General features: G+C 35.8%; 3 protein-coding genes across 3 annotated transcripts; all 3 read right to left on the bottom strand.

Annotated features, from left to right (window-relative positions):
* Positions 1–11,405: 11,405 nt before the first annotated feature.
* LOC100889038 (plexin-B1) lies at positions 11,406–52,979 on the bottom strand. The gene is made up of 35 exons (XM_030972626.1): positions 51,960–52,979; positions 43,777–44,001; positions 42,909–43,046; positions 41,458–41,573; positions 40,303–40,432; positions 38,472–38,625; positions 37,821–37,920; positions 37,511–37,625; positions 36,510–36,647; positions 34,825–34,926; positions 33,914–34,007; positions 32,580–32,770; positions 31,931–32,085; positions 29,041–29,155; positions 28,382–28,515; positions 27,881–28,057; positions 26,910–27,009; positions 25,870–26,106; positions 24,780–24,968; positions 23,816–24,044; positions 22,509–22,648; positions 22,061–22,182; positions 21,592–21,657; positions 20,557–20,634; positions 19,786–19,852; positions 18,793–18,939; positions 18,079–18,232; positions 16,266–16,357; positions 15,660–15,756; positions 15,298–15,380; positions 14,589–14,696; positions 14,033–14,184; positions 13,417–13,555; positions 12,814–12,951; positions 11,406–12,415 (listed from the first exon to the last, which is right to left on the bottom strand). The coding sequence occupies exons 1-35, from the start codon at positions 52,977–52,979 to the stop codon at positions 12,329–12,331; spliced, it is 5,529 nt and encodes a 1,842-aa protein (XP_030828486.1). The 3' UTR covers positions 11,406–12,328.
* A 7,145-nt stretch (positions 52,980–60,124) lies between these two features.
* Positions 60,125–91,127, bottom strand: LOC105441804 (plexin-B1). Its single transcript, XM_031000552.1, has 31 exons — positions 90,988–91,127; positions 90,336–90,435; positions 90,025–90,139; positions 89,124–89,260; positions 87,101–87,202; positions 86,197–86,290; positions 85,300–85,490; positions 81,846–82,000; positions 80,990–81,104; positions 80,361–80,494; positions 79,860–80,036; positions 78,391–78,490; positions 77,446–77,682; positions 76,371–76,559; positions 75,515–75,743; positions 74,869–75,011; positions 74,143–74,264; positions 73,465–73,530; positions 72,110–72,187; positions 71,612–71,678; positions 70,966–71,112; positions 70,178–70,331; positions 69,446–69,555; positions 68,737–68,842; positions 65,969–66,054; positions 65,442–65,531; positions 64,472–64,635; positions 62,746–62,893; positions 62,082–62,222; positions 60,800–60,877; positions 60,125–60,440 (listed from the first exon to the last, which is right to left on the bottom strand). Exons 6-31 carry the CDS (start codon positions 86,285–86,287, stop codon positions 60,414–60,416), a joined length of 3,345 nt encoding a protein of 1,114 aa, XP_030856412.1. The 5' UTR covers positions 86,288–86,290; positions 87,101–87,202; positions 89,124–89,260; positions 90,025–90,139; positions 90,336–90,435; positions 90,988–91,127; the 3' UTR covers positions 60,125–60,413.
* Positions 91,128–91,430: 303 nt separating this feature from the next.
* Positions 91,431–109,134, bottom strand: LOC105437931 (plexin-A4-like). Its single transcript, XM_030972621.1, has 6 exons — positions 109,016–109,134; positions 102,068–103,133; positions 100,233–100,457; positions 95,940–96,077; positions 92,781–92,790; positions 91,431–91,564 (listed from the first exon to the last, which is right to left on the bottom strand). Exons 1-6 carry the CDS (start codon positions 109,075–109,077, stop codon positions 91,431–91,433), a joined length of 1,635 nt encoding a protein of 544 aa, XP_030828481.1. The 5' UTR covers positions 109,078–109,134.
* Between the last annotated feature and the right edge of the window lie 2,608 nt (positions 109,135–111,742).

The following is a 111,742-nucleotide window of genomic DNA, read 5'->3' as shown; positions in this document are numbered from 1 at the left end:
GAACAAGATTTCTATAGGATATAGATGTACAATGGGGTATTGAAAATTCCCTTGAGTTGATTTTTCAAAAGAAATCGCTTTTGTGTGTGTACTGTTATTCTTCCAAAATATTCTCAATAAACCCTACCAATTATAACTTTAATCTACAATAAAACATCAAATCAAGAATAGATAAATGAATAAAACCCCATAAACATGTTCCTTACCTAATAAGTCTCCGATGCCGTCTGTTGTGAATGTAATATACTCTATAGTGTATAGGATTATATCGAACAAGGAAGTAATGTGTCCAAACAATTTTTGTCGGAAATTATTGCAATAGAATTGCAAGCTTCGTTGCACCCTTAGTAAACACAATGGAAAAGTTCAAAGGTTCGATTTTTAAATAGATATTGAGGTGGGTTCAAACTTGAACAACTCGAGCAGTAATAAGGTTCGGTTTTTAAATAGATATTGAGGTGGGTTCAAACTTAAACAACTCGAGCAGTAATAACGAATTTACAAAGGGAGAATACATCTTGTAATTACTCACGTTATCACGTTCACGTTTTGAGTACTTTACCTCTTCATTGCCGTTTGTGGTGAATGTAATGTACTTTATGAACTTTCTTTGTAATGTAATGCTAATATAATTTTTTTAAATAATTTCACAGTTCATGATTGCACTATGTGAATGACTTTTGATAGTTTTTATCTCGATTTTCTGCATTTCTGAATGTTTCTTGTCATCTCCCCTCAACTGTATAATAATAAGGACCCCCTTTGTCTGTCTCTTTCCCCCTTCATCTCACTCTGTCTCTCCCTTCTTATTTCTTTTTCTTTCTTTCTCATCACTCTAACTCTCCCTCTCTACACCTCTCCCTTTCTCTTTCTTTTTTTCAACAAAAAATTGAATTTGATCAATGAATTTTTATGAAATGTTTTATGTTTGATTATTGATTTATGACATATTTTGTGTGATTTGAATTCCAATTGTATTATATCTTTGTGAAATGGATCGCAATTTAGCCTTTTGCTGCGATGATCTTTTTTTAATAAACCATTTCTATCCATCCAGTGTACAGAAATATATCGATGGAAGTAGGAAGTATTTTTTTTGTAATTGTCAGAAAACTTCCCGTTAGCATTATTGTTGCGAGTACTTTACCCTTTCGATGCCATTTGTTGTGAATGTAATGTACTATATAGAAATGTATCGAACGAGGAAGTATTAAAAAACATATTTGGTCAGAAAACTTTCCTTATTATCATTGCTATAGAATTGCAAGCTTCATTGCATCCTTTAGTAAACACCATGGCACAGGTCAAAGGTTTGATAATTCAATGAATGTTGAGGTGGGATCAAACTTGAACATCTTGAGCAGTGATAGAAAAAAGGGGGGGGGGGGAGAGGAAAATACGGCTTGTTATGATTACTCACGTAATCACGTTATCAGGTTCTTATCTACGAAGTATTGTTATTATTATTATTTTATTTGGCAAATCAAGTCACATACATACAACAATATAACAAACATGAATTGAGATAAAATCAATAGAAAGTATATATAAATATTGCAACAGCAGGTGCATCCGGTCGAGCTGCCCGGGTATGGAAAAAGTTAACCAAATAACTATGATCCGCAGACCTTCCTCCCCACACCCGACCAGATGCACCTGATATTGATTGAAATAAAGCTATAGGGTTGACATTTAGTTTTTTTTATAAAGGCTGATGAGTATGAGTATTCACGCTTTGACGAGTACGCTACGTGACTCTTTTCGTACATAACCCTACATTTTACCACTTGCAAACATTATACAAGAGCTTGTTATTGAGACTAGTTATTACATATACTTTATATATATTTATTCCTTTTTTTTTTTTTTTTTACATGTAGTTTACATGTACTCTTGTTTATCGTGAGTTCATTTGTTGGGTGGGGGAGAAACTGTAGTCAGACCCTAACTCCCAAAAGGCTATCTAGTTTACACAAAAAAGGAGGATTCCGGCCTCTAACTTTCTGTTTAGGTTGACCAATAGGAAGGAGCCCGTAATCAAGGCCGGAGCTGGAGAATAGCCCAGTGGTAGTTGTTCTGATAAAGCAAATCTTAAATGGTTTACCGTCTCTTCCACCCTCCCGACCCCGCAGCTTCAACCCACAGCCCAGGGCTGCTCAACGCGCACTTGCTATTTTCAGGGGATATAACCATTGAATGTTTTTTGTGTGGTGTCTTCTTCTTCACCATTTCCAGGCAATATACATGTTTCTTTCTCCTTCTTCTTCAAGATAATCTGCCTCCTTCAATACTGAAGATTCCTGCAGATGCCGTATACTCGACCTGATTGGGCCTTTGGGGTGTGCAGGTTGACCATTACATCTTAAATGAACCTCTACTTATGCATCTCCTATATACGTATTTTTTAAACTCTTTTTAGCAACCTTGCTAAACTCGTTAGGAACATTTATTCCATGCCATTGAATAAAGAAATAGGGATGAGTGTTTCCTTTAACCTAGTGAACTAGTTCAAGGACCTATGCTTGAGAGCTAATCATAACATGGTGACACGAACATTTACCAACTATCACTTTCGTTTTTATTCGTAGTTAACTACTTCCTGTGAAAGGCTTTGGTATTTCCGACAGAAATCGGAATCAGTCGACTGAATAGCGGTGTTTGCTATAAACCCATGTATCATTCAGAAAGCAATGAAAACATCGTGTAATAGTACTGACAATTCTTTTTTGAAAACTAAGGTTTTTGTCTTGGAAATATCACCCGACCTACGCTTCGCTCTTTTTAAAAGTTACACTTCTGAAAAATGCAAGAATCACTTTTCAAATACGATTGCAGACCAATTAAAGTACAAAACATGCCCTTGCTGTCCTCAACATCGACAATTATCTTCACTATCTAGTTTTCTGGTGGTGTAACTCTTATTTATTTATTCATTTCTGATATTTAGACAGGGTGACTCATTATCACCAATAATGTTGGTCTTCCATGAAGCTTTGTTAAATATAATGAGGAACAATAGTTTAATCAAAATCATGAACATAAATTCATAACAGCATTAACCCTAATAAGGCCGGGCTATTTGAGGTCTTAGTATAGGGCCCATATGGAAACGTTTGCTTGTATTTGTCTCATAAAAGAATATGAGCACGAACTGACTCCCACACAGTGTTGAGTGCTCAGGGGTCACAGGCCAATGGCTTCATCGGGCAGGTAGTTCCATTATGTGAATGGGTAAATTAACTATTACAAAATGAGGGGACACATTACATTGTACAATAGGGACACACATTGTTTTTATTGTGCAGAACATACTCTTTTATTGACTTACTTGTTGCATGAAACTATATAACCAAAATGCATTTTGTATTCTAACAATTGGAGTACAAAGAATAATAACAGGTGAATGAAATGCATAAACACCACAAACACCTGGGGAGGAAGCATTCATAAATTTGAATACATATATATGATAAACGACTCCGATGAAACTATAAAACCAAAATGAAATTTGCGTTCTGGCAATTGGAGTACAAAGAATTATAGCAGGTGAATGAAATGCTTCAACAGCAACACAAACACCTGGGAAGCTAGGAAGCATCCATAAATTTGAATAATTTAGATGATAAACAACTCCGCATGTGGACGTTTGTTGGAGCAGAAAGCAGTGTATTCTTAACAACACAAACCCACTTAACATAATGTCGGAACGTAAATTAAATTTGGCGCGGTTGGAAAATGCATCTTTCTACCCTGCAACTTTAATGGTACGATCCAGTAAATTAAAACAATAAAATGGCTCTTATTTTAAAATTACTCATTAAATGAAACCCAAAACTTCAGTGATAACAGAAAAAATATGTTATATCTTACTAATAATTAAAAAAAGATGTATAAACATTGTGAAAGTGTCGCATTTTACGATAAAAGACACCGATTTAGCAAAGATCACGTCATTAGTGCGCTTGCATCAGGGAATTCAAGGTCAAAAGGTCACTTCAGACGCTGATGAGTTGTTGGTCGAGCATTTTTGTTTCCTTTATTCCGACAAAATTATACAATCAATCAAAATAAGTTTGATACCAGAAGAAAGCTAAAGATTAGTATTTTCATTAACCGCTTGCCCCAAAGTCTCTTGACCACAGTGAAACGAGTGAGAGCTTGCGAGAGCGGCCAAAGTGTGATTGAAACTCGCTATTTGCTCTTCTCCAACGCAAAAAGAGACGACATTGTGCTGGATAAATGTATTTTTTCCGACAAAAGTACAGAAAATGTGCATATAGTCTTTTTATATTATACTTTATGAAATGTTACCCGAGTGACTTCCGGGCGCCCCAATGCTGGAAAGAAACGCACATTTCAGAAAACTTCACTTTTTCATGGAAAAATGCTTATTTGTTCTATGCACGCAAGTCAGATTGAGCGGATGATACAACGTTTCCATATGGGGGGGCCATTATGGGCCCCCTTAAGATTTCGGCCGCAAAGCGGCCGATCGCCGCGAAAATTTGCACGCATGTCAAGTGAAGTGTATAGAATAATATGATAATTTCAATTTTTTGAAAATTTTACTCATTTGCATATTTATGGTAATTTATGCAAATAAAGTCATAAAAATCACATTTTTACCCATAAATCATATTCTATTCATATTTAAGCATTCTTTTTCACTACATGTATTCATTAGACCATTCTGAATAATAATACAACAAAAAAATTTGAAAGAGCCAGGTTATTCCTTATGTTATCCCTTGTTTTGATAATTTCTTATGTATTTTATTGTTTTTTTAACTTACGTATTTCATTGTTTTTTGTTTTTTTTTCATTTCTTACTACAATTCAACTATTTTGACTCCCAAAACAACCACCTAAACTTTAAACGAGACCCAATAACCCGTGTTTGATCTGTTTTTAGGAAAAATGACTTTTACACAAATCACAAAAATGAGCGATTTTCGGGCTGACATGCAAAGACAAAGGGTCACGTGACCTTGTCATCGTAGGTCCGATTTTCAAAAAAAATTCTTTTAAAAGTTGCGCAAGAATCGAAAGAAAAAAGTCAGCGAGCGGCGGGGCGCCACCCATATGCGTTCCCGAGCAATCGGAAAAATCGTGGAGGGGGGGGGGGGGGCATAATGGCCCCCCGGCCTTATTAGGTTTAAAGAATAAGTAAGAACATGTATAAACACATATACAAAGTATTTGGTATCCTCGTAATGAATAAATGGTTCATTTTTGTTTGTTTTGCTTTGCTTTCTATTTCAAGAAAACGTTGTTGCATATTTATAATATCTTAATGCAACATTTTAGTACAGACGGTAATTTGTTTTTAAATCCCATAAAAAGTAACTTTTAGCATATTTCGGTATGTATTAAACTTCGAAAAATGCAACATATACTTTGAGAGTTCATAACCAAAGTAGAGAAACTACTTAGACATTAGGGATACCATAATGGTTATGTACATATTTACAACCAAAACACATAATTATTACAGGATAGTAAACTACTGGATAATATGCAAAATTAATGCATAGTATCTAGTATCTCAATTGAATGTACACTCTTAAATAACATTAAAAATTCAAATATATATATATAACTGATAAAAAGTTATATGAAATCACTCTTTTTAGTTTAAATAGCAATATGTCGTTCTACATTAGTCTCGTTCAGACCGTGGAGGCAAGTTACCCTAGGGTAAAGGTCGTGTTGAGAGCTAGTTAGGGTAAATATGGCGAGATAGGTGTAAGGGTAGGTACGTGTAGCAGGGGCGGATCTAGCTTTTTGCTAAGGGGGGGGTTGACCAATAATGACGATGCGGAGCATCGTCCACGAGCCGCGAAGCGGCGAGCCAATTTTTTTTGGGGTGTTTATTTGAACCCCGTAAGTGATGTTTTCCTGGCATCTATTAACACAATGGAGACCATAAAAAGCAGTGCATGAACACGTCCGTATTGCACCCCCATGTAGGGTAATTTACCCTGTATGCCAACTTTTTTGCATGATTCAAACATACCTTCCAGTAAAAAAAGATGCGAGACTGGATTGCCGCAACTTCTTTGCCCTGTTTGCTTCCATATTGCTTGTCACTACACTCAGACCAGACTGATAAAAAAGTGAGCAACTTGAACAAGTAATCCAGGAAATGAGCAGCCCAGCTCAGCGTGCGTTGCCAGGTTAAATCTTCACAAAATCCCCACCCAAACGACACTTAAAATATCCCCAAAGTTGCCAAATTTTGACAGAAAATCCCCAAATTCGTTTTTCATAAAACTCAATATTATTTTCATTCCCAAATATTTATTTTTCATCCCCAAAGACTTCAACAATCCCCCAATTTTTTTTTTTTTTTTAATGTGGGGATTTTGGGGATGAGAATCACTTCGGCGGTGGCCCGTGTCCTCAAAAAAGCTGATGGGGGGGGGGGGGGGCAAGGGACTCTGTGACATTTGTTCGCCCAACCCCCCCCCCCCCCTCCCCCAAAAAGAAATAATAATAATAATAATAATAATAATAATAATAATAATAATAATAATAATAATAATAATAATAATAATAATAATAATAATAATAATAATAAATGAAATAAATACATAGAAATAGAATAAAATAAAATTACAAGTTTAAAAAAAAGATAAAAAAGATAAAAAATGGTCCCCGGATTTATTTTTTTTTGGGGGGGGTTGCAACCCCCAACCCCCCCTCTAGATCCGCTTCTGGTGTAGTGACCGTCTGAACGATGATCGTGATAGCTACACCTGAGTGTAGCTATCTCTACCCCGACCTATTACTCCTAGCAAAAGCCAGAAGCAACTCGCTAACACGACTAGAGGGTAGCGTAAGTTGACCGTGTGGATGCTCTCTCAACTTACACCCGGGAGTAACTGTGACCTTCCACGAGCCATCTATACACAGAGTTTGGCCAACGGCCAACTTAGTTTCACTGGGTCACAACTAGGCGTACATTTTTTTGTTTTGTGCTTGCTCAACAAAGCAGCTTGACAAACTCTGTGTATAGATGGCTCTGCTCCATCGAAATCCAAGTAAGGTTTGAGTTCGTTGCTCTGCTCTCACTTACACCCGGGAGTATCTGTCTCTGCGTAAGTAGGGACTTTTAGATTCTGCACGACGAGAACGTGGACTGCCCTTTTAAGGTAATGTGACGTCCTTTTAAGGCACTGGCAGTGACGTCACATTGCCTTAAAAGGGCAGTCCGCGTTCTCGTCGTGCAGAATATAAAAGTCCCAACTAAGAGCGTGTGGACAAGTATTGGTGTTAGTGAAATATACATGAGGTATTTACTGCTGCCGGGATTAACTTACACCGACTAGCAAAACCCCGTCTGAACAAGACTATTCAGGGATAAGAAACAGACAATCAAACTTTTTTTTTCAAGCAGGAAAATTACAAAATCCTTGACAAAGTCAAAAAATAAAAAGCATCAAGTGAAATTTTCCTAGCAATGAAGATGTATATGAATGTCACATTTTATCACGTTGTACTGCAAACGCATAATTAACCAATCGTTTGATTTTTACAAGAGAAATGTGCTGGAAAGCTTAAAGGGATTAAATTGAAACTTTAGTTAAGACACTTAACTGTGACCCCATGAAAGAACAGGACCATTTTGAAAATGGTTCTGAAATGGGCTATCCAACCGTTTGTCTATACTTTACACATTTACTTACTTTCTTATCGTTTGAAATGAGTTTTATAAGTATTTTTTTTTTAAAACTTGTATGTATATATGGATTTCGGAAATAAAAACAAACAAACAAACAAACAAGAGAATTCCTTGTTATTTTGTATTATTGGGAATCAATTTTGCAAGATTGTTTTAACATGTACTTAAAAGTGTTCACAGAGCTTGCCATTCTCAATGATCTGTCCAACTGATTCCATGCCATAATTGAAGATACGATGGGGCTATGTTTAAAGCATTCTGTTTTATACTTTTGCCCTCATTATCAAAAGAAGCACATGAAAACGAAACGCTCTTCATTTAGCCTTGGTGGGTAACGTCTCTGTGATGTAGTGACGTCAACTTTCCCATTTGTTCCGACACCCAATATTATTCAAATTTGAATTTGTTAAAAATGTGTGATTCAGAAGGCTATTATCTCTTTAGAGGACTTATAATGATATGATATCCGTAATATATTTTGGGTAGTGCCCAAAGAGTGAAGGCGCTTAGGAGGAAAAAAGATACACGACCGACAGGAGAGTTATCCGCGACCAGGTCGCAATCCACTGCTACTTGCAATTCGCAGAGACTTTGTAATCTCACATTTCATACATTTATGACTTTGTTACTATCAGTCCGAGTCATTTTAAACTTGTGCAATTCCGTTCATCTTATTATTCTGCTTTCATGAACATGAACATATTATAAGGTTTGAATTGGCCTTCATAGTAAATCATGTATCACAAATTAATGGGATGCAATAAAATGGGTATCCTGAAAAACACTTTCCTTGCTTAACGAAATTCACACGTTTGAATTAATTACAAGTCTACAATAATCAAAACCTATTTTAAAAAAGAAAGGCAGATGGAAATCAACGTGTAGATCTATCCATATTTTTCAATAAAAGAGCTAAGGCGATAATAGCGACGTGTTGAAATTAGCTTCTGTTTCTAAGGTATGAAGGCAATGATTTAGATTCCAAACTTGCACTTTGCAATGTCACGTTCCTTTAGGTTTTATATAACCAAACACAGCAAATTTATTTCAGCACCAAGCGGTACATTGGAGTAAATTATACAATCATTATGTTGTAAAAAAGAAATACCACATTTATATACCAATGAACACAATACACTAAATGTACTTTAAAGATTACCAATCGTCTGAAGAAAACAATCTTTGTGTAGTAAAATGTATAAATCATACTCAAAAATCTTTAAGTGGCATTCTATATGTACATTTCTACAGTTTAGGAGTATGAAGAAAAAGGAAGGATAACAAAAACCCTACACAAAGGGCGTACACAGATCCTCAGTCAGACTTTGGTTTCGTGTGCGCCCTCTTCTTTCTGAGTGTGTACGCGTGCGAAGTAGATGGAAGGAAGAAGGGGGAAATAAAGAAGGAAAGGGGAACAGAAGCTAAGGGAAGGGAGGACTGACAAGGGGGAAATTGAGAACATTACAAGATAAAACAGACATTACCACAAGAACGGGAATCCACGGATCCACGTCGCGGCACAGAATACAGACTGATATATATACATATATATATATATATATATGTATATGTACCATTTCATAATTATGAGTGTATACATGCAAGATATCACAAGAGTATCAAAAGCTGCATTATATAACAGATAATAGTTTGTATACAGTATATGTTACCCCTTACACCAACAACAAAACAAGTTTCGGTCACTGACACACTTAAAATACTGAAAAAAAATAATTAGTAGGTTTATTTAGAAAATTCAGGTTGATGAAAATCCGACCTCATATAAACCGGAAATATCACAAAAGATATGAATATTATTATCTTGGACAAGCAAAAAAGGGCTTAATTTATCATTTTCTCTCTGTCCACAAAAGACAGATATACTAACATATTCAAATATTATGTATACCCATATAAAATTTGTTCTTGAAACCCCCCCCCCCCCAAAAAAAAGCAACAAAATATAAGTGGCGTGGTCAAGTGGATACGTCACCGGACTGTGAATCACGAGGTCCGCGGTTCGAGCCTCGCCGCGGCACTAACGTCTTTTGACAAGACATTAATCGACATTTGCCACACTCAAAACAGGTGAGTTAAAGGGATACATGGTAGGATTATTCCTTGAAATGCACTGTGCGCTGACAACGGCTATCAAAGCTAAAGCTAGCTGGGTAATAATTTCCAAAGCTCTTTGGAAATGCATAAAGATGCTAATTCATAACGTATTATGCACTATACAAGAACTGAATATTATGCATACTGGATTTCAAGTATTGTAGTTCATTCATTAATAACAGGTTGATGGAATAACTCGTTACTAGGTCCCCAGGAAAGAAACATCCATACTTTTGAATATGTTAGTACACCGGTATATTCGCTGGTAGCTGCCCCAAAACCCCTACTGCATCATCGTTTACAACGCTCAATTCACCCCCTGCAGCACCCGAATATATTCTGACAAGTAAGCATATCAACAAACAATAGCAAACATACTAAAGTTACATAATCAATATAATAGTTTACCCACCATACCAATATATCTTATTTACTTCACGGCTACTTAAAAGTTCTTGTTTTGGAATCAATTTCATCGTTGCAGGCATACATTTCATTTCACCAATTGTCGAATAAAAACAAATTATCACATGTACATTTTACAAATAGTAAGGATCAATCGAGATACAAGCTTTTATAATCCCCATTATTATAAGGAAAATAAATATCATATTTCTTTAAAGGAAAATTTAACCCTAAAACATTAGCTGATAATCTTATTCAAAATTGTCAGCCAGCTTTAAACAAATCTTGACATTAATCTTTATATCTGGGAAGGAAAACTTACAGAATATCTCAAAAGTTGCAGATTTATTGCTAGTCATTTTGATTAAAATAGTGATATGAGAGTAATACGTCTAACTAAACGAGGTACCCACTGGCCTGTATTTTACCTTCAATATCGGACACACACTTGTTAAATGCAGCCATAACAATGGTTTCCTAAAAATAGACCATTGAATTTTTTCATAATTGTGACAAGATATTTGGTTCAGCCATTTGAGCAGTTTCTTTTGTTAAGCAACGTTTGGCATGCATTATTTGTTTTATTCAAAAGACGAACATAAAACTGCTCACAGAAATCACCTGTTTGAGAAGCTGGAGTAACAAGAAGGTTGTTCTTTGCATCAATGGCTTTGGTTGCACAATAGCCAGTTAAAATACAACAAATTTTCTATTGTATGCAGGTCCATGAAAATGTACTACTCTGACATCACTATTCAAAGGGATAGGGTATCTTTGCCTCAAAATCTAAACACTGAAATCCTGGATTTAGCTCATGCTGCAATTATAATTATAAACCTTTAGGTCAGTCAGGAATCCCATGACTTTCACAAGCCGATCGCCTGTCTGATCATCAAGATATTTATGATTGGAAATCGAAATTTAATTTTTCGTTTTCCTAACGGTTTTTATAACACGACATTCTAATGGCGAAAATGAGTATGGTAAAACCGGTCACTCAAAGATTTTTACTTTTTTAAGGCACTTCATGATCATTTTGAAGCGCAATTTTGTAGGGCTTCAATACTACACCATATCACAGTCACTGATAACACGTAGGGCCATGCATCTCAGATTTAACATTGTTAATCGATGCCTTTAAAGCAAGATGGCACCCCCCCCCCCCCCCCATGGGAATATTGTTATAAAGAAAACTGTTAACTTAGGCGTGCAACTGGTTGCCGGCTTCTGACAACCAACATTTGGGACTTTTATATTTGCACGACGAGAAGTCAATGTGACGTCCTTCTAAGGCATTGCCTTAAAAGGACGTCACATTGCTTTAAAAGGATGTCACATGTAGCAGTCCACGTTCTCGTCGTGCAAATCTAAAAGCCCCTATTAGCTTCGTCCATGGACAACCAATTTGCAGGAATGTCTAGTTGGCGATCAGTTGCATACGAATTGTGTGATCGTCGAAGATTTTTGTTTTTAATTTTCCTTTCATTGAATCAAGTATGTAATTATCAAGCATATCTACCTCTAGTATATATATTTCTTAACAGTAAAGCATCATATTGAACCTTTCGTACCTCCTGTCAACATTTATCCAGGGCGATTGGCCATATTGCTCGTCGCAATTTTTTTTCGACCCAAGTGTACATAAAGGTAATAATTGTCCGTTCTGAAAAAGATCTTGGTTTAAAACAAGATCAGAAATCCAGTTTTAAAAATCAACATTTACATAAATCACTACATCAAAAATATCATAACGATTTATTTTAAGCTAATGATCATAATTATTAAAATCATTAAAAAGCAAAGCTTCTGCGAATCTACCAAGATCCTCTTATTTTGTCTTTCATCAACTTTTCTTTATCCGGCATTTATCTGAACCCACAAATAAAACAAAGTGCATGTATATATATTGCATGTCTATATTGGCTATAAGTCCAGCTTCGGTTTACTGCTTAATTTTTTAGAAACTGACAGTCCATGAAGCCAACGGCCCATGCGACCGAACTATCGGCTGCCTGGGCCTTCTGTCCACTTCTCCGAGGGTTCACTAGACTGGCGGTCTCATAGGCTGTCGGTCTACTGGGCTGGCGGTCTCATAGGCTGTCGGTCTACTGGGATTTCCTGGATCTACTTGAAAAGGTTTTCCACATCGGTCTTGGTAAGGTTGTAAAGGTGCATCATGTTCGAAAGATGACTGAACTGGCCCTTAAATTCCTGTACATTAACGAGAGCAGACAAAATTGAAATGAACAATCAATTCAGAATTCCATACATTCAATTCTTAAAGTTCCATTTGTGTCTAGTGTAATGGGAATCCCTTTAAGTTCAAAACATTGAGTTCAGGAAAAAAGGATCAAACTGATTGTCCATTTTCATATTCAGAACGAACTACGTTAATTGTATTATCATGCAGATTATGATGGGCCATTCAGGCATGGTAGACTACATGACATTTATCAATTTATTTTATCCACAAATTAAAATCTCTTGACATTACTACATAGTCAAATCAAGATATTTTTAATTTGTGGATGAAATTATTGAGAAAATGAACATATGTCATACATGACACATTTCACGGGTTCGCCTTGATATACAATTGTTTTACATACCTTTGAGATGTTTGAGCAGGCTCTATTCAGTTTTATTGGACGAAGCTTTGGCTGATTTGCTATCTCATTACAGTAATCCGACACCATTTTTCTTTGCAAGGGATGTTCGTTGTAGTAAGGTAGATGATCTGACTCGCCCTGTATTGAGCAAAAAAGACGGAGTTTATAATATGTGTACAATATTCATCTTGTATTGTTATCGTCATCTAAAATCTCCTAACATCGAAAGTAATAATCGAATTAGTGGCCATATGATTGATCCAACAATTGTACACATATTTAGACTTTTTAAAACAACTGAAATATTAATTGTAATCGTTTTTAGTAAATCGATACATGTGTGTATGATTTTTTCGCTTTTGTTTTAAATAAGTACTTTAACTTAAAAACTGTCCCCTCTACTCTTCAATTCAATTACTAAATTGTGTGACGTAATCGGTATTAAAGATCACGACATAGGCTTTTACTTTTCCTGTCTCATTTGACTTTCTTAATTCCTTTGTTGAAATCAAAAGGTGACCTTGGAACGAAAAAGAAGAAACTACTGGGGATGAATCTTGTTGTTACACTATATTGTGATATAGTTAATGAAAACATTGTCACCTGTCTCAGGGAAATGGTCCTGGTCGCATGCTTGAGAGCATCAGCAAGAATGTCTACACAACTATCAGCTGTTTCGGATCTCGGCATCTCAAACAACGATGGCAGGTTGGTGAGCACTGAACGCCAGAAATTTGACAAGCTACGAAAGGAAGAATTTACATAGGATACGTGTAGTTTTAAAAAAGAGCTTAAAGGTGCAGATATGCTTCTCTTTCAGGTTTTCTTTTCACATTCAACACCCTCGAAGAGCACATTTGCCCCTCTCAAGGTTCAATGTTTCGCCTATCTCATTCAGGGTGCAATTGTGCACCTTTTGAGGCTCAGAAAATTGCTATGCATCCTTTCGTTGGCTTGCTGGAAACGTATGTTTGGTGTTTTGTTCTAAACCTTTATCTCTTAGAAATGACACAAAGGCAATACACAGAGGAACTGTCATTATAACACGATTGATATATTAGACACAATCAGTGGGTATAATAAGTACAAAATCACGAGCTTTAATAGTATTTTAGTTGTCATGCTATAGTGAATATCATAAAGTAGATTTTGTTAAACAACGAAATTGAGCGACACATATGTCAAACTTATACCTTAAAATTACATTAACCCTACTCACCAATTTTTCTTCCAATCTTTCGCGTAGGCTTCTCCATACTTCACAGCAAGTCCGTCAAACGTATCAAAGAGAAGTTTGATTGGTAGAGGTACCTTTGCTGGCATCTTGAACATTACTTCGAAGATACCATCCACATACGGGCTGATCGACGCCTTAATCGTGAAAGAGATAGAGCTTAATCAGCGTATATTAAACCATGTGGATAAAATAAATTCTATCTGAAACTGGCGATCAAGTGCATTGGTTAATACAATTCTTAAACTCGGATGAGATCTGCAAGCCGGTTAAAGTAAAACAAGGAAAGAGGAACTTTTGTTTCTTGTTAGTCTGTGCATTGAACACAAAAAATCAAACGAAAAGTTAACATTCGAACAAATTACCAAAGTGTGAAAATACAAAAGGCTTTCCAAAGTTATAAAGATGGTTAAGACGATCAACTGCATTGTCTTCGCTAGTGGTTAGTTCATTATTTCCCTTATTATACTTATGAGTTAGAATGTAATACTGTAATTAGGTATAATGTCGACGATATTTCTTTATTGACATCACGACTCACTTTCATTGTCAGCATGTGAGGAAATGCTAGATTACGATCAAGGTCTGCTCTCTTCTGTTGGATGTGGTCGGGCATAGTACTTTCCTTCATCTTAGATTGTTCAAGGTCCTGCAAAAAAATAAGCGTTTATGTATTTTGTATAAACCTTCTCGTTCTCAATATTCTTTATAGACCTACCTACCAGAAGACCTATCAATACAATCACTCGATCGCAAAGACTTTCAATAAATCAAACTGAGGCAATTTCTAAAGCCTTGTGAATCAACTGCAAACATTAAAATGGGACTTTTCGTAATCCGTAGATAGCCCATATGGGATTTACAAATAGGACAGTGATAATGTCCTTGAAATTATTTTCAAAAGTTGTTGTTCTTGTTTATTTATATTTCAAAATTATTTATTAAAATCGAGTTGCAGAATATCAGACAATCTTACATGTAAGGATGATGCCACTACCATTACCAAATTTCAAAGTCTTTTCACTCCATATTATGAGTATATGTCAATCCTGTTTAACGTCTGTTTTTTAAATTTCAAGACATATAGTAAAATAATGACAATTACCTTTCACGGATATGTAAAAATATTAAGCAATTCCTGTTCATTAATCAGAGTAGAGATTGATCTTAATACAAGAACAAATCCAGCATAAATCCTTATCAAGGGTTGTATTAACATGGTATTCATCGATGAACTGAAAGTATCATACCTTCAGATGAATGATCTTTGAACCTTGTTGGGGTAGGTGCGAATCGAGAACATCTTCAACAGTCACGTACATTAAGGATACATCTAAAATATGGATGAAAACATAATAAATATTACTCTACTTTCTTTCTCTTTCCATATATTCATGTATTAGCCGGCTAAATCCATTTATTTCTGTTTCATCTTAATAATCATCAAAACTAAATAAGATGAATTAAAAAGGAATTGAAGATAGTCAAATGTTAAAGAAAAAGAAATGGATTATTTGGGGTCACAACTATTTTAATTTTGAACTTGATTTTTTAAATTAGATTACAAATATTTGAGATAATGCATCTTTCAAATAAACCAACGATTTCTTACACTTGTCTGAAGCAACTTCCTTCAGATCTAGAGCTTGATACCCATCACCTTCTCCATGCTGCTTCGGTATTAGTGCCACACGATATTCATCTTGAATCTTAAAGCATGAAAGTCACAAAACGCAATAATAGAATAGATTGTGCTTTAACTGCATTTCAAGAATTATGTACGGTATATGCATCCATGTGCACGTGTTCTGGTATATCAGGTACCAGAATAATTGCTTACGTCTAACATAGAAACGATTTCTTTGAATAGATGTCTGAGCATGTTGCGCGCCGTGGTACTCTTTCTTTTTATGTTTACACCTCCACGTGTTTCCTATATCGTCAGAACGCAAAAATTCGAGTATCTAGGTATTCTAGATATATCTGAATTTGTACCCAAAGACACAATGTTAATAAACATTAATGATAATACAAAATAATAAAAACGTTACTTATAAAGCGTTTAACACCGAAGACGCTAAGCGCTTTAACAAACAAAATAGACTGATAAACAATTATATATTAAACAAAACAAAAAAGTGCAAATAAACCCTACAAATGATATGGAATACACGTCAAAGTGAACAGAGTTTAATCTTCGAAAGCAATTTTGACTTACCCCGTAGCTATTCATTGTATTGGCAATTGTTTTTCCCTGAGCCTCAGACGTCTCCCGAAGCAGAATGGACTGTTTATGAGTTTGAACCAACACTGTGAATTGATGGGAAGATTCAAGAAAAAGTCAGAATATATATATATAAATATAAATATAACTCAATATATAATCATTGATATATATGTATATTCGTATACAGTTCATGAAGGTAATATGTTGGTAATTATAATTCAATGGAAGTATATACCATTCAATGGAATATATATTATTCATGCTTTCATAAGGATTTTATTTACCCAATTGTAGTATATGATTTTACAACCGTGATTGAATATTATACAAATAATGAAAGGTTATGAGTTCAATAGTTCGAATATTTTCATGAGTTGAAAGATTAACATTCTATTCAACGAGGCGTCAGCCGAGTTGAATAGAATTAACGTTAATCTTTCAACTCATGAAAATATTCGCTCTATTGAATGAATGAAAAGCATTAATTATTTGTTTTATATAACATCGAAAAAGATCGAATAGAACGTTAATCAACAAATTATGCTTTACTCCTTATATAAAAGATGATTTAAAGTTGGAGTCAAGCCTTCTCGATTACATTCAGATTGCCTTCGCGTCAGATACAAGCAGGGATACGAGCACGGCAGAGAGGTACGCAGTCTGCATATAACCAAAAATGCACGGCGAATATAACCAAAAATGCACGCCCGTGCAATAGAACAACTATTGAATATCATGTGACCAACAATCCTCCAATCAAATGACAAGGATCCACGTAGGTGTTGTATAAACTGTGTTATACCCCCTTCACATACACGGATTTTCCTTACGAGTCCTTACGGATCGCCAACTCGTAGTCATTCGCAAGCATCCGTAAATAACTCGCTGGTATCCGTAAATAGCTCGTCACAACTCGCAACAACTCGAAGACACTCGTAAGGATCCGTGAAAGGAGAGGCAATTTTTTTGACATGTCAAAAATCTTCTTACGATTGTCCACGGATTTATTTTTCCGTAAATAACTCGTAGATAGGTCGTAGCAATCCGTAATCATCGTTAACAGCTCACAACATCACGTAACCATCCGTAAACTGCTCGCAAGAATCCGTAAATGACTCGTAACAGTTTTTTAAACGATATTTTACGGTTAGTTTAAGATTTGTTTACGGATTGTTTACGGATTATTACGAAAGCTTACGTGTTGTTTACGATATCATTCAGGGTCTTGTTACGATGGCTTTACGGATTGTTCCCCGATATTACGAGCATTTAACGTGTAGTTACGAGTGTGTTACGAATAGATACGTACACTTTACGTATTCTTACGTATTGTTTACGATTTGGGGAAAAGTATAAAAGCTGCAAAATCCGAAGGACTCGTAAATACTCGTAACTAACTCGTAACTATTGGTCAAAACACGTAAACAGGTAGTTATATGCCCGTAAGATGATCGTAATTATCCGTGACAACTCGTAATAACTCGTGGAATTTTGCCGTAAATACATCGTAATAACTCGTAATAATCCGTAATAAATCGTAAGTAGCTCGTAATAACTCGTAATAACTCGTAACAACTCTTAAATAGGTCGTAAAAGTGGCCAAATCGTAAGGATCCGTGAAAGATCCGTGAATTTACGCGATCCGTAAGGACTCGTAAGGAAAATCCGTGTATGTGAAGGGGGTATTAGTATTAACTCATATGAGGAGAACATCATGCGTTTGAAGGTAACACAAATCACTTATATGTGGCCCTCTTTCTTTCCATCTGATGTAAGCTTGATATAATATCCATTATATTCTCACCAAGGTCTACTGCATCCACATCTCTGGGTAGCAAACAGTAGCCCCTTCTCCACGCACAATCTAGAACTTTCTTTTTGACCTGTTTGACGCTGTCAACATTCAGGACATTCACATGAAGATAAACCTGACCGTCTTCATCTACAACATCTAGACCCTTTATTAAACAAAATGTTTATTCAATGGATGAGAGAAGTGATACAAAGAATAAAATTGCAAGTACTGCCGAAAACTCAACCTAAGGCAATTTTAATATCCATGCCCACCCCTATTGAAATATGCGAACTTTACAATGATATATTACGTAATCCAAACATTGTTTCAATGTGCTACACAGAAACACATCGAAATTGACCTTGAGTTGGTTTCTCGAAGGTCTTAGAGATTGTGTTAAAGATATGTTAAGTGTACGGAAAAAATATTATTTATTTAGCCTCATCCTAACAATTAACTTTTTACATAAAGAATACATACATGTACCTGTATGTTAAATTGTATTCTTTTATTTACACGCAAGAGGTTTACGTTGAGGAAAGTTTTCAAATGTGAACACAATTATAAAAAGACACTGAAATAGAAATCACACACAATTAAGTTTGCTTTGCCTAAACCGTTCAGCACAGTGGTAATACGATGTGACCTAATCATAGCTTTTTTTTTGTTATTGGAATGCAAATATAACATTTCAAGGCAAAGCCAGACATTACATCTACTTACGAGAGAATGAAATTCGACCGTCTGGTCAAATAGTTTGTTGTACTCAAGCGTATAGTATGCTTCTCCTGACCCTTCGTCTATAGGACCCTTCTCGGCCTGGGTCTTTATTGCTTGATACAACATGTACAGTGGGTAGAAGGCGTACACCTGTAGTGTAACAAACAAATTATATATTGAGACTGCGAATGATGCGCAATTCAGCCTCTGACTGCAATGCATCGCCAAAATAAAATCATCAAAGAATTGAACTGAAATTGAATGCGTGTATATTACGTAATTAAAAAATGATTTATATGGGATACACACAAAAAAAAAGATCGAAATTGTCAATGGGTTGATTTCTTGAAAGTTTTCGCGATGGTGTTAAAGATATTTACTTCTTACTTTTTACCCATGTCACAATAATTGACTCTTTACAGAGAGAGGGGGGAGGGGGGCTGAGAATACCATTTTCCCTCTTCCAAACGAACTTGGCTGCTTCCATTTAGAAATTTTTCTTTAAGTTGGGGCACAATAGTTTGGATAAAAAAATAACTGCTAGAAATGGTAGGGATTAGATTATTTCCATAGTTATCTCTTGTTCCAGGCATTCAATGTTCTTCCTATTGTACACTTAATTTATATCCAATTCCTGGCACAATGTGCTAAATACATGATGTAGATTTACCTTACAGTTAGGTGTACAACAGGTTGAATATTCAACATTCTAACAATGTCATATTTGTAATTTCAGAAAAAGAAACCTTTTAATTTTGCTTAGAAAATATGAATATATTATGAAGAACCTAGAACTTTGTTCAGTTAATGGGATTAAGATAGTGAAGTCGTACGGAGAAGGTATTAAAGCATACGTGTACAAGATTAGGATGGAGCTAGAGTAAAAATGAATTTACAACACAAATAAAAATACCCCCCCCCCCCTATATTATAAAACAAAACAATCCGAACAATCGTAGTAAGATCTTCATCTCATGTAAAGATTATGAACATTACCTTCAAGTAAGAGAACATGAACAAGGTAAACCAGCTGCTGACCAGTTTCTCTGCGATTGTTTCCGTGCTGAACACATGAAATAATATTATAAGAATATCATATACAAGTTTATCAAAGATGTACTTTCTTGGAAATTACATATGTGTAATATGAGTTTCAGTGGCAACGTTACTGACAGATATGAACCATTACAATATATCATTACATATATTTGATTAGCGTACTATATGCAGTAACAATTGTTAACAAAGCTCTTGAGCCACGATAACCCCACATTCTTAATTCAGTCGAAAAATGTTGGCCTATTATTCGTGTTTAATTTATAAAGAACCTGCGATTTGGCTTCCTGCCCTCATAACAAGCCTAGTACGCTAATATACTTTTCAACATTGTGAGAAGCCCGGCCCCCCCCCCCCACTCCGAAAACGGACGGACCCCATGCGTGTTGCCAAAATGTCCTTTTCGTAACAAAAGAAAAAGGTCGACCCGTATTGACTTTACACACCGGACTTTTTCTGAAAGGGGGGGGGGTGCTGAAAAAGGCTCGTATACAAAAGAAAAAGGTCGAGCCGTATTGACTTTACACACCGGACTTTTGCTGAAAAGGGGGGGGGGGTCGGTTGGAACACACATATGCGTACTCTAAATAATACTGAGTGGGGGGGGGCGGGTTGAGAAGTCAGGAATGTACTTTATAAGACGCATTAAGAACCACAAAGAACAAGTGCTAACTCTAAAAAGGGATAATAGAGATGAATTTAAAACGTTACTTGGTGAATAGTGTGTCCATCTCTCTACTAGATTCGGATGCCATTCTGACTTCATCTTCAACAAGTGACATTACGACGCTGAAAAGGAAATAAAATGAAAGAAGTGCCAAAAGGTCATACTTTAATCTCCAATAAGAATTCCGGTGTGTAAAAAAAAGAATAGAATGATGTATACAACTTGAATGATCAGTAATAATAATTTCCGTACGAAAAGTTCCTTGGGATGATCTGATTCTCCCAAGAGTAAATATAGTGTTTTGGGTATCACTCTAATCATTTCGTCATCTTCACAATATTTATCTTTTACAGGGAGTATCGGTGTATCCTGCAGAATTCTACTGCACATTGATCTATTCTGTCGATTCATGGAAAGAAATTACCGCCTCTGGTCGAATGTTCTACATCATCATTATTAATTACTTTATTAGGCATTCCAACATAAAAAATAAATTTCAACAATAAAGTACACCATAAAGAAAAGGAATAAGGGATGTTGACCGTACATGCCCAGGTTGCCTGGGAAATGAAGAAAAAAAAGTAAATCTAATTACATCGACTGGTCACCTTTGTCCTATGTCAGGTCCCTGTTACGCTCTGCCCCACGACACTTTCCCCTCCCTGCCCTACCGCTAATCTGTCCTACCGCCAATCTGTCCTACCGCCAATCTGTCCTACCGCCGATCTGCCCTACCGCCAATCTGTTCCAAGAACCCACATGTCTTTCGTACCCGTTAGTCCTATATCCGACAGTCTAATGTCCTACCGGTCCTTCGTCCCTTAAGTTATGCTACTTCTTCATAATCATATAGGTTTGCATTATACAATTTTTGATGTTTGTAAAGCATTAAAATGTTCGGTAAACCATGGATGAAATTATTGGGTTTATCGGCACTGAAATTATGATGAAATGAAATCGCACTTAATTCGTTTGTACAGGCAATATGTGATCAGTAAAAAGAATTATGGCACTTCATCTTTGAGCTGCAGTGAAAAAAGTGAATATATGTACTTTGGCATATATAACTAATGACTTACTCTGTGAAGTGGATTGATTTTCCCTCGCTGACAAATGTTATTGCCAAAAGAGAGGCGATGATTTCCCTAAGAGGTGGAAAATGAAAGCCATATTAAATTTGCCTCGCGGCATGAAAGTAATACAGATGCTCTACATCACAAGATTTTGCAGCAAGATGCGAGTACGAAACTGCATAACCATATATAAGTGAATTTATAATCAGTTAATAATAGTCCTTTGGCAAGTAACAAAACTACATTTGCCTTACTGGCAGCAATGAATGCCTTGATTGCTATGAATGAGCACCGAAAACGGTGGCCACAAGGTCTGGGTAATATGAGAGCGCCTTGAGAACATTGCGTGGTGAATATGTATGAATAGTAGTATCATTATCATGAATCGTACTTATTTCTGTTTAAGATTTTGACCACGAAATATCGATTCAAATAATGGTGTTTTTAAAAAAATGGTTAAGGTCCTTTAAACTACCTTTCACGACCACGTCCTTCCTTCTTCCTCTCTAGTTGTCTGATGAAGTCTATCAAAACTTCCTTCTTCTTTAGCATACGGTAGAAGGATATCACCGAGTGTTCCATAAAGTCTTCCATGTACTGGAAGTAAATATTTTAGGACAGGCATAAGATCTTTATGGTGCACAAGTTAAAATCAAGAATGATCTTTTTTTATAAATACAAGTCAGTTATATGCTTTGCATTTGGCAACGTCTCAAATGTCCCCCTCCCCCTAAAAAAACACACTAATCGCAATGTAATTAGTCGTGAAGAACAAAACACATTTGTTTCCAACTAGTGCAGTTTTACTATCAAATCATGTATATACTCTATTGATAAATTCGTAGTTTAATGGGACTTATTCGGAATAATTACTCCATTATCTGACATGTTTGAATACCATATCCTGACTTAATCTTTATTACCTCAGGGTCCGTTGTTTCTGGGTGCACACCAAGCCCATTAAACAACATCATTGTCAAATAGTGGACGTGTCCTCTAAATGGTATCCCTTGCTTCTGTGTTCTGTCGTCAGCTTCGGATACATCTAAGCTCGTGTTACCAACTATCAGCAAACAGGTAAGATAATTTATTGTAATTAATGAGCATTCCATATACTATATATTAAGTCAAGATAAATCACAGTGTTAACCATGAAAACAAATTTTGAGTAAATTCTAAAGAATAATAAATGATTAAATAAACACCTCTAATTTGTTTTATAGAGAGAGAAAAAAAAGCTGAAAGAGGCGCTTCTACACGCTACTAAACTCTTTCTTCGACAATGTTTCCTTATATTACTATCATTTTAAAATCTGAAAATCTGAAGGGGAATCCTATCACATACACTGCTGAAGGTGTTTGATTATCTATAATGACTACTTTCTTCCAGCTTGATTGACATTATTGCTCCTGGTAATACAGCATTTTTATCATTGTCTGTATTAAGGACTTTTCTTCATGACCCGCTTTCTACTGCGCACATTGGCGTATCGATTTTGTATGTTTTGGTGTTCAAATACCCCCCCCCTGGCAAATTAGGGGTGTTTTAGGTGTGTTCAAACACCCACACATACCCCCCCCCTCCCCCTTGGCAAAAGGGGGGTGTTTTAGAATTTTAAAGACAGTTTTTTTATCTTTTTCTCAAGGGGGGGGGGGGTAGAAGGGTGGATGTTGAGGGGGAAAGGAGTACTTCCCCCCCCCCCCCGCTCATTCACCGGCTGGCTGATTCGTCGCTAAATATTTCTCACGAATTTGCCCCCAAAACACCTCCCCTTAAAAAATCCTGAATTATGTGATTGTAACAAGTGTGGTATCACTTCAAACGGATGTAACCAGGCTTATGCATAATTATGAATGTAATTGCAATTAATGTCCTTCCTATTATATCTTAAAACACACAGATACAAACAAGCGAGTATATGTAGGAACATTGGTGCACGCAGCTTTATCTTTTTATCGATTATTCATTAGTACTTACAACAACAAAAAACGCCGCCATTTACCGCGACATAATTATGTGAACGAGCCCGAACAAAATCACGTGTAAAATGTCCCAGGTACATTAACAAATAAAGCCAATGCAGAGCAAAATGTATTCACACACACGCCCGAAACCCACATGCTCGCACACCCCACGCGCACACATACACACTTACATGCATTACATCTACAAAACATAGTTTTACTTTTTGTTAGACCAAAGTGCTGGTATCTCTTTGGTTAGACATACCTTCTCGTATTCTATTCATCATGTTGCTACGGACCATTTCTACTTCTTCCCTAGCTCGTTGTAAGTGACGCTGTTCCTTCCTTGACCACCAAACCAGAATGATTATCAGAGTAATGATCACAATGAGTCCCATCATCATACTAAATATTATGATGGGTAATATTGCACTGTCACTTGTAGCCGAATATGAAACAAAGCCTGGGTAAAATCGTAAGTTCCCATGCAAAACCTAAAAAGACAACAGAGTCATTTTAATATCATGTTATTGTGTTGGTTAGGGTGTGGGTTAACAATGACATGCACAATTATTCTTCTCCATACCCTCTCCAATTACACAAACGCCAGATAAACGCACTTTAAAACTAAAACAGGTGATTTACCGGTTTTTACAGCACCGTTATTTGTTAATTAATACTAAATGAGCCTTTTCAGCAATATGTTGTCCAAGGGTCGCGTAATGCTCATTTCCGAGTGAGATGGAAATTAAAATAATATATCTGTACACGTCAACTGTGCTTTCCTTACTGTAGCAGCATTTATAATCTCCAATAAATTCAGAAATGGTTAACAGCCAATAACTGAATTATTCATACTCCGAAAAGTGGACTGGTTGAATTAGGGCCATGGTTAATTACTTTTAGATGTAAACTCTAATTTGTCACATTCTCACTATCTCAGGATACATAAATCGGAACAAATGTATATTTCGCATATTCATTTTAAAAATACAAAACTTTGAAAGAGTCTGAATAATTTAGTTATTAAATTTATATCAAAGAAAGCTACAATAGGGATTACATGTATGTTTAAGGTAATCGTTATAGGTGTATGACTCTGTAATAAAGAAGCGCCATGCAAAACAGGTCTTAACAACCAATACGAAATCAATACGAAATAATTGTTGAGTTTTAAAGTATACGATGATGATAAATACTTTATTTTATATTCATGTATATATACTTACGGTCACAGCTGGAAGATTTTTTGCATCTCCCTGACCTAGTGTTCCATTTAAGTATCCTGCTTGAGGCTGGTCATCCGGTAGCTGACAACGCAGGACATTAATTTCAAGATCATCAACAGTGCATTCTCCATCAGGCCCTAACAAAACTAGTACATCGTCTTCTGTGCTTGCCAAGGTTAAATCCATGCCCTAGAAAAACATAAAAGCAAAATTTACAATTTTAGCTTCAACCACTTTAGTCATAGCATGTGTAGTCAAGCCTGTGAATACTAAACAAGATACAATAAAACAAGAAAAAACAAATCAAAGTCCTTTAATATTCCATTGAACCGAATAATGTTCAGTGTAAATTAATTTACCTATTTGAGATAACCAATAACAAAAACTATACAAATAATAATAATAATTATAATAAGTTACTCAAAATATTTAAATACACTTTGCATTAGACACAATAATAATGATACATAATTATGAAATACATTTGACAAATATCCACATTACATTAATTTCACAGCTATTAAACATTACTTTACAAATAGTATTGTATTACATTACATTAAAATTATATATAAGATGTAGTCTTATATAAGGGCAGACATCATGACGTAATACAGAGAATATGGAAATTAATATAGCAGTCCACAACTATAACATGACATCTTATTTTCCAAGTGTCTATTAAGCCAGCATTTACATTTAATGATAAAGCATATGACTATTTCTTCACTATGTAAAAAGGTAAAGTAATTGAGTATGCTTTCATTTTTAGAAGGCAAATTTCTCCTGTGAATTTACAAAGAATCATGACAGTCATTAATTCAGTATCAAGAATAGTCTACAGGCAATATTTCTATTACATGGCAGAATATAACAGTCTATAACAACGTCTACTACAGTAATTCAAATTTCAATTAAAAAAAAAAAAAAATACAAAATTGATCATGTACGCGAACCAAAACGTATCTGCAAATACACAGTAATGTTGACAACATTTTTCGAAATGATTGATCAATACAAGCTAAATTACTTATGTCATAAACAGAAATTTGGTGTTGCAGGTGTGTATGAAGAAAACTCCTAAACTTACTGTAATCTCGAGTCGTTTATTAGCACTCTTATAAATTCTGGTGTTCCCACTGAAGTTTTCATACACAGGGTCTGGGAAATATTCAATAGTGCCGCCATCAATCACATATCCATCAAAGTCAAAGAATAAATTCGCGATCATTGCATCGTCTGTTGATCGTCTTCTTCTAGCAGGGATAGCATCATTAGGAAAATTTGGCGTTGGACATGTGAGAATGGTTTCTGTTCCATTGCAGAGCTTTAGGACATTAATGTCAAAGCATTGATAAAGGATAAAGAACAAATGATATAAAAAGTATTAAAATTCCATTTCCATTTCATGTAACTGCACTATGATCACATGTTTGAATGCGCCAATCTATAAGATCCAATCATTTATGAACACAACCAAATGTGATTTCAAAGAGAAAATTTGGGAATAAACCTGTAGATTAACAATTACATGTGCAAATGAAGATTCTTTTTGCATGGCAGAACAACTCATTTATTTGTATATACAACTGACAAGCAAATACAAAGTATGCTAAGCAGTACTGTGTCAAATAAATTGATCTAAAGGTTACTAAATACAATGTAAAAGTGTATGCATGAGAAAGAGCATACAGGTAGTTATCCAATCTTTTACAGTCAATAGACATATCTATGGTTATTAATCTCCTAAACATATATGGGTTTAATTAAAATGTATAATATCAACAACAACAAAAAATGCTTAACCCAGCATTCTACAGGCTATTAAACAATTAAGGAGTATGAAAGAAATAAAGGATAACATAATACCCTACACAATGACTAGTATGCCTTCTACAATGCACATGTACTATTAGAGCATGTACAGGAAAATCAAATAATCTTCTCATAAGTTGCATCTATGTTTAATGGGTGTACTTAAAATTGCCACATTTCTTTGTAGAAGTAATAAATGAAGCTCGTATTTTTAAATTACTATAACCTTACATACAAAGCAAAATATTTTTTGATAATCCGATACCTTTTACTGGTAATGGGACTTGAATGAAATATAGAGAATGGATATCATACCTCAGAATTGCTAGCATCAGTTGTGAGAGATGTAACTACAATCCTGGGTTCTTGGATCAGATCAAATCTTACGCCAGTTAGTGTGATATCGGGACCTCCTCTGTTGAAATAAAAAATTAATTCAAGGTAAGCTTCAAATAACACCTATATATAAGAAAACAGTCGTATGTGAAAATTACAGACAGGGAATACTTTATAATATTAGACAGCTTAGAGATGTGATTGGTTCAGAGCTCGCCACGTGATATCGATTGCGAGGATCGTAATTGTTACGTAATAAATATCTGGATAACATTTGGTCAATTGTAAAAAGAAGAAAAAATTAACAAATCGTCGAGCTATATATTCTTATGGTATGTAGTATCTATGAAAAATATTGATACCTTTATAATTTACATGTTAAGATGTTTGTTTGGGCCAAAGCATACACAATTAAAGAAACAGTTCAATAAAAGCTTCAGAGAAATAGAACAAAGAAAAAGAGGGTTAGATTTTTTTTTTCACTGTTGAACTCACTCATATGAAAAATCTTGTAATAGTGAAGCAATAATGATGTATTCTGTCATACCATGGATAACTCATCCAGTTGTTTTATACAAAGTGCAACGTAGTGAATATAATCCCTCTTCTTGAATCAAAAAATATATTCTATTGATAAAATGAACAGGGATAGTTTTAATGATTTCTGAACAAAGGTACAGTTCTCTATGTATAACATTACATATTACTACTTTGCCAATTGTTAATTTTCAATACCACTTGTTATCTCTACTTTCAAAAATACCAGAACTTCCAATTTTTTCAGAAACTTACAAGAATCTGTTTCTATCTGAGTCATAATTCTATGATAAAGTAATTCCCCCAAATGCTTATCATGACTGCGTAAACCATGGTGATTCTTTATAAACAAGTAAATGAATGACAATTAAGGATGAAAACAGAAATACAAATTTATATTCCAAGTTACTTACGACATGATAGATGTTGTTCTATCAATATTTTCAATCCTTGGATTCGGCATGTAGGTAAAGTCGTAACCGCTGAATTGTCTTTCTTCTCCATCAAATGTCATGGCCAGGGTTACGGAAACCTCTTCATTCTCCGGTATGCTGCTTGTGATGCAGGTTGCGATTTCGTCTTGAACAAAACTTCAAAATAGCAAATAATTCCCACTTTATATTATATGTAATTCTATTATAATATTTTCCTTATATTTGTTTGAATTTATGAAGCCTTTCATGAATGGATATGATGGAGTTAACATATTTAATTACAAACTATTCGAAAATGGCATCAATGAAGAAATGTGTACACTGAAATATTTCTCAAGGCCCATTAGCTATACAAATTCTTCTCAAAATTCAATTGCGCTTCATTACTTTTAATAACAATTAAAGTTTAAACAATAAAGACTTATAGTGGACTTTACAAAATTATTACATCAAGCATTAAATGCAAAACATATTACTTACATCTCTATGCAGTCTGCATCTCTGAATCTTGCAGTAATGTCCCTTCCAGTGTCCAAGTACATGCCACTGATAGTGATTTCTGTACCCCCTGCCACGGGTCCTTCTCTAGGATTAAACCCTGTGATCACAGGATCCTATCAGAGACCACAACATGTTATCATATTGTATATACTTGTATTTCAAGGATGTGAAATAAAATGTATGGTCAAACAAATCAATACATCTATCCGTTACATCTTGACAATGAATTTAGGATCAAATTGACTTCCCTTCCATGAAAGAATTAAACATGTTTTTTTTATAATATACATGAACGTGTACTAAGAGCTTTAACCGGTGCAATAATAGGAAATATTGCTGAAAAATCAGACTATGTAAACATGTCTATCGTTCGTATGCTATATTTCCATAATTTGTTTCACTCAATAATCATATTCCGATACCTCGGCTACATGTATGATAATCAATATTAAAGTCTACATGCAGACTTTTATAACATCATTAATGCATTTCAGCTGTTTTCGTTTTGTTTTTGTTTGTCATGTAAACCATTCGATTCAATGAAATTAAATTCAAACATACACCACATTAAAAAAGAAAATAATGCATCTAGCAAGTGTCGTAGAGATAACAACAAGACTGGTTTTCATCTTACTTACCCTATACTGAAATTCTTTAGTGCTCTGTCCTGTCTTATATCGTCCCCCTGACGCCACCGTGATTTCAATGCCTCCCGATATTACTTCAGTAGATATCGCTGTCATACAACTTACACTGCAAAACAAAAACGAACGAGACAAATGCGACTGCGTATCCTATATGCCCCCGCCTTTAATTCAGTACAAAAAATATAGAATTATTTGTGACATATCATAATGAAAACAAAAAGTCAATCTCTTATATCTCTTTATATATCGCAATAGCAAGGTTAAAACCTGTTATATGATAAATTGACCTCTGTGACCTTTGACATTCGAACCCAGAATCTAATCAGATCATCTGCCCATGTTGATACATAATATCTCCGAGTTTGAGCCTCATATCTCAGTGGTTCTTGAGATATCGCGACTACGAGGCGAATACCTGGAATTTGATAAACTGACCCCTGTGACCTTTGACTCCAAAATATAATCAGACCATCTTCCATGTTAATATATATTATCCCCAAGTTTGAGCCTCATTGCTCTATTGGTTCTTGAGATATGGTGATAACGAAGAGAATACCTAGAACTTCATAAGTTGAACTCTGTAACCTTCGACTTAGTTACCCCATAATGTAATCAGAATTCCTTCTTATAGTGATACATGCTTTCATCAAGTTGAAGTTCATATCTCAAGTAGTTCTTGACACATCTCGTTAAAAGGAAAGTTAGAGATAAAGACCAATTATGGTCATGCGATTGCATTGTGAAAGAAACGTTGTGGAATCGATCAGAAAAGGTTGATCATCTAGCATATAAGTATTGGTGTGTACTGCAAGGTTCTGGATTCATCAAAATGATAAGAAATTTGGCCCAGTCTTCGTAAAGTTACAAGCACTGTACATAGAAAGATGTATATGGGACTACGCACACGTGCGCGACACGTGCGTTTATCTCTCACAGACCAATAGATAAACTAATTAACCAAATATATCAATTAGTAGGCGGTTTCCCGGCAACATTTTTATCATCATGTATTAGTCAAAACATACTCTTTCACATGATTGGTAATAAGAGCTTCCATTTCATTTTTTGAAATTGGGGTGTTTCCAATACTGGTCTTTACCTTTAAGTTCTGTTTTCAGACCGCGAATGCCTTCAAAGTGCATGATTGCTCTTATATATTGCATTTCTAGTGCCCTTTGAGAACCTTAAATTGCTATAAAGGTAGTTTTAGACCCCAAAATGTATGAAATTTAGCAAATACGATCATACCAATTCAGCTCCACTTTAAAAAAAATACGGTGACCGTTAATTAATTATTTAATTAAAAATAACAATACATGGGCCAGTTGGTTGTGCGTAATATAACCAACACGAGAATGCCAACAAAAAAGTCAACATCGGCATTGGCTGAAATATGACTTAAAAGGCGCTATTTCGTTTTTTTTTCAACGGCTTTTTCAAATTATCTAATATTTGTGGTGGTACACAAGTATTAGAAATTATTATATTTATGGATATTTCAGCCGTCTCTGAACCGATTTTGATCAAACAAAGATGATTTTGTCACTTAGATTGTACTTTCTTTCAAATTTGACACTCAGTTTTTCATTATCTCACAACAAAAATATCTTTTGTAGCGCCATGTGCAACAGAACTCTACAATCCTTTTAACGAGAAAGCGGGACATACGGACAACCCGAAAACATAATGCCTCCGGCAAAAGATAGACAATAACATATTACATGTGAATACACGGTTACAGTGTAATTTAATTGGAAAATACAGCCCTGTGTCATTTGACCGACACCCTTGTGACCCTAAAATATATCTTTTTACCTCAAAATTTCGTTATATAATCTTGCCATACACAAGTCTTCATATATATAAATATATATATATATATATATATATAGAATATTCAAGTATGGAAACTATACAATAGGTGTTTTAGGCAAGTGGACAAGTCTCGTGACTGCGAACCAAAGGCTAGGGGGTCTCATTTATGTAGAACTACTGTAAGCATGCGTGACCACAGGTTTTCTAGACTCCCCCTAAACGAGGACTTCTGAAGCCAAAACACACCCTAAATGACGATTTCGCGTGTTCCCCCCCCCCCGAATTCACAACCTAAACGGGTATTTAAAAAAAGTATACTCCTAAACAAGTATTGTACCATTGTACCCCTTGAGAATTTTGAAGTGCGACAGGGATTAACATTTAAGTTGTTGTAAAATTCGCACTATAAAAAAATTGTTGCAATAGAAAAGCAATAACGTCAACCTGTACACATCCAAATGGGTTTAATGAAAAAAGAATTTCAAATTTGATCTTTTTTATATAAAGTACAGTTTGTACACAAAGTACACAATGTACAGTTACTATTCTACTATGCAAAACAAAATATAAGGGATCAGCTATAGGCGTAAGACTTGGTAGGTCATCTGGATCGGTACCGTCGGCACCCATCTTGATCTACTGAAGATCTTAAGATCGTTTCAAACCGACTCGCGCTAGATAAGCTACCTCTTGCGGCCGTCGTCCACACTATGAGCAAACACGAAGAATTATTACCCCTTCGACCACCCCCCTCCCCGGTCTGGACCTGAGGGCTAAATAAATATCCCTAAACACGTATACCGGCGCGTACAAAAGGATTTTGCATCATTTTGAAACACTATTATATGCAGTTGTATAAATGGTGAAATGCATTTTACGCATATCATTTGCTATTAACAATTAGTTACTCCTTGTACAAGATTATCAAAATTAGATTAGTACGAGATGAATTTGTATACACGTATATATTTTGTATAATGTTAAAATTCATTCTGAACATTGTGTTATATACACCTGTCAGAAAACTGAAGTAAAATTGATAAATAAGAGTAAATATAAGATATACCTCTGTCCTGGCTGGTAATATTCGCCCATGTCTGTCAAATCACACTGCAAGTCTTGAATAAGAATTTGAAGTACATCATCAAATACCACTCCTATGTCGGTTCCGATGATTTCTAATCTTGTACGGCCATTGATAGGACCTGACAAGGGGTCAAACTTCAGGAAAAGACAAAAGAAATTATAAATTGATCCCATCAAACCTCTTTATATCCTACTGCTTCAGTCTATCACTACCGTTAAAAGGAATAATTCCACATTTGGGAATCTTGTTGTCTTGTTTGTACTTATCATGCGTCAAATATAAGATTCCCTATGTGTACATGTATAACACTAATAATGAATATCAATTATATGTACATTTATATTAAAATAATTCTTAACATTACAACATTTTCCAAAGATTTAAGGCTTGCTCAGATATGTCGCGGTAAGCCACGCCGCTTTTTAAAACGTGTATATGAATGAAACTGGGCGCAACAAAGGTCGTACGAATATTCCCTTCATAAGCTTTACATGTGTTAAAACATACAGAAATGGGAAGCGTTTTAGACTTGCTTCGTTATGAAAAACAACGATTGCGGTTTATCGTGGCATATCTGAAAGACTTAATAGTTTGGATTTATATCCTGTACGAACAAATATTCTCTTACATCAGTGATAACTGGTGCTAAACATAACTGTGTTTCATTCTGATGGATAAACAGGTTGTTCTGACAAACTTCACTTTGCATGACATTGCAGTCATCACCACACCAACCACACTTCAAGATTGATGGAGTTGCATCTCGGGAAAGGCATCGACTGCAACTTCCACTGTTAACTGAACACTTGTAAATGGTGACTGCAATTAAACAAATCAACAAAACAAAAAACCTTCATCAAAAATATTCATTCGATGCAGCTCGGAAGTCTAGTATTTCTTCAGACTAATTTGTTACCGATTTTTATGACATATTAGACAATTGTTTAATTTCACAATGACATTTTTGGAAAGACTTTTTAAACATGCAAGAGCATTCACAAGAATACTGCTGCCATTAAAATTGTGCCAGACTACTACATACCCATACTTCGCCTTATTGTAAGAATTTCAAAACTGAATAATTAGGGTTCATCATCAATCCTTAAGACTGACCATTTTCTCAAATATTACAGTGATAAAGAGTAGACATAATAATACCCTCAGGGAACGATCACAAAACAGAAGAAGTAAATCCATCCTTCCAACTGCATGCACAGGTGTAATTTTTATGACACATTCAACTAGTTTTTAATTACAATATTTACAATATTCAAAAGGAGTATTGTTCTAGTGAAAAATAAATTTAGATTGGCATTTGGGCTTACCTCACTTTCTTTACGTTTGTCTACTGGTTTACTCACAATTTACTTTTTCGTGTATTACATGTAATATTACATGTAATATTTGAAGCAGAAACTTGTGAATACTTATTTTTAGATCTAATTTTTTTCACATGTAGCTAACATCAAATTATGTAGAACTTTGCAGGAATTATGAATATGTCATGTACGTATCTATGAAACTTAAACATTATCAGTGTCCTAGTATTCACATTATGCAAGGAAACCCGTCTAACTTCCAGACTTCACTGTCAGACACTATTAAGTGACTGACTGACATCTGAATAACATATATGACATGAGCTGTAACAGGTTTAAAGCATATTTCTACATCATTAACCCACTACTTGTAATGGCCAAAATTAAACTGATTGAATCTTTTTGCAGCACAAAACGTACTACCATTCGGTTAAAGGGTCTGAAAATCAGATTATTACTTGTGATTGCAATCACTTAAGTCGATTCGACAACTAATGGTCGTTTTCCCCCCACTTTAAGCCATTTTCAAGGCCTTTCGTTTTGAGTAAAGTTCTTTCAAATGCCGTTTGAATTTAACCTTTTCATTTTCTGGCCTCTAAATGGGACAGATTACTTTTAAACTATGATGTAATACTGTACCAACCATGCGTTTCTGACAGGTCATCTATGCTGTTCTGTCCATTCCACTTTACAGAGACACTGATATTATTCTCGAGGATATTTTCATTGTACATGTACTGAAAACAAACAATAAAACACAATTGTATGACAACAGAAGGAGAGAGAAGATGTCTGGAAGTACATGGGACTTGCAGTCCAAATCTATCCACATGGTTACAAGCTGTTCTCACTATGGTCAACTATAGTGGAACAAACAGTGAACACCACAGTTTACTTTGGCCAAGTAATATTTAGCTGTATCATATACTCAAACAATGTGGTGATCTCAGGATTTCATTCCGTAACAAATAAAGACTTTACAAATATGTATATCATAGACTTTGGATATACAAGTAGTTTACCAGTAAGAATATCAGTGAATAGATACATGCTGAAGCTTTTGGTCTTCCACTCAATCGGAGTAAAGCACAATAAGGAACGGAAAGCCGTAATCAGGCAACATAGATGGAAACTTAAGGAACAATGTGCACCACGAAAAGCTTCAGTATGTCTTTTTGTACTCGCAATCATCTCTTCAGTATAATTTTAGCAGTAACCAAATAGTAGTTGGAAAACAAAAGGCAATATATCTGGTATTTCAGTAATCTTTAATCTGCTACAAATAAACGACAAGAAAGGTTGACAAAAAGATATTCACACAACCACGCAAGGACCTTCAAACTACTCTTTGATTTAACAACATAATCATTTTCTTTTTTCGTATGTAAATTAATTCGCCACACAATTTATATTAAATATACAGGTTAACATTTTAGAGTAGACTTATGACCTTCTATGAATACTTGCACAATATGTCTTCATTTTGATGTTATTTGGAAAGTTCTGAAAGTTCTGAAAGTGCTGTGAGCAACTGAGCATAACTCAAGATTTTACCTGTTTATCATTGCAGAGAATGTAGGTTTCATTAAAAGTGGTACTAGGTACTCTCACTTCTTCTCCTTCAATGTCAAGGATGCAGTCATATGTTACTGGGCCCTGGAAATATACAAACAGTGATGTTTTTGCAAAGATATGTGTAGTATTAAAGGGCCCATGACATCGAAATACAAGTGTAGTCCTGTTGGTGTGTAGTCCTGCATTCATCTCATATTTTGATATGTAAACTTCTGAATTTGTTTCGTAGATTTTTAAATAATTTTTGAAATATTTGTTTTTCAAACTTGCTAAGCTCCATCCCCAAAACCTCCAGATCTCATTCCCCTTGTGACATCATCTGTCAGTCATCAATGAGCTAACTTGAGAAAGTGGTATGTATCTTTGCCGAAGTCGACCACCTGTTACAATACGTAATACAATAGCAACAAGTTGCTATGTCAGACATGCTGTAGCATCACCAGGAAGACAAAGGCAATGATGATGTATTGTACATATGTATGGAAGCATGCAATTATATTATATAAAGGTGCTAAAGGCCCGGTCACACAGAGGGGACGCATGGGCGACGCACAGCCAGCGCACTGGAAATTTGCAAGTTTGGCCAGTGCGTTGTCGTTCGCTAGATGTGCGTCATCATTCGTAACTCGTTCGTCGAGCGCGCTGGACCAACGCTGGATGCATTCGTCGCAATTCGCTGTGTGCGTCGGGATTTTTTGAGCATGCTCAAAAGTGTGCCCGGAGCTCGACGAATGAATGTACACGCCAAAAGGACGCCAGACATGCGCGGAGCGCGCTAGACCAACGCCACACATACGTGGAGCACACGCCCTGTATACGCGCAGCGCGCTAGCAATACGCTATGCATTCGGTGTCAGCTCGCTAGCTTCTCCCAAATCCTGAAAAAACGTCGGGCACACGATTTTTTCCGATTTTCATTGCGCCGGCCGTGCGTCCCCCATGCGTCCCCTCTGTTTGACCGGGCCTTTAGCTGGGGAAAATTACATACTATTGTCTATTCCAGAATATTAGTTTAGTCTGACATGTCTGACATAACAACATAGCAAATTATATGTTGCTATTGTTTGTGGTATTGTAAAAGGTAGTCAACTTTGGCAAAGTTACATGCCACTTTCTCAAGTTAGCTCATTAATGACTGACAGATGAAGTCACAAGGGAAATGAGATATGGAGGTTTTTGGGGTGGAGCTTAACAAGTTTGAAAAACAAATGTTTCAACAAATATTTAAAAATCTTTGAAACAAATTCAGAAGTTTACATATTAAAATATGAGATGAGGACTGCACACCAACAGGAATACAATTGTTTTTTCGATGTCAGGGCCCTTTAAGTCGTGTCTTGTCGTTTCTTGTTCGTCATAATGTATTGTGCTTGTTATAAATAATAAGGAAACTAAGGTCTTTTAATTGGAGAAAATTGAATCACGGTAATGTACATTGCTTCAGTCCAAATTTACTAGTCGGAACTTTAAGATAAATGTACGTGTAAATGCCATATACTATTCATACTGGCAGACCGAAGTCAAGTCTTGTTCATAATCTGCTCGTAACTTAAAGAGGTGAAGAGGTAACACATATAATGTAAGTCCACTTCCAACACATTGTTTTCACTATATGCACTAGTGAATCTCTTGTATCCCTACTAGCTTCATAATAATATAATTACCTTTAACTGATCTGTAGGAAGGTTCTTTGCAGAAAGTGAGAAGCCGGAAGAAATCATGACTGGTATAAGAAACGATTCTGTTGCTCCAAGCAGCTGAGGGCAAAACCCCTGTCCTACGTTTCCAGCACCATCAGGATTCTATAGGGACGAACATACAGAACATGTGAGCACGGAAATCGGTAACCTTGAGCATCCCTTGCTTAGTTCATATGTGTGCTATAAAAATGTTTAATAATATAATTACATGTACATAATTATAGTAATAAAGCAAGCAAGATCTGCATGCTTAAATGAGCAGTAGTCTAATTTATTACTTAAACCTGTGTATTTAGTCTATCGACTAGAGGTGTTGTGGACGAGTGGATAAGTCGCCGGACTGTGGATCACAAGGTCCGTGGTTCAAGTCCCGCCATAGCACTAACATTGATCAAGACATTGATCTACATTTGCCACTCTCCACCCAGGTGTTAAATGGGTACCCGATAGGATTTACATGTGCGCATGTAAAAATGACGCCTGGCTGGAATGCTCCCCAGGGAGTGGAGAATGTGCATACATTGTGTGCGGGTAAGCCTGAATCCAATGACCGGGATAGTAATATACTTATCTGTAAAGCGCTTTGTGAGGGCCCCCGGTCCTGAAAAGCGCTATATAAGAACAAGCTATTATTATTATTATTATCTATCTATCTAAGTATTTTCTCCCGGTTCGGAGATTGATTGCAACGTCTCTCCATTTCACTTTTACCATTCTGGTGCACTCTTGCAGTTTTAGTCCACTCCAGTTCTTGACATTCTCTTCCCAGTGTAATTACTATTTGACCAAGAGACATTGACCTTCGTGTCAATAAATGTACATTTCATTCCTTTAGGATGCCAGACATAATTTATGCGAGGGCATGAAAACCATATACAGTGATCTATTTGCACCATAGGAAAGCTGAAACTATGGCATGAAAACACTTTCGTTTGAAAACTGGTGTCTCTGCATGAATTGCTTACATTTACTCCAAAAACGACTGTATCTCCCGTTTGACATGAGTTGCTATCGTCTGTGCATTTGTTTTCATAAACACACCAGTCACATGGGAAGCGGGTCATAACACAAGATGAACATCTGCAAGAAATTGAAAATGACTGTTGTATTAAAACTAATACCAAACTATTATTATTACTATTCACAATGATGCAAGTGAAACCCTTTCTACAATACTGCCAGAAATTCAAATTTGTTCATTATAAACAACCCCAATACCAACGAGAACTCATAGATAAAATAGCTTGCTGAAGTTTAATGAATCCAAGAACTTACGATTTAATGTGACTGCAGTCAAAGAAGAAGTAATCAGTGGTCACAAAGTCGACACTAGTTTCAGTTGAGACAACAGACAGAGGCAAGTTCAAGAAGTACACTAGCAAGCAAATGAAAAGAAATATTAAACATACTAATCATTTTAATGCAGACAAAATCATGTATGAGTGAATGAAGATGAACCACTTTCTGTTTTTCGTCTTATATCAATAATTGTTGAGGGTCAGTGGTACTGGTAACTGTCGACGAATAATCAAGCAGATTATTAAACGACAACTAGATAGAGAAAAATATGATGATTACATCTGTCCTACGTGTACCTTTATACGATGGGAAGGTCCCAAATAAAAAAACACTTCACCTTGTGTTCAACGCTCAACCCAATATACTTCGTGGATTCCTGCATGTCTCTTGTGCTTTAATGAGTTGTCTTTCAAAAATGTCAACAACAGCAAAATAAATAACTACATTAGATAACAAAAGATGTACCCAATTTCAATGATTTTTTTAAACAGGTATTGGTATTTTAATTAGGTATCAATAGTCAGCACATGCTATTTATTCAGATGGATGTGATTAGATTAGCTAAGACAATGTACGTGTACATGTACGATCCGCACTGATACACATTTCATCTTTACATGTACTTACTTCCATCTGGAATTGAAGGTATGCTGTTTGCAGGAGGGGATAAACAGGTTACAGTATTACCGGTAGTTGTAGCAGAGACCTCATAAGAGTTAAAGGCACACATGTATTGAAAGCTACTCCTAAGATCTGGGAGCTGTTGTACTGTGATGGTAATCTATAACAAGAATGGGCAAAAAGAGTGTGATTTCTCAACAGGACTCACATGCACAGGAAATCTCACATGTCATTCTACAATTTCCGTTTCGGTTTAATAAAATTTGGAGTGGACTATTAGGCTATTATTATTATTATCAGGTGGGCTGTATAACGTACAGACCACCTTATAATTTCGTTAGAATTGCCTTTATTTATTTATTTATTTTTCTTACATCTAACCACTTTTTTGTAAGCACGATTACTTGAAAATGGCTCAATCAAATGCCTTCAAATTTAACACACATGTGTATAGGCATATGTACAAAGCACAATAATGTTTTCAACATTGACCTTTACTGATGACGTCATCTAGGCGCCATTTTGTAAAATTTTACGAAAAACAACTCATGATCATATCTTCATAACCAAAAGCTATTTCTCATTCATATTTATCATGATCAAGGTCAATATCCGCCCGGTCAATTTCAGGTCAAATAACGCGCGCGTCAATGCGCGTGCAAAATGTTCAAATGCTCAAAATCGTCTCAAAATCATTTTGCATACGTTTTAGGCCATTCTAAGCATTTTGAAAAAAATCGCGCACACGCGCATGCGCGCGCGTTTTTGCGCGTAAAACTATTACACAACATAGAATCGCCATTTTTTTTTCTTTCATAATATTCCACATATTTTTACAAACAAATTGATACCATGTTTGTCTCTTTATGACTATTAATAATGGAATGATCGACCGTTGAACGAAAATTTCCGTGCGCGCGAGCTCTTGTAATACATAGCATATAGTGGCAAAAACATGCCTATACAAAATCCATTGTAGCTCTTTAGGATGCACGGTGACCCCAATATTTTTTCATATTTTAATAGAGTATGAATCAGAGATATGATTTCATGTCTCATTTGACCCTCAATTAACTCATGACGTCATCATAATGGCCTCTGAACTCAAAATTTCAATTTGCCTATTATGACGTCAGCATATTTTTGGAAAATTGATTGTATCTTTCTAAAAATTGATCGATTTTCTTCAAAATTGTGATATGTTCTAGCTGAGTCAATTCTCTACAAATCCAGTTTCACAATTTTTCATTTTGACAAAGGCATCATGGCGTATTTTTGCGATGAAAGGAGGCATGTCAATTTTTCACATTTTGCGTGTATTCTCTAGGGGACATGACTTTTTCTCAAAACTTGATTCTACATTCCCGTCTTTCGCGAGCAATATCTACGTTGTTTTAGCTTCATTTACGCTGAACTTCGAGTATGTTGTAGCTGAGACAAAAAGCTATCTCAAATTTACCCTTCATATTGTCTCAATTTTTTGTTGGATCAGCCCACCTATACTTGTTCCAAACAAGTATTACAAATCTAGTTATTATTATGTTATTGCTTTCACTTTTAATAAGTTGTATTTCATTCCCTGGCTATGATATTTCAGACGTTGTAATGAAAATGGAAAACTAATGCAATATTTGTTGTTGTTGTTATAACTGATCATGTCAGCAGTCTCTGCATGGTTTGTCCTAAATCATAAGTAAGCTAGTCAAGTATCACTTATAACTGATATTTACGTATAAAGTACAAAATATATTTTAAACACCTTTAAAGGGTTCAGACCAGCATGGATATGCAGACGGGAAAAGGAAATTTGAGACAGTGAAATTACAATTGTATTTACTTCCTGTTGTGTCTGACGATAAGGCAGACTGTTTGGCTGGACATCTGAGATGGATACACACTGTACGGCATTGTATGGTAACCATCGAGTTGACTCATCACCTAACAAGCATGCCTCATATCTTGTGCACCTTTAGAATAAATGGGAGTGTAGAGAATCAATTCATAAGATTTTATGATATCATCCATGGATGATTTTTACTTTTATTAAACTCTAAATGCAGGGTGAAGTGCATTTAAAACAGACTTTTGAGGGTATAAACTCCACAAATTTATTGTTATAGGTTGCCTTTTTCTCCCTCGCATTTGTTGTTCAGGATCTAGTACTCTTGCGCCCTAATTGGATACTGTTTATATTATACAAAGGGTTCAAAATATCTAATCATTCTCGTTTTTTTCTCCCTATTATGTTTCATCATCCTCTTGTTTAATATACGGTATTGCATCTTCAACAAACTTTGCAATGGTTCAACGTTTACAAGACAACTTAACTTTTGGTTACCTTGCTAAATTCCTTGACTATATTTCTCCTGAGATTTCATTAATTTTGCATCCCATTAGAAGAAGCGAACAGACTATCTCTTAGAGATGTTCAAAATTAGAAATTCTTCCGTTCGATTGCAAGGAATTTAATAATCCAATATTAGGTCGGACATCACCTTATATTCGGGAAGCGAGGTGCCTGCATATATTTTTTGTATCATAATTTTTTATGTAGAGTATTTTTGATGACAAATTAAAATCATCAGTTTCTTTTCCTTCTTTTACAATTATGCACAGGATGGTTTAATAATATTCAGCCAGTGCCCCCCCCCCCCTCGTGACAATACGCCCATATGCCTATAATGGGTAAAAATTTCAAGAAAAATATGTGTTTGAGGATTAGAAATGGGAGTCTACCGCTTATTTAACAGTTGATAGTTTGGAGAGGGGAGGGGAGGGGGGAGGTGCTATTGTTAGGCCCTGGTGCAATAATTACCCAGATATGCCATTTCACAATTTCCACAGAATTCATTCTCTACTTCGTGTGTGTCATGTTTTACATTCATAGTACTTTTGTAGGTCTCAAATTAAAAAAGGTTGAAAAGCTGTTCTAGAGTACGCCATCCATAGTGAGAGTCTCCATCTTTTCCCCCATTTATACAAAAGCACCCACCTTGCGTCTAGAGTACACCATCCACAGTAAGGGTCTCCATCATTTCCTCCATTTCCTCCAATGCATTCATCGCAGGTCTGGTATTGACCACAGTTTGTCAAATCCAATGTCAGGACCTACATTTTGTGTGTATAACATGAAGATCAATTTATCGAACAAGTTATTTGTGTTATGTTGATGAAGCTGATTCACATATCCATGCTCACCATGTATTGTTTTGTATTTGGTAAAATAAGTAGACCTTTAAACGGACCAACACAAAAAAGGATTAATATATTGTTTCAAAACATAAAGTTATCCTCCAAAGCTATACGAGACATTAAAACAGTAAACAAATGAAAATCTAGTGAAAAAAAGGAGGGGGAGATTTATATCATAAGAAGGACCAGACAGGGCTTAAGAGTTCACTTATATGCACATCAAATTCAGAGCAAGCACAATTATGACTTGTCTGCCAACAAGTGCCTTCACCGTTTTGCGCACTCAAACTTGCAAATATTTATTTACATCACTCCAAATAACCAGATCAAAATAATTTCTACCTTTTAAATGTTAATCATTATGAAAGAAGATATATACCTAGCAAGGTTGAGCTCGGTATTTTCACGATAGCATACAGTCATTCAATTTTAAGTAATAACATATGGGAAAAAAGGGTAGAAAAGTCCGAAGATTTACGAACAGAGAGAATACATGTACTTTACATTTCACCTTTTTGATTAATTGTTTCCACTCAAAAGATAAATCAGGGCATTCAAAAATGAAATCACATTGTACATTAAAAAATATATAGATTCTAAGTCAGTTAAAATTTTGTATACAAATTAATCATCATCTGAATCACAGAGTGGCATTATAATACTACACTGACAATTTAACGCTTCAATTCTTCATTTGGAAAGAGACTCTACAAAGGGCAATTCAATTTGAGTGACAAGGTTAATTAATTGGAACTTCAGTACCAGGCAAGAAACATACATGTACATGTATATATAAAGATTTCATTCTAAACATTATGGTTATATGTATGTAATAACCAAATGTGCATACACCAATAGAGTATCAAAGTGTGACGTCATATTAGCCAAGTTGCCAAGGTAGCCGGTTCCAAACAATTGTGTGCTAAACAATGGCGGAGGAATCACATCAGCGAAGCCTGAATGATGTTGCGATGAACCTCATGTAAGAGCTCTGCTGTTTGGAACCAGTAAACTGAACGACATTAGTACATGCATTGGCCAGTGGCTGTACTAGAGGGGGCTTGGGGCTCAAGCCCCCCCCCCCCCCCCCACCCCTTAAAAAAAACCTCACACCCCCAAAATTTTCGATTTTAAATTTAAGCAATATATGTGTAGAAAGAGAATAAAAGAACCATAAGTCGCGCCCCCACTAATTTATCAAGAACCTTGGCATTACTACCTTACTCACACATTGATACTTGTATAACCTACCTGTGAGCCTTGGTCTGAACTTGTGGCCAATGTTATCTGCTCTGTAGATTCATCAAGAAACGTGTCTTGTAAAACAGATCCACTTCCAAGAGGGACAGTCTCATAGACGTAGCCAAATGAGCTATTCACAATATTAACCTGGAAAAACAAGCAAATTAGAATGATAAAATATATCAATTAAAATAATATTCTACAAGTGTGCATGCCCATACATCAAGAACATAATCATATCAATTACTTTCTTCATCAAAATTCTGTACCGTATTATGCTGGATAAAAAAAGGTTAAAAAAGGGTAAATAAATTTGTAAATTTTTACAACTAAAACACAATGTACATGTAGTCTATCAATCAACTTAATATCTATTGATAAACAATCAATCCTCGATGTCTTTTCTGGGTAGTCTTTTCCAGCTATTACTACGATGGGGGCACAGGTGTGTCTTGAAAGAAGAGTGCCATATTACATATTCATCCATCTTCACGATGTTGGCTGGTATTTTGACCAATTTCAAGTCCCTCCTGTAGTCCCCAATTAGAGCTGGATATGCACTATTATCTTTGGAATTTAAGTCCATATTACGGTATAGTTTTTTGTGTTGCTCTAGATAATATTTCACTCCTTGTGCCACTTTGTGATTTTCATCTTATTTCGTTCTCTTTTCTAATTGAGAAGCCAGCTCCTCCTCTTTGAATGTGCTCAGTAAAAGGGGAGTGAAAATATTACTTGTATTCAGATACTTTTCATATTCCCAATCTTATGTAAAGTCAAAACAAGGCCTCCTGAATAAATTTATAATTTTGTTATCTGTCCAGTTAATACCTTAGGACTGTGGTTATCCTTCACCTGTATGCATATGTTCACTAACCTTATGTAGGTATCCTTGTGTATCTCCCATGAATGCCACATTATGTTGTCTCTCTATGGTTATCACAATGGAGGTGGGTATCACATCAGGAATGGTGAAGATGGGTGAGGCAGAGAGGGGAACTGTACCACTGGCATACCGGTATTGAGTCGCAGGAGGTTCATCCCCATCTCTAAAATAAGCTGTACACTGTGCTGTATCTGGTGGAGTGTATGTGTCAGGAAACTGCCAAAAGAGCATATACGGAGAGATAATGGCAATGACAGTGTCACAATGGAGGGAGAAAGATACAGGTAATTTTGATGTGTCAGAAAGGGGAACCATTCCACTGGTATCCCAATATAGAGAAGCATTACTCTTCTTCCTAATAGGCTGTATATGGACTATATAAATATAGAATGAAAGCTTAAAATAATGGCCAGCTGTCTTCCTATGACAGGTGAGGTGGACGTATATGTACCCCATGAAGAAAAGTGGTGCTGGGTTAGGCAGAGAGGGGAATCATTCCACTAGCATACTGGTAGAGATTCATATCAAGCCATCATCTTCGTCATAAACTGTACACCGGACTGAATCCGGTGAGGTGAAAGCCAATTGTCAGCAAAAAAAGATGGAGAATATTTATAACACTTTATACGCGCGTAAACTTTAATAAATCATCTCCAACGACAGTCCTAACATGGTGCCTGTGACCGCGCCGTTTGTCCTACCAGTTTCGTTTGTCCGTCGGACATAATATGCGGGTTTTCTGCTCGCACGGATCGTCCGTGACTCGCACGGATCGTCCGAGGGACAATCCGTGCGGTTTGCTATCCGCACATTTTGTCCCCCATTGTTTTACGTGTATATTTGATAAAAGGAAGCAACTCGGCAAATCAATGTATTTAGACTCATTGTAAATCATGTGGTTGACATTTTTTCTAGAAATTACATAATAATAACTCTACAATTTTGTTAAAGCAAATGGGCCAGTCCTTTTGAAAGTAGAAGGGAATATTTTCTTTAGAACCTTTATTTTATGAAGGCATACTCGTGATATCGGCCCCACAACTGTTGTAATCGATTATACTTTTGTACGTGGCTTCGTACATCAACCAACTCACTACTAGTATATACTCTTCGTAGAGGCCCCGCTCCAAGTATTTGGGGGCGTTTCGAGGTTTAATGAAGGAGTTAAATGGGAAATAAAAGTGATTAAAAATAGGGTTGAAAGTGAGTGGGGGAGGCTAGAGTATTTAAGATAAGGTAGAGCGTAGCACAAATTGGCGGATGCCCCGGGGGTAGGGGCATTTAATTACGGTCAGATGAGCATATTTTAATACCTTATTCATGACACTGGCAGGTCACTACTTGGCGTATGGTCCAAGGGGCGGAGTCCCCGGAAGCGCAGGGGTTTTAGGCATTAAAATTAAGGTCAGATTAGCATCCAGGGGCCAGCCTTAGGTCCCAAGGTGGGGTCCAGGGGGCAGAGCCCCCGGAAGCTCAGGGGTATGGGCATTTAATTACGGTCACATGACACATTAATTTCTTCAACTGCTTAAAATTAAGGCTACAAATGCTTTGTTACTGTAGAGCTGTAGTGTGAACAGGCTACTTAGTAATTCATATTTATAGATTGGTGCACATCATTATGCTTGATCATCCTCTCCTATCTGTTTGTTGTCATTCTTCTGTTAGTCATCCTTTATTTGCTACCTATGATATTTGAATATTCATGATTTCCTTTTATTATATAAATAAACATGTAAATACCTATATATGCAAAATAAACCCTGGAGGTTTAAAGTTGTAAAGCCCAGGGCAGTTCAACACACGCAATCATGAAATAAGGGTGTCTTTATCGAAGTGTCACTGTAAATTTAGAAGCACGCCCTGTGCCTACTCGCTCAGGCCACCCTACATTCAGGGGCGTCGCTAAAGGGGGGGGGGTGTCAGGTTGAAGCCGGTGGGATTTTTTTTTATGTCGGTCGGCCAGCAATTTTTTTCCCTTCGAACTGTCACTTTTTATCGGACAAAGAAACATTTTTGAAAATGAAGACAATGATTTAGAGTCGGTACAATGAATCGTCTTCTTTTCATAATAATTTAATGAAACGTCGAAGCTCCCGCGCTTCGCGCGAGAGGGGGAAAACTGAATTCAGACAATTAGGGTTAAGAGTAGAGAACGGTATACAACAAATCGTCTTCTTTCTTTAATAATTTAATGAAACGTCTAAGCTTCCGCGCTTCGCGTGGGACGGGGAAACTGAATTCAGACAAGGATTAAGAGTCGAGAACGGTACAACAAATCGTCTTCTTTTCATAATAATTTAATGTAACGTCGAAGCTCCCGCGCTTCGCGCGAGAGGGGGAAAACTGAATTCAGACAATTAGGGTTAAGAGTAGAGAACGGTATACAACAAATCGTCTTCTTTCTTTAATAATTTAATGAAACGTCTAAGCTTCCGCGCTTCGCGTGGGACGGGGAAACTGAATTCAGACAAGGATTAAGAGTCGAGAACGGTACAACAAATCGTCTTCTTTTCATAATAATTTAATGAAACGTCTAAGCTACCGCGCTTTGCGCGGGAGGCCTTTCACCCACCCCCTACCCCACCTAGGGAGCGCTTTGCGTGCTCTTTAAGCGATTCGCTTGCTCAATACCGCCCCTCCCTTAAATAAGATCCTACCTACGCGCCTGCATTAAAATATATAGCTATGATGCTTACTAAGTTCTCGAAATAATTTGTATATTTATGTCGTCGACGAAAATAGGGTTACATTTGTAGATATTTGGACATTTAAATTCGTCGATAATTGGTGGCTCGTTTTGTCGGTAATCGTTGGCCTCTATACCCCCCCCCCCCCCCCCACTGAAAAGGTGTAGCGACGCCCCTGACGACACATCAGGCCTATACTTGCGTTTTGTGAGAGGCTCAAGTATCCGGGCCAGCTATTTATAGTTGAGTAATTTTTGAAGAAAAACAAACGAGCACTCGCTCTCCAATCGTATAGATTATTTTGGAATTTCGAATTTAATCAAATATGTTTTTTTCCTTTTAACACAATGATTGTTTTTGTGACTCAATTCAGGCCTGACTAAATATAATTTTTTTCGTAAGGCAACAGACAAGTAATTTAGTCATGTACCTGATTAACATTTGAAGATTTCCTACACTAATGACCAGTGGCGGATCCAGGGGGGGCCCGGGGGGCCCGGCCCCCCCCCCCTTGAGAAAAAAATCATGCAAAATCACGCGATTTTTACCTTTTTTGGGGTTGGGCTTTTTCGAGGACCAAAAAAAAAATTGTGCTAACTACCCCCCCCCCCCCCCTCCTCCACTGAGCGACTTTTCGGTTGGCTGAGTCGTTGCGATTTTTTTGGGGGGACTCCAAGAAAAAAAAAAAAAAAAAAATTCCGCTTACCCCCCCCCCCCCCCCCCCCCCAATGACCATCAATATACACATTTTGCTATCTCATTTTCATAATACATACATGTATATACGAAGTAAATAAGACAACCGTATATGAGACAAGAATAAATTGAATTCTCGCTCATACGGCTTCATCTTATCTTATATTCAGTTAATGTATTCCCATGTTTTTGTTTAATTTATTTTGTAGTTGATTTTTATTATTATCTAAACCATGCATATATTGTGTTAAATGTTTAATAATCCGATATTGTACAGTTCTAATTGTAATTTATGTAATTTTTTAATTTGTGCTGTTTTTATAATCAGGGCTCTGTGGAAGACCAGGTTTTTATTTTTGTATACTGAACAGACTACCCTGAATAAAGAAGTGAAATAAATAAATAAATAAATAAATAAAATCAGGAATTGATGAATTTATTCAATTTGTTCAATCAACAGCATCATAGAAATGCAGTGCGCCAAATGCAAAGACGCAGCGTCAAAAAGCAACGAGCTAAATGTTAAGCGCGAAGCGAAAAAATAACAATCTGCAATGCACATCAGACAATCCTGGACAGTGTAAACATAGATGAACTCTGGGACGATTTCGTGATGAGATCGGAGACAAGGAGAAAGATTTTCGGACATTAGTATGACTTATAAAATAGTTCTCTAGTTGTTATGTTGTTTCCGTTCACCCTTTTCAAAATTCACGTCATTGTATCTTTATTTTTGTTTTTTTCACTCATTTTATTTCCTGATATTTCCTAAAAGTTTTTCATTTTTGGAGAAAGATTATTATGTCACAATTTATTTGTAACACAAATTATTTTCAGTGGGGAAACTGAATTCAGACAAGGATTAATATAGAGAACAGTACAACGAATCGTCTTCTTTCTCTAATAATTCAGTGAAAAGGGCAAAGCTGTTGGCAGTTGGGGGGCAACTGAATTCAGACGTGGATTAAGCGTAATGATCAAATGAAACGTCAAAGTACACGATACAACGAAGCGTCTTCTTTTACGAATAATTTAATGAAACGTAAAAGCTTCCGCGCTAAGCGCGGAATGGGCGAAAATGAATACAGACAAGGATTAAGATTAATAATTTATTGAAACGTTAAAGCTTTCGCGCTTCGCGCGGTAGGGGAGAAACTGAGTTCATGAAGGACACGATACAACAAATCGTCTTCTTTCACTAATGTGAAAGCTTCCGCGCTTCGTGCAGGAATGGGCGAAAATGAATTCAGACAAGGATTAAGAGACGAGAATGGTACATAGGATCGTCTTCTTTCTTTAATCATCTAATGAAACACCAGAGCTTCCGCGCTACGCGCGGGGAAGGGGGAATTTGATTAAAACATTAAGGATTAAGAGTCGAGAATGGTACATCGAATCGTCTTCTTTCTTTAATAATCTGATGAAACGTCAGAGCTTCCGCGCTACGCGCGGAGGAAGGGGAACTTGATTCAAACAAGGATTTAGAGTCGAGAACGGTCCAACGAATCGTCTTCGTTCTCTTATAATTTAGTAAGGGTACAAATCGGGACAAATTGCAACTGATCTCCCCTACCTTTCTTCTTCCTCCCCCCTTTCCCTTCCCTTACTTTGCTCTCTCTCTCTCATTTAAGTTTGCTGAGGGAGGCAGGGGCCTTTCGCCCCCTCCCCCTCTCCCCGATCCACACGATGTTGGTGGGATTAATCGCAACCGATCTCTGCCTCTTTTCACCCTTTTCTTTTCTTCTTTCTCTTTTGTATTCCATTTTGGCTCTCCTCTTTCCCTTTCCATTCTTTCTCTCTTTTTTGGCGGGGAGGGTGTGGGGGTGGTCGGGGAGGGGGGGGGGGCAGAGGCAAAGGTCTTTCTCCGCGATCCACATCTTGTTTGCAGGAAAATTGCAACTGATATCCCTTCTTTTCTTTTCTTCTTTTGTTTCTTTCCCTTTCCTTCCTTCTCTCTTGTTTTTGCGGGGGGGGGGGGAGGCAACAGCATGGGCGGCAAGGCCCTGTCGGACCCCTTTTTCTTTTCTTCTTCCTTTCCTCTTCTCTCTTCTTTCCCTTTCCCTTCTTTTCCTTCCTTCTCTCTCTCTCTCTCTCTCTCTCTCTCTCTCTCTCTATTTGTTTGCTGAGGGGCCAGGGGAGGGCAGGCGAAGGCCTTTCGCCCCCGATCCACACCGCGTTGGTGGGAAAAATCACAATTGATCTCCGTACCTTTCTTTTCTTTCCATTCCCCTTCTCTTCTTTTCTCTCTCTTTTAAATTTGCTGTTGAAGGGGGGAGACAAGGGCCATTTGCCCCCCCCCCCCCCCCGATCCCCAACTTGTTGGCGGGAAAACTGCAACTGATATCCCCCTTCTTTTCTTTTCTTCCCTTTATCTCGTCTTTTCCCTTTTTTCTTTCCCTTCTCTTCCTTCTCTCTTTCTTTTTTGCTGGGGGGGGGGGGCAACAGCCTGGGAGGTAAAGCCCTTTCGCCCCCCCCTCCCGATCTTCTTCTTTTCCCTTTTTCTTCTTCTTCTTCCTTTCCCTTTGTCTCTTCTTTCCCTTTCCCTTATTTTCCTTCCTTCTCTCTCTCTCTCTCTCTCTCTCTCTCTCTCTCTCTCTCTCTCTCTTTTGCTGGGGGGGGGGGGGGGGTGGCGAAGGCCTTTCGCCCCCGATCTCCTTTGTTCCCCCTTTTCTTTTCTTCTTCCTCTTCTTCCTTTCCCTTACTCTCCGCTTTACCTTCTCTCTCTCTCTCTCTCTCTCTCTCTCTCTCTCTCTCTCTCATTTTTTGTTGGCGGTTGGGGGTCAAGGCCCTCCCCCCCCCCCTTGATCCGCGCTGGGAAGACCTGTAGTGTCATCTGGCAAAGCTAAATATCGGTTATCCAGTCGTTTCATTCATTAAGTATATTTATACTTGTAATAAATATGTATACGTGTGGACTAGAGTACGGACATTCGGTGCGGCAGGCGGACTATTGGTGCGAGACCTCTTCCGCACAGATTGTCCGTCGGACATTTGAGGCGCGCACGGAATGTCCGACACGGACATTCTGCGCGGATAAAATCCGCACCGATCGTCCGCTCTCGATCGATCTCTAATAGGCGGACGATCGGTGCAGGTAACATTCTACGCGGTCACACCCTCTCTATGGAGATGGGGATCATGACAGAAGAGGTGATTATGGTTTAGGCAAGGAGAGAAAATGTAATCAATTTACTCTCCTGTGTAATGTTGTATTTTGCAATTAGAGAGCATTTTCACAGATTTCGTGATTGGTTGTATGTAACATGTCAATATGAGCGAGCGATGACTGTCTAAACTTGTATTATGAGGGGTCTGGGTTTACAATGTATTATTGTAAAAATGTCTGTGTCAATATCATCAGTGAAAAATATTTGTATACAAAATAAATTACCTAATCTAGTTAGTTGTGCACTAATCAGAGCCTGGCAGAAGTAGAGCTTCGGGATACTTAATTTATTTATTTATTTATTCCGTTTTATTTTAACAGGGTAGCCCCGTCAGTAATCAAAGTACTGTTTTCCAGGGGGCCCTGTAATATTGGAGATACTGCTCCAATACTAGACAAAAACAGTTTTACATTTTCTCAATTCGATTTTCAATTTACTTGCAACAGAGAGAAATCTTTCTTCTTATTTGAATCAGAAACTGAAAGGGATATTATTTGCGGTTCTAGGACCCCTGGACATTCATCCCCGGATAACAACCCCAGTCAACTACCGCCTTAGTCGGTTTGTGGGGATCGCGCAATCACTAAGGATCGCGCCATCACTCGGCTTAACGTTTATAGTATAAAAAAATATCAATATAGGGTCCAGAACTAGACTACTACCGCCTTGGACAACTACCCCCTAGGGCAACCACCCGCTACGACGAATACCTCCCCCCCCCCCCCTGGGACAACTATCCTAGACATCTACCCCCTAGGACTACTACCCCCTAAGACAACCACCCGGACAACTACCCCCAGAAAACTACCCCTAGGACAACTACCCCCGGACAACTACCCCTCAGACAACTACCCCCTATGACACCCGGACAACTATCCTAGGGGGTAGTTGTCCTAGGGGGTAGTCGTCCCATGGGGTAGTCGTCCTAGAGGGCGGTTGCTCTAGGGGGTAGTTGTCCTAAGGGGTAGTTGGCTGGGGGTGGTTATCCGGGAGGGTGGATGTTAAGGGGTTAGGTGTCCGGATACGATTATTCGCATATACATTACATCAGTCTTACTTGTACGCCTGAATACTTGGTCTAATAATTTTGCCCATACAAATCAGTAGTAATCAAAATCTCTTAAAAATATAAGCTTGATGATTACCCTTTCACATTTCAGAATGGGGTTTTTCAACTTGATGTATAACTTTAGTACATCCCAACATAATACTACACAGATTAATAAATATATAATATTCACTCAATATCCTATTGAAAACAAGAATTCAATATCCTATTTCATCTTGTATCTACACAAGTACATATACATCCGTATTTTAACGTATGAATATAAGATTTGCTTCGTTTATGTAGCCTTAAATTGACGTTGATTTTATGCGGGGGCTCCAAGAAAGAATAGACCGGCGTTATTATGTTTAGATAGTGTAAGGCGAGTCAGGTCAAATCAATCCAATCTATTAAATCATATTATGTTATATAAAATCAAATCAGATCAAATCAGAACAAATCAAATCAAATCAAATCAAATTACATTAACTCAATGGAAGTTAAATTAAGGATGCACAGGAAAACTACAGCAAACTCTGATAATCCTTATACTTCGAACATTAATTGACTTACTGAGTAACAAAAGCTGTCTTGAAGGTAGTCGTTTGTTGTTCCTAACTCGTTATTGTCTCCCTGGATACATCCCAAGACAGCATCTTCAAAGCTCTGCTGGACATTACTCATCTTATAGATACAAAGGGCAGATGAACTCTCCCTTGTGAATACAGCATACAGAAGGTCATCGGTACTCTCAATACTGAATGAGTCAGCTAGCTGGGATCCTGCTGGTCCGATATGAGCAGACTGGATCACATTGTGAGATCCACACTGTAGTTCTATCTCTGTGTAGGATGCGAAACTACTATCTAATGAATTACGACACAGTCGCCCCAAGTATACAGAATCTCCCCTTGAAATGAAATAGTAGAGATATTCCATGTAAGTGATCAAATGTTTACAAATGTTCTGTGTGGTAGAAGATTCCGGTGTTAATGTCTGTTGTACAATTCCCAGGTCCACAAGACTGCGCTTTGAGACAGATCGTAAGCTCAGAGATGCATCACTGATCCCTGTAAATAAGTACAATCCACCATCTACAGTACCCTCGCCATTCCTTACAAAGTCAGCACCTAAAACAACAGCTCCAACAGTGGGTACATCTGATGTTGTCACAACAAGCTGATTAGTGGAAGGCTCATGTCTCACTACATCATGTGATATATTAGTCAGGCTTCTTGTCTCACAGAAACCATCACAGCCACCGCATGTGATGAGCTTATCCTTAGGTGATGGAGCTACAAGAAGAAGTTTGATATTATTTATATTATCTTCATTTGGTAAAGGGCATTGTCCAGTATCCACAGAGTATTTGAGAGTCAGGTCTGAGTTGAGTTGATAGAGTCTCTGCCGTGCTCCTATATAGACATCTCCAGTGATGTTGTTGATGGTGATGTGGTTGAATGGTAGGGTGGGGTCAGGACTGGTAAAGGATGATACCAGGTAGGAGGAGAGAGGAGCTGAGTAGATCGATGGAATGATAAGAAGCAAGCAGAAGAGCACGGCGCCCAGCTTCAAAACATCTACTGGTGGCATGATCGTCTCTTTTATTCGATCCTTGGTAGTTCGAGATGATGAACCTAAGAGATGTTAAATGGAAGATTACCAGATGATGAGTTTTATTTCAAAGTTACATTGACTTAGAGCGCGTATTTAAGAGTTTTATTGAGTTTATATTTGAGTGTATATCAAAGAGTTAATTATGATATTTGTGAGTGGTATGATGTTTAATGATAAGTTGTGTAAGGATGGAGATTGAAAAACGAACATTATCGTAAAACTTTTGAAAATAATTTAAGTCAATTTCAATATATAGCCTCATCCGCCATCATCTTTTGAAACGTGCGAACTTTACAATGGCACATTGCAAATTCCGAACTTGATTTCCATAGGATATAGATGTACAATGGGGTATTGAAAATCCCTTGAGTTGATTTTTCGAAAGAAGTCGCTAGCGCGTGTGCAATGTTATTTTGCCAAAATATTCTTATGTAAACCTACCAATAATAACTTTAATCAACAATAAAACATCAAATCAAGAATAAATAAATATAAAACCCCATAAACATGTTCCTTACCTAATAAGTATCCGATGCCGTTTGTTGTGAATGTAATATACTCTATAGTGTATAGGATTATATCGAACAAGGAAGTAATGTGTCCAAACAATTTTTGTCGGAAATTATTGCAATAGAATTGCAAGCTTCGTTGCACCCTTAGTAAACACAATGGCACAGTTCAAAGGTTCGATGTTTAAATAAATATTGAGGTGGGTTTAAACTTGAACAACTGGAGCAGTAATAACGAATTAAAAAATGGAGAATACATCTTGTAATTACTCACGTAATCACATTCACGTTTTGAGTGCTTTACCTCTTCATTGCCGTTTGTTGTGAATGTAATGTACTTTATAAACTTTCTTTATAATAAAATGTAATGCTAATATAATTTTTTTAAATAATTTCACAGTTCATGATTGCATTATGTGAATGACCTTTGATAGTTTTATCGATTTTCTGCATTTCTGAATGTTTCTTGTCATCTCCCCTCAACTGTATAATAATAAGGACCCCCTTTTCTGTCTCTTACTCTCTTTCCCCCTACATCTCTCTGTCTCTCTCTCTCGTTCTTTCTTTCTCTCTTTCTCTCTCTTTCTCATCACTCTAACTCTCCCTCTCTACACCTCTCCCTTTCTCTTTTTTTTTAAACAAAAATTTGAATTTGATCAATGAATTTTTATGAAATGTCTTTATGTTTGATTTTTGATTTATGTCATATTTTGTGTCATTTGAATTTGAATTCCAATATATCTTTGTGAAATGGATCACAATTGAGCCTTTTGCTGCGATGATCTTTTTTTGATAACCCATTTCTTTCCATACAGTGTACAGAAATATACCGAACGAGGAAGTATTATTTTTTTTAAATTGTCAGAAAACTTCCCGTTAACATTATTGTTGCGAGTACTTTACCTCTTCGATGTCGTTTGTTGTGAATGTAATGTACTATACAGTGTGTAGAAATATATCGAACGAGGAAGTATTAAAAAAAAATTTTGTCGGAAAACTTTCTGAAGCATTATTGCATTAATATTGCAAGCTTCATTGCACGCTTAGTAAACACTATGGCACAGGTCAAAGGTTCGATAATTCAATTAATGTTGAGGAGGGATCAAACTTGAACAAATCGAGCAGTGATAACGAATTTAAAAAAAGAAAGAATACAGTTTGTAAGACAGCTTGTAGTCACTCACGTAATTATGTTGTGCGTACTTTAAATGCGTGCTTAGCCTATCTTATCTACAAAGTGGAGGGTTGGCAAGTGGCGGATCCAGGGGGAGGGGGTGTAAAAACACGTAATTTTTACCTTTTTCGGAGATCGGGGGGGGGGGAGGTGCGATTTTCCAAATTTTCGAGGGCCAAACAAAAAATTAGTGCTCACTACGGTACCCCACAGCACAACGCACTTTTGCTATTTTCCCGGTGTTCTTCTTCTTCACCATTTCCAGGCAATATACGTGTTTTCTTAAATAAAGATCTACTTATGCTTCCCTACATACGGAAAGTGCCCTTCGATCAACTCTTTGGAAACATTTTATTTTTTCCATACAATGGACAAAGAAATGTACGAAATAATAGGAATGAGTGTTTTTTAAACAAAGTGAATATAGTTCAGAGACCTATGATTCAAGGCTAATCATGTGATGTCACGAAAATTTATTAGCTATCACTTTCGTGTCTTATCGGAGTAATATATATCCCACCGAAATCTTTGGTAATACGAACAGAAATCGGAAGCAGACGTCTGAATGGCGAGTCAAATTTGTAGGAATGTCGTATAAGTAAGGATCGCATATGATTCCGATATGTTCATTTGAGCCAAACTCATGACCCCATACCAAAACTTTGTATTACCTCTAATGTTATCACCCATGAGTGATCTTCACCTGCGCCACTGAAATTTACACTGATGTAATCCCAATACAATATCGGCCTAGTATATGGTTATGATTAATGGTACTTAAAACGGGTTTACAGAAGTGCAGGTTCATGCATGGATGCAAATTAAATGCCATTCCATCTGTATCATTCAGACAAGATGGTCTCCTCGTACTTTAGTAGTATGCTTCCCCGCACAATCTCAAAACCAAATCGTTCTGTAAATGACACTTTATAGTTATCTTTCATATTCTTCAAATGACTCAAAATCAGAGTTCATGCCAAAGGAGTCATACATGGATGTATACGTGTCCCAGAAAAGAACGAACCACGAAAACAAACGAAAATTATCAGGAAATAATGAGCTGTGTGAAATAGTTTGTTGCTCTAATTCATAAAGTAGTAGTGATATGCTTTTAAATGAAACTTTGATTGATTTAGTCCATGCCCGCTTCACAAAGCAACATTCTTTTGAAAATGCATATCAAAATCCACTAGTGCCAGATTTTGGCCAGTGAAAATGTCAGTATCACTTGCAAATATGACTTGCAAAAGGGGCTTAGTAACATTGTTCAGATGAGAGAACATGGTGCTAAGGTAGTGAGTTCAATGCTAGATGTACAATCTGATAACTTTTTGTTAGTGAAAACAGGCCATTAATAATTGTTAATGATACAAATTGGGAAAAAATGATCTGATCGATTCCTAAATTCTCCCATCCACATGTTTATAATTAAATTAAATTTTAGGCGAATATATATCGTCACAAAGCAATGAATTTGCTCTATATACTATTCCAAACGTGTTGAAGGATTTTAAAAAGCCTGCTTTATTTCTTATTTTAATGGAGAAAAAAATGGTTGCTAAAATTCAAAAATGGTCGAGAGAATTTACTATCAGAGAGTGTCGCACATTGACGCCTTCAAAGAAAGCCATAAATATCTTTGTGGTTTGAGATTTTTTTTTCTCAGGATTTTTAAGGGCTTGTAGAGTAAAAGGAATATAATAAGTAACGGTTCATTAAAAAATTAGGCAGTTTTTTTTATCAACCTTCAACGATGTTACCGGGTCACTTCAAGTGATGATTATGCAAGAATTCCATTGAATGACGATTTGTAGTAAAATAAGCAGTAACAGAAAATAGGGGCAAATACTTATTTCGGACAGGGGCGTACACCCTCAGATTTCTCGCAAATTATTGAATAACCCTCGAGCACAGATCTATCCCCTTCTTTTTCCTCACATGTCAATACCTTTACTATCTTTAATTTTCTGCTGGCATTATTTTTGCCCTCGTTATTAAAAGAAACACATGAAAACAATATTCTCATTGTACTTAAAATTGTGCGTTATGTTCGGTCATGATCGCCGTCATGTTTTTTTTTTAAATAAAAATCGTTTTCTTTTCTAATAAGAAATTTGTATTGTTAAACATAATTGGATTATTCTTTTCTTCAAAATTCCTACAACCTTCCAACTCTTCCCAAGCTTTTGTCATTTTAAATGCAATCTCGGGTACGTGTACCACCCCATAGTCCTCCCTCCCCACACACACACAAACACCAAACACACATCCAGTTTACCTCCTCACAATCATATTCATTTCTAATTCCGCGCATTTATGTATTCGACAACCTGTTTAGCATCTTTTCCTGCTCTATAACATCCGTATTGGTTGTCTGTAATATCCTCCTTGGTATCTTTAATAGCTTGACTTTTTTTCTATGAACACAGTGAAAATTTACGTTTAAGTGTGTAAAGTATATAAGCTAGGCAAGAGTTTGAGTCGACAACACATGGAACAATGAGTACCCATAAACAATCACCTGGAATCTCTTGAATAAAGAGAGGTTGAGTTGGTTCAACAAACCCAGAAACCAAATTAAGAACATATTATCATCAAGTACACATAATACTTCGTACACAAAAGCAAGAAAAGTGATTAGACATGGAATTTATTCAATAGCAATGCGTAGCAGAATCTCACTTTAAAAAAAAATATATGTCTTCAATAAAAAAAAAAAATAATTACATACAAAAATTGATATTTACAACTCGAATACTAACCATTGAAGATTATTCAGCAGGGAAAAAATGTTGTTTTTCTTTAAAATGATCAATCAAAATAGTACATGTAATGTAATTTTTCAATAGTACTTAGAAAGTTGTATACAAACATATTTGTCTTGAATGCATAGGAAGTCCTTTTCAAATAGAAAGTAAGATAATGTCCTTATCAGAAAGTGCATAAATGATTACAATTGACAATAAATCCTTTTTCTTTTCTGAACCTACCGGGAAATGAATATTCACATTTACAGAATTAGCCATTTTCTGTTAAAAAATATCCCATGTTATTGATACAATGTAGAGTTTAAGGGAAATCCAACCTTGATATCAAACAACTAAAGATAAGAGGAGAGGAGAAAAATAGACTGGTGAAAGTTTGAATGAAATCAGACATAAAATGGTGATTTTTTTAAAGATGTCATCAGTATAAGTATAGACTTTTCAAATAAGATGAATCAGTAACGTCTCTGTAATGTATAGTGGCAGACAACTTTACCCCTTTGTTCCAACAAACAAAATGTGTAAGATTTCATTCTTTTTCAAAAATGTATGACTCAGGAGGTTATTTCTCTTCAGGGGACCTATAATAATATGCTATCGATAATATATTTTGGGTAATGCTCCAAGGTTAAAGGCACTCAGGACAAAAACTAAAATTAATGACATTTTTTAACACTACACGGGAGAATTAACCACAAAGCAAATTGCTAATTTGCGATTCGTAGAGACTTTGTGTTCTCATACATTTATAACTTTCTTATTATTGGTCAGATTCATTTCAAACTTTCGCCATTCTGTTTATCTTATTATTCTGCTTTCACACAATTGAATTTATTACAAGGGTTAGATTGTCGTTTGAAGGAATGGGTAATGCAATGCACATTTTCTAGACTCAACAATTGCTACATGAAGTGAAAATGAACATTATTTGATTTATACTACAATCTATATTCACATTTCAATCCTACCACGACTCTGCTTTCTTTCTTATCCTTTACAAAACATGATAGGTCGAATTATCTTTAGCTCACAGTAAAAAAAAAGTGTTTATGATTACAAATAATAGGGATCGTAAAGAAACGACATTTAAGACAGACTACATCTTTAATATTCACTAGGTTCATAGACATAATAGTGTATGTGGACATGAAAATATATATATCATCCTTTAAGGTGTTTTCCAAGTTTCTAACTATTCCAAATTAAAAGGTACTACTTTAAATGAATTCATTGCTGCATATGATATCATGGACAAATTTGGCATCATTTATAGTTGACAATAGCTTCATACATTAATAAGCAATACAGAATAATGTCATGTTTATTCAAGGAAAGATACCAGATTCATATATAATATTCTGAGTACACAATGTTACTGATTATAATGAGCATCACCTTATGGTGCATATACCACCCAGCCTAAAAGATCAAGGTGCCTACAACTTATCCCTCATGTGCAGAAAGAGCAGCTACTCTATATAAAGAAACATTAGAATCAGGGGCTGTATCTCACACAATCCTGTACTGAACGCACAATTCAAAGCAAATATATTATGTGAGTTTTTGTTATAATGTGAGTATATGGAGCAATTGCAGGATAACATTAAAAATCACTTTTTCATCACCATACAATGTAGACAGTATATTGAAATTTCTGTGATAGATTATTCGTGTTCTTAGGTGATCTGAAGAATAAAAAAGATAGCGATGCATATGACAGATATACTTGTACATCATGATTCTAGAAAATTAGTCAGAATTTCACAACTGAGATAAACTGAGACATACACAAAACATTGCGCAAAAAAAACCTAAATTTCCAAGTTTGACAAGTAAGTTACATGTAAACATATACACTATTTCTTTTCGTTTGTTTGTTTTTACCAGACAATATTTGACACTGAGAATAAGAAAGATTGACTTTACATCTAAATGCATGCAATATTTTTTGCCAAGATGCTTCTTAATGACACAAAGAGAATAAAACAAGCAACACAAAAGCTGTAACCACGTACATGCAGTAACTTAGATCAATTCAAGCAACACATGTAATGAATTAATTTGTAATAATGTTTTTTTTTTGGAAAAACGAACATGGATGTCCATATACACATACTACATTTTTACCTTTATATCTTTGTATCAAAAATTGTACAGTACCGTTTCATCACAATTAATTAAAATCTTAGTGGAAGCTTAACATGTTTTATTCATTAAACTGAATTAATACATAAAATATTGACAAAGAAGACATAGGAATCCTAACATATAAAGTAAACTCATACAGTATTCAACGAGTTAGCGCAACATATTCTTTTGTGTTACAGTTTAAAGATGGATGCATTATTTATAACAAACGCATAATTCATTTATTTGTATGTTAGAGGATATTTCAGATTGATTTCGATTCATAACATATTAACAGCATTCAAGTTTTCCCTATCAGGCTTTAATAATCCTGAGAACAAATTTTGAGCAAACGTCTATAATTAATGAGATTTTTACATAATTCAATTCAATTCAAATGAGGTTTTATTCAAGACCTGTCAAAAAGTCCAAAGACTAAAAATGCAAGTTTACATCAAACATATAATCATATAAAAAAGCGTTCAAAAACATATATATATATATATATATATATATAGAGAGAGAGAGAGAGAGAGAGAGAGAGAGAGAGAGAAAAAACATAGCAAATGAGAACAAATATATAAAAATGAATAAATGTTTACATCAAAACATCAAAGCAATAATGCGAAAAATCTGGAATTTAAATATTTTTTTCTTGGTAAGATTTGTCAAAGGGAAAAAGCATGCCCCTTTTCAAATGAGATAATCCATATATACATGTATTATCAAAATCGTGCCTTATAGGCATTTTTCCATTTAGCTCACTTTTTGTGTGTTAATACAAGTGATGAACAACAGCAGCTGAACACTTGAAATAAGCTGCATATGGTTCTGCTCACATCATCTCTGTGATTGAATCAAGCTGTGGAACATGAAAGAAGGAAAAATGTTATCAACATTATAGACGGATCCATATTTATGGAAGTATTGAACAGGTATGTGTCTTTGAAAGATTTAAATAGGAAACTCCTTGATAGTTTACACTTAAATGTAATTAAAAGATTGAATTATTATTCATTTATACACAATACACAGATGGAAGTTTTCTGTGAAAATGGGAACAACGGCTATTTATGTAGCACCTTCATCGATGTAGGAGCAATTATTTAAAATTGTACAAAGTGGGACCTCTTCATGTTTTGAAGATCTGTGAATATTCAGGGTCATGTGGGACATGTGCTAACCATGAACTGGTCGGTTAAAATGAATTTATTCACTTACTAAGCCGGCAGTGTCGTGATGGGTGAAGTCATAGAGCAATTTCAGGGTTCCAACACGGCTGAAAAGACCAGAGAATTCCTGGAAAAAATGAATAGAAAGGAATTGAATTGTTACATGTATGTTCATGACCTGTAATAATTCATGGCTCTTAAGCAAAATGATACTTATAAACATAGATATAACAACAAGTTCTCTTTCAATTGTTGAAAATTTGAAAGTAAACAACAATAGAGGAATTGGAAAACTTTTTAGTGAAAATCTATGGATGGCTAATCATAATAATATGATAGCTTGAAGATGGTGCTCTTAATTTGGAATACCAAGACTGAAAGTGAGAAATGTCTTTCCTCCTCTCCTAAATGAGGATTACAAATGCATCTTGAACTTATAATGATCAAGTTATAATTCATGCCACAAACTAATGTTAGCATTCTTTTTTCAACATGAAAGCGCAAGGCAACTATGTTCCCAGGGGATCTCAAACTTTTTTCTTTACGGTCCAGATGTGATTTCCATGTAAGCTAAACAGTCCGAAGTAATGGGCAAATCTAGTTTGCTAAGTAAATTATTTCCATTCATATAAGTTTGTGATATTATACATACTAGTCTCTACACGTACCTTAATTTCAAGAGTTAAGACGGTCAAATATAGAAGATTTGGTATGCATGTATTGTAGGGTATATCAGTGGGAAAAGTGGCATTGTGTCCCGGTAATAAAGCTCCTTAAACCAGTTAACGTACGCACAGATGGAGCATTAATGCAACTCTTCAGACAATCTACTACTAGGATTTATACAGTTTAACCTTAAAAAGACCAGATTATTTTGAGGGGTGGGGAGGGGTTGTGTCCCCTTGGAATCTCAGCCATGAAATGACAACAAATTCTTAAACTTAGCATATTGATAGTGTTTCATAAAGATTTATGTCCATGAAGTTTCATATCTATGTCTCAAATGGTTTTTGAACGATTACTAACTCTTCACATATTCACGAAGTGACAATTCTGTATTGTGTACAGTACATAATTTATGGTAGAATGTTCATTTTTGCCACGCACAGTGCCGAAATTTTTCCCACTATGCAGTACTTCAACTGCGGTCCAGACTTTAAAAAGCACTGCTTTACTGAAATGAGTCCTTTAAAAATGTTTAAGTCATGTGCTCACAAATGAGATCTATGGAGAACCGGTAAATGTAGGTGTGAAATTATGAGGTAATCGTATTTCCTTAATACACATGAACCTTAACATCCTAGAGACCTAGAGAAGTCACACAGACCTACCTGTCCAAGCCTATTGAATTCTCCCTGCAGCTCGATATGTGTTGGTTCTGGACGGGAAGCCAGGTTCTTATAGTAATCACTGATAGTTCTGATGTACCTTGGTAGATCCTTGACAAACAACACTCGATTCAGGGACGAGTCCTGCATAGGAGATCATGTCATAAGAAAACATCATTAACGAGGGAGGGGTCTAGAGAAAAAACACTTGATGATCACTAAGCCCATCGATAAAGATTTTTTCTACTTGGTTTCGAAAGTGATTCTGTTGATACCTGTTTAAATACATGTTTCATAGAGAATCAAAGCAGATTAAAGGAGGTAACCTTATTTTTTAAATGATTGTAACATCTGTTAATGATGATTTTGAATTGATTTTGAATTTGCTCCAGAAAATGTTAAAGCAATTCAAAATCATCATTAACAGATTTATAATCATTTAAAAAAATAGTAAAGTCATTTAATACTTTTCGAATTCTTGATTTTGATTGAGGTTATACATTAGATAAATCTAAAATCATGGTTCATGATAGAAGGTTCATCCAAACGTAGCTAATGTATTATCAACAAATTACTTGTACATATTACTTGCAAATCCAATTCAATATCTGTTCATATTCATGTTTGATGCTATCTATTGGTATATATCACTGTGCAGATAACTTACTTGATTTTTTTCTGGGATGATCTTCTTACAGGCATTGTCAAGCATGTTAGCCAGGACAGACACGCTCTGATCAGCAGAACGTGATTGACGCATGTCAAAGATGTACGATGGGTGAGTCAGAGTGGTTACCCAGTAATGCTGAGGAAGGCTACAGTACCGTGATACAGAATGGGGAAATAAGATTTAGTAGTCTGAACAGAAATCAGAAACATATTCAAGAACATGCAATGAATGCCTTTCTACAAATCTAATCTGACTATATCAACAAAAATACAAATGAGATACCACAAGCTTTCAAATATTTTGACATACATATACATGTACACAGATTCACTTCTTCTAATGCTGATGCTTTCAATAAGCATAGAATTCTGGAGGGTTTTACCCCATTGACCTTGGACTTTCTACAAAAGTACATTATATAGTTCATATGGATATCATACGTGATAATACACGCTAGGTCTTGATGTTATGGTAGATTCACTACTTGACGATATACATGTACGTAAAGTTTCTAACATAAATCTTGAATTGATTTTCCCATATGCTTTTGACAGATTTTCGCTACATTTACTTGTACATACCTGCAAAAGAATCACTTGTTACGCACATTGTTAAGTCATTATAGAGCAGCTGATCTCAAATGTAATAATAAGAAAAACTCTGTGAATGTACACTGTCGCTCATAAATGTGGAATATTTGTTTTTATCCCAATATTTGGAATTATTTTTAAAATTATTTAAAAATCATAGATCTAGATAATAGTATACATTCTCAGATTTTATTGAATAATAATTTGCCAATATGTGTTTTGCGTGACTGCTAAAGCATGTGTATGCTACTATGCTTATCAACTAGGGGACCTATGCCCTTAAGTCATAAATGACAGTAATGAGGATTAATGCCCCACAAAAGGGCACTAATATAGCACATCGACACGGTTTTGATCCTGGGGCCTCACAGTTATGAGGCAATTGCTTTGTCACTGAACCCTGACTGTACGCAGCGGGGGCTAGGGTAGTGGGCAGTTTCCATAAATAAAAAAAACACAGAAAATGCAATCAATTTTCAATAATTAATTGCATTTTACACCGGTTCCCAACATAAACAAATCTTCTGTGTGCTCATGCCTTGAGCCATATGCATGGCCGCCCAGAGGATTTTTTTTATGTTCGGGACCGGGGTAAAATGCAATAAATTATTGAAAATTGATTGTATTTTTTGTGTTTTTTTTTAAATTATGGAAACTGCCCCCTACCCTAGCCCCCGCTGCGTACAGTCATGGTTCAGTGACAAATCAATGGCCTTGTAACTGTGAGGCCCCAGGATCAAAACCGTGTCGATGTGCTATATTAGTGCCCTTTTGTGGGGCATTATTCCTCATTACTGTCATTTATGACTTGAGGGCGTAGGTCCCCTATTTAATAAGCATAGTAGCCTACGCATGCTTTAGCAGTCCCGCAAAACACATATTGGCAAATTATTATTCAATAAAATCTGAGAATGTATACTATTATCTAGATCTATTATTTTTAAATAATTTTTAAATAATTCCATAAATTGGGATAAAACTAAAATATTCCACCTTTATGAGCGACAGTGTATGTATGACATTTAACATGATCATTATCACAATTTCTAGTATAACAATTCGACCCAATGGTGAGAAAATTTGAATGATTTTACTGTAATATTTGGGGAAATCAGGAATTTCAAACACCTCACCTGTTACTCTTCCAGGCTTCCGAATAGTCTTGTGGGTGATTAGGGCAGTATTTAGAAGCCATTCCATCGTAGAAATCAAAGAAATTCTTAATGGTAACAGGTGTAAGGTCTGGATTCTCAAACACTGCTGCCAGGAACTGGTTCAGGAATGGCTCAATGGTTTTCTGTTATACCATAGAAAGAAAAGGAAATTATCATATTGTCAGTTTATAAAATTACATGGCTTTTGTGATTAGAATCCTTTTTTTTTAAGCATATGAAAAATTACAATACTAACTTTAAGATATTTAAACGTATGCATAATTTGAAAAACAATAAATAAGTATTTAATCAATTTTATGAGTCAGTTAAAGGTAATACAAAGTTTTGGGAAATTTTGAAAATTGGGTGGATAGTGATTCTTTTCAATTGTGATATATTTGGATGCCCCTGTGGATGTATTATAAGCTCTAGAAAAATTAGCCCCTAAACTACTTCTGCTTTCGAGAAAAATTGAATATAAAAATTTACCGGTGCTCCCGGTAAATTTTGATAAATTTCAAATCACGCCTACAGCCGTACAATGGTAGCGGCGACCATGAACATCTCAGAATATGTAGTTGTGATATATAATTTCCGAACGGGAATAACTAATCGGTAGATTTTAGTCAAGAAACATTGTATTATAGCTCAATTTATATCTGGACCTTGAGAGGGAACTATACAACATAAAGAGTTTATTATTTACAATTTCATAACTTTAGACTCGATTTCAACCGCGACAACGATCACTGAATATTGTAGGACCGCATAAGCATCCAATATGTTCATTTGAACCAAATTCATTACCCCATACCAAAAATTTGTATTACCTTTAATGTTTTCATATTTTATATAGTTTTATATAACTGTGTGCAATTTTGCATTTTGCGTCACATTTTTTAGTGAAATTATTACACAAATAAATGATTACAAATACTATTATGCAAACCTTTGTAACTAGCAAATGTGGCGCTGAGAATTCCTTATCTAGCTTGGTCTTTGATGGATCACCATTGGCCTGCAGGTGATCTTCTGGAAGCTATCAACAACAAAAACATCAAAAATTATTCCATTAAACATCTCATACACACTGTACATCAAAATTCAGTGAGAATTTATCCTGGATTTTGTATTTATTGATTGTGATGCAAACTTAAAAAGTTATTTAAGAGAAAAACGGTTCTAAAATATTTTAAATTAATTTGATACCATGAAAGGCATTCAACTAATGTCCAAATGAGAATAGCAGAAAATAAAAGGGTGAACGAAAAAAAGAAGAAGAAAATCTTGTTTCCATCCTGAAATCTGTTATCTTACTCTTTTTCAAGTGGCACACAATGCCATTGGTTTGGTATTAAAGCAGAATATAACAAACAGAAAACAACAGTTTGATCAGAACCCCCCCCCCCCCCCAAGATTTGATAATACTTGCACTGTACTAGTTAATTAAAAAATAAACACAAAAAAAGCATTTACCAGATGACAGTGTTGGAAGCCTTCTCTCTGTGTCTGTATCCTAGTGTAGTCTCTATCTCTCACATCAGTATTTCCTTGCTGCTCATCTGGAATCATCAAAGTTAAATAGAAACAGCAATTAACTAGACAGTTCAGAAACAGTTACAAGAGTATATGATACATGCAAAATAGCCGAGATAGTATATAAATTGAAACTGAAAATGAAGTGATTTATTGATAAAAACATATCAAAAATAGCAATTATAATACCTTGAACTTCATTAAAGTCAGCTTAGCAAAATATAGTGGCACAAAAATACACATCTAGAACACAAAATGCATTGTATAGTTAGTGATGTTTTTCAATTGAAATATCCTCTTTCAATTATCTGAATACAAATTTAGCTAACACCAATCCTCATCGAGATGGTATATCCATATACTAGCTCCATACCCCAACCATGAAGTTCTACCTCTGTATGATCAAATTTTGATTTTCATAAATTTTGATTGGATGTGACTTTTCGTACCACTACATTTTGCTAAGCTAAGCCTCAGATAGGAGTTACGGCCCTTCCAGCTTAATAAGATAGGCTTAAACTCAGTCTCAGATATGAGTTACAGCCCTTCCAGCTTAGCAAGATAGGCTTAAACTCAGTCTCAGATATGAGTTACAGCCCTTCCAGCTCAGCAAGATAGGCTTAAACTCAGTCTCAGATAGGAGTTACGGCCCTTCCAGCTTAGCAAGATAGGCTTAAACTCTGTCTCAGATAGGAGTTACGGCCCTTCCAGCTTAGCAAGATAGGCTTAAACTCAGTCTCAGATAGGAGTTATGGCCCTTCCAGCTTAGCAAGATAGGCTTAAACTCTGTTACAGATGTGAGTTACGGCCCTTCCAGCTCAGCAAAATAGGCTTAAATTCTGTCTCAGATATAAGTTACAGCCCTTCCAGCTTAGCAAGATAGGCTTAAACTCTGTCTCAGATAGGAGTTACGGCCCTTCCAGCTTAGCAAGATAGGCTTAAACTCAGTCTCAGATAGGAGTTACGGCCCTTCCAGCTCAGCCAGATAGGCTTAAACTCTGTCTCAGATAGGAGTTACGGCCCTTCCAGCTCAGCAAGATAGGCTTAAACTCTGTCTCAGATAGGAGTTACGGCCCTTCCAGCTTAGCCAGATAGGCTTAAACTCAGTCTCAGATAGGAGTTACGGCCCTTCCAGCTTAGCAAGATAGGCTTAAACTCTGTTACAGATGTGAGTTACAGCCCTTCCAGCTCAGCAAAATAGGCTTAAACTCTGTCTCAGATATAAGTTACAGCCCTTCCAGCTCAGCAAAATAGGCTGTAACTCTGTTACAGATGTGAGTTACAGCCCTTCCAGCTCAGCAAAATAGGCTTAAACTCTGTCTCAGATAGGAGTTACGGCCCTTCCAGCTCAGCCAGATAGGCTTAAACTCTGTCTCAGATAGGAGTTACGGCCCTTCCAGCTCAGCAAGATAGGCTTAAACTCTGTCTCAGATAGGAGTTACGGCCCTTCCAGCTTAGCCAGATAGGCTTAAACTCAGTCTCAGATAGGAGTTACGGCCCTTCCAGCTTAGCAAGATAGGCTTAAACTCTGTTACAGATGTGAGTTACAGCCCTTCCAGCTCAGCAAAATAGGCTTAAACTCTGTCTCAGATATAAGTTACAGCCCTTCCAGCTCAGCAAAATAGGCTGTAACTCTGTTACAGATGTGAGTTACAGCCCTTCCAGCTCAGCAAAATAGGCTTAAACTCTGTCTCAGATAGGAGTTACGGCCCTTCCAGCTTAGCAAGATAGGCTTAAACTCTGTTACAGATGTGAGTTACAGCCCTTCCAGCTCAGCAAAATAGGCTTAAACTCTGTCTCAGATATAAGTTACAGCCCTTCCAGCTCAGCAAAATAGGCTGTAACTCTGTTACAGATGTGAGTTACAGCCCTTCCAGCTCAGCAAAATAGGCTTAAACTCTGTCTCAGATATAAGTTACAGCCCTTCCAGCTCACCAAGAGAGGCTTAAACTCTGTCTCAGATGTGAGTTTCAGCCCTTCCAGCTCAGAAAATAGACTTTAACACAGTCTCAGATATAAGTTACAGCCCTTCCAGCTCAGCAAAATAGACTTTAACTCTGTCTCAGATATGAGTTACAGCCCTTCCAGCTCAGAAAATAGACTTTAACTCAGTCTCAGATATGAGTTACAGCCCTTCCAGCTCAGTAAAATAGGCTGTAACTCTGTTACAGATGTGAGTTACAGCCCTTCCAGCTCAGCAAAATAGGCTTAAACTCTGTCTCAGATATAAGTTACAGCCCTTCCAGCTCACCAAGAGAGGCTTAAACTCTGTCTCAGATGTGAGTTTCAGCCCTTCCAGCTCAGAAAATAGACTTTAACACAGTCTCAGATATAAGTTACAGCCCTTCCAGCTCAGCAAAATAGACTTTAACTCTGTCTCAGATATGAGTTACAGCCCTTCCAGCTCAGAAAATAGACTTTAACTCAGTCTCAGATATGAGTTACAACCCTTCCAGCTCATCAAAATAGGCTTAAACTCTGTCTCAGATATGAGTTTCAGCCCTTCCAGCTCAGAAAAATAGTCTTTAACTCTGTCTAAGATATGGGTTACAGCCCTTCCAGCTCTAAGCAAATGAATTTCATGCAATTTTAATTAGGCTTTCATTCACTTGATCCCATACGTATATACTGAACATATGTAATTTTCAAAATCAAAGTTGGCAAAACAGAAATGAATTTGACAATCCAGTTTCTGAATCGCTACTTACAAATGTAGAACGACTTTGCTCCAGGTGAGACTGGTGTATAGCTTCCAGTATGGCCTTCAAGATTACCAACTTTATTGATCATCGCCATCCGACAATCAGTTGTCACCTGTGTACAACAAGGATACATGTTTACTGTTTAAAAGACATCCAGGTACATATAATGTGAACCAAATTCAATGTAAACATACACATATGAGTTAACTTTACTAAAATATAAGGTAAGGGCTACACTGTAGGATTATAGTAAACTGTGACTGAACTACATCTAGCTTCACGCACTGTATGATTTGCTCTATCACACATGTATATACATGAAATTATTGTGGCACAGAACACAATTGTAGGGGTGCATTTTAGTTTTGTTTATATAAGGTATTAAGCTGCATTGGGTTTTAATAGAGGGGGAAATACCCCTGCTAGAGACAGTGGCATGCTGAGATTATAAGCAGAATGCACTAACGAGGTTTTCACATATAACTTGACCTGTTACCTCGTTCAAATCATTAGAAATTCATGATGCGTTGCTAGGATGAAATAGCAAAGTTAGAATTAGCATGTTCTTTTCCCTACACATTAACTCTCAGGTATTTTGAATATGCAGTTTTGCACACAATTTCTGTGCCCAAGAGAGGCCTGCGCAATATAAATAGACCTAAGTTGTGTCTTTATTTTAGACAATAAAAAAAAAACTGTGATGACTCTAGCTTACCCCGACACTCCTGAGTGTATTTACTTGTACAGCCATAGATGTATCTGTTGGTGTGTTGTATTCATCTTGATCACGTAAGATCCTCTGCTCTCCACCAGGATGGTACCACACTGAGAAAGAAAACAATAGAAAATTGTACAATTCCTGCTACCGTAGTTAATTTTATCACGGCAGACCCTTTTCCCAAGTTTGGCCAATTTTTGTAACATGCATCATAATAAAATAAACAGGCAGTCAATACAATCAGTTACCCTGTACAAAAAGTGAATAGCCATCATAAACAAAATCATCTTGATTATGTGTGCATCATAATAAATCACAATACAGTCAAACCTGCTTTAGTGACCACCTGTCCACAAAGGCCACATTTGTTGTGTCCCTTGAAAATGGTTTCTCATTGAAACATGCACTGAAGGAACCTGTCTACAAAGACCACCTGTCTACAAAGACCACTTTTTGTGTTTCCCTTGGGCGGTCGCTATAGACAGGTTTGACTGTACTTATTAAAACAGGCTCATAACCCTTTAACAATATTTGTTGTTAAAGAGGCTCCATAGCATCAAAACTTGTTTTAAATCTCACTTGTCAGGTTTAAATTTTTAGCTTCCACTTGCTACGTCGGTCATCAAATATTTATAATATATTTATGTGCACTCTGGAAACTCTCGCCAAAAACAAAAACAAAACATCTGAGGATTTAATAATAGATTGAATAATAGATTTCTAACTCACAGAGATCCAACTCATGAGCTCTACTCTGCTTGACAAAATGCTGTCTTCTGTAAGCTGCATCCAGTATCTTCTGCTTAGTTTGAGAGATGCAGTCAGAGCTGAGGACAGTAACATAGTACTCATGCTGCCCATCAGCACCAACTACAGACAACGACTGTGTTTAGACAAAAACAGAAAGTTTGTCTGAATCTCACTATAAACATGTTCACATCTCACATGGTGCACCCGCAATCCTACTGTATAGGTTATTCTAAGTTCTCCATTTCTCTTTTACCAATTACTTGTAGAGATAATCCCGATGGCAGCTATCATACAGCTAAAATGTGTTCATGTAATGAACATGTTTTGAGCAATTAATTCTCTATTAGTTCTAAAACACAAAAGCTTCAAACTTTCAACTGATCTCTGAAAAGAAACTTATTTGCCTCTGTATTACAACTCTGCTAAACACATCAATGCAACAATTAAAAAGGGGATCTTTAATTGACATTGCTATGCTCAAAGGGTGGGGGCAATGACAGACCCCTCCACCCCCATCCCCTCCCCACCTACATGGTAGACTACATGTACCTGTATACATCAAAACAATTTCCATTTTGGGATTGAATATCACATTACTGTACATTTTTTAATAAATCATGGTGGAAACTTCATATTTTTAGCCCAAATTCCACATGTGAAAAAGTATCCTGAAATGAGGTACAATAACAAGGAACAGATCCCCCTCCCTCGCCCTTTTAGAGTTTATCAATCCCGGTATCTCATGTAAGGATTAAACTGTAAGGTACCATTTCTTCATAAGGAACATCCTCCTCTATGAGACAATCAAAGTTGAGTGAGAAGTAAGACTGTCCAGTGATGATATCAATGGGTCCCTTCTCAACTTGAATCTTGATAGATTGGTATAACAGGTACAGTGACTTGGCAACATGTTTCTGGCAATAAAATAAAGAAAAGAAAATTGTATGATAAGAACAAACTGATAGGCAATGTAAATACAAGAATTTTGTCTGAAAGAGTACAATAATATAAAATGTTTTAAAATGAAAAGTGTGTGCATGTAACTATCAAAAAGTCATGTTATTTACCAAATGAAACTATACACTTCAATTTGTTTGAAGCAATATACATGTAGAAGCAATATAAAGGCAAATTCTACATGTACGGCTCTACAAGTATTACAATGTGATTTGATCAGACATTTTATATATATATATATATATATATATATATATATATATGTAATATCTTCATGAACTTGGTTGGTAATAAACAGTGTTCAAAGATCAAATAGCACACATTTATGAGGTACATATAGCCACTGCTCTTATCTTCACCATGTATCAATTAGATACTAATTTACCATTAGTCTAAAATAACACATTAAGTACATGAAGCATTATTAAAATGAAATATGTAGATAACAAAACATACCTTAAGATAATGGTACATGCAGAGAGAAAACCAGTTGGCCAGCAGCTTTTCAACAATTGTTTCAGTTCTGTGACAAAAAAAAACACAAAAAAAGATGGTATAAATATGTCCAATGTACTTATGATTGAAGATATTAGATGCCAAGTTGGAGCAAATAACATTAACAATTCTTCTCTTTAAATATCTGAATGATAAAGTTGGAAGAAAATGGAGATAAAATATTGCCCGGTGTAAAACATGATATAACTCAATAAAATGCATCTATACAAAAATTCAAATACTTCAAGAGCAGAATGCACATTTCTAGTAATATTTCAGAACGTTAAAAAGTGAGATCACTAAGAAATAAAAATGTATGACTTTAACAAATTGAGCCATACATCTAACACAGTGATATGATCAGCCTAGCAGGCCTGTGCCCTTTAGCATCTATTTGACAATGCTAGCTAAAGTAGTAATTAGGTTACAAAAGTTCAAGAAATGGGTTTAGCATCTTACCTTCGGAAGAGAGACTTGAGTTGTCTTCCAGTATCTGATGCATCACTGATCTGATCTTCCAATAATCTTTTGAGGATCCTTCAGAGGGAAAAAAGTAGATGTAAACCAGTTTAGCAATAAAAACAACATGTAGAATGTTTTTTAGGCTCCAGCAAAGCCAAATTCTATGTGTGCAGACTTGTATTCCTATTCATTGCAATGTTTAAAAATGGTGGATTAACAGGGAATTCTTAAGTTGGTTTTTGTTATTTTTACTATTTGGATAAATGCCAAGTACTTCATGAAACACTTCAAACATGCTACAATGTGCCAACAGGGAAATGAGTAAAATGTTGTGGTCGAGTGGTTTAAGCGCTTGAATGGAGATGCGAAGGTCGAGGGTTCGAGGGTTCGAGTCCCGACACGGCACTAATATCCTTTGGCAAGATATTAACCTGCACTTGCTACTCTCCACCCAGGTGTTAAATGGGTACCCGGTAGGATGCGACCGTCATTGTTGGTCAAACAGTTTTGAGCGTTAATTTACGCCTGGCTGGAATGCTCCCCAGGGAGTGGAGATTGTGCACACATTGTGGGCGGGCAAGTATTGAACCAATGGCCAGGGTAATAATATACCTGTAAAGCGCTTAGAGACGTCATTGATGTATTAAGCGCTATATAAAAGCGGAGTTATTATTGTTATTATTATTATTAAACATAAATTAATCATTCCGGTCACATACAATATATATGTGATGATGCACTTCCATTGTAAATAATTAAAATCCCCTTCTTTAATACATGTAATAATAATAATAGTCAAATTTGTATAGCTCTTAATACTAGATTTCTAAGCGTTTTACATTGAAATTAGTACCCCTGTCACCGGATTCAATATCCAATTGGAACATGATAATGCACGCTCCCCACTCTCTGGGGAATATTCTGGCCACGCTCCATTTTACAAGCATACTACATAACGTTCACATCCTACCGGGTACCCTTTTAACACCTGGGTAAAGAGTGACAAATGCAGATTATCTCATGCCAAAGGACATGCTGCGGCAGGACTCAAATCTTTTAATTGGATTTTTTTTTTCTCCGATAAACTACATAATAAAAAATAAACTACACAATAAACAAATAAAAGGGGGGGGGTAATTGAATAATATATACTTTCAAAATGGGAGTGCCAGCACAACAGAAATTCTAGTGTACTGTGCTTTTCAATCTGGGTATGCCGGGCAGTCTAAAGGTTTTACACTTGTACATATATATCAAATATAAGGTAAACTTATAAATATCACAGTGCAAAATGAGAATGAAATGAACATACATCCATATGATTAATGACCATCAATGATATCAATACTTACTCAGTGAAGTAGTCAAAGTTCCCTTCTGATACCAGAATAACTGTAATAAGTGATGCGATGTTGACTCTGAAAATAACAAGAACGTCAGTTTATCCACTTATCAGGCCACATTCCACTGCAGGAGAATATAATCAGAGTCTCTTCTATGGTGCTTTATTTAATTGTACTGATATACATGTACATTGCAATGAGACCTACATAACACAATGGCCCGAATTCACAAAGGAGGTGTGTAGACAAACCTATGTTTATGTGGATCATGTGATGCGTTTTGAAGCGTTTCAGACCAAGGTTTGTCTGAACTTTGGTCTGAAACACATCAAACGCGTCATATGCCGCACATAAACCTAGGTATGTCGACAAACCTCCTTTGTGAATTCGGGCCGATATGTTTGTCTTTGTTAGTCTCATAAAACTCCTTTGAAGTAACAACAATTTTCCCAGTATTTATCAATTTTGCTCCGATTCATGAGATTCCATTTGCCGCTATTATTAGATATTTTTCATTGATGACATAACCAATACACAAAATCAAAGGAAACATCAGGAACAAGTTGATCAGCGTACAGTCAAACACCTCCTACATGATACACAGTGCAGTCAAGTTTGTTATTGTTATTGTGAAATGACAGGTGTAATGGAGAGGGACACAGCTAGATGAAAGAAGTGTATATTTACCGGTCTCTCCTCTGAGATTTCCTCCTCTCTTCCAACTCTTGAATGTACTTGACGAGGAAGTCAGGGTTATTCAGCTGTCTCGAGAATGTGATCATTGCTCGCTCTAGATCTGCATCCAAGTACTATACATGTACAGTAAATCATTATACATGTATAGTATAAATGAAGAAATACAGAAATGTTTGTAGCTCTTAATCTACTGACATTAGATAAAAGTTGCATAATTTACATGTGCATGTGCATGAACATGTTTCGCTTCTTTTTTCTTAATATTAATGTGCATCTAAAAATATTAGCTTCTTCGTTTGACACTAGAAAGCATAATCTTATTTGTAGAAGGATAGTCGTCTTGTGACTAATAATTCTGCTACACTTTGAAACAATTCTTCTGCAAATTCTACAATATATTTTGCATAAAAGAAAATCCATTCTACTATAGTACTTTTGCCATAGAACAAAACGTTCTATTTGTACAATGTCAGAATGCTATTCCTGCATGTAGCAGGTGTCAATCATGTTTGTGAAATCACACAGCAACCACTGAATGTAAGACAATCAAACCTATCTATGGAGGCCACCTAAGGGAAACAGAGAAAGGGGCCACTGTAGAAAAGTGGCCTTTTTTAGACAGGTCCTGCAACATTTCTTTCTTGAGGAATACAAACACGGCCACTCTATGGCCTTCAAAGAGAGGTGAGCACTAATAGAGATGTGATACATACTGACCTCTGGATCAGCGGTAGCAGGGAGGATATCCAGACCTGAGAAGAGCATGTTTCGGGCATAGTCCTGGGTGTTTACAAACGGAATACCAAGACCTTTCACCTGGTTTTCAACTTCTGTCATGTCAACCTGCAAGTTGTGGTAAGCTGAAGGGAAGTAAAAAAACACATCATAAAAAAGATGGTTGAGCAATTGTGCAACAGAAATCTTCAAGAAATATTTAAAGTAGGATACAATCAATGTAGCAAGAATAATGATACAATAGATTTCTTTTAATCGACTGTAAGAGGATTTAGATATGACAGGTCCTATGCTGTAAGGTAGTGCCTGTAAATAGTTTAAGTGTACAAATCACCTGCAAATAAAGATTTGAGTACAGCAAGATTGTATACAGTCAATCTAAAAACATTTTACTTGAGTTAACAGTTAAAGAGTATAGTGACAAAAGTTAAAGATAACATAAAATCTCTGTATAAGGAACCTATAAAGTCAAACTTGGATTCAATGTGCTACTGACTTCTGTGCAGGTATGTAGGGTACATCAACTAGTCTTCTTGTAGGTTGCTTTCATGATCATTGAGAACATACATGTACAAGTTAGTAGTATTGTGACATTACATTCCTGTCATACAGAGCTGGTGATATTTACCTTCTTCTGCACGATTCTGAATCTTTTTTTCAAGAAGTTCCAACTCATCCACCTGTTGATCAATAGCTTTCTGTCTACGTTTGACCAAGAACCTTCCAGCAAGACCCATGACAATGATGATTACCACTAGAGCACCAACAGTAGGTCCAACTATGAGCCCAATCGAGGGTTCAGTAGTGGTTGAATATTGAACAAATCCAGGGTAAAACCAAAGATTTCCATGCTTCACCTGAATGAAAAGAAAAATTATATTACATCAAGAGGAAAATATACAGAATATACATAGTTTTTCAATTATTTTAGAATTACAAATACATGAGGGAACATAACTAAACGGTAGTGCAAATCCACATGACATCAAAATATAATCAGAGGTTGGTTTTAACTTGATCCACTAGTAACGTGACCAAGATTTCTACTTGGAAAAGTAATGATTCTAACATCACTTTACGTGTTTGCTGAATACATCTCCCAGTTTACAATAACATTTATAGATAACCTCCAAATTTTGTTGAACAATTTGACAGGTGATATTATAGAGTACCAATTACCTAAAGAATTTTTTAAAAAACTTTTGAGCAGCTAGAATGTATAAAATCAATCTAAAAAAATGTACTTGGCATTCTATATTATGTTAATGGTTATAGAGCAAAAAGATAACAAACATAGTATCCTGCGCACGGAACCAAAATTGGGCTTGGGTTCCGTGGGAGCGTGTATGTGTGTGTCTACTAACAAATCTATTTTATTTCTACCGTATTTAAACTGCAATAGCTCTTAGTAGAATTAGTATTTGCAGCTCCTATTTTGAATACAGTATAGCGACGTGGAACCCCTCATATCAAAAATAACTTACTGTCACAGCTGGAAGATTCTTTGCATCTCCCTGACCTAGTGTTCCATTCAAGCTTCCTGCTTGAGGCTGGTCATCTGGTAACTGACAACGCAGGACATTCATTCCAAGATCATCAACAGTGCATTCTCCATCAGGTCCTAACAAAACTAGTACATCGTCTTCTGTACTTGCCAAGGTTAAATCCATTCCCTAGAAAAACATAAAAGCAAAATTTACAATTTTAGCTTCAACCAATTTACTCATAGCATGTGCAGTCAAGCCTGTGAATAGAAACAATCAAAGCCCTTTAATATGCCACTGAACTTAAAAATGTTCAGTGTAAATTAATTTCCTTATTTGAGATAACTAATAACCATAACATTACTATACAAAAAATAATAATAATAATAAGTTACTCAAAATATTTCAATACACTTTGCATTAGACACAATAATAATTCAATAATAATACATAATTATGAAATACATTTGACATATATCAGATAGCAAACACATTGCATTGATTTTATAGCTATAAACAAATACTTCACAAATAGTATTGTATTATATTACACTAAAATTATATATAAGATGTACTCTTCTTTAAAGGCAGATATCATGACAAAATACAAAGAATATTGAATTAAATATAGTAATCCACAACTATAACATTAAATTTTAACTTTCAAGTGTCTTTTAAGCCAGCATTTATATTGGATTTTAAGCGTATATAAAGCATATGGCTCTTTCTTCAATATGTGAAAAAGAAAAGAAGGCAAATTTCTCCTGCGAATTTACATAGAATCATGACAGACATTAATTCAGTATCAAGAATAGGCTAGAGGCATTACTGCAATATTTCTATTACATGGCAGAATCTAACCGTCAATAACAACGTCTATTATTAAAGCAATTCAAATTTCAATTGAAAAAATTTAATAAAAAAACGATCATTTACGGAAACAAAAACGTGTCTGCAAATACAGAGTAATGATGACAACATTTTTCGAAATGATTAATCAATACAGGCTAAATGACTTATTTCATGAACAGAAATTTGGTGTTGCAGTGTGTTTGAAGAAAACTCCTAAACTCACTGTAATCTCGAGTCGTTTATTAGCACTCTTATAAATTCTGCTGTTCCCACTGAAGTTTACATACACAGGGTCTGGGAAATATTCAATTGTGCCTCGATCAATCACATATCCATCAAAGTCAAAGGATAAATTCGCAATCATTGCATCATCTGTTGCTCGTCTTCTTCTAGCAGGGATAGCATCATCAGGAAAATTTGGTGTTGGACATGTGAGAATGGTTTCTGTTCCATTGCAGAGCTTTAGGACATAAATGTCAAAGCATTGATAAAGAATAAAGAACAAAAGATATAAAAAGTATTAAAATTTCATTTCCATTTCATGTAATTGCACTATGATCACACGTTTGAATGTTCCAATCTATAAGATCCAATAATTTATGAACACAACCAATTGTGATTTCATAGAGAAAATTTGGGAATTTAAATGTGTATGCATGGAAGAACAATTCATTTATTTTTTATATAAAACTGACAACATACATGTACATGTACAAGCAAATACAAAGTATGCTAAGCAGCAGTGTGTAAAATATATTCATCTAAATGTTACTAAATATAATGTACAAGTGTATGCCTGAAAGAACATACAGGTAGTATTCCAATCTTTCACAATCTACATGTAAGGGCTATTAAACAATTAAGGGTATGGAAGAAATAAAGGATAACATAATACCCTACACAAGGACTAGTACCTCATACAATGCACATGTACTATTAGAGCATGTACAGGAAAATCAAATAATCTTCTCACAAGTCGCTTCTATGTTTAATGGGTGTATTTAAAATTGCCACATCTCTTTGTAAAAGTAATATTTGAAGCTCGTTTTTTTTCAATATACTATAACCTGATAAATTCCCTTACATACAGAGCAAAATATATTTTGATAATCCGATACCTATTACTGGTAATAGGACTTGAATGAAATATAGAGAATGCATATCATACATCAGATTTGCTAGCATCAGTTGTGAGAGAACTAACAACAATCCTGGGTTCTTGGATCAGATCAAATCTAACGCCAGTTAGTGTGATATCAAGACCTCCTCTGTTGAAATAAAAATAGATTCAAGGTAAGCTTCAAATAACATCTAAATATAAGAAAACAGTCATATGTGAAAAGCACAGACAGGGAATACTTCATAATATTAGATAGCTAAGAGATGTAATTGGTCCAGAGCTCGTCACGTGATGTCTATTGCGAGGATCGTAATTGTTATATTTTCCTGGCTGGTCACTTTCCAGTGTTATATTAATCAGCTGATGAAATGAATGTATTTTTAATCAATGCATGTCGCCCTCTTGAGTACTGTATGTCACCAATTACACCAATACCGGGTCCAATTTTTTTTCTTCAAATTTTGTTTTCCCTTGTACCAGTAATTGTTTTTCCACAATTTTTTCCTTCCCCAAAAAAGCCCCAAAATGTTTTTGAAGAATTTTTTTCTTCCCTTAAAATTATTTTGTCAAAATATTTTTTTCTCAATAAAAAAAAAAAATTGGGGCAACAAAAAATGGACCCCCCCCCCTAAATCTTCAAACCAAGGCTATCTAATATAAGATATTGACTGTCAAGGGGTAGATAACATTCTTCGGACGTGAAGGGAATTATATTTTCCCTCAGCGCTGTGCGCTTCAGGAAAATATAACCACTTGGGAAAATATAACTCCCTTCAGCGGTCCAAAGAATGTTATATTACACCTTCTGCCAGTCAATATCTGTATAACATTTGGTCAATTGCAAAAAGAAGAAAAAATTAACAAATTGTCAATTTACATATTCTTATAGAATATAGTATCTATGAAAAATAATTATACACTTTATCATTTACATGTTAAGATGTTTGCTTGGGCCAAAGCATACAAAATTAGAGACACAGATCAATACAAGCTTCAGAGGAATAGAACAAAGAAAAAGTTGGTTAGATTTTTTTTCACTGTTGAACTCACTCCTTATATGAAAAATCTAGTGAAGCAATAATGATGTATTATGTCATGCCATGGAGAACTTTACAAATTGTTTTATACATAGTGCAAAGTAGTAATATAACCCCTCTTTTCAAAGCTTTTGGTGGAACAGACACATGTGAAATTATATTACCCATGCTGCTTCTTGAATTAAAAAATATATTCATCAATAAAATGAACAGGGATATTTTCAATGATTTCTTAACAAAAGGTAGAGTTCTCTTTATACATAACATTACACACTACATTGCCAATGGCTAATTTTTAATACCACTTGTTATCTCCACTTTCACAAATACCAGAATTCCATTTTTTTCTTCTGAAACTTACAAGAATGTGTTTCTATCCGAGTCATAATTCTATGATAAAGTAATTCCCCCAAATGCTTATTATGACTGGGTAAACCATGGTGATTTATCACAGTGATTCTTTTTAAACAAGTAACTTACGACATGATAGATGTTGTCCTATCAATATCTTCAATCTCTGGATTTGGCATGTAGGTGAAGTCGTAACCGCTGAATTGTCTCTCTTCTCCATCAAATGTCATGGCCAGGGTTACGGAATCCTGTGCATTCTCCGGTATGCTGCTTGTGATGCAGGTTGCGATTTCATCTTGAACAGAACTTCAAAATAACAAATAATACCCACTTACATATTTAATGTACTTCTATTCTCTCAATCTCTGCCTATTTGTTTTAATTTATGAAGCCTTTCATGAATGGATATGATGGAGTTCACATATTTAATTACAAAATATTCGAAAATGGCATCAATGAAGAAATGTGTACACTGAAACATTTCTCAAGGCCCATTAGCTACACAAATTCTTCTCAATATTCAATTGCGCTACATTACTTTTAAGAACAATTAAGGTTTAAACAACAAAGACTTATGGTGGACTTTCAAAACAATGACATCAAGCATTGAATGTAAAACACATTACTTACATCTCTAGGCAATCTGCATCTCTGAATCTTGCAGTAATGTCCCTTCCAGTGTCCAAGTACATGCCATCGATAGTGATATTTGTACCCCCTGCCATGGGTCCTTCTCTAGGACTAAACCCTGTGATCACAGGATCCTATCAGAGACAACATACTTGTATATCAAGGATATGAAATGAAATGTATGTCCAAACAAATCAATACATATATCTGTTTACATCTTGATCTAACAACTGTTGACAATGAACTTTGGATCAAATTGACTTCCCTCCCATGAAAGAAGTAAAATATTTTTTAGAATATACATGAACATGTACTACAAGCTTATATCGGTGCAATTATAAGAAGTATGAAAACATGTCCATCGTATGTTATATTTCCATAATTTGTTTCACTCAACAATCATATCCCGATACTTTGGCTACATGTATAATAATCAATATTAAAGTCTTCATTCAGACTTTTATAACATCATGATTTTATTTCAGCTGTTGTTGTTTTGTTTAATAGTTATATAAACTTTTTCATTCAATTCAATTAAATTTTAACACAAACCACATTAAAAATAAATGACGCCTCTTCCACCACAGTTGCAGACGGATAAAAACTAGACAGGATTTTGTCTTACTCACCCTATACTGAAATTTCTTAGTGCTCTGTCCTGTCTTATTTCCTTCCCCTGACGCCACCGTGATTTCAATGCCTCCCGATATTACTTCAGTAGATATCGCTGTCATACAACTTACACTGCAAAACAAAATCAAACAAGACAAATGCGACTGCGTCTCCTACATGCCTCCGCCCTAAATTCAGCATACAAAATGCATGGAATTATTTGTGCGATCATAATGAAAACAAAAAGCCTATCTTTTTTATTTCTTTATATATCACAAAAGCAAGGCTAAAACCTGTTATTTCAGAAATTGACCTCTGTGACCTTTGAAATTGGAACCCCAAATCTGATCAGATCATCTTCCTATGTTGATGCATACTATCCCCCAAGTTTGAGCCTCATATCACAATTGCTTCTTGAGATATCACGATAACGAGGCCAATACCAAGAATTTAATAAGTTGACCTCTGTGACCTTTGACCTAGTAAATCCAAAATCTAATCAGATTGTCTTCCTATGGTGATACATACTTTCATCAAGTTTGAGCCTCCTATCTCTATTGGTTCTTGAAATATGGTGTTAACAAGAAAGCGGGATGGACGGACAATCCGAAAACATAATGCCTCCGGCACAACCAACGGTGTAACACTATTACTTGCAATTGTATAACTGATGAAATGCATTTTACTTATTCCATATTCTATAAACAATTAATTACACATTTAACATGTTTGGCAAAACATTGTCATTATAAACATGTACCGGTATGTACAATTGTACAAATTTAACAAAAAATACATTGTGAAAATATGTTACATACATCAGTCAGAGAAAAAGAAATGTAAGTCATAAAGAAGAGTAAATATGAGATTTACCTCTGTCCTGGCTGGTAATATTCGACCATGTTGTTCAAATCGCACTCCAAATCTTGAATAAGAATTTGAAGTACATCATCAAATACCACTCCAATGTCGGTTCCGATGATTTCTAATCTTGTATGGCCATTGATAGGCCCTGACAAGGGGTTAAACTTCGGAAAAAGAAAAAAGAAATTATAAATTGATCCCATCAAATCTCTTGATATCATATACTACTTCAGTATATCACTAAAAGATAACTAAAAGATAACACTTAAAGATAAAGTTGAGTTCTGGTCATGTGATTGCATTGTGAAAGAAACGGTGTGGAATCTATCAGAAAAGGTTGATCATCTAGTATATAAGTATTCGTGTGTATTGCAAGGTTCTGGAATCATCAAAATGATGAGACAGTTGGCCAAAGCTTGGCAAAGTTACAAGCACTGTACACAGAATGATGTATATGGGACTACACGAGCACATGGCGAAAAAAACCTACCCCCCGATTTTTACGTATTTTATGTCATATTTAGAATATGAAGGCATTTGAAGAGCCATGCTTTTCAAGGAACATGTTTAATCTGATGTTCTTCCACCCTTGCATAATAACAATGATAACGCTCACAAATTATTTTTTACCTCTTCCCAGAACTCAACCTTCTCTTTAATCACAATTATTATTAATAAATGACACATATTTGTAAAGCTTAGAGCCTCCTCTTTCATTTCATGCAACTCATATGATGCATATTTCACGCATGAGTGAAGGAAACCAAAAGTCATTTGGCAGGCGGTATCTGAATTTCGTAGGAAAATTCACATTTCTGGAAAGTTCAGTTTCTGCCCTTTCATATGACACCTTAATCAGGAAAAATGAGCAAGGAATGACAAAGTTCTGTTTGTTCAAAGTAGTGCTTGCATCTCCATAATTTTATTGAACAAATTCGTTTTCACCGGCTGCCTGCAGTAGTAACAAGCAGAATTGACAAAAGACTTAACTCCGTTTCCTTGACAATCAGCCATGCATGAAGTCTTTCGTATATGGCTGATTGTCAACGAAACGGAGTTAAATCTTTTGTTAATTCCGTTTCTTGCTACGGCAGGCAGCCAGTGAAAAAGACTTCTTTTGATAATTTTCGCTTTTAAACAAAATAAGACGCCATTGTATATTCAGCTGCACACACCGCGGTATGTTCGTCGTTTCAAGAGGGAACAAATGCCGTCCTTAATATTATTCCGGGGAGTTTTCAATTTGAAAGTCTGGTTTCTTTGATTGTTAATTAACCCCTATCCTGTGTATTTACAAGCAAAAGATTTTAGTTATCAGAATCGGGTCATATCCCCTTTTGAATGGTTTGACATGCCATTACATTTATATACACTAAACTCGTTATAATTTGACAAATAATAGCTTTGCAATTATGTTTATTCTTTATGGGATGTCGTCTGCTTGGGCAGTATTGGTCCATATAGTGACGTCATTAAGACATCGTTATTTTTCCGGCGAATCTCTCGTATATCCCAGCTGCTATGGAGGTGGTTGTATTTGTATTTTTTATAAATCACCCGATATGTAGTTGACCTAAGACGTGTAAGATGGCCATCTGTTAGCTTACCAGTTTCTAGTGATACATTAGTTGAGATATTTGTGATTTTCTTTGAATTTCACTTTTAATAATAATTGTGATTAAGTTATGATAAAACAACGATAATTCTCGGTTTCGTTTTTTCTGGGACGCACTGTATAATACCAATAATGAATACCAATTATATGTACATGTATATGAAATAATTTTAAACATTAAAGTTGATACTCTAAGCAAATAAATGTCCCTTAATTTGTTACCTACGGCAAGTATATGTTATTTTTAAGTTTTTCAATTACTTAGTATATCACAAAAAAATTCTGTCTACTCGAAATCCTCAATTGAAATGTCTAAAATATCCGCCTCTCTTTGCATAGAAAATCAGTCACGACGCTGGTCTACTATTTATGACCTCACGTCCGGAAGAGAGTATATTCACGTACCCGGATGTTCCATAGCAAACATGTGCAGAGTGATACGATTTTCTGCATATTTTTGTTTCAAAGGCTGAAAAGTCTAATAAATCATAATTCTATGTACAATTCTTTACCTTCCCCTAGTACTTCATAGTATTAATATCAATTCCCCTTTTAAAAATTATGACATATACATGCCAACGATGTGCTATTAGTCGATATTTTCACCATGTAATTTTTGTTTTGGTGTTGAAATCGGCCCAGGCACGGAGTGAACAGTAGCTGTCTACCCATGCACAGTTCATTACCATACACTACAGTGACCTCCCGATGGTTTCTTCTTCCTTTTTCCCATGTCTTTCGCCTTCCTTGGCCCTGAACATCCTTCATCTACCAATTCTGACACCGGTAGTCAGGAGCAAGTCTTTGTTAGTTGTTTTTCTTAGCTGACAACGTCGCTTTCATTCTCTTGCAATTGCCGATAAACATATAACTAGCGCACGTACGTTCCATCACAAGCAAGCAGCGCCTAGAGCAGCGGCTTGGTCTTACCTCCCGATTCTGCTCGCTCCACGAACGTTCATGCTAGAGCCGCGTAACTCGCCAAAATATTATAGAGTAAGCGCGCTTGCATGATCTCGTTCAAGTTTGATATTTTACAACATAAATGTTTAACTGGTACTGTATCCTTTTTTGAGGCAGTCACACACATCTATGATAAGTACTATCATAGTTCTAGACCTATTCGTTTTTACAAAACTGCTCATGTACATCTGATGACAATATAATGCATCCGCCTATTCATAAGTGCACGATTTAACTTTAATTCCTAAGCAGTGAACTCGTCTTAAATCTCTACCAAAGAGGTGAATATGAGGATATAAAAAGAAATCAGCGACTGGAAAATGTTGCTTCGTTATTCTTCATTCAAATGAAAACAGAAAATCCATCAAATATACTCCTTAACAACAACAAATCTAAGCTCTGACAGGATAGCATTTACGTAGGGATATCACTGCCATTCACTCTCACTGAGCCCATGACTCCCGTTCGTGACGTCACGGATTGAGGCCCGACTCTACGTGCACTTCCGGGTTTCAGACTTAGATATTTTGGTAGAGTTTACTCGAATAAATTCATTATTCTAAACTTGTTTTGTTCGGGTGTACACCATTTGGTGTTATTATGGGGGTTAAAAGCTTTCTATTTAATATGTAATTATCTCAGTATTTGGGATTCTTAGAGTATCAACTTTAACAACTGTTCTAAATTTAAAAGGCTTGTTGATATATGTCTATGAATGACAACTGCGCGCAACAAAGGTCATATAAATATTCACTTTATAAGCTCTGCATGTGAAGCATTTTACACTTGCTTTATCATAAAAAAAGAGTGATCAAGGTTTACCATCGATATTCGAAAGACTTAATAGTTTGGATTTATATCCTTTATGAACAAATTTTCTCTTACATCAGTGATAACTGGTGCTGAACATTTCTGCGTCTCATTCTGATGGAGAAACAGGTTGTTCTGACAAACTTCACTTTGAATGACATTGCAGTCATCACCACACCAACCACACTTCAAGATGGATGGAGTTGCATCTCGGGAAAGGCATCGACTGCAACTTCCACTGTTAACTGAACACTTGTAAAGGGTGACTGCAATTCAACAAAACAAGATATCCATTAAATGCAGCTCAGAAGTCACTCTTTATTCAGACTAGTTTTGTTAAACTGATTTTCTTAATGACATTTTTGGAAAGACTTTTTAAACATGCAAGAGCATTCACAAGAATACTGCTGTCATGTAACTGGTGCCAGACTTCATACCCATACTTCCCCTTATTGTAAGAATTTCAAAACTGAATGTGGTTCATAATTAATCCTTAAGTCTGACTATATACTACAGTGATAAAGAGTAGACATAATATCACTCCTCAGAGAAGGAACACAAACAATAGGTTATCAATACAGAAGACATAAATTCATCCCGTGCCAAGAACTACATGCACAGGTCTACATGTATGTGACACATTCTAATGGTTTTAAATTCCAATTAAAGAAATGAGAATGGTAAAAAATATTCTAATGAAAATTTAGCTCAGAATTAACATCTGAGCTTGCCTCACTTTTTTCACTTTTGTCTAGCTGGTTTACTCACAATCTCCTTTTTAGAGTGCAAATTCAAGATTACATTATGTAATATCTTTAAAAATGTAATATCTGAAGCAGAAAGTTTTGAATACATATTTTGATCAACTCTTTTTACTAGGAAAATCCAATATCACCTGTCTAAAATGAAAATTAAATAAAGTACCATTGACTCCTTGTATTGCGATTATATGTCAAACATCTATGGGCTTACCATGCGTTTCTGACAGGTCATCTATGCTGTTCTGTCCATTCCACTGTACAGAGACACTGACATTCTTCTCAAGAAAATTTCCATTGTACATGTACTGAAAACGAACAATAAAACACAATATGAAAAAGAAGGGAATAATCTGTAAACATGTTTGTTCTCGCTTTGGTCACTTAGTGGAACAAACGGGGGGGGGGGGGGGGGGGGGGGGGGGGGACACCAGTTTACTTTGGCACAAGTAACATGTAGCTGTATCATAATATACAAAAACAATGTGGCGATCTCAGGGTTTCATTCCATAGCAAATAAAGATATTAGAAATATTTATATCATAGACTTTGGATAAAAAAGTAGTTTACCAGACTGAGTAAGAATATCAGTGAATGGATACATACTGAAGCTTTTTGTCTCCCTCTCATCGGGGTAAACCATAATAAGGAACGGAAAGCCGTAATCAGGCAACATGAATGGAAACTAAAGGAACAACGCGCACAACGAATGTCTTTATTCACTGATATTATTTGATGTTGTAGTATCAATAATCTCTTCTCTAATTTTACCAGTAATGAAATAGTAGTAGAAAATAGAAGGAATGATTTCTGTTAACTCAGTATACTAATCTTTAATCTTCTATAAATGTAGGCAAGTGAGAGCACACAAAAGAAATAGATGCACACAACCAAGGCCCTTAGAAGAGTATACTTTAAATGACAAAATAAATAAAAACATTCTTTTACTGTAAATTTAATTTGCCAAACCATTGATGCTAAATATAAATGTAAACACTTTTAGAGTCAACTTCATGACCATCCATGAATACTTGCACAATAAGTCATTAATTTCATGTTATTTTACTGTAAACTGTAAAGTTGTAATAATGCTGGATAAGCATAACTCAAGATTTTACCCTTGTATCATTGCAGAGAATGTAGGTTTCATTAAAAGTGGTACTGGGTACTCTCACTTCTTCTCCTTCAATGTCAAGGATGCACTCATATGTTATTGGGCCCTGGAAATATACAAAAAGTCATGTTATTTCAAAGATATGTTTAGCAATTCGGTCTAATCAGCACCTGTATATGCGAGGGAGATTTATGAACATGCCAAACATACAGAATAATTTGGGTCACAGTTGGGAATATAGTATGTTCTCTAATTGTTAATCTATGTCAGTGGCGGATCCAGGGGGGGGGGCCTGGGGGGCCTGGGCCCCCCCCCTTGAGAAAAAAATCATGTAAAATCACGTGATTTTTACCTTTTTTGGGGGTTGGGCCCCCCCCTGGCGCTCAAGGGGGGGGTGCAAATTGAAATTTTTTTGAGGATCAAAAAAAAAAAAATGTGCTCACTACCCCCCCCCCCCAAAACCCCCCCCCCCCCCCAAATGAGCGAATTTTTGGCCGGCGCGTTTTTCAAATTTTCGGGAGCAAAAAAAAAAAAAAAAAATTGTGCTCTGTACCCCCCCCCCCCCCCCCCCCCCCCACTGAGCGACTTTTCGGCCGGCGCGATTTTCAAATTTTTGGGAGCAAAAAAAAATAAAAGTTGGGCCCCCTCCCCTAAGAAATCCTGGATCCGCGCCTGATCTATGTTGTGCTTGTGTGAAGTGAATTTCAAGTTTAAAGCTTAATATCCAAACAAAAAGTACATCAATATAACAATCATACGTGAATGTTTAACATTAAAAGGACAAATGGGACTAGAAAAAAGCATTAAATGCTAATCGTGTCTATATGGTACCACTAACACACAAAAGTATCACAACAATGAATGAGAACGTAATGAATAAATATGAATAAAATTGACTACATACTTTAAGCTACAAGCTACCGTATTCTACATCTAGGCTAAAATATGTTCTGTGATTAAATACAAAGCTTTGGTATTTTACACTAAACAAAAAGATAAAGAATTATAATGATAATAATAATAATTAAACCTAGGCTTCTATAGCGCATTTCATCTTCAGAGAAAATAACAATGCGCTTTACAATATTAAAACAACTAAATTACACATACCGGTAACTACTTATTCATGAACTAAAAGAAGTATCAAAATACGAACAAGATTAATAATAATCAATCATTATAAACATCAATTACAGAGAAATGAAAGCAAGTTATGTAAAAACACAGTAATCTAATTAAATTTTGATGAACACAATAATGCAGTTTAAATGACATTAGAAAGCGTTTTTAAACAAGTAGGTTTTCAGTTGAGATTTAAAGAAAGTTACATGTAAGTCTGTGATGGTTCGGAAGGTTTATAGCATAATGTTTACAAAAAGGCAAGAACTTTGGCTCAATGTTCAGAACAATTATTCTATTTGAATTTGTGATATTAGTGTTCTACGAAAGCAGGACAGACACTAATGCTTTAATTTCTCCCGTACAGATAGTGGTAGATCATTCCAAAAGCATGTGCCTCTGAATGATACTGAAAATTTACCCTGCATTGTCCTTACTTCAGGCACAAACAACTTCTTACTTTCTCATTGTCTAGTCTCATAGTGATGCTCTATGAAACAGCAATACTGAATTAGGGACTGCAGCAATTTATCATTCAATAATTGATACATAAAAACACAAATAGATAGTTTATGGAATTGATACACATTCAATAATTAGAAATACTAAAGAAACTGAGGTCTTTTCACAAGAGAAAATTGAACAAATGTAATGTACATTACTTCAATCCAAATGTACTAGCCTGAAGTTTAAGATAAATGTACCTGTAAATGCTATATACTGTTCATACGGGCATATTGAAGTCAAGTCTTGTTCATAATCTGATCATGACTTAACCTGTTTAGCAGTGGTGTAATGTAAGTCCACTTCCACTATACTTGAATTTCCAGAAATTATATATAAATTGCCTGTATGCACTAGTTGATGGATCTCTTGTTGGCCTACCAGCTTGATAATAATATAATTACCTTTAACTGATCTATAGGAAGGTTCTTTGCAGATAGTGAGAAGCCAGAAGAAATACTGACTGGTATGAGAAATGATTCTGTTGCTCCGAGCAGCTGAGGGCAAAACCCTGTCCTTTGTTTCCAGAACCATCAGTATTCTATAGAGACAAACAGTCAGGTAACAGGTGAGCACGGAAATCAGTAACATTGAGCACCTTGCTTGGTACATTTGTGTGCTATAATTTTTTTGTATAGTATTGTAACAGAATTGAGTCATCGTAGCAGGCGCATGTCAATGGAGAGTTAGGTGTTGGGCGCCAACATGGAAGGACGTGTTACGGCAAGTTGGAAAGGGCAGAGCAGGATAACACATAGGTAAAAATGGGAGATCAGAGTATTGTTGAAGTGGAATTATACCTTGTTGTTATATAGTTATTTGTGAATAAACCTTTCGATCCTGTAAAGAGACCATGTGTTTTGGTGTATTATTGAGAGTAGCGTGAATGCGTTGATGTTGGAGTGATTGCTTCACTGTCTATGAAAGACAGTCTACACATATGCATTGTAAACAGTTATTCACATAATTAAGGTTGGCTCCCTGATATATGATTTGCAATATAAAGCCCCCCAAATGCAAACAATTCTTGGGCAAATATTCCCCAAAAAAGTTTGGTTAAATTACAATAAAACATAAGGAGATATATCTGTAAATACTATTTGATTGACAGACATTAAACTTTGTGTCAATGAATGTTCATTTTATTCCTTTAGGATGCCAGACAGAATTTATGCGAGGGCATAAAAACTATTTACAATGAGCTATTTTGTATCCTAGGAAAGCTTCAACTATGGCATGAACACATGTTCATAGCCTGAATTCAGGCTTTGCTTGAAAACGAGCATCCCTGCATCACTTGCTTACATTAACTCCAGTAATGACTGTATCTCCTGTCTGACATGTGCGGCTATCATCTGTACACTTGTTGTCATAAACACACCAGTCACATGGGAAGCGGGCCGTAACACAAGATGAACATCTGCATGAAATTGAAAATGACCGTTGTATTAAAACTAATACCAAAACTATTATTATGACTATTCACAATGACGCCAGTTGAACCCTTTCTACAATACTGCCTAAAGTTCTGATTTGATCATTATAAACAACCCCAATACCAACGAGAACAACGAGATAAAACAGCTTGCTGAAGTTTAAGGAATCTAAGAACTTACGATTTAATGAGACTGCAGTCAAAGAAGAAGAAATCTTTGGTCACAAAGTTGACACTCGTTTCAGTTGAGACAACAGACAGAGGCAGGTTCAAAAAGTACACTACCAAACAAATGAAAAGAAATGTTAAACATACTAATCATTTTAATGCAGACAAAATCATGTATCATAAATGAAGGATGAAGAACCACTTTCTGCTTTTTGTCTAATGACAATAATATTTTGAGGGTCAGTGGTAACTGCCAACAAAGAAAATCAAGCAGATTATTAAAGGGCTGCAAGATACTGAGAGAAATACACGGTAATTACATAAGTCCTATACATATACATTACATCATAAACCTCTCGAAAACTTTATACGAGGGAAAGGTCTCAAATCTAGGAGACTGTTCAGCATTCAACTCAATCTACTTCATGGATTCCTGCATGTCTCTTGTGTTTTAATGAGTTGTCGAAAATGTCAACAACAACAAAATAAATGAATACATTAGATAACAAAACATGTACCATATTTCAATGATGTTTTACAAGTATTGGTATTTTAATTACGTATCAATAGTCAGCACATGTTATTTATTCAGATGGATGTAATTAGATTTGCAAAGACAATGTACAATCCGCACTGATACACATTTCATCTTTACATGTACTTACTTCCATCTGGAATTGAAGGTAGGCCGTTTTCAGGAGGAGATATACAGGTAACAGTATTACCGGTAGTTGTAGCAGAGACCGGCTCATAAGAGTTAAATTCACACATGTATTGAAAACTGCTGCTAAGATCTGGGAGCTGTTGGACTGTAATGGTAATCTATAACAAGAATGGGAAAAAAAAGTGTGATTTCTCAACATGACTCACATGCACAGGAAATCTCACATGTCATTCTACATGTTATTGCTTTTACTTTTAATACTGTATTTCATTCCCTGGCAATGGAATTTGAAACGTTATCATGAAAATAGAAAAATAATATAATTTTTGATATTTTTTTAAACATGTAGTACAAACTTTATTTTAATCATCCTTAAAGTGATCAAACCAGCATGGATATGCAGAAGGAAAAAGGAAATGTGAGACAGTGAAATCACAATTGTATTTACTTCTTGTTGTGTCTGATGATAAGGCAGACGGTTTGGCTGGACAGCTGAGATGGATACACACTGTAAGGCATTGTATGGTAACCATCGAGTTGACTCATCACGTTCGGGGCATGCCTCATATCTTGTGCACCTTTACAATGAATGGGAGTATAGAGAACCAATTCATTAGTCTTGATGTGTAGAAACAAGATCATCAATAGATTATTTTTATTTCTATTAAAACTAGACTTTAAATTAGACTTTTTGAGGGTGTAAACTTCACAAATTTCTTGTTATAGGTTGCCTTTTCTCCCTTGCATATGTGACCCGGCACCACAAAACCAACAAAAAGTCGCAACCAGCGATTCTCCGTAATCAGCTAAAATGTCAATTTAGGTGAAAAAAATAGATTTTTGTTTTTTTGCATTTTCTGAAAGAGTGGTCTTTTCTGTACCTAGTATCAAAATTTGGAAGTCTAAAACATAGTAGAAGATGTGTTTTAAACGGTTTTTCTAGACCAGTTTTTTTCGCACAGCCTTCGGTCTCTTCCAAAATTGATCACTTTTCCCGAGCGAAATTATCGTAGTCCGGAAATGGTCGGTCGTTGCTAACGGGTCGTGCTACGCGGGCTGTGATTGGTCCGTTATAACAATCAGTGCGGCGCGCCATTTTGTTTGTATCCGCTTTCACGTCCGAGTTCCAGATTTGCGTTCGTCTTATATTCTCCGTTAACGACTTCGAGTAGCTTGAGTTGTTGCATTTTCAAACTTGTGATAAAGGACGAGAAAGAGTTGTTGCATTTTAAACTTGTGATACAGGATGAGAAAGAGTTGTTGCATTTTTAAACTTGTGATAAAGGATGAGAAAGAGTTGTTGCATTTTAAACTTGTGATACAGGATGAGAAAGAGTTGTTGCATTTTCAAACTTGTGATAAAGGATGAGAAAGAGTTGTTGCATTTTCAAACTTGTGATAAAGGATGAGAGAGAGTTGTTGCATTTTTAAACTTGTGATACAGGATGAGAAAGAGTTGTGACAATCCCTAAATAATTTTGTTTTCATTTCTGTGCTTCCAAATTTATTCTCCCATAAGAGTTTTGAAATCAAGTTCTTATTGTAAACACACATTCACACTCTTGATATCATCATTTTGCTTACAGCTATCATAATTCTCCCCCTTCTTTTCCCTCTCTGTCTGTCTCTCTCTCATTCTTTCTATTTTTCGTTATTCTATGTTGGTGTCTTTACTGTGTGTCTCCTGCCTTCTTTATTTTTATACCACTTTCTGGCTGGTATTTATGAATTGCTTCCATTAATTATCATCAGGATGGCTACTGGAAATGAAAGGGCAAGTCATAGTAAAAATACTTTGAACCTCCTGTGAGAAAGAAAACAGTATGGGAATTAAGTATAAAGCAAGTTCATAATGTGGTTACAAATAATTGCCCAGATGTATACAAAACAAGATAGGTGACAAGCAGTGTTATGTAAGGGGGAACAAAAAGACTCCGGGTCCACCATGAATAGGCATTGTCTAGTGCAGGTGTCTCGGCACTATGTTGCAGTTCACTTAATCTGTCCAATTACAACTCTATACATTTACAACATAATAACTTTTGAAAGACTTAAGTCCACACATTGAAACCTCAGAAACATAATGAACAGACTATGTTTGACCATCAGGCCAAATTTCAGCCTAATCTGAAAATCTCTTCATAGTGGTTGCTATGGCCTTTTGATTCACCCTTCTATTGATTTCCCTGTGGTTTGCTTGCTCCGCATGCTTGAATAGCCCCAAACTTTAAAGCTCTCTTTCTCACAATTTAATACCAGTAACCTCCCTCACCAGCTCTTTTCATTCACTAAATTGAAAGGGTTAGGAAGCTTCAATTTGGACAAGTAATATACCATTTTAATGAGGAGAACTTCTTCTTTCATAATCAGATGAAATCAGGAAAATAATTTTTTGCGACTTTTTGTTGGTTTTGTGGTGCCGGGTCACATATGTTGTTCAGGATCTAGTACTCTTGCACCCCCAATTGGATACAGTTTATAATATACATAGGGTTCAAAATATCTAATCAGTGACAGTCTTGTTGCTTTTTCTCCCTATTATTTGTTATCATCCTCTTGTTTAATATTGCATCCTCAACAATCTGAACTTTTGGTTACCTTACTAAATTCTTGACTATAGTTCTCCTGAAATTTCATTAATTTTGTATCGAGTAGAAGAATTGAACAGAAGATCGCTTACTGATGTTCAAAATACTAAATTTTTCTGTTCAATTGCAAGGAATTTACTACCGTAATTAACGGTGTATAAACCGCACCTTTTTGCCGCCGAAAAAAAATCAAAGTAGGGGGTGCGGTTTATACACGGTACACCAATTTTTTTTCTTCCCAGCTCAGTAATCGGTGTGTTATGACTCACCACTCGGAAACTAAAACAACACTCAAATTTGTCTGTCATCTTGGTTTGAAATTAATCTTTCTGATAGATCTCAATATGTAGTTTATAATAATAATTCCTCCAATTTTTCTTCTATTACATGGTGTACCACAAGGTCCTATCCTAGGTCCTCTACTGTTTTTTTAATTTACATTAATGATCTTACACATTCAGCTGCACCTCGCAGTTAAATGAAAGGCCTTCCCGCGTGGGTTTTTTTAACACGGACCCGGCAAAAAAAGTCGGCAAAAAAGCAACAAAAAAAATAATTTAAAGGGTGAAAAAGAGGGGTGCGGTTAATACACGAGGGCGGTTTATACAACGTTAATTACGGTAATCCAATATTCAGTCCGCCATCACCTGTGGGAAGCGAGGTGCCTCCATATATTTTTGTATCATAAGTAAAGTATTTTGATGAATAATTAAAATCATTTGTTTCTTTTCTTTCTTTTACATTTAGGAACAGGATGGTTAATATTCATCCAGTGGCCTCTGCCCCCCCCCCCCTCCCCCCTCGTGACAATATGTCCATACGCCAATAATGGGTAAAATGTACTAGAGAATGTGTATTAGTGGATTAGAAATGGGAGTCTACAGCTTATTTGTTTCACTCACTCACTTTAACAGTTGATAGTTTGGACAGGGGAGGGGGGAGGTGCTACTGTAAGGCCCAGGTGCAATAATTACCTAGATATGCCATTGCACAATTTCGACAGAATTCATTCTCTATTTTTTGTGTGTCGTGTTTTACACCCATAGTAAGCCTCAACTTAAAAAAAGGTTGAGGAGCTGTTCTAGAGTACACAATCCATAGCAAGAGTCTCCACTATTTCCCCAATTTGTACAAAAGCACCCACCTTGCTTCTAAAGTACACCATCCACAGTAAGGGTCTCCATCATTTCCTCCATTGCCTCCAATGCATTCATTACAGGTCTGGTATTGGGTACAGTTTGTCAAATCCAATGTCAGGATCTACATTTTGTTTGTACAGGTACAACATGAAGATCAAGTTATTTCCTTTACCGGTATGTTGATGATGCTGATACACATATCTATGCTCACCATGTATTGTTTTGTATTTGGTAGAATAAGGAGACCTTTAAACGGACCAACAACAAAAAATATTATTTCAAAACATATCAGTTATCCTCCAGGGCTATATGAGACAGTTAACAATTGAAAATCTAGTGCAAAAAGGGGGGGGGGGAGATTTATATCATAAGAAGGACCAGACAGAACTTATGAGTTCATTTGCATCCACATCAAATTCAAAGCAAGCGCAACAACTTGTCTGCCAACAAGTGCCTTCCCTGTTTTTGTGCACTCAAACTTGCAATATTTATTTACATATCACAGAACTCAGAGTATACAGAGCAAAATAATTTCTCCCTTTTAAATATGTGAATCATTATGTAAGTAGCTATGGTCGAGCACCTTATTATCATGATAGCATACAATCATTAAATTTCAAGTTATGAAACATGGAGAAAGAGTAGAAAAGTCAGAAAAAATCTGCAAACAGAGAGAATACATGTACTTTTTTCTGATTAAAAGATAAATCAGGACATTCAAGTATAAGTCAGTTAATATGTTGTATACAAATTAATCATAATCTGAATCACAGATTGGCATTAAAGTGCTACACTGACAATTTAACACTTCAATCCTTTACCTGGGTAGAAAGAGCAGTTTAATTTCAGTGACAAGGTTGATCAATTGAATTATAGCCTGGCAATTGTGTACCAGGCCAGAAACCGGCATACATGTACATGTACACAAATATACACAGAATTCTATACATTATGATTATATGTGTGTAATAACCAATTTGCATAAAGTACATGGATTGGTCAGTGGCTGTTCTAGAGGGGGCTTGGGGCTCAGGTCCCCCCCCCCCAAAAAAAAAAATAAATAAATAAAAAATAAAACCCCCCAAAATTTTCAATTTTTAATTTAAGCACGGTACATGTATGCTGATGTGTAGAAAATGAATAAAAGAACCCTAAGCCACTCCCCCACTAATTTATCAAGAACCTTGGCACTAGCATACTCACACATTGATACTTGCATAACCTACCTGTGAGCCTTGGTCTGAACTTGTGGCCAATGTTATCTGCTCTGAAGATTCATCAAGAAACGTGTCTTGTAAAACAGATCCACTTCCAACAGGGACAGTCTCATAGACGTAGCCATATGAGCTATTCACAATATTAACCTGGCAAAACAAGCAAATTAGAATGATAAAAAATATCAATAAGCGAGTTCGTAAATAGCTCTGGACCGCATGACCCCAAAATATCCACAGATCTTAGACACGATGGATACTTCCCACCTGTGCATTTTAGAATATTAACTGCCAAAGTGATGGAGGTGCTTCATGAATACCTTTTGTTTGCCTCTTGAGAAGAATACTTCCACCTTTGTATCAGATAAATGTACTGTTGGTGCATAAATGAATACTGATTACATAACTTTCATGAGCACGATCCGAGTATTCGTCTCAATGGTTTTACAATTTGGGTCCGAATGACCGTCATCTGCCCATGCGCAAATCCTAATCACAAACTCGCTTATTAAAACAATATTCTACAAGTGTGCATGCCCATACATCAAGAAAATAATCATATAACAATTATTTTCTTGGGCAGGTCCAAGCTATTTGCTTTGTGACGTACGGGACATTCAGAGACTTTAAACAAGAAATAACAATGGATGACATTATTTATATGGCTATCTTTTGGTATGAGTCTGTGGCTATTATGGGCTAGTTCATTTGTGGAAAGTTTTAGTTCTGATCAATTCATAAATTAATTTTTAATGTAATTAATGTGCTGCCTGACGTACGGGACCAGAGAATTTCTGACTTTTTCAAAAATAAGTTCATCATAAAAGTTCTCTGAATTTATTAAGTTATGAGATTTATGGTAATGATATCTTAATTCATTATGGAATCAAGCATTAATCACAACTATTACCATATTTTTCTGACCTTTCGTTGTTATGTAATATACCAAAACATAAATGTGTGTATGTGACGTACGGGACACGTGACATACGGGACTATGGGAAAATGCATTGAAATGAAGAATTTTCGTCAAAATTGGTTAAATGTGAACAATTTTAACTTAAATCAGTGACAATTAGAGTGTTTTAGAACCCAGTTAGATCCTCTGACCATCACTTAATATCTTCTGTGTTAATTTATGGGGTAAATCAACATAAATATTACTTTAACAAAGAAAACAAATTGAATTAATATATTCATACACACTATATTACCATTTTTATTCCATTTACCCATCTTTCATGTGCAGTCATGCTTCTTTTCTCATTTCTTTTATCCATTCCATTCAACATTGCAAAATTTGTTTAAATAATAATTAATGAAGAAGATGAACTTGAACTTGAAAACTTTTATTTAAACTTGTTTGAAACACAGGGGCACACTCGGCACATCATATTTTGTCAAAGAACATTTCTTATGCTCTAAGTGTTTGTGAACAAAGATACATTAAAACTATGAAGTCTTTTCTTCATAGCTTGTTTGAATTACTTGATAGTAATATCATAGAATTTTGAAGGAATTCAAAGATAATGCTGAACATATTGTCTTTTTTAAATCCTTTTATCACAGATTAGAACATGTATATGTTGCTGTCATATATTCAATAATTTTGATGTACATTAATGTAGCCTACATGTTTGTGAAAGATGGATACAAAAATATAAATCTTGAATGTATTTTGTATTGATTAAAGACATCTTATTAAACACCACCAGATATAAGAAATTAAAACCCTAAAGGTTTGTGTGACCTTGTCCACAATTAAAAAGATTAAAGCAAAATCAACAAAAATGCATGGGTGTAAAAGTGATAAAAATCTTAAGTGGGTGAGAGTGTGAGATACTCAAAAAGGCTATCATTCCTTGTTATGATTTAGTTTTTAGGAGATCAAAATTCCCAAGCTGGCTCCATAACATGTACAGTGTATGCTGTAATCCTTTACCATCATATATGACATTTAAATAGAATATAAAAAAAAACTCACATGGAGAGCTTGATAGCATCATGTGCTAAGATTCTTTAACCTGCAGCATCTATGAGTTGTAAAAGCCAGCTTCTGATGCATCTACTACCATATAATTTCATTAGACTCATTCCAGGAACTAGTACACTATTATGATTTACATATTTAGCATCCTGCCCATGTTGGGGACATCAACTGGCAAAATACCAAAGTTGATAATACCAGGGGTCTGGCTTGAAGACTAATTACATCAAATTCAGTACAAACAAGTAAATTCCTAGAAGGGACCCAGTTTGGAATGTATATATCCCTGTATACAACAAGTTTCCTAACACAGTATATATTCTCCTTTTGGTCATTTCCTTGTTCACATCTTGCATTGGTTTTATATGGGGTTGTCCCGTACGTCACACACTTGTCCCGTACGTCACATTTCTTAATTTGATTATGTAATCAACACAGAATTTTTGTAATTTTTGTTAAACCTATTTTTTGTTAGGTATTCATCTAAATTAGAACTTCCTAGAATATCTTTAAAAAAAAAAAATATTTTCATAATTAAAATTAAACAAATTATGATCAAATTGTGACGTACGGGACATCACACTTTGGAACCTACCTCATTTGCATAATTAATTAATTTTGAAAGTTTTTATATTTTTTTCCTATTTTCTAGTATGATGGTCTACAATTCCTGGGATATTTAATTTTAAACAAATAATTCAAACGAAATACAAAAATAATAATGTTATGTCCCGTACGTCACGCTAATTAATAAAAATCGAAGTTCGTGACCTTGGCACTCTTCGTATTTTGATAATTTTTTTTTTTTTTATCAGATTCATAAAATTCATAGTTTCAGCTTTAAAATGAGGTATAGTTTGTTAAATATATATAAAGATGAAATTTGACCCCCAGAGGGGACAATAGCTTGGACCTGCCCTCTTATCAAAATTCTGTACCGTATTATGCTGGATAAAAAAGGTTAAAAAAGGGTAAATAAATTTGTAAATTTTTACAACTAAAACACAATGTTGTACGTAGTCTATCAATCAACTTAATATCTATTGATAAACAATCAATCCTCGAGGTCTCTTCTAGGTAGTCTTGTCCCGCTATTACTCCGATGAGGATCACAGGAGTGTCTTGAAAGAAGAGTGCCTACATATGCATCCATCTTCATGATGTTGGATGGTATTTTGACCCATTTCAGGTCCCTCCTGTAGTCCCCAATTAGAGCTGGACAATACTAGCCAGAATGTGAGAGACTTTTAATAATACCTGATCTTTTAGATATCGGTAGTTAAATACAAAAGAGGTTCTAAAACGTAGGTAATCTTATTGGTCAAATGACCACCTGACCGTGTATCATTCCTTCTTACCCAGCCTACTGTGCAAAACAGTTCCCATCAAAAAGTGATAACCCACTGCTAAAAGTAATAATGCAAAGCTGGGATGCGGGTATATATATATATATATATATATATATATATATATATATCACTGATGCGCACAAAATTGAGATGTGATGAAATGCATGTAGTTACAAAGGGCAAGGACATCGATGCCCACACTGAGATGCATTTTATGACTATTTGGCTGCGGTTATGTACTGTGATGTCTGTCAAAGCAAATGGTGCCAACCCTTCCCCCCACCCCCCCCCCCCCCCCCCCCCATCCAACTGTGCACTTTGTGACATTTTGATCTGGTTTGTTAACCGTAATATTCATATTGAAGAGAAAAAACAAATAAGCTCATGCATTAGTGATGCACAGAAATGGGTTAAATCACAATTAGCCAGCTAAAGTCTCTTTCACTATTCTATTGTGACCAAACCTGCCTGCAGTACATTCACCATTGTACTCATAACCATGAATTACTTGTATATTAGGTTGTTTCATAGACTACAATGTGTTTTTGCAGTAAGCCTGATAAATTATGTTTCTTTTTTTAATCCAGCAAAAAAGGTAATTTTGTGAGGGAAATTAATGAATACAAAGTTAGATGTAAATGTACATGTAAGCACTAGCTATTACCTTTGGAATTTAAGTCTATATTACAGTACCGGTATATTGTTTTGTGTTAATTGCTCTAGATAATATTTCACTCCTTGTGCCATTTCATCTTATTGTGTTCTCTTTTGTAATTGAGAAGCCAGCTTCTCCTCTTTAAATGTACTCAGTAAAAGGGTAGTGAAAATATTACCTGTGTTCAGATACTTTTCATATTCCCAATCCTATGTAAAGTCAAAACATGGTCTCCTAAATAAAGTTAGAGTGTTGTTATCTGTCCAGTTAATACCTTATCTTTATCCTTCACCTGTATGCATGTGTACACTAACCTTATGTATGTTTCCTTGTGTATCTCCCATGAATGCCACAGTATGTTGTCTCTCTATGGTTGTCACTATGGAGGTGCATGTCACATCAGGAATGGTGATGATGGGTGAGGCAGAGAGGGGAACTGTACCACTGGCATACTGGTATTGAGTCGCAGGAGGTTCATCCCCATCTCTAAAATAAGCTGTACACTGTGCTGTATCTGGTAAAGTGTATGTGTCAGGAAACTGCCAAAAGAACATAAGGAGAGATAATGGCAATTAAAGTGTTACAATGGAGTTTGAAAGATACAAATATTAACTGATGTGTCAGTTTGGAAGAAAGGGTAACCATAAGAGAAGCATTACTCTTCTTCGTAATAGGCTGTACACTGGACTTTAACATCTAGAAAGAAAGCTTGAAATACTGGCCCGCTGTCTTCCTCTGGTAGGTGAGGTGGAGGTTTATGTACCATATCAAGAAAAGTGGTGCTGGGTTAGGCAGAGAGGGGAAGCATTCCACTAGCATACTGGTAGAGATCCATATCAAGCCATCATCTTCATCATAAGCTGTACACTGGACTGAGTCTATCTTGTGAAGTGAATTAAAGCAAACTGACAGAAAAATGGAGAATATTCATAACATAACATTTCATAGCACATAAACTTTATTATCATCTCCATTGAGAGTCATCATCAGTAGTGATGATGGATGAGGGAAAGAGAGAAAATATTCCACTAGCAGATATACCAGTTAAAATGTACCAATCAATGTAATCTTCTATGTAATGTAGTATTTGCAAGATATTATTTTGTTGTATACAACAAGTCAATATAAGCAAGCGATGAATGCCTGGATTAAAAATGTCTGTGTCAATATCATGCAGGAAAAAATTTGTATGCAAATAAATTGCCTGATCTAGTCAGATGTGCACTGATCAGAGCCTGGCAGAGGAAAAGCTTCAGGATTTGGCCCCAAATACTGGTAAAAAATAGGTTTTACACTTTCTCATTCAGCTTGCAACAGAGAGAAATCTTTCTTCTGATTTGAAACCAAGAAAAAAATAAAACAGATTTGATTTGCATATAAAATGAAATTGAATTAAATCTTACTTGTAAAACAATTCATTTGGTAATCCATCTCTTGAAAATGTAAGGTTGAGTGTTACCCTTTCTCATTTCAGAATGATATTTTTCATTTCATGTACAAGTTTAATTCATGAACATCTCATAATAATACTACACAATTTACTACAATTATAACTTTCAGTCAATATTCTATTCTTAAAAAACAAGAAATCAATATCCTGTTCCATCTTGCATCTACACAAGTACAGTGTACATATATATATATGTACACCCGTATATTCAGGTATGTCATCTCAACTACAGTGTGGATCTCACAATGTGATCCAGTCTGCTCATGTTGGACCAGCAAGATCCCATCTAGCTTAATCATTCAGTATTGAGAGTACTGATGGCCTTTTGACTCTCTAAGAGTCTAAAAACTGGGATCCCGCTGGTCGGATATGAGCAGACTGGATCACATTGTGAGATCCACTCTGTAGTAAGATGTGGTTCATGTATGTAATTTTGACTTGATGTTGAGAGAATGGGCTTGATGGGGTTACCATGTTTAGATCATGTCAGGTCAGATCAGATCAGATTAAATCAAATCAATTTAAAATAAATAATCATTTACAATTACAAGAAATCATATAAAAGCAAAGCAAATCAAATAAACCCAACTCAACTCAACTCAATCGAAGTACAATTAGGTGTGCACATCCAAGAACTATAGCAAACTCTGATGATCATGTTAATACATATGCAGATACCTTTTAATTGAATTGACTTACTGATTTACAAAAGCTGTAGTCTCCAAAGTAGTCGTTTGTTGTTCCTAACTCGTTATTGTCTCCCTGGATACATCCCAAGACAGCATCTTCGAACCTCTGCTGGACATCACTCATCTTATAGAAACAAAGGGCAGATGAACTCCCACTTGTGAATATAGCATACAGAAGGTCATCAGTACTCTCTATATTCAAAGAGTCACCTAACTGGGATCCTGCTGGTCCGATATGAGCAGACTGGATCACATTGTCAGATTCACACTGTAGTTCTATCTCTGTGTAGGATGCAAATCTTAAGTCTAATGAATTACGACACAGTCGCCCCAAGTATACAGAATCTCCCCTTGAGATGAAATAGTAGAGATATTCCATATAAGCGATCAAATGATTAATGTTCTGTGGGATAAGGGTTTGAGGTGGTAATACATTTTGTACAGTTGACAGGTCTACAAAGCTGTACTTTGAGACGGATGGAAAACTCAATGTTACATCACTGATCCCTGTGAATAAGTACAATCCATCATCTAGAGTACTCTCGCCATTCGGTACATAGTCAGCACCTAAAACAACAGCTCCAACAGTGGGTGCATCTGATGTAACTGTCACAACAAGCTGACCACTGGAAGTCTCATATCTCACTACATCATGTGATATGTTAGTCAGACTTCTTGTCTCACAGTAACCATCACAGCTGCCACATGTGATGAGCTTGTCCTCAGGTGATGGAGCTACCAGAAGAAGTTTATTGTTGTTTGTATTTCCATTTGGTGAAGGGCATTGTCCAGTATCCACAGTGTGTTTGAGAGTCAGGTCTGAGTTGAGTTGATAGAGTCTCTGCCGGGCTCCTATATATACCTCTCCAGTGATGTTGTTGATGGTGATGTGGTTGAATGGTAGGGTGGGGTCAGGACTGGTAAAGCGTGATACCAGGTAGGAGGAGAGGGGAGCTGAGTAGATGGTCTGGGTCAGGCAGATGAAGAGAACAGTGAGAACAGGCAGCAACCCTCTTATCTTTAAGAAGTACACCCCAGCCATGATTGATGAAGTTTCCAGGAGAGATACTTCTGTTCTGTCAGAGTAAAAAGCAAGAAATAACTGTCAAGGCAGATGTGAATGTAATATGTGCATTTTGTCACTACAGGTGTAAACATGTTCATATAACGACTACTGAAAGCCTTTATAACAGGTATTTGTATAGCTAAGATATGAAAACAAAATTTTATTAGCCATATACAAAAAACCAGGTCAAACAATATATCCCATGTATGAAAACAATATACATCTAGTTCTGTAACAGGATTCAACCAGAACGTCAAATGACGTAGCGCTCATCCGCATCTCACAACAAATATCGTAAATTTTATGTGGTACACTTTTGAACGGGTCAAAAAATAAAAATTTGATGCCCTGAAAGGGACATAATTAAATAGAAACTAAAGGAAATGTAAATAGAAACTAAAGGAAATGGAATTTTTGTTATTTTTGGAATAAATTTGCATAAATTATCATAATTAATTAATGGAGCAAAATCTCAAAATTCTGTGTAGATGTTTAGTGTTCCAAATTTAGCTCTACCAGATAAGGCAAACCAAATCAAAATCGAATAAGAAATGAGGGAGAAGAAGCAATTTTTGTTATTTTTGGAATAAATTTCCATAAATTACCATAATTAATTAATGGAGAACAATTTCAAAATTCTGCGTAAAGGTATAGTGTACCAAAATTAGCTCTATAATATAAAACAAATCAAATCAAAATTGGTCAAAATATGAAGGAGAAGAAACATATGTAATGATTTTTTTTATTATTTTTGGAATAAATTTGCATAGATTACCATAATTAATTGATGGAGAACAACAATTTCAAAATTCTATGTGAAAGTTTAGTGTTTCAAAGTTAGCTCTACCAGATAAAGCAAACCATATCAAAATCGGTCGAGAAATGAAGGAGAAGAAGCATTTTTTGTGATTTCGAATAAATTTGCATAAATTAGCATAGATAATGTTTTCACGATTCTGTGTAGACATTTTAAATCCCCCTCCTCCCCCATTTTGCCCCGACCCCCAACATAACAAAATCTTCCATTAGGGCATGCCTTGAACCACAATGCATGGCCCTACAGAGGAATTTTTCCTGTTGGGGACTGGGGGAAAATGCAATAAATTATTGAAAATTTATTGCATTTTCTTTGTTTTTTTTGTTTTTGTGGGGGCGTCGACGTACCCTAGTGCCCGCTGCGTACAGTCATGATTCATTGGCTAAGCAATGGCCTCGTTACTGTGAGCCCCCAGGATCAAAACCGTGTCGATGTGCTAAATTATGAGGCATTAAGCCCCATTATTGTCAGTTATGACTTAAGGACGTAGGTCCCCTAGTTGATTAGCATAGTAGCACACACATGCTTTAGCAGTCACGCAAAACAAACACTCCCCAATTGTCATTCAATAAAATCTGAGAATGTTTACTATTATCTAGATCTATTAGGAATAAATCATTGTCAAAATCATTCAATAAATTGGGGTAAAAATAATTATTCCACCATTATGACCAACAGTGTATATATATATTCAAAATTCAAATTCAAAGTTTTATTCAATACTCTTCATAAAAACATTTAAAACATACAAATACAGAATGGAGTTATAAATATAAAAAGACACAAGAAAGTGATAACAAATACAATGGCAATTTATAAGAGCATTTGGGATAGGCAGAAAGGAGGGAAGTTCCTTATATAAAAGCATACCCCTAAAAACACACATACAGGAAAACGAGAACAAAAGAACAGAACAAAAGAACAGAACAAAAAAACAAAGAACATATTAAAACTTACTATCATATATATATATATATATATAAACAATAATCCTTCATCACTACAACCAATATTTTTCAAAGTACATACTTCAATCATTTCTAACACACCAGGGTTTCCAAGTTTATCAATTAGACTACAATATAACATACACTGTACATGTATGTAACACGTCATACAGCATGCAGAATGTATATCATACTTTATACATGATTTTATTCGAACACGCATGTAAAAAAGAAAAATCAGTTACTTCAATAACATATCTTAATACAAGACATTTACAATCAATAAATCAATACACTTTTGTCAACATCATGTATAAATTAGTTTTGCCCAGCCCAAAGCATGAAAGTAGGTATAGTCATTGTTTTATCTTATCTCTAAAAATAATTATGATGAAACTATATGTATTACAAACGCAATGACATAGCATTAAAAGTCATTGCAGTAATGTATGGCAGGATTTAAGTGTGTCTGTATAGCGCTTTAAGAAACATTAAGCACAATATAATTCCAGAATACTAGTTTGTGTTATTGATGATGAATATTTAAAACTCACCAATATAGTTTCACTCTCTTGTCTCTTTCTCTGTCCTTCTGCTGTTCAAAATCACCTGATGAAGACATGAGGGGGAAAAAGTAAATGTTGCATTTTAGAAGCTTAATTTATATAGAAGGGTTATCAGGGTGTAATTACAGTATGGAGCACGTACATGTACTCCAATATGTAACATCACACAGTCACAGGCTAAGCTACAAGTACAATGCCAACTTTGTGGAAATAAATCTATGAACAGATCTATTGATATGCATGATATCACTCATGATTGTCAAATATAGAAAAAGGAACTATACAAAGCCAACTAACTGGAATAGAGCAAGTTTCATGAACTATGACTTTTCTGTTTCTACTTTACTATTTGCCCTATATGCAGTCAGGAGGGGTTCTATTTCACAGGGTGACTCCTGAAACAATAGTTAAAGGTACTATGTCCCTTTTGCAGCCAACCTCAAATTATGTAGAACTTTGCAGGAATTATGAATATGTCATGTATGTCCTATCTGTGAAATTTAAACGTTAGCAGTGTCCTCATATTCAAATTATGCAAGGAGACCCGTTTACTTGCTAGACTTCACTGTCAGACACTATTCAGTGACTGACTGGCTTTTTTCTTCTTTGGTAATAACATACATGAAAAGAGTTGTAAAGGGTACATGAGCATTTGTCTACATCAATAACCCACTTCTTGTGATGGCCAAGATTAAACTGATTGAATCTTTGCGCAGCATAAAACGTATGAGCATTCGGTACAATTGTCTGAAAATCAAGACTATTACTTTTGGGCTCTATAGCCCTAAAGTCGATTTGTCAACTAATAGTCGTTATTTTCCCACTTGAAGACATTTTCAAGCCCCACCTTTTTTAGGGAAGTTCTAAATAAGTATTATCTTTCAAATGCAGTTGGAATTTCATTTTTTCATTTTTTTGGCCTGCAAATGGGACATAGTACCTTTAAGTTAAGTCTCAGCTATTTTGTCCCATACCACAGGTCACATCACCACTAAGAATCCAGTATATTTGGGGGTGTTTCATCAAGCCTTTATTTTTTTATTTTTTTTAAATCAAAATTAATTTTAGTTGATGAAACACCCCCTGGTGACTTTATCAAGCTGATAGTTCAACCAGTGCTCGAATTATACTAAAGTCCACTTTAATAACTCCAATTAACATGATGTTACTGACAACTTAATTACGTTGACATTTCCATAGTACCATTCATTGTACTTGGTTACATATTGGGCATTAATAGTAACGTTTAGGGTATACCTTGGATTTTCCCATCAAGAAATGTTGGTATACATGTATGAATTCAAGAGCAGTAGTATACAGTAAAGTTTATGCCATAAGAAATTTCAAAAATGTGTAGTAAATGATATGTCAAATTTCAAATTTGTAATTGAATATATTGACTACTGAATGAGAGTCCCAAAATGTTTGCTCAGTTGCTTTACTCGTTCGCAAATAGCCTACCATTATTATCTGTCACCATACTTCTAATGACGACATCAAACAAAAGAAAAAAAAGTTTAAAAAAACATTCATAGTGTGAATAACACTTGTAAGTAGGAGGGAAGAGGTATTTGAGAAATATAATACTACAATGTATGTGGCTGGCAAAGAAATTTCAAAAACATTTCTTAGTTTCATAGTTTTTCATACTTTAAACAAATCATAACTTCCTTATTAGTCATCCGAATTTTGCTCTGTTTCTTTTGTTTTTCTGCATCTAAAGAAAGAAAATATTTTTTGGAGTGAGCTTAGCCTTTAAGTATCTTCACTGATGATGGTTAATATCTCATTAATTAAGTGCTGAATGATCAAAAGAAAGTTCAATATATCATAAAGTACTGTGGCCTAATTTTCACTACATATTGTATGCACTGAGGGTTAAACAAATACTGAAAGAAGCTTTTCATCAAGAATGGTGCAGTTCCTTTTTCTCCCCCCCCCCCCCCACCCCCAAGACCCCCTTACATTCATGATATTCAAAAAGGAAGTCCAATCCTACATTTAATTTTATTCATGTTGATAAAGTAATAGATTTGTTTCATACAGGGTCAGGTGGTGTGTAAAAACATATATATAATGGTTATATCTCGGGTGCAAGTATGAATAAATATAGTCCTTCTAAAGAAATATTAGAAATTTCTGGATTTCTTTTCAATAAGGAAAGGGGTCAGGTCCTCAAAAGATGGGTCAGGTCCTCAAAAGATACTTCATATAGCTGCTTCTATTAAATCTAATATTCATACCAGTTTTATTAGACTCTCGTTTAACTAGTTTGGTGTTAGTTGACATTTGAACTCCTCAAACTTTGAAAAGGAGTACGCTGTTGCACTTGGACATAGTAATAACTATGTGCTAAATGAGTGCGCATTTAGGATAATCTACCTTACAATATCTTTCATCATATTCTATACAGAGTTATAAATCTTCTTCATGTCACAATGCACAAGACCATGCGTATGTATGAGTCAAAGTGCTTCAATAGACTCATTTTAAATCACATTTTCTCAAAAGTAAATTTAGTTGGGTTGAACCTTCTCTCTCTTATAAATTTGACTGAGTGAGGAAGATCCAATTCTGGTGGTCTTGTTTTCATTAAAGATGAAGTTGAGTTCTGGTCATGCGATTGCATTGTGAAAGAAACAGTGTGGAATCGACCACAAAAGGTTGATCATCTAGCATATAAGAATTTGTGTGTATTGCAAGGTACTGGAATCATCAAAATTATAAGAAATTTGGCCAAGTCTTGGTAAAGTTACAAACACTGTACACAGAAAGATGTATATGGAACTACACCAACATGTAGCGTAAAAATCCTACCCGGATTTTAACGATGTTACATGACATATTTAGAATATGAAGGCATTTGAAGAGCCGTGCTTTTCAGGGAACATGTCTTATCTGATGTTCTTCCACACTTGCATAATAAGAATGATAACGTTCACAAATTATTTTTCACCTCTTCCCAGAACTCAACCTTCTCTTTAAAGCTGACAATCTCTTGATTTGGAATCGGCTCTAAATACTTAAAGCATATCTGGTGACTATTTATTTTGTGGTGCCACAAATGCAATACAGGGTGCATACATAAAATATGTATGTTTTATAACACAGCGCAATCACACTCATATTTAAATTAAATATTACACAACTTGAAAAGACAAGTCACTGTGCTGTGGATTCATTGGTAGGCTGGCAGCAATTCAAAAAATTACAAATGTCGCCTCTTTATATATAAACACTTCTGTGTGCTACCCCCCCCCCCCCCCCTCAAAAAAGCAATTAAGGAGCTTCATATAGTTCCAAGCCTTAGCTACATGTATTAGTAGGAGGAACACTAGCTTATACTCACAGAATATATATTAACTTGAGTCATGAAATGAAAACACTGATCCCACTAGTTAGTGCAGTAGGCCCATAATTATCAAGCATCTCTAAAGACATACAAATGTAGTGTGCACATATATCATGGATTTAGGTTCCAAAGGTCTCATGAACAAATACAAAATGTAGACAGTTTAAAAACTTGTTGACACCCCTCATCTACTCCTCATACATGTAGTACCTTCTTATCACCAGGAACCAACAGAGCACTGTAAGACAAGAAGGGATTTCCCCTGATGTCATCCTGCAGGAACTAGTAGAGAATGGTATAGACTACATGTACATGGCTTTATGCACTGCAGTACTCTGCATTGTATCTGCCGTGGTGCAGAATACTTTGAAAAGAATTCTTTTTCAACTGAGTCACGACTCGCCCATTCACTCAGACAACAAAAGACTCAAGTTACATCAATAGCGATTAAATCAATGGTCAAGGGGATTTCCCACCCCCACACATGTAATATGTATGGATGTATGGGAGTGTCCTGCTCTGATTGTATCACTCTCCAAAATACAACCAGCAGTGCATGCTAACCTGCGACCAAACATATTTGAAAAGTCATGATATATATTGACTTACCTACATGTACAATCCTTACAGTGTAAACCTGTGCATGAAGAAGATTTCACTACAGGCAAATGAGTTCTTACGTTGAGCATTGAGCTAGTACAAATTCACCCTAGCTCGCCGATGACCACAAATCGTCTGCTAGAGAATGGTAGTCTGTGAGTCAACACACTGACTGGGTGATTCCATCACAATCATATCAATTTTGAACGATATACTTCCTCATATCGACCAATCCATTATATTATGGGACAGTAAGTTTCATAAAGCAATTGAGATTAAATTAAAATATATTAATCATACAATCTATAAATTGCCATTTTAATGTTTTCTACCAACATTAAAGAAACAAACTCAATGGTAAACAGGAAGGCGAGGCCCATGAAACATGGAAGGTGATAACAACTTTGAAAAATAATATTGAGCCTCTATAGCTACCTACTTGTAAATAGAATGGTCTGAAAATGTGAACTTTGTGTTATCAAACAAAACAAAGTTTCTGTAATTCGTACAGTGTGAAGTGTACGTGGTAACAGGCTGGAATTGCCACCTAAAGATCCTGTTTCAGAGTGTTTATGTCTACATGTATTATTGCAGAACAGTGCAAAGTACAAAAAACATATTCTGCATCAAAATAATACTTAAACAATACTGACATGATATTTAGGATAATGTCTCTACTACATGTACATGTAGTACCTTGAATAACCTTTAAGGGCCCATGACAACCAAATACAAGTGTATTCCTGTTGGAGTGCAGTCCTGCATACATCTCATATTTTGATATGTTAACTTCTGAATTAGTTTCATAGATTATTAAATATTTTGTTAAATATTTGTTTTTCAAACTTAAAGCTCCACCCCAAAAACCTCCAGATCTCATTCCCCTTGTGACATCATCTGTCAGTCATCAATGAGCTAACTTGAGAAAGTAGTATGTATCTTTGCCGAAGTCGACCACCTGTTACAATACGTAATACACTAGCAACATACAAGTTGCTATGTTAGACATGCTGTAGCATCACCAGGAAGACAAAGGCAATGATGATGTATTGTACATATGTATGTATAAGCATGCAATTCTATTATGAACGTGTGCTAAGCTGGGGGAAATTTAATACATACCATTGTCTATTCTAGAATATTAGTTTAGTCTGACATGTCTGACATAGTATAGTATTAATGACTGCTTTGAGAGAAATAGTTGTTTTTATACGCTCAAGGGAAGGTTAGAATTGCTATTACCTGAGGCGTGCCGAGGGCAAAAGCCCAATTGTAACCTTCCCGGGAGCGTATAAAAACAACTATTTCTCAAATATTAAAGCAATCATTAATACTTTTATATGCCAAAAAAAAATAGACTAAAAAATAAAAAATAAAAAAACTTTTGTCGAAGATGGGATTCGATCTCTTGCGTACAAAAGGTGATGTAACTAAAATCACCGCCTTAAACCGCTCGGCTATCACGCTCTGTTACCATACATAGCAGTTTTTTCTTATATATACATTAAAATGGATTGAAAACGGCTTCGCAGCTGCTCCATTAAACAGGCCCTTCTTTTACTTTTGCAATGCATATTGGCACGAATTTAGATCAAGATCTATCGGCAGATGTTGTTTTTTTTGTTTTTGGAAGTTTATTTTCGTCTTCATGTCAACAATGCAAGATAAAATTGTCGGTAAGATCGATCATGATTCAATTGTATTGAAATTACCGACCAATTCTTCGCACACGTACGGTATCCTCGATCGCTCAGACCATTTTTTAACATGTAAACCTATGGGGTAACCATGGAGACTGAACTATTTTTCCAATAACCATGATTACTGGGATTATAGAACTGTTTTAACCATGGTTACTGGGAATTTTACAGAAATAGTTGAAGTTTATGAATGCAATTTCGACCAATCAGATGGCTGGATTTCTTAAGTGAGGTATATAACAACTTATATGTTGCTATTGTTTGTGGTAATGTAACAGGTGGTCAACTTTGGCAAAGTTACATGCCACTTTCTCAAGTTAGCTCATTGATGACTGACAGATGATGTCACAAGAGAATGAGATCTGGATGTTTTGCGGGTGGAGCTTAGCAAGTTAGAAAAACAAATATTTAAAAAAATATTCAAAAATCTATGAAACAAATTGAGAAGTTTACAAATCAAAATATGAGATGTATGCAGAAGTAACAGGAATACACTCGTATTTCAATGGCATGGGCCCTTTAATATTATCTAAAAATATCATTTAGATATTTCATTTTACAACTGTTTATTCACCATTGAGCCTTCTTTACATTCCGGATGCACGTTTTGTGCCAACACATTTTGCTACACTACCTA

Source organism: Strongylocentrotus purpuratus, unplaced genomic scaffold (assembly GCF_000002235.5).
Source record: "Strongylocentrotus purpuratus isolate Spur 01 unplaced genomic scaffold, Spur_5.0 spur5_scaffold_6, whole genome shotgun sequence".
Classification (NCBI taxonomy): Eukaryota; Metazoa; Echinodermata; class Echinoidea; order Camarodonta; family Strongylocentrotidae; genus Strongylocentrotus; species Strongylocentrotus purpuratus.
This window is presented reverse-complemented; position numbering and strand designations above follow the sequence as displayed.

Coding starts and splice junctions, on each gene's coding strand:
- LOC100889038 (XM_030972626.1), bottom strand. CDS start 52,979: ATGCCACCAGTAGATGTTTTGAAGCTGGGCGCCGTGCTCTTCTGCTTG. Junction 36,648..37,510: donor CAGTCGTTTTTGGAGTAAAT/GTAAGCAATTCA, acceptor TCGTCCCTATAG/AATCCTGATGGTGCTGGAAA. Junction 16,358..18,078: donor TGTGGATGCAGTAGACCTTG/GTGAGAATATAA, acceptor ATCAATTCACAG/TGTTGGTTCAAACTCATAAA.
- LOC105441804 (XM_031000552.1), bottom strand. CDS start 86,287: ATGTACAATGGAAATTTTCTTGAGAAGAATGTCAGTGTCTCTGTACAG. Junction 70,332..70,965: donor ATGTTCCTTATGAAGAAATG/GTACCTTACAGT, acceptor GTCTAAACACAG/TCGTTGTCTGTAGTTGGTGC. Junction 60,441..60,799: donor ATCACGACACTGCCGGCTTA/GTAAGTGAATAA, acceptor CATGTTCCACAG/CTTGATTCAATCACAGAGAT.
- LOC105437931 (XM_030972621.1), bottom strand. CDS start 109,077: ATGACATCAGGGGAAATCCCTTCTTGTCTTACAGTGCTCTGTTGGTTC. Junction 100,458..102,067: donor ACTACAGCTTTTGTAAATCA/GTAAGTCAATTC, acceptor TTCTTTTGGCAG/TTTCCTGACACATACACTTT. Junction 96,078..100,232: donor CACAAGGAAACATACATAAG/GTTAGTGTACAC, acceptor TTGTTTTGCCAG/GTTAATATTGTGAATAGCTC.